This window comes from Ostrea edulis, chromosome 6 (assembly GCF_947568905.1).
Source record: "Ostrea edulis chromosome 6, xbOstEdul1.1, whole genome shotgun sequence".
NCBI lineage: Eukaryota > Metazoa > Mollusca > Bivalvia > Ostreida > Ostreidae > Ostrea > Ostrea edulis.
This window is the reverse complement of record NC_079169.1, coordinates 63763785-63884445: the sequence shown is the minus strand read 5'-3', so window position 1 is coordinate 63884445 and position 120661 is coordinate 63763785. Positions and strand designations below refer to the sequence as shown.

The following is a 120661-nucleotide window of genomic DNA, read 5'->3' as shown; positions in this document are numbered from 1 at the left end:
AATTACCAGTTATCTGTACATACATGCGTTTCTTGAATGATGCATATATTGTCAAATATGTATGTAACGCGATGTTGACGTTGAAAACGTGTTATCATTTCGATTATTAACCACGTTTGGGGGCGATTATATTTGCCTAAACTGCAATCTCTCCGCCTCTTTTTTTTCTCTTTCGAGTAAAGGATTTGTACAATTTCATACATGTACATATAAATTTAAATATCGAGTTGAAAATTTCTGTACCTCAATAGTGCAATGCCCTTATTCTTATCTTGAGGGAAAGTTATAGCCCAGAGAAGATTAACTCCGAGGGAAAGACAAAGGAAATGACGAAGTAAATTCTTTTTTTAAGGATTAAATTTCGTTTCCCTGGGAAATAATGATCTCTAGGATCTCAGTATTTTCCTATATGTTCAGCTTGACCTTTGACCATGTGACATAAATCAATAGGAATCATCTACTCACGATGTACCAAGTAGTTGTCTAAGCAAAGGGTTCTCAAGATATTGAGCAGACAGGATCTTCCTATATTCAGTTTGACCTTTTACCAAGTGATCTCAAAATCAATAGGGATCATCTACTTCTTGAGATGTACCAAGTTTGATGTCTGTCAAGCATAGGGTGGACAGTATATTCCTATGACCATGTGACCTCATAATCAATAGGGGTCATCTACCCCCAAGATGTACCAAATTTGGTATCTGTCAAGCAAAGGGTTCTCAAGATATTGAGTGGTCAGTATATTCCTTGTCCAGTTTGACCATGTGACCTCAAAATTGATAGGAGTCATCTACTCCTTACAAGTTTTATGTCTGTCAAGGATAGGGTTATCAAGATATTGAGTGGACAGTATCCCCTATGTCCAGAGTGGATTGACCCTTGACCAGAAAATCAATAGGGATCCTTTTTTACTCATGTTCAACCATTACGATCAAGTGAATGGTTCTCAAGATATTGAGTGGACAAAGCAATATGCCCCTCTTCTTTGACAGGGAGGGGGGGATAAATTCTTGAAAATACACGAGTTTATGAACTACGTTGGTGTAGCATTAGTGACCTCATTGAACAAGAGGCCCATGGGCCACATCGCTCACCTGAGTCACCTTGGTCCATATCAGAAGACTTTCCATATATATTTTCATGTAAAACCGTAGTCCCTATTCTGGTTCCAACCTACCCATGGAGGCCATGGTTTTTGCAAACTTGAATCTACACTATGTCAGAAACCTTTCATGTAAATGTAAACTTCTTTGGCCCAATGGTTCTTGAGAAGAAGATTTTAAAAGATTTTTCCTATATATTTGTATATAAAACTTTGATCCCCCCTTGTGGCCCCATCCGACCCCCAGGGGCCATGATTTGAACAAACTTGAATCTGCACTATGTCAGAAAGATTTCATGTAAATATCAGCTTTTCTGGCTCAGTGATTCTTGAGAAGAAGATTTTTAAAGATTTTCCCTATATATTTGTATGTAAAACTTTGATCCACTATTGTGGCCCCATCCTACCACAGGGGCCATGATTTGAACAAACTTAACTCTGCACTATATCAGGAAGCTTTCATGTAAATATCAGCTTTTTCTGGCTCAGTGGTTCTTGAGAAAAAGATTTTCTCTATATATTGTATGTAAAACTTTGAGCCCCCTTGTGGCCCCATCCTACTCCCGGGGGCCATGATTTTAACAAACTTGAAAATCTGCATTATATCAGGAAGTTTTCAAATAAATTTCAGTTTTTCTGGCTCAGTGGTTCTTGAGAGGAAGATTTTCCCTATATATTTGTATGTAAAACTTTGATCCCCCTTGTGGCCCCATCCGACCCCCGGGGCCATGATTTGAACAAACTTGAATCTGCACTATGTCAGAAAGCTTTCATGTAAATATCAGCTTTTCTGGCTCAGTGGTTCTTGAGAAGAAGATTCTCCCTATATATTTGTATGTAAAACTTTGATCCCCTATTGTGGCCCCATCCTACCACAGGGGGCCATGATTTGAACAAACTTGAATTTGCACCATATCAGGAAGCTTTCATGTAAATATCAGCTTTTCTGGCTCAGTGGTTCTTGAGAAGAAGATTTTTAAAGATTGTCCCTATATATTTGTATGTAAAACTTTGATCCCCTATTGTGGCCCCATCCGACCCCCGGGAGCCAGGATTTTAACAATTTGAATCTGCACTATATCAGAAAGCTTTCATATAAATCTCTGCTTTTCTGGCTCAGTGGTTCTTGAGAAGATTTTTCCTATATATTTGTATGTAAAACTTTGATCCCCTATTGTGGCCCCATCCGACCCCCGGGGGCCAGGATTTTAACAATTTAGAATCTGCACTATATCAGGAAGCTTTCATATAAATCTCAGCTTTTCTGGCTCAGTTGTTCTTGAGAAGATTTTTCTTATATATTTGTATGTAAAACTTTGATTCTCTATTGTGGCCCCATCCAACCCCCGGGGGCCAGGATTTTAACAATTTAGAATCTGCACTATATCAGGAAGCTTTCATATAAATCTCAGCTTTTCTGGCTCAGTGGTTCTTGAGAAGATTTTTCTTATATATTTGTATCTAAAACTTTGATTCCCTATTGTGGCCCCATCCAACCCCCGGGGGCCAGGATTTTAACAATTTAGAATCTGTACTATATCAGGAAGCTTTCATATAAATCTCAGCTTTTCTGGCTCAGTGGTTCTTGAGAAGATTTTTCCTATATATTTGTATGTAAAACTTTGATTCCCTATTGTGGCCCCATCCAACCCCCGGGGGCCATGATTTTAACAATTTAGAATCTGCACTACCTAATAAAGCTTATCTATAAATTTCATCTTTTCTGGCCCAGTGGTTCTTGAGAAGATTTTTTAATGACCCTACTCTATTTTTACATTTTCTTGATTATCTCCCCTTGGAAGGTGGCCTGGCCCTTTATTTTAACAATTTAGAATTCCCTTTACCTAAGAATGCTTTGTGCCAACTTTGGTTAAAATTGACCCAGTGGTTTTTGAGAAGAAGTAAAAAAATGTTAGTTTACAGACGGACAGATGCCGGAGTACGGGTGATCAGAAAAGCTCACTTGAGCTTTTAGCTCAGGTGAGCTAAAAACGACTCCAGGGTTCATTTCGTAGCGTTAAAAGTTGACTCTGATCAAAATTTAAATTTTGATAAAAAACGGTCATTGAAAAGTGAGCAGTGTTAAATTTTGATCAGTTATGAGGTAATATTTTAACTGCTACTTATAATGTAAATGTTTAAAATGGGTTGTCAATCAAGAGAGACTGTCCACTCAATATTTGGAGAACCCTTTGTTTGACAGACATCAAACTTGGTACATCATAAGGAGTAGATGACCTCTATAAAATTTGGATCACATGGTCAAACTGGACATAAAATATATTGTCTCCTACATTTTAGGAATTATTTGTACATATAAGTAGATGACCCCAATAAAATTTGGATCACATGATCAAAGGTCAGTTAAAATAGCATCAAGTACCTACTCAATATAAATAGGTGACATCACTTATATTCCAGGCAACAGCGGAGGACATGTTTTTTTTAGCTGTCTGTAACCCCTCCCACTTGATTTTTAGGTCACCTGAATCATTCAGGTGACCTATTGCTATCTGTTTTTGTCCGTCGTCGTTCGTTAACATTTGAACATTTTCAGCTTCTTCTCTGAAACCCCTGAACCAATTTCAACCAATTTTGGCATATAGCATCTATGGGTGGAAGGGAACATAAATTGTGAAATTCGTGGTCCCTTGCCCCCCTGGGGCCTGAGTGAGGGGTGGGGCAAAAACCATCAAAATGAGTGTAATTTTAAAAAATCTTTTTCTTTACTCCTGGACATCAAGAAGCCAAACTGTGGGCATAATTATAATGAGCGTTGAGCCCTCTACCAAAATTGTGAAATTCATGGCCCCTGGGTTCTTGTGTTAGGGTGGGGCTCTATTGGTCATATAGTGAAAATGTAGAAATTCTTTGAAAATCTTCTTCTCTGTCTCTGGGTATTAAGTAGACAAACTAATAGCATGGTAATGATGAGCAAGGATGCCTCTTTAAAAATTGTGAAATTCATGGCCCCTGGATCAGGGGTTCTGGTGCTAGGGTGGGGCTCTATAAGTCATATAGTGAAAATGCATTATTTCTTTGAAAATCTTCTTCTCTGTCCTTGGGTATTAAGTAGACAAACCAATAGCATGGTTATGATGAGCAAGGATGCCTCTTTCAAAATTGTGAAATTCATGGCCCCTGGGTCAGGGGTTCTGGTATTAGGGTGGGGCCCTATTGATCATATAGTGAAAATGCATTTTATTTCTTTGAAAATCTTCTCCTCTGCTGCTGGGTATTAAGTAGACAAACTAATAGTATGATAATGATGAGCAAGGATGCTTCTTTCAAAACTGAAATTTATGGCCCCTGGGTCAGGGGTTCTGGTGCAAAGGCGGGGCTGATTGATTATATAGTGAAAATGCAATATTTCTTTGAAAATCTTCTGTTTTTGTCCGTCGTCGTTCGTTAACATTTTCAGCTTCTTCTCTGAAACCCCTGAACCAATTTCAACCAATTTTGGCATATAGCATCTGTGGGTGGAGGGGAACAAAAATTGTGAAATTCGTGGTCCCTGCCCCTCTGGGGCCTGAGGGGTGGGGGCAAAAACCATCAAAATGAGAGTAATTTTAAAAAATCTTCTTTACTCCTGGACATCAAGAAGCCAAACTGTGGGCATAATTATAGAGTGTTGAGCCCTCTACCAAAATTGTGAAATTCATGTCCCCTGGGGCAGGAGTTCTTGTGTTAGGGTGGGGCTCTATATTGGTCATATAGTGAAAATGTAGAAATTCTTTGAAAATCTTCTTATATTAGTTTTATCTAAGGAGTAAATAACCCTTTTCTTTATGATGTCTCAGACCTAGGTTTTTTAAAAAGGATTATTGATTGAACATAAAAATGACACATGTACTTCATGACCACATAGCTATTCAATGTTTCTTACATCCAAAAGTAAAATTCTTATATTTAAACACAAACCTAATTCAAACATTGGAAGGTTGTTACATGATACTCAGGTGACCTATAAGGCCCCTGGGACTCTTGTTAAATAAGACCAGTTCAATTGCTATTAGCCATATTGCATTTGCTAAAAACACCAAGAAAGATTTAAAGCCTGCCATCTCATAAACCAGATTGGCCATGTTTGCTATATTCTTTGAAAGAAGTTTTGCAATAGGAATTCAAAATTTTGCACCAATCAACGTCGGGTAGAAAACTGACGACAATTACAAATAATGTGAAGACAATATTTCTCTTTTACATGCTGCTTATATATATTTGCTTCTGCTTCAGCATCCATCTGATGCTACTGTGTTTTATCACATCTAAAAGATAAGCAACACAAAGTACACATCTAATTTTATTTGATGTTCATGTAACTAAATGTCAAGTAATATAACAAGTTTCACAGGATAAAATGTCTCTTTAAAATCTTTTCAAATCAGTGATAATTAAAATACCAAATTGATAGTTTTGCTCTCTGAAAATGAGCATTACAAGGTGTAGTTATTCTGTAAAAGCAGATTCGATGAGGAATGTAATATATATTAAAGTGATATCATCTACCACAAAGAAAAAATTTAGTTGCCTCTGAAGTTTTTGTCAACAAATTATTAAGTACTAGTGCATTTAACCACCACAGTGTATTTCTATTGCCTGAACTTATCTAAATTCTGAGACATAGAGAGGGGAAGCAGGAAATGTGTTTCAAGAGAAATAAAAAAATTTGTTTTACAGATCTCCAAACTTAATATTATTCACTTTTATAAACATACTATATTTGAAATCATTAAAAAATAAAATAAAATACAAACCAAACGAACAAACCCTGCATCCTAACTTCATTTCTTGACCTCCAATTAATTTGGAAATCCTATGTTCATTTAAACTCTTCAAAAGGTTTTAGAATTACATGCTTTCTCACTAAATCCCCTAAATGACTGATAATGCAAGTATATAGGCAGCAAATTACAAAAGTATCATGATCATACAGAATAAGACCAAAAAGCACTGTATACTTCTTGAACTCATTATTTTACTGATTTGTTTTGTTTTACGAGCATGTATCTTCAAACCAAAATGTCTCAAGAAAAATAATATATCTGTTAAAACAAACCATTGAATTTCTCTTGATTCAATTACCATAAACTGTTGCATTCAGCAACTTTAAAATTTAAGGTATCTATGAAAAAATTGCTAGATGTACATGGTATTTCATAACTGAAACAAAAAGAACTACTTTGTATATAAACAGAGACATGGATGTTTGAGTAAACTGAATTACATGCGAGATGTATTTATCATTTGCATAGTTTTAGTAAACAATCTTAAAAATGAAAGTTTCACGACGTAGAAATGAAATGATCCGCCTTTGTATTAAGTATTCACGGTGCAGGTTTGGGAGCTGGCTTACATTTGCATTCTTCTATGACATCCACCTAAAAAAAAAAAAAAAAGAGTGTAGAAGTAAATCCAATTCCCCAAACACACACATGCGGAAAAAAGAAAATCAATAAAAATGTCATAACATATGAGGTACCTCATGTATCTGTGAATTTAAGAAATTAAATCCTTGATTTAATAAAATTAAAAATGCATCAACTTTTTTTAATACCATGCCATTAGGTTATATCGACCATGCCAAGGTTATATTGACCATGCTAAGGTTATATCGAAGATTCTTGATCTTCTGTTGTGTCACAATTCAATCCCCAGTGTGTAGAGTCACACATGAATTAACATGTAAAATACAACAGTGCAACTTCAGATGTAAAGTTATCAAAACAATGCTGTGACACCTGCTATGATTTGCTAACACAATGCTGCAACATCCTGCTGTTATTTGTTAACACAATGTTGGGGCACCTGCTGTTATTTGTTAACACAAAGCTGCGACACCTGCTGTTATTTGTTAACACAATGCTGCGACACTTGCTGTATTTGTTATGACTTACCAGTTGATGCTTGATGCTATTATCTTTACAAATGAGTGCCACATCCTCCTTGCTGGTAACAGCCTTGTCACAACACAAGGTGGAATATTTTCCACAGCCACCATCACACTTTGCGATGTTAATCTTGGTGCTGGAGACACATCCATCATCACTTGTTATTGAAATCAGGTGGGGCATTCTTGTACAGTTTAGAGGCTCCACTGCAACGTAAACAATTACTTTTTGAGGAAAGTCATAAATTTTCTTTAAATGAATAACCTGCATCAGCATGCCACATCAAATGGCACTTTGAATGGTTTTGTATCTGCAGTAACCTTCTTTGGCGTGTTCATCTTCAGCTCAATAACCTTGAAGAATTAACTTTAGTATCAGGTATGACCTTCAATTTGAAGCAACTGTTTGAAAGCATATAAAAATTTCACCAGTTTTTAAAATTTAATTTCTGTAGATATGAGAAGGTGAAACTCCAAATCATTTAAATCAAAAACATAGTACAGTGAAATTTCTCTAAACAGGCCAGCTCTTGGACCAATAATTTCTTTGTAAGGAAATGTGAAGATTTCTATTGGAACTTTAAAAATCAGCCGATATTCAGGGAGGACTGATTTTTGAGGGGCCGGTTTGGAGAAGTTTCACTCTAACTGTTGCCTTTATATGTTGTGCATTGTTTTAAAAATAGAATCCATACGACACTCTGAATTTTCAAGTTATTATAATTGATTACACTTTCAAGACAAATTCAATTCCACAACTCTAAAATGACAAATCAGAAAATTGTTAATTTAAAAGGTATTTGTACACTTATACATGATGGAATATAACTTTGTGAAAATCTACCTATGTCTAAAGAAATAATTGTGACAGACAAACCAACAGGACTCTAACATCAGAGATAGAAGCACCTGGTAAATCTCGCGTATAACTTGCACTACACACAATACATATTTCCTTGCATTAGTATTACCTCCACATTCTCCCACGTTGAGGATCTCCAGGGGTAGACTCTGGTTACAAGCCTCTCTTTGGGCCTCACACGGGTTCTTGTAAGTAATTTTCTCCGTTCCCACCCTTGCACACACACTGTCCTCTTCTAGGCCGCTACACTCGGGACATTCACATTTTGCAGTGTCTGCAATCACCACACACTCCTCCGATGACACAGTACAGTTGAAGTCGTAGCAAGGACCTGATAGAATAGTTACATTAAAATTGTACCCAGAAAAGTTGAAATGAAATGTAACGATATTTCACCAACAAGCTAAGTACCATCAGGACACGGATCTTTGTAACACTTCTTGACATCCACCAGGGGATATTTGTCTGCTAGGAAGGCATCAAAATTGCGGTTTGGTGTACGGGTCCTTTTCTGGTCTCCCACCCCACAGCTGACACTACAAGTGCTCCACGGGCTCCACTCTGATGTCACTGGCTCTGTCAATATGAAAATGCATGATCAAATTCAAAGCTTTTATTTCATAGCAAAATATTATTGTTCATAATCTTATCGTGAAAATGCATCAAGCTACATATTATTAAATGATGTGACTGCCAACACTGTTTTCATACTAAGGCTCATTGAAACAAGAAACCAACAGTCAACAGCTTGCATTATTCTACATTTCCAAGCTCACATACAGTGTATTAGTCTCTACATTTCCCGGAGATGCTCACATATTAGTTTGAGAATTGTAGGAGTACTAAATTTGTTTTTAAAAAGGAAATTATACAAGACAGATAAAGGGAAACTTTGGAACATTTTCAAATTAATAGTAAATGAAACAAAATTACCACAAAGCTATTCCCTTGCTGTTGAGAATGTTAATATCATATTGATGCTACAAATGCACTCCCTAACTAATCCACACTCACACCCTTGGTTTAAGTACTATAATCCCCTCTGAGGGAATAATTATCTCTAGAGTTTGTGGTGATAATTACTCTGCGGTTTGCAAGGGGATAATTATCTCTGTGGTTTGCAAGGGGATAATCAATTCTGTGGTTGGTGAGGAAATTTTCAACATCTTTGTGATTTGGTTAAGACTTTTAAATGAAAAAATTAATAAAAACTACACAAAATAAAAAAAATTACTTCAGCACTAGATATATGAAATACCAGTAAGATGTTAAAACATTGATGCCCTTGTATGGCCAAACTCAAGGTCAGCTTTGGTATGAAATGAAAGATCTTGTCACAAGGAATACACACATGAAATCCCTATAATCACCATTCATTCAAAAGGTATATGGCCAAGGTTAAAGTTTCTGTGGACAAACGTAGACCAAAAACCATATTATACCCTTGAATTATGGGGCAAAATTCTCTCCATAAACATCTGGAAAAGCAGCTCAAATTTTGGTAAAACGTTCCAGTTATAACCATTCAATGGATGGAGTTCTAAGTTGAGCCTACCTCCTGATTTGTCATCACATGGTGTTGTTATATTCAGTGGCACATGTTCCAAGTCCAGCAAACACATAACCTTCTTAAACACACACATATTGGGGTAGAGATCCAACATGTTGCTGCAGACTTTTGCTGGAGACACAAAACATACATGTACAGAATATATTCAAGACAGTTCTGTAAGAATCTACTGGATCTTTATCATATACTGTATGATTGGGAAAATACTTCAAACAGTCAATAACAACAATACATAAAAAATTATTAACTATTTCACATGTTCAAATCCTGTGAAGCCTCAAGTCTTGTGAAGCTTTTAAAACGGTTATCTATAACTTATATATGCATTGGAGACAAACAGGCAAATGAGCCAACTGTTGTATACCACAATGATGCAGAGGCCCAGAAACATTACCAGAGATCTTCTGAATCTGACCTAAATGTACGATATGCTGAATTAATATCACTTTAGAATGCTTTGACTAAGGATTTCTGTCGATATTACTCTGAAAGAGCATGCTTTTAAAAATCTAATTGTGTGTTTGAGATGATTGCTTAAGATGAAGTAAAGGGGCAGTATGGCACGCCGTTTTTACATTTATTTCTCTTTAAAGATATCTCATGAATTTTAAAAGATATCTTCTAAAGTTCATGAGATATCTTATATCCTTTATAAGATATCTTATAAAAGTTTATGAGATATCGTATATTTTTTCTTTATATGTTTTGATCTGTGTCTAACATTACAACCTTTGACCTACTAAAAACTTCATTAGAAATATTTATTAAAGACATTTTCTTTTGGTCTGTTTAACAAAGGAATACCACAAATGGACACATATTATGACATTAAAAAACAGAGAAAGAATAGACAAATTTCAATATACAGTATACTTGTACATGCATATGTACTTTCAGCTCGCTGGATGTCCTTACGGATATTTAATCTTTCAAAATTTCCCTACTTAACTTTCAACATTCAAGTTTTCCCAATGCAACTTACAATTTTCAGAATTTCTTAGCAAAGTTTCTTTTGCAGAATTTCCTCAGGTCCCAGTATAATTTTTTTTCAAGAACCCTAAAGGCCATGTTTTAAAAACTGGGCCAAAATTGAAGCACTTTTCATGGTTTGTACAGACCCAGTTCCTATATGTAGCTTTCAAGTTTTCCCTATGCAATTTACAACAGTCAATATTCAATGCACAACTTACGACTCTCGGGCTGTGATTCCTCAGGAGCACACTCATCACATTCACAGGTCGGCTTTCCGTTATCGTCCAGACGGCACCTCTGCCACACAGGACATTGGTCCTGACAGGCGTCTGATAGAAAAATTGTAATGAATGATAAACGTATGGTGGGAAAACTATCTCGATCACCTTGATATAAGTCAGGAACTTGTCATGGTAAAGCAATGTACCAAATATCAATTAAACATATGCTGCGTGAAGCATGATTAAAAAAATGGATGGAAAACTGAATATTTGTATTAATTTTCTAAGTCCAAGGGTCATAACTCAGCAAAAAAATCAATGGACCAGAACAAATGTGATCTGTAACTTGTCATGTACCAAATATATCACAAAAATATCAGCAAACAAGATGAAAAAAGTGCAGAAAACTGATTTGACAAAGTGACAGACAGATGGAGTGCAAGCCTCTGTTGGTAGGGGACTACCAGTAATTACACATAGTATGTATGATATACAATAGGACTATATGATATACCATATATAATTAGATAATTATGATACTAATAAAAGATGTATGTATTATATGATAAAGTATTCAAACAAGTATGTTGTATGTGTCAGATTAAGGTATTCAATGTCTAATGCAAGGAGATCTAGATTGAACAATGTTGATTGACTTAAATCAAGATAAATGTTCATTGTTGAATAATGATGCAAGTGAAATAGACCCAATTTACATGAATGGTAAATGATCAGATGCTAACCTTTTTGTACTTGATACTTTTTAGGTGTTAGCTTTGTATGAATATACAATTGCTAAAAAAAAATTATTTGATAAAACATGATCTTCCTATTCCTCTTCAAGGTGAAATAAATTAAGCAGTAATTAAATTTTGTAAATATCTAAGGTGGATTATTTTTATTTGATAGACCCTTCAAAATGATATGTATCATGATAGCAAAAATCACACCTTCCATTTATTAGATATGATATATGATCATTATCCATTGAACACCTTAATTTAAGGAACTTTCATACTAGGATGAACTTTAATAATAAGGTTTAAGTAAATTGGAATGGAATCACATATTTTACATATATTTAACAAAAGGGCTTTATGCAGTTGTAATGAGAATAATCCATGTTAGTTTGAAATACACAGAAGTTACAGTCCCTTAGGAATGGATATGCTTATCCTTTGGTTTAATAGTTGGATCATTGTTACCCAGCATTCAAAACCATCATTAATAGGTGCATCTCACATCTAATCACGCGAGATCAATAGTGTTTTGGAAAAAGACTAACCTGCTGCAAAAACTGATAATGTGGTCATTCGTTTGGAAAACCTAATTACCTATACAGGGTCCTTTATAGTCCACTCTGAGTCCACTATATCCAGTTTTTCCTGTTTCACAAGCCTCAACAATAAGATCTTTCTCCGAATTGTACGTCTTGCCATCCGTTCCACAAACCTAAAGTAATATTGCAAATCAAATTCAAGACATGAACATTCTCAACTACTATAAATCACATTTTATTCGCAAGAACACCACTTACATGTAATTTCAAAGACTTGCTATTCCTGAAAATTTAGTTCTTGTGAATAAACTTTTACATATAGAAGATTCAAGCAATAATTAATGATTTGCGCAAGTTTTGTTCTGTGAATTAAAGGCATAGGGTCTACGATATTGGTGAAATTTTGCATGTTCCAAAAAAGTAGCGAAATTTAAGATCATAACTAGAAAATCACACAAAGTTCTTCAGAATGTTTACAAACACATTGGATATGATAGTAATTACAAAATAATCCCCTGTTCTCATTTGCCTAAACTGGTACCCTGTTGATTTCTCAACTCTCATGTTTGTGTGTAGCCACCAATCAGCGGGGTACCAGTTTAATATATTGTCCTCCTAACAAAAATTTATATAGGGCTAAAACGTCAAAATGACTTCAATTTCAAAGCGCTGCAGCTATAGATAACTCATAATTAATACTACAAATTTGTTTTTTAGAGTTCTTCTTGCAAAATATTGTGATGTCATTTTTGAGATAAAAGAGAGACCCTATGCCTTTGAAATATCATTGTATCTACACGAAAATAGAAATGGTCTACAGTACACCATAAATCAATACAAAAAGAAATGAAGCAGCAGATACACTGTAAACATAGTTTCTCTTTTCACTTTCTTTATCCTCTGTTCGGAGTATGATGTACTGTACTAAAAGCTATTTGCCAATTTCAGTAATCTAGTTGTTATAAGAAACATTTTATGACAAATATCATTTTTGAAAAACTCCATGAAAGGTATCAACTTACTTTTCCTGGTTTCTTGCATCGATAACCAAAACAAGCACAACATTTCACATCAGATGCATCTGAAATTGGGAGTGAAAATACAAATACATTTACTATTACCATATACATGTATATCGGACCAATACTTTTTTCCTCTAAATACTGGCTTTGCCCATACTGACCAATCTAAGTCCCAATGAAGAAGAAAACTTACAAATATATCCATGCAAAATTGCATCATTTCTTTACCTTTCAGCATACTGTAAACGTACATTTTTATGTGCTGTTTTTATTTCTGCCAAGTCAGCGGTCATGAAAACTCCACATAATTTAATACCCGCGGATATAAAATATGTAAGCTAATTTCATGCAGGCTACATGCAACTTAATGGAACTTCATACCCACCGATCAAAATCAAAAATGATTATCTGCGAAATTATGACTTTGTGGAATTAAATACATGTACGTCTACAATATTTTTTCATGGTAAGGGTTAAATGAACAGGCTATTTCTAACATCTTTGGAAAAGTTAAAAAGCAATAAGAAATACAGTATGTTTAAAAATGTAGAAGTTTACTAAAGGCAAGTTTCTCATAGAGTATCACTGCAAAATATAACAGAAATTTCAGCCCAGTAGAAAACAGAATGTGTTCCAATAGACCCACAGAAGACGGAAATCATGATGCACTCAAATACACTGATGCATAGAGATTTGTGACTGCAACTTTTTGAGTCAACATTATTGCATAAAAAGCAGTCTGCACCCATGCATGTTTGTTTTATGCCCTGTGGGCAAAATTAGTGGATAAAGTGAACTGACCTCAACATGTGATACAATAATTTGAAGGGCAAAAAATTTCTTACATTATTATTTCCCTGTAATCAAAATATATCTTAATGCAATTTTTTCAAATTGAACAAGGTGTAATTCATATTATACTTTATTCTGATTTATTGCTTTAGGTTATGGAGTTTTAGTCCAACCCAGCACATGGGTGTTCAGCACGGCAGATAATGTGTAGTTTCTTTCCTAAAATATTAAAACTCTTGGAATTTTTCAATAGCAATTATAATTAGGCAATTCATTAGGTAATACACACATTCTTTCATCCCTAATTTAAATCAATTAAATCGATGAATTTTCACAATTAATATATAAATGCTTATTTACTGTATGAATGTGTCAGCAATTGATATGAAATACTTGGTATAGTTTTAACTGCTGTTTACAGACTATGACCTCTCCTATTAACCAACATTTACTAATCAAGACCCCCCCCCCCCCCAAAGCATTTTAATCTACATAATACAGTAAGTACATTGTATACGCCACATTAACAAACTGTTTGAAAAATGCAAAGCAAACATTCTATGGATGACAAAAAATGTTCTCTCCTTGGTATGCAAGTCATATAACTAAAGTTTATTTTTTTCCCCACCATAAATAATTTAACAAACATGTACAGTAAAACATGCTTAAAGCAAATATTGTGAAGTGATATTTATTCCCTTATAAGAAGAAAATAATGAAAATTTAATTGGATATCATGAAGTTTGTTTATAATGAGCTGTTTTCTGCTGGCCCTGGTGGTTCACAATAACCATATCTTATTGAAGAAAAGACATAACATAAAGAGAGGAAAGTTGGGAGGATGGAGTGCCTCCCCGTCAGGAGAAGGCTAATTAACCGTGGATAAAACTGAAAACTTACCGTCACAGGGCTCACAGTGGTAACCTCCTGGGCGGTTAAAACATTTAGTGGAGGAGTTACACTTATTCAGGCTAGAGATTTCACACTCATCTATATCTGTAACGATTTACATGTCACCAATGTAAAATTCTGTAATAGCACAGTCAAAACATTTCCAGTGTTCAACTCGAAGTGCATTCTTACCTTCACATACTTCTCCTATCTTAGTGAACCCCGACCAGCAGTCACATCGATAGGATCCGGGTGTGTTGATACAGCGGGAATTGTCTGGACATTCGTGTGTTTTTGTCGCGCACTCATCAATATCTACCGACAAGAGATAAATCTACAACACCTCTAACAATAAACCCAAATGAAAGTGGAGAATATTTCAAAGACGCAACTCACAGCCACACATTGATTCTTACGACAGAATGCTTGCACAAATATAAAGGTAAGAAAATATCGTCTTACATGTACAATTCAGTTGAGGTGTGGAAAATTCATTAATCAGAGTTTCTATTTGCCACAAACTCACCTTCACAGTTGTTACAGTCCCCTTGGTAGCCCATCTTGCACTCGCACACAAAACCCGTACTCGTAACCACACAGGTCTGATCGTCACCACAAGGCTCGTTACCACACGGGTCATCTGTCACACAGATATACACACACTTCATCACATAACAGCTACTTAAACTTTCTTCTCCAAAATAACTGCATCAATGTGAACACCCGACTATACAAAATTAATGCAATGAAATTTCATTATAATTGACAATAAAGATTTAGTCATGAGGAACTTGCTGCAGTTTAGACTTCCCTGCATCATTAGCTATAATCATGTTTTACATGTAGTATGCAGTGCCAAGTTCATGGACTATGACAAGTTTTCAACAGAAATTTACCGACAGTGTTTCCGTACATTAGTGTCTGTTTTCTGTTATCGATGTTATAACCTAGTCCGTGATGTTTGATTCTCACTTACATGTGCAGTTCTGTCCATCTCCCCGATACATGTAGTTACAGTGGCAGCCATAGATACCGTCTTTGTATTTACAGGTGGCGTCTGTGTGACATTTCAATGGGTTGGAGTCGAACTTCTTGGTGTTCTCATTACACACCATGCTAACTGTACAGCCCTCGGGAACCAGTGCCTGTCCTGCCTGTGTAAAAGAAAATAAATACTAAAAGTTACAGCTCTATAATATTCCAAAAAGAAAACTTTTAAAGACAGCATATACTGCATTTTCCTGTTATGAAAACTAACACATGATTACACAAACAATTTAGGAGTGAAACAATAGGTCAACCTCATGAAACAATTCATATCAATAATTTGCCACAGTTAAATTCTTTTTGATACATTTAAAATATCCATTATCAAATGGGTGTTTATCTTAACTTTGAACAACATGTGGTATATCTTCAGGGGACAAAGCATTTACTAGATCTTTTCTGCCAAGAATAAATTTTGTTGTTCATAATGCCTGCCATTTATTTGAATATGTTAATCAGATTTCACTGGGTTCCAATCTTGATCAACAAAGGGAGAAAAATACGATGTAAATCAAACCTAACATATTGAACCCCAAAGAATTGAATTGTGACTGAAAATTGTTTCATTTGCTAATGAATAATGTATAAACTACAAATCTGAAATGATAAATTGTATAAATTCCTGGATCCACCTACCGTGTAGTATTCCCCTTTGTAGTTACAGCCACAGTCTTTCTCATCAACACATCGGTCCCCATCTAGCACCATTCCCTCCTTACAGTAACATCCCTCCTGACACAGATCCTGGGTAGGCAGCGATACTGACGTCCCCATCACCACCGCACAGGTCTTCATGCGATCAGACTTAGCACAGGGCAGATACTCCATGTTTTCTTCACAAGTTGGATCTGTAACAAATAATACACAACATGTAAGTCTTAAATTATGTAGCTTGCCTCAATGTCGGATTCAAAGAAAGTTTTTCTCTCTCTGAATAATACAGGATTCCTGCATGTCACATACAATGACACATGAATGTGGAGGTTTTGTCTAGATATAAACATTGAATAACTCTTTTCAGTTAAGTGACTGCTTCTGAAAAATTTAACCCGCTGTGGACATTTTACAAGAAACATGGATTATATGAAGCATATCGCTGGCAGTGCACACAGATTGAAATGCACCAGACCAAAAATTGGTTTAAATGGAAATTTAGTCACAAAAAATAAATTCAGAATAAAATAAAACACTATAATAACTGCTCCATTGTGCTATTTAAAGATAAAGGAAAGCAAAGTGAAAATACCCAACACATTACTCTGAATGTTTTCTTTTGTCCTCAGACTTTGGATGCATATAATGCACATTTTCTCAAATAATACTTACTACTATGCCACAAATAAATATAACTTTACATACATGAATTAAAACGTTATGCAGAACAATGAAATTGGTTGAATAATTGCAGAACAATGAAATTGGTTGAATAATTAGAACGCTGTTTGCGTGTGTTTCTACTCACCACAAAGTTTAGGAGAACGCCAGTCTGTAAGGTTCAGGCCGTAATTGTTCTGACAATCCTTGACCATCTGACTGGCAATCTTACAGATGTTGTCACTAACCCAGCATACATCATATACGCAAGAAGTCCTGTACTGCTCCAAGTCAGCTGGTTCCATCCTAGTCAGACACGACTGTAATTAGATACATTAAACTAGTAAATGGGAGAAATGAAAAATAAAAATTAACCAGGTTCCCCCGGTTTTGTAGTTGAGTTTTACAAATTTTTCTGGAAAGACGGTGCTGCGTTTGTGAATCGTTCATTAAATGAGGGATACCAGATTGGAAATTTGTCCCAGTTTCAACCCCAAGGTGCAATAACTTGTATTCCCAAAGAGGAAAAAAATGGACGCTATGTATTATATAAATATTGCATGTAGTTGAGGGCAACATTGAAAATTTTCACCCCGAGAAAACCTTTGTCAACCGAGGCGTAGCCGAGGTTGACAATGGTTTCTCAAGGGGTGAAAATTTCAATGTTACCCTCAACTACATGCAATATTTGTTTTATTATACTGAATGTTACGTAAAGAGGAAAGCAGAAAACTTACGTCTGTTGACATTTGATCAATCACTGTCATGCGATATTTCATATATCGATGCGGATATTCCCATTTTTTACAAACGCTCAAATGACGTCGTCTAACAATCTACGGCAAACCGTATGTGCATGAAATTGACGCATGTGATAATTTTTTATAATATCACCCGTTGTCAAGTACTGTTACCCGTTGCTAGATACTATCACCCTGGGGCTCGTGTTTTATGTTCTCAGAGGGTAACAATATGTTTTTTCAAATGTTTCTCGACCAATCAGGTTTGAGTATTTTACATGAAAGTATAATTAAAAAAATTGGCAACCCATTTCATCATTAAATGTTGATTACAAAATTGGCTCTGGATCTATAGCAAATTGTATAAAGAAAGTACTAACAATTATCATTAGTGACACTCTGAAGAGTTTTATAAAGGGACGGTTTATTGGTGAAAACACTCGGTTTTTTGTATGATTTGATAGATTATCTAAAAAGGCAAAATCAGTCAGGATTGTTATTATTATTAGATTTTGAAAAAGCATTTGATTCATTGGAATGGGATTTGATTGTAAAGGCACTCAGGTGATTCAATTTTGGGGAATCTATTGTTAAATGGTTTCTTACTCTCTACCCCTCTAGTACCAGTTGTATCATTAACAACAGAAATTTATCTAAATTCTTCAGCCTTGAAGGCGATCCATTGGCACCATATATTGAAAATGCTTAACTACATTTTGTAATTACTGTAGTTAAATTATCATTAATCAAAATCCACATCTTGTGAATTGCCATAATTTAACAAGTTGGGCACTTCTGAGGATTGAGAAGCGTGTATTGGCACCCGAATCTTTTTGGTAAATAATGCATAAAAAGATTTATATGTCCACAGATGGTATTCATATACTTTTATTCAAACATCTCCAAATAGTCCTGTATGCCAGTGTATGGTACATCTAATTCACATGAGGATTTCACATAGGTGGGAGTAGGTCTATTTTTAATTCACATGGGGGTGGGGTGGGGGACATAAGATCTATATATGGTATCCACACTGTATCTTTATGGTAATTCTTATCTTATCATAGTTCATCATATTAATGAAATACACAACTTGTAAAAACATGCCCCCCCCCCCCCCCCTCTCTCTCTCAGTCATATTGTCACTGCCAGTTGGGAGTCTTTATCCCTATTAATACTCCATAACGTATTACATTCTGAGAATCTATATGCAAGTTATGAAAGCATATGAAATATGAGAACCCCATCACTCAAGATTAAAATGTTATGAGCAAGGTTAAAGACAGACAAACAGACAGGACAAAGAATATGCCCCCAACTTTAGCCACAAGAGGGGCAAAAAAGAACTAAACTTGAATCCACATGACTTGGGAAGATTTGTATTTGGATCTAATTTAGTGCGAGTCAACTACTCTTGAAAAAAAAAATTTGATCCCTTATTATGGCTCCAACCTACCCGCTGAATTGAACAAACTTGAATTTGAACTACCTTAAGATACTTGCGTATCAATATGACTAATCATGGTTCTGCAGTTGTTGAGATGAAGATTTTCCACTATATATACCCAAGTAAAACTTTGATCCCCTATTGTGGCCGCACCCTACTCCAGAGAGCCACAATTTGAACAAACTTGAATGCACTACTTGAAGATGCTTGCATGTTAACATGACTAATCATGGTCCTGTTGTTCTTGAGAACATTTTGAAAGAATTTTCATATATATCACCATGTAAAACTTTGATACCCTATTGTAGACCCATCTTACCCCCAGGGACCATGATTTGTACAAAAATTGAATCTACAACTATGTCATCTTCGCTAGCCAAGGGTGACGCTCCACAGTGTTTCTGTTTCTGCGGGCAAATAAGGCAGAATATATACTACAATAGAGCTTTTTAATACCCCTTTCTTTTTTAGTCCTGAGGGGATCTGGGTTAGAATAGGTCCTCAGTACCCCTTGTTTGTTGTAAAGGCAACTAAATGGGGCGGTCCTTTGGATGAGACTGCAAAAACAGAGGCCCCGTGTCACAGCAGGTGTGGCACAATAACGATCCCTTCCTGCTCAAAGGCCATAAGCGCCGACCATAGGCCTAAATTTTGCAGCCCCTCACCGGCAGTAGTGACGTCTCCATACGAGTGAAATATTCTCGAGAGGGACGTTAAACAATATAAAATCATTACCCTTCTTCTACAAAAAAAGAATCATCGTATTTTTACTTGAAATGAACTTACCCTCAGTTTCCCATTGAGGTCAAACACTTGATTACAGTAGTACTCTGCTATTTCTTTGTCTGTCTTCTTACACTCCGGTTCCTCAGGTGGGGTAAGACAGTCATAATTACATTTTGGGTTGTTGTCAACATAATTCTTCACCACATAAGAGTTACCAAACTTATTGAAGTTTGTGGTCTACAATAGATTTGACAATTTTAAAGTTCCATATTCCTGACTTGTTTCATTTAAGGCCAAAAAATTAATCAATAGTTTCTCAGGCACTGCCGCATTCAAGTTTGAAATATATGAAAGTCCAAGAATGTGACAATAGCATTGTGTGCAAATGAAACAAAAATAGAATATCACATTGGTGTTTTTATTTTCTTCAGTCAGCAGTAGGGCTGAAACGATTCACCGAAATATCGATACTGTTCAATATAAATGCTTGATTCAATGTTCGATTCATTGCCTCGATTTTCGGTTCGATACATTTAATACAAATGGGTTCAGTAAAATACATCAGTCTCGGCCTGTATATATTATTTCTACCTGCATGAGGGACAAAATAGTGTTGAATAATGTTCAAACTGTTGTTTGCCTTGAGGTTGACGAAAATAATAATAATAAACTAGTTATCAGTCTTAAACTACAGCGAACAGGCATCTCACCGTTTGACAGTTTTGCTTTTAAAATTATGATTTTGAATCTTGATAATTAATTTCTTCTTCAATGTTATTATTGGTTTCTTCTGTAAATTGTATTGTATTGAAAGTATTGAATTGTGACATAAGTATTGCAATATGTATCGTATCGTGAAAGGGGCGTATCGTTTCAGCCCTAGTCAGCAGTGATAAGAATTGAATTACATTAGCTTTTCAAAGGACATGGAAGGACAAGTTGGGCCTCACAATGAATGATTAAGATTTTGATCCATAAGTCATCAATATAAAGAGCCAAATATCAGCTTATTATCTACAAGCACGGCAAAAGAAAGTCCAGAAAACAGCAAATAATTAGAAATTTTCAAAGTCTATATGGGCAACAACTTTGGTGAAAATAGATAAATCATGAAACTTCTTATGTAAATCATCAATAAAAAGAGATAAACATCATTATCAACAAGAACAGCAGAAAAAGCACAGATGGAAAGGAGTAACACTATATACCCCTACCATTTTATTATTTTGACGATTTCCATTCTAGAATACCTACAATTTCCCCTGTGACATCACACTCTGGTCCCAGCCTCCAGTCGTCTTCTGGATTTTGATTGTAGTCCCCACACAGGCCACAGGTCTGGTTCTGGTAGCTCTTAGTCACCTGAATCTCAACTGCTTGGAACCCATCCCAGTTCACCTGCACTCCCAACTCACTGTACACCTCCTATTTAAAATGATTAAAAAAAAAATTGGAATTTTTTTTTTTAAACTTGCCTCCCTATCCTTTAAAAAAATCCAATGGCCTGTACACTGTATAGGAAGACACACTGCTAAATTGCTGGTTTTATTTGGGAGAGGGGTATGAGTTCTCTTTTGAAATCACATATTTTACACATCACATTGTTACTTAGCTGACTTGGATCACAAGTTTTCAAAATGTCCTTTTCAGCATAGTAGCATGAAATAACAGTAATGAAACATCTGGTTTGCATAGCCAGGAGGGGACAACTGTAGTATAATAAAACAGATAGGAAACAAGAGTTCTGCAAGGCAGGGTATGTCTCCTTACAATGACCTTGACAACAAAGCTATATGCGAAGTATCAAATCAATTGAACAACAAAAGGCCCACAGGCCTTATCGGTCACCTGAATGTCCCTGGGGTCAGAACTCCTACCCCAGGGATCATGAAATTTACAGTTTTGGTAGAGGCCTCCCTGCACTACATCACTATGCATTTAGTTTTCCTTACACGTGTGTGGTTCTTGAGAAGAAGATTTTTGAAAATTGGTCAAGTTTGGGCAGTTTTTGCCTAGCCCCTATGGCCACAGGGGTGCTGGAGTCCTGAAATTTACAATTTATGTCCCCCTTATCCCAATGATGCTTCATACCAAATTTGAAAAGAATTGGAATGGTAGTTATTAAGAAGTTAAAAATGTTCAATTGTTATCGCAAGATGGATGACGATGGAAGACAACCAATTGCAATAGGTCACCTGAGTTTACTCAGGTAACCTAAAAATGTGGCCTGTAGAGTGTCTACAAGCTCAGTGTCACACACACAAACGATTCTGTACTATATCCTCTCTCACAATTCATTGCAAGAGGAGAGGGGATTTACAAAGGGTTCAAAACAGTACATGTGACACCTTTTTCCATAGTCATAATGATAAGAATTTATGGTTATATTGTCCTCAGAAAAAGATAAGAACCTAGCAGTTTCAGTTCCTAGTATCTTCAGTGTCCAGTCATTTTGGCTATATAGTCCTGGACATATTTCATATTCTTAAATCTAATAATGTAATCTAGGCACAGTGTATATCTGTTACTACTGTCCCAGCATTCCCTATCCCTGCGTGGAACGCTTTTCTACCAGCAGACACCGACAATGTATACACAAGAATTCAGCATTCCATTCATCAAAGCTAACTTAATATGCATTTACAGTACACGACACGAGTTTTATACACCCCACCGTGGAAAGACCACGGAGGAAAATCCACGGAGATACACCGTGTCCTCCGTGTTCCACAGTGTGTGTTATTTGCGAATACACACAGCTGCTAAGAGCTTTGTTCTGGCCACGGGCGCCTTGCAGGAGATGTGAAAATGTGCCGCAGGCCAAATAATCAAGATAAGGGTGGAATTTTAAGAAAAGAAAAAATGTCAATATCCCCCCCCCCCCCCCCGATACTTATATTGTTTTTCAGCATATTGAGCCGATTCCAACGATACCAAACACTATATATTATGCTTTTAAGAAAACCTGGTTTTGACTTTTTTCTTTTAGTCTTCTTTCTTCATTAAAATATTCTAAAAATTCTATGTTTAAATAATGTGTACTTGCAGGCAATTCCTGTTTTGAAAGCGAATTAGTATATTCAGTAAATGAAAAACATACATGTACAACATGTGATAGGGATATTTAATAATTACCGATGTGCTCTCTCTCTCTCTCTCTCTCTCTCTCTCTCTCTCTCTCTGTGTGTGTGACAAATGCGCTGTTTAACATAATTACCTCCATCATATTGTGTTGATATGCATCTTGACAAATATAACTTTATCCAATATAGAAATTAGAGCATTGTCGATGATTAACAAATTGGAATTAATTTATTACGTAATTAATAGAAGCAAAAATACAAACCATCGAATGATTTATTTTTAAAATCCCGAGTTAATTACATTTGACCGAGATTTATGTTCGATGAACTTTGATAGAGGTTTTCATAAAAAAAAATGTTCATCGGGAGTGTCTGGATAATGCAATGATTTTTGTATAATAAGTATATACCATGCAAATTCCTAGGGTCTCTCTCACAGTATAACTAAATTACGGTTAGCTAGTTTGGGTTTTGACTTCTCATGAAAAGTGTGAAATATATTGGGTCGGCGCGATATCAGATCTAGTCTAAGATCACGGGTATCTTACGCCGACCCAATATATTTCACACTTTCCGCAAGAAGCTAAGCACTTCTGTTGATTTCAAATACACGGATTAGCTGACTCCCATTGTTCTACTGAGGCGAAAACCCCTTCGAATTTGCATGGAATGTACAAGTTATACACAGGTCATTGTTATAGTCATACATCATAGTACCGCTAACCCGACAAACATTTTTTTTTATTTTGAATAAGTTATTGAATGACGAAGTATGACCAAACTGCAGATTGAACTTTATAGAGCCCCGTGCTAATATTAATTATATTTTTCAATGTATCAGAAGGGGTATGTTGCCGGTTAAGTTGTGTAAATTTCTTGACAAGCAATAAAATAACCACAAAAATGGTGCTTAAATTGTCCGATTACGAAAACCTTTCAAGTTTTCAAAGTACACCCTCTCCGATTCTACGTGCTTGTAATCAATATTTAAGGATGTAAATCCTCGGTGTCAAATGCAACTAGTTCATGAAAAAAAACCAACTAATATATAAACAGAAATGACTTAACGATTATTTGCTTTTATTCATATACGCTATCGATTATTAAAATCTTTAATTTAATCTTTAGATGCATTAGATATTGAGAGAGAGAGAGAGAGAGAGAGAGAGAGAGAGAGAGAGAGAGAGAGAGAGCATTGGTAATCATAAAAAATAGGGGTTTTTTTTGTTTCATCTTCGTTAGCCAAGATTATTCGTGCACGAAGGCACAGTTGACTCAAAACCCATTGCTAGCGGAGATTAGATGAATTTTACCCCCGTATTATGTTATAACTGCCCAAAACCTAGTACGTTTGTTTTACAACTTTCATTCAGAAGACGCGCAAGTTATTGAGTTACTGAATAAACGAGAAAACGTCTGCATTTTTATTTCAATCGTTGTCAACTCTTTACTTTGTGATATTTCAAGACTACATGTACTCAATTCAATTTATTGGATCTCATCACCATTATGCAATGGTATATAAAAATATAAAGACAAAAAGCTGTTATATATACATTTAGTAAATAATACATGCGTGTAATAAAGTATTTATCAAGTTAGAAAAAAAAACGTGTTATTATTAATGTGAAGTATGGGCATTCTAATGAAATTTTCCTAATGAAAGTACGGAGTTTTCTAAAGGTTTGTTTAAAAGTAAAGATAGTTTTAATATTTATTTGTTTAAGTGATAAAAATTTGATTCTTTGCTCACATTGCTTCACAGTTGAGTACATAATGAAATTCATATCCAATGTAAACATGTACATGTATATAGCTGACCTTAATCACATATTCCTAATTACAATGAAAACCTTACGTAAAAATAAACTATTGCTTATGGTACACATTTCTTTGAACTGCTGTTTATCAAATTGAAATTACTGTCATGTGATTGTCGTTGTTCATGACCCTTCTTTTATTTGGTGAAATTGTGCTGCACGTGCCGTGAAACAATGTACCGACGAGTGGTAGGAATAACACAGGTGTTTATATACAGGATGTCGAGAATTTGGGCATTTCATAAAAAGGTGTGAACGTCTGCAGGGAAGTCTACATACGGATATGAACCGAAAACACCAACATATCATTAAACAACAATTACAAGAATTGAATGATTTATAGCTAATTTCTATATAAGTAATGGGGTGAAGGCATGTATGCTGGCCAAGCGAAAAGGTTTTTTGGGTGAATCATTTTGGAAATTATTTCTTTGTTTTATCACACGGAGGTACACGGTGGCATCGACGGAGGTACAGGTGACATCCATGGAGATGCGCGGTGGCATCCACGGAGATCCTCCGTGGACTTCAATGTCTAGCTCGCGCGGAAAAATAGGACTTCAAAGGTGCCGACAATTTTAAAGGTCCACCGTGTTTGGGGCAAATTTGTTCCACCGCGTTGCGTGGAACACGCATAAAACTCGTGTCGTGTACTGTATTAAATAAAATAGAATTTAAAACAATCATATACTTAATCATTATTTTTCTACAGTGACAGAAAATGTTCTATGCATGCAAAACTGTATCGCATCAATCCAGAGTATTGTTATTTCCATGTGAAATAATGACAGGCTACTAACCACCCAGTTTCCAAATCTTCTGATGAGTAATCGGCCTTCCTGTTTATAGGGCGGGGTTCTCTTTAGCTGATTTACTCGCACTTCATGGTTCTGCAACAGCTCCACTGTCTGTGAACAGGAGTTACATGTAGCTTAACACAGAAACTAATACACACGCAAGAAAATCCAGTGTCGGGCTCAAACCTTTACTACTATAAATAAATGCTGTTTCATGCATTTCAAAGATCTGTTAAAGCATCTCTTAGTAACACACAATTAAACACAATTTCTGAAATTCAAAATGTGTTCATACATATCCTGGCAGTATGACAGTGACAGATTTGACCCAGGACACATGCTTTGTGTTGGGGCGGTCCTGGTTCCAGTGGGTGGTCAGGACTTGGTATGTTGGGGTGGTACCATGACATCCATCCTTAGACATGATGTATTGACAATCTCCCTGGAAGTGCAACCACTTCTGATCAAAGGAGATACAGTGAGGATCCCCAAAGCAGGAACACAGACCGACGGCTACAAATACAAGACTTACAACATAAACAAGCAGGAACACAGACCGACAGCTGAATTACAAATATAAGACTTACATGTAGCAACATAAACAAGGCTACAATAAATACAAGACTTACATGTAGCAACATAAACAAGGCTACAATAAATACAAGACTTACATGTAGCAACATAAATAAGGCTACAATAAATACAAGACTTACATGTAGCAACATAAACAAGGCTACAATAAATACAAGACTTACATGTAGCAACATAAACAAGGCTTAACAATAAATACAAGACTTACATGTAGCAACATAAATAAGGCTATTAAAACAAATAACATTATATTTGCTTTTGCATTTTTTGAGGGGTAAGAGTAGCTTGCACGAAAATAATATCTATGTGAATAAATATGAATAAGTAGTGATGAATCAAATGAATGTTTACGAAAACCATGTCTAGCTGAAAAATTCATCGGAGTAAGATCGTTTAGATAGAGTATTATGAAATACAAATGTAATAAATCTGACAAGGAGAAATAAATCCATAGACCCTAAAAGCTTGAATGTAACCTTCATTTATATATATTTTCATAAGGCGTAATACGAATATAACACTTCAAACTGAAATAACAAAGGTCCAATATGTAGCACTTTCAGTTTATAATATTGTATACATTATTTTATGTTTCTGTCGAGTTTCTAATTTAACATAAGAAACTAAGTAGTTTGTTTATTGATACAGTTAAATTTGAGAAGACTTACATTCACAACTTCTCCCATCTCCTCTGAATCCACGCTTACAGCGGCACTCAAAAGTTCCCTCCAAATTGTAACATTTAGCGTTGGGGTCACAGTCGTTGAGACTGGGGTCTGAACATTCATTGATGTCTGGAAAGGTATGCAGAACAAAATGTTACTCTCATTTTACATCATAGCTCTTCCTACATACAATGAACTATTTCACCATTGTACATTACATCTAAGTATCCCCATATATCAGATACTCAAAATAAAGCAATTGATATCTTGATTCAACATTGAGTGGAAATTAATTTTTTGTATGATCTTGGGACATTTTCAACACCAAATTATTTCCCTTGAACCTGATTTCAAAACTGGAAGACTACCTACCCTGACAAGTGGTGGGGGATGTCTGGAGGTAACCAGGCTTACAGACACAGGTAAAGGAACCAATAGTGTTTGTACAAATTGCTGAATGAGGACATCTCAGAAGAGCACATTCATCATCATCTGAAAAAGAAAGATTCAATATGAATGCATTTGAATGGAGAATTTCCGACCTCACTGCAATGATCAGGCAATCTGCAACAACATCTATGATGGGTAAAAAGACAGCACACTTGTTTATGCCAAGCCTTGAATACTTGTAGGTGTAATTTTAGGTGTACAAAATCACTTCATTTTAATCTTGAGATTGTGTGATTTGACAACAGTCAAACAGTACTGTATCTCATTTAAGCTACATACTAAGTACAAGCAATCTACTAAAAAAAATCACACAAGAGTGGCTAAGTTTGTGATCAATTAATATACCATATGATGCATGCATATTTGTATATGATGCCATACATGTAATCCAGAATAAATTTCCTCGGTTTTTGAAGAAAGTATAAAATGCGTGTATACCCACTGAGCAACATCAAGTTGATATTTAAATGTTTTACAATTATTAAAACCATTTAATCTCAGGCTGCTATACACTGCGACATATATGTATCTTCTCATCGAAAAACTACCACACAAAAACCTGTTCTACAAAAATTTGCTCAGTTCCTGGTGTAACTGAGACACTCGAGACATCCTAAGGCTGTCTAAAGTTAATTCTACGTTTAACGTCACCCGCGCGCGTAGGTTTCGGCGAAATTGCCGTTTTGAAAAAACAAAGAAATCCGGATTTGAAGTAGTCGTTCAGGTTTGGTTTTTCATTTAGCGACTTAATTCTACATCCCGTGTAAGAGGAAAACGCACTGAAAAATTTAATCAGAGGCCCTTAAATGAAGAAAATGGAAGTATATGCCACTATTAAAGTAAAGAAAACGTACAAAGATGGTTTGAACCGAACTAATCTCAGCGAGATTCGTCGAGGCTGGATATTTGGACTGACGCCTCTTCCGAATGTCAGACCAGTGTCACACAAAGTAATTCGGGAAATCTTGCCTGAAATTCAGCCGCTTTTTGCGATTAAAATGGGTTAAGCAATTCCTTGTTCGCTTCAACTTTTCGTCTTAGACATCCTATTAACTCCCTATCACATTTCATATTTACCTTCTCAACAGTGAAGAGTTCCGATGTACTATTTCATGACAGTTTGTACTACGATTGGAAATACAGAACTTGCTGATTGATAATTACTTTGTACAAAGCATTTAATCATAAAATTAAAAGCACTAAAAAGAAAACTGTAATTATTTAATCAATTTATTTGAGGGCGTCCTAAACTATCGGAATCCTGCCTTGTATTTGTAGATGTGAAGGTACAATCCTGATCTTTTAGTTGTGGTACACCAGATTAGCATCTTCCTTTCAAAATTGTATTTTAAAAAATCAACACAAAACAAAGTAAAGCATATTTTAAACTTGAAGATGTTGTCATTATAAAAATGTATGAAATATTGTCATCATAATTTTAATTGTAACTGAGTCACATGTGTCTAGCAACTATTTCCACAAAAGGAAAAGTTTTCCTTTAGTTTGCTATGTTTGTGGTGATGAAAATCCATTGGATGTACCACCTGATATTATCGCAAGCCACTACTCTGCTCACCCAATCTGCATTGTGTGTTCGCAGAAGGGATACAAACCCAGATTAAGGAAAAAGTCTTTGCTGGGAAAACGCAAAAATTGACCTGGACTTGAAAATCAAATCCCACAATGTGTTTAATTTGACATATTACGTTTTTGGTCACTAAATTGGGTGATGTCTATTTGAAATTGTTGATTTTTGGGTCACTGAATAGGTGATTTTCAATAAATACACATTTGTTTAAAATTTTTGTTTGTTTATTTTTTTCCTCCCTCCCTCGTAGGTTTTGAAGTTTTGAGGTGACGTTAAACGTAGAATTAATTTTGAACAGCCTAATGAACTGGTTAATGAGTATTTAAATGCAACATGAAAATGCATTAATTTCAATTCTTTCATTTAAAAAGGGTTTTACATATCATTATTTTAAAAGGCATTCATATTTCTTGCACATAACAAATTGAACATTGAAATAAATAATAATATTCTATGAATATTTTAACTGAGTTTCATCTGGTGGTGTTATAATTTCTAAACCACATGAGCCCAAAAAAAAGTGTCAGATGGTTGGGCAAACAAATACAGCATCTTTCTCCTTCAGAGAACGGGTATGATCAAAATTCCTTACCAAAACAGTTGCGTCCATTTGCCCACTGACCGGGTTGTTCTGGATAACCATTGTAACCAGCTTTACATTTACAACCAAATGATCCATACTTGTTGATGCATACAGCATTGGGGTCACAATCATCAAAGTCCATCTTACATTCATTCAGATCTGAAAACAATCATACATGTACATTTTGTTTTACCAAATGTAAAAATGATACATTCCAAGATCATTGGAGAGAAAACTACCACAAGAGAAGCATTTCTGAATTTGCATGTAGCCTGCATAAAAAACTAAATGTTAGCAAAACACTATGCTCCGAATATGGCTAGTTTTAAGGCGGTCAATTTGAACTTGGATATTAACAAGTTGATCAGCCAAAAAGCTTCCATCTTGACCTTTCAGGAAATCAGACCTGAATCCTCTACCTTTTATAAAAGTTATATATAAGATTAAGGATAAAATTTTTAGACATAAAAAACATACAAACATGCCCTATGCCCCAAATGTTTAGAATTGGAAACATAAAATCTTAAAAATGCCAACCTAACAGATTTGCTTTAGTTGTCTTAAAAATTTACTCTAGAATTTCCATATCTACTGAAATATCTTACCAAAGTCAACATTTGAGCAGTAGATTTTTCCGAGGGTAATGACGCCCTTGGCACCGTCTCGCTCACTGTCCTGGAAGTTGAGGGTCTTTATGGGGAGTTTACTGGTGCTATTGATCACTCCACCGTCACGGCGCCACTGGAGCTCTGCTGCGTCACAGTTACACTTCCTGTCAGTAGAAAGGGAACTTTACAGTGGAGTGATATAAAATGTAAATGTAGGGTAAAATGTGGTGGAATACAACTGTCCAACATATGTGCTTGAAAGTTCCCACACTTTCACTATCAGTAATGCATATTCCAAGTTTAAGAGCATCAACCAATCAGATGGGATGATCACAACATAAATATCAAACACATATAAATACATTTGACCTATTTAACCTTGTTAGTGGGGCTGTGGTAAACATATGCCTTCTTTCTACCCCTTTCAAAGAACTGTCTGGGTCTTGGTGCTGAGACAGCCTGTCTCCATTACTGACCGGCTTCTAGACAGCTTGTCTCTATTACTGACCGGCTTCTAGACAGCCTGTCTCTATTACTGACCAGCTTCTAGACAGCCTGTCTCTATTACTGACTGGCTTCTAGACAGCCTGTCTCTATTACTGACCGGCTTCTAGACAGCCTGTCTCTATATATTACTGACCGGCTTCTAGACAGCCTGTCTCTATTACTGACCGGCTTCTAGATAGCCTGTCTCTATTACTGACCGGCTTCTAGATAGCCTGTCTCTATTACTGACCAGCTTCTAGACAGCCTGTCTCTATATATTACTGACCGGCTTCTAGACAGCCTGTCTCTATTACTGACCGGCTTCTAGATAGCCTGTCTCTATTACTGACCGGCTTCTAGACAGTGTGTCTCTATATATTACTGACCGGCTTCTAGACAGACTGTCTCTATTACTGACCGGCTTCTAGATAGCCTGTCTCTATTACTGACCGGCTTCTAGACAGTGTGTCTCTATATATTACTGACCGGCTTCTAGACAGCCTGTCTCTATTACTGACCGGCTTCTAGACAGCCTGTCTCTATATATTACTGACCGGTATCTAGACAGTGTGTCTCTATTACTGACCAGCTTCTAGATAGCCTGTCTCTATATATTACTGACCGGCTTCTAGACAGCCTGTCTCTATATATTACTGACCGGCTTCTAGACAGCCTGTCTCCATTACTGACCGGCTTCTAGACAGCCTGTCTCTATTACTGACCGGCTTCTAGATAGCCTGTCTCTATTACTGACCGGCTTCTAGACAGCCTGTCTCTATTACTGACCGGCTTCTAGACAGCCTGTCTCTATTACTGACCGGCTTCTAGACAGCCTGTCTCTATTACTGACCGACTTCTAAGGACTGCCTCGCTGACATTTCCTCCACACTGCTGAGACGTAGCACAGGAACACTGCCCATCTCCACCAGTACCAAGGAATCTGTTATCCTGAATATTGCCCCCAAACCAGGAAAACAAATTGCTTCCAATGAACTGAAAATGTCATGTCAAGCTGTTGATAGTAAAATGTACAACCAGGGAAATTACATATCTTCCAAAGGCTTCTTCATCTTATTTTCTTAACAGCTACTAAAAAGACTCTTTTTGGGTTGTTAATGTGTGCATATTTATTAATAAACAATAAGATACTTTCACAAGAAATTACTTCTGATCTAATATGAATAAGCAACAGAAAATATCAAAAGAAATGAAAAATAATCCATAATCTTGCCAAATTACACATAAACAGGAGCCTTGTAATCAGGACGGACTCTGCCTTATTTTACGTGATGTAATCAGAAGAGACTCTGCCTTATTTTACATGATGTGGTTACTGATGTAATTAGAACAGACTCTGCCTTATTTTACGTGATGTGGTTACTGATGTAATTAGACCAGGCTGTGTCACGAAATATGTATCTTTATTTGTATATATGAATAATAGAAACTGATGGTTGTTAAAAGGGGGACCATTCTCTCCCCCGCCCTGATTCTACGTGCATGCCTCGAAAGTACCGATATATCCATTATTGGATTTGTAATGCCTAACTTGCCCTTCATTCCAATGGTGCCCAATATTTGTAAAGATAAATCATGACGTAATAACTTTCAATAGCTGGTATGTCTTGATTTTTTTATTGATGATTTCCAACAATTCAGTAATTTTTTCTTTACTGATCAGCGATCGACTTTCAAGAGCTTGAGATCAAAAATTTCATATGTATAGAGTGCTCCAACATTTTTAGAAAGGATTTCCAAATTCATACCAATCGCAAGCTTATATAGACTTTGTAGGTTACTTTTATGGTAAAAGGGACAAGAAACACTCATCTATTACAAAAATTTCTTCAATTCGATACTCGCATTGAATCAACGTCCATTTTAATAGGCTTGTGTACACTTGTATATTTACATTAATGATGATAAACCAGAAATGACTATGCCTAAAAAAAATATGACGTAATAGTGACTAAATGCCGAATAAACACGGACATGGAAGAACTCAAAAATCCCCTATTAGACCAGACTCAGCCTTATTTTATGTGATGTGGTTGCTGTTATTAGATCAGGCCCTGCCTTATTTTATGTGATGTGGTTGCTAATGTTATTAGATCAGGCCGTGCCTAATTTAACATGATATGGTTGCTAATGTTATTAGATCAGGCCCTGCCTAATTTAACGTGATGTGGCTGCTGTTATTAGATCAGGCCCTGCCTTATTTTATGCGATGTGGCTGCTGTTATTAGATCAGGCCCTGCCTTATTTTATGTGATGTGGCTGCTAATGTTATTAGATCAGGCCCTGCCTAATTTAACGTGATGTGGCTGCTGTTATTACATCAGGCCCTGCCTTATTTTATGCGATGTGGCTGCTGTTATTAGATCAGGCCCTGCCTTATTTTATGCGATGTGGCTGCTGTTATTAGATCAGGCCCTGCCTTATTTTATGTGATGTGGCTGCTAATGTTATTAGATCAGGCCCTGCCTTATTTTATGTGATGTGGCTGCTGTTATTAGATCAGGCCCTGCCTTATTTTATGTGATGTGGTTACTAATGTTATTAGATTAGGCCCTGCCTTGTTTTACGTGATGTGGCTGCTCTTATTAGATCAGGTCCTGCCTTATTTTATGTGATGTGGCTGCTGTTGTTAGATCAGGTCCTGCCTTATTTTATGTGATGTGGCTGCTGTTATTAGATCAGGCCCTGCCTTATTTTATGTGATGTGGCTGTTGTTATTAGATCAGGCCCTGCCTTATTTTACGTGATGTGGCTGCTGTTATTAGATCAGGTCCTGCCTTATTTTACATGATGTGGCTGTTGTTATTAGATCAGGTCCTGCCTTATTTTATGTGACGTGGCTGTTGTTATTAGATCAGACCCTGCCTTATCTTACGTGATGTGGCTGCTGTTATTAGATCAGGTCCTGCCTTATTTTATGTGATGTGGCTGTTGTTATTAGATCAGGCCCTGCCTTATTTTATGTGATGTGGCTGCTGTTGTTAGATCAGGTCCTGCCTTATTTTACGTGATGTGGCTGCTGTTATTAGATCAGGTCCTGCCTTATTTTATGTGATGTGGCTGCTGTTATTAGATCAGGCCCTGCCTTATTTTATGTGATAGGGCTGTTGTTATTAGATCAGGCCCTGCCTTATTTTATGTGATGTGGCTGCTGATGGATGATGGTGACGTACCAGGGTGTTGAAGCAGTCATACTTGACTGGCTGGAAGCAGAAGGAAGAGACCTGGACCACAGACTCCACCTGAGTCTCTGTGACATTGTTGTAGGTTACCGTGACAACCTCAGTACCATCCACAGGGGTAGGCTCTTCTCTGTCATTTCCGATGATTGTCACACCTAAAGAGACAAGCCAATTCACTCAGTGTTATATCAAATGGTTCTGGAAAGGACACATTTTTGCTGTTTAAAGTCTAATTGGTAAAAACAATACATTTTAAATTAGATTAAAAATCAAAGAAAGCAGAAGTGAGCAAGCTCACATACCCCACGCTCCAACATTACTTAACAATGCCTCACACATTGAATGGTAAGGTTATTCATTACTGCAAAAACAGGACAGACAGATTCAAAATTTTAAGTTCAATAGGGGCATAACTCCCACAAAAATTATTGAATCAGAATTGTCTAGGAATATGCACATCTACACAGTGTGTCTTTATTAACCACAAAGTTTCACAAAATTCTGTTGAGTGGTCTCAGAGGAGTTGCACTGACAAGAACAGGACAGATGGGCTCGAAATTCTAAGTTCAAAAGGGGCATAACTCCCACAAAAATTATTGAATCAGAATTTCCTGGGAATATGCACATCGAAACAATATGTCCTTATTAACTACAAAGTTTCACGAAATTCTGTTTAGTGGTCTCAGAAGAGTTGCGCTGACAAGAACAGGACAGATGGGCTCAAAATTCAGGACAAACAGCTCGAAATTCTAAGTTCAAAAGGGGCATAACTTTAAGAAAAATTATTGAATAAGAATTTCCTGGGAATATGAACGTCTACCCAGTGTGTCCTTATTAACTACAAGGTTTCACGAAATTCTGTTGAGCAGTTTCAGAAGAGTTGCGCTTACATAAAAAGGGACTGACGGACGGGTAAAAAATATTATACCCTTTGCAACTTCATTGCAAGGGGTATAACTAGAGCTCTTTTTATATGACTAAGACCTCTTGTAAAGCACATCTATAACCAGCCACATAAATCTATCACACACACACACTGCAAAGTTATTTGCTCATTACAAACTTTTCTAATCCAAATCATTATGTCCTTTAAGTATTCTCCATTACTTAAAGCCTAGCTTGAATTTCACTTGCCATAAGGTGAGAACAGACTACATCACTGTCATTAATCAGTCACCACAGCGCAAAAAACTAGGTCAGATGCAAAAGCTGGACCATGAGTTGGAGGAAGGATCCCAAGATATGTCACAAGAACAGGTTCTTAAATTTGTTAGAAAGAAACCAAATTACATGCCGACTCTTTCAGGACCTCACATCTACAGACATGGTAATTCCAATATATCCCCTAAGTTTGTATATAACAATACTATAACAATTACTAGTGTATGCAAAAGTTTTCAAAACACATTGGACAATTTAATTTCAAGATATATGTACATAGGAAGGATAAGCTAGTAATGATAATAATAATAACAGCCTTTATTTATCCAGGATAACACAAATTAGCATATAGCTAGTTTCCATTGTGGTTCTGCATTGGTTCAAAGATCCAGTTGATTTTTCAATATAAATCACCCTGGTTTGCAGGGGGAAAAAAGATTTTAATTTCAAAGTAAGAAATGTAGACAGTAACACACAAGATACTTCTACTATCACTCTCCATAGACAAGAGAAGTTCTATTTAAATAAATGAACAAAAATTAAAACTAATGAACTAAATCTTTAAATTTTGTCTGTCAGAATTGTTCTTTAAAGAATTGAGAGTTTTGCTGTCATTGAGTATCATAGTTTAATATCTAGCTTAGTAAAATGTGGGAATGTATCCAGTGAAACCCAAATGTTTCCTGGGGAAAAAATTAGAAAAAGAAAAACAAAGAATTTTTAAATGTGAAAAATCATTAAAATCAATTTTTACCACAAAGGGCTCTTCCCTGGAAGATGCCTTCAGTGCCCCCCCCCCCCCCCCCCCCCCAACCCCTTGATGCAATGAGAATACCTCTCTTATTTCAAGGTCAATTCATGCTACTGCAGTGTATCTAAATTTTACCATGGTTAGGTACAATCTCCATATCACAGTATACAAAGAATGGTTTGATGGTGGCAGTCGGCCAGATCATGACTTCTCCAGTCTTGTATCCTTTCTTATAGGCATCCTCACAATTCATAGGCAAATCTACAAACATATAAATGTAGAGGCATTATAAAGCATTCTCACAATTCATAGGCAAATCTACAAACATATAAAGGTAGAGGCATTATAAATCATCCTAATAATTCATAGTCAAGTCTACAAACGTATAAATGTAGAGGCATTACAAAGCATCCTCACAATTCATAGGCAAATCTACAAACATATAAATGTAGAGGCATTATAAAGCATCCTCACAATTCATAGGAAAGTCTACAATCGTATAAATGTAGAGGCATTACAAAGCATCCTCACAAATCATAGGCAAATCTACATACATATAAATGTAGAGGCATTACAAATCATTATAATCCCTATTTTTGACCACAGTATTTACAACATAAATACAAATCAGTAGATCTACACTGAATAAAATCAAGAACGAACTTAAAAGATGCTTGTATGGATTGACCTTTGCTAAAAATATTGAAGTTCAGCAGTACAGTAAAACACAGTTACAGTAAGCACTCTTATAATGAATTCATGCTTACAGTAAAACAGTTACAGCAGACACGCTTATAATGAATTCATGCTTACAGTAAAACACAGTTACAGCAGACACACTTATAATGAATTCATGCTTACAGCAAATTGTTTGTCCTCACCACTTTGCTATTAGGTTTTACTGTATACGGCAAGTCCCAGCTATATTTCACTCCAAGCTACTAAAGCTGTCCACTGAATCTTTATAAATCATAAGTATATTCTCAACAAACCTCACAGTACACAGAACTAATCCTGTTACAGTATTATCACTGGTTTACTTCAATGCTTTGTTACTGATTTGAATGCTATCAATGCTTGCTGGTTTGAATGTTGGTAATTCTGATCTTATTTTGCTAATCAGTGCTACAATCTGGGTTGATGCGTACAGAACTACATGTAGCATTAACACTATACTCCAAGTAGATGAATGCTGATTCTAATTTAATCAGCAATGCTTTTTTTAATGGTTAGAATTTGATCGACTGATGATTTTTATTCACAATGCTATTTCAAGACCATGCTTCTCCCTAAATTTAACAAAATTTACATTCTATTTTGTTATGTGTGACTTATTACAAATTCAGCACTGTCTGAATGCCAGCAACATTAGGAAATCCTCATTTTCATTCCTGTCATTATTAACTGACTAAATGTCTCAGAAATTTTTCCCACTGCTTGCAATGCTTTAACATTAACATGCTAATAATGGTAGTCTACATATTGGACTAATATCGGTATGCATGGGTGCATACAGGCTGATCACTACAGGGAACCTGCCTATAGGTGACCTGGATGAAGAAAATGTAAATACAAAGGTGCTCTCTGACATTGAATAATTACCGAATGTCTCCCCGGGAGGACCACACCTGACGTTAGTGAGAGTGGCTGTAGCCTTGGCAGTGCTAGTGACCTGGCCACCAAAACTCAGCTCCGTCACCGGCATAATGCTTCCATCTGTCACCTCTCCAACATCATATGAAACCATACTACCTGCATAATTTATAATCACAAAAACATACTACTTGTACCTGTATACCATAAAACCAGTATAAGGGACTACATCATACAATGGATTCAAAACAGGATATCTATATCTCCATTCAATATAATCATAATACATGTACTGGGTGTCTATAATAATAATCTTTCATTTGATACACATGTATGGCAATATATTTTCAGAATAAAAATTACTTCATAGTTACAGTGGAAGTTAAATATATATGTATGATTATTACTCTCTGAAGAGAACAAAAGTATCAGATGGGTGTCAAGCCATAAAGTAAAAAAAAAAAAATACTGCACCCCTAGGGTACATGATATACCATCTGAAACTACATGATGCATAATTATGTTTGCACTCCTGAAGTCACAAACTGTGACACTGTCACATGCAACTACATTGGAATAAATTACCTGAATTTCTCTATCAAAAAACTAGGAGCTAGGCTTTAGTGTGCAAGATACATTATGATCTGGACACGATTTGATGATGTATAGCCATAGAATTCTAAAATGTGGCCAGTGACCTACTTTTAGATAATGACACACCCTTTCCCTACGATGCAACTGACCAAGTTCAATGGTCCTAGACATCACAGTGCTCAAGATATGATCTAGACATAATTCGAGGAAGTAAAACCATGCATAAAATTCAGGAGGCCATAATGACCTATTCTTCAATCACAACACATCCCTGTCAAATTCATAACATTATGATACCAAATAATTTCTATATCTGCTGACAAACTCACAACACACCCCTAACTGTCAAATTCATAACATTATGATACCAAATAATTTCTATATCTGCTAAAAGTCACGATGCGACTTACCTTTGGCATCACAGTGACACAGATTTCCCTCCGGACAGGTCTTAGTCAGTGTGCAGGCACAGCCCTCCGTGGTCGAAGCATATCCCGTACCAAAACTGAACACCCTGGTGCCATTGTACACATCATAGTACCCAAAGTCAGGGTTAAGTGGGCTCTCTACACATTCATACTGAATTCCCTGTCAACAAACAATTACCTCATCTATAACCACCCATTGATAAGAAAATCTATTGCGTATACATACTGATCAAACACACCAGTATATTGTCATAAAGATTTTGTTTGTCAGTCGACGACAAATATATCATTCCCACTTCGTAAAATGAAGAAATTTCTTCCTCTTCTTACAAGATTAATCACTGTCCTACCATTTGAGGAAAAGTGCTTAATAATTGCATGGAGAGAATTTACACTTTCAAAAAGGCTGTCAGAATAATACTTGATGAAGCACCTGACCCTGACACACCATCAAAACCGTTGTCTGAGAAATTATCATATCATGACTGTTTTCAAATTAGTGTACTTAAAAAAGTACTTTTTAATATTGTATAAAATATTTCACAGCATGGACCCTAAATATCTCCAAAATCTTTTGTTTTTCAAATATCTAAACTAAAACACCACTAAATTATTTACAAGTTCTCTCCACTATTCTGGTGTTCATTGACTATTAGATTTTCAAAAGACACAACGGGAAATTCATTATAGGAAGGCATGATTAGTATTTTGATCAAAAATTTAAATATTCATATTGCCATTTTGTGCAACTCTTTTCGTGTGAGTTTATCATATATGTTGTTTTGTAAATATAATAAGACCTCAAAAGAAAAACAATCATTAATCCTCCCTTCAATAGTTAATTAAAAGATTTCATGCAGAGACAATTCATATAAATCATAAATAGAAGACTTTTACAATCATTAATCCTCCCTTCAATAGTTAATTAAAATATTTCATGCAGACAATTCATATAAATCATAAACAGAAGACTTTTAGTCTAATCTTTTTGTCTGTATAGGAAAATTAATGCATCTATTTCCCTTCATTTTCTAAAAAGAGGATCTTATGTGATACAAACATGTACCTTACATTTAAACGATGAATAAGAAGACCCTCTGTGACGTGAATCCACTGTTGAGAATCGACACATACCTGATGACAGAAGGAAGACCTGGTGGTCAGCTGATGAATTTGTTCCGGTGTGGCATCAGGATATGGGACGGAATATTTGTTTTGTTCTGGATCTGGCTTTCCGGTGAAAGTTATTTTATATGGCTCACCTGGTTTTTGTATGGGAATCTATAAAAGTACACGTAATCAAATAAACAGTTTCATTAACAAGACAGTTCTTAATGGTCACCTGAGGAATAAACTATGAAAAATTAAATTAGATACTGCATAAGTGAAATTTTTAGCGAGACACAAATTTAGCACTTTTCCCATAAAAATGGGTATACATGTACTTATATAGCGAATGAATTTTAGCAACTTTATAATTCTAGAAAAGATAACTATTACCTCTGATATAGAATAAATTGTAAGCGATATTCAATTTTAGCAATCTCATCACTCTCGCTAATAATGCTTAAATTAAATCTTTGCTAAAAATTCTGCTTATACGATATGTTGCATATTCATGGTGCAATGATTGCATCTTTCACAATCGGAGAACTGAATGTTGATCAGGTCAGGGGTGGAAATTGGGCCATGGGGGTAAATAATCTTGTCTAATCATATATTGACTTAATGCTATTAAAGTCTGCATGAGCTTCTAATGTTTCTACATCACAACGAAGAGGTAGATATCATTACTTCCAACTCTCTTCTTTTAATGGTGACCTTGACCAAATTACCTCTTTATCTATGATTTTGATATATGGCATGAACCAAGTTTGTCTAGTAAATGTTTAAAAAAGATAAAATGAATTCCAAAGATATCTGGAACCCTTACCGTGGACTCCTGGTTTTGTTGGTAGCAACAGTTTGGACAAACTGGAATTTACATATTTATAGACGTTGGTAAGATACGATAAATTACAACTTTGCTGTTTTGAAAGAATATCTTTAAAAGATATTTCTCAATATTTAAAACCTAACTTATGGGCTATAGGAGTTTTTTAAAGAACAGTGTACTGCTCACTGAAGAGCCTGCTTAATACCCATTTGCTCACTGAAGAGCCCGCTTAATACCCATCTGCTCACTGAAGAGTCTGCTTAATACCCATCTGCACACTGAAGAGCCCGCTTAATACCCATTTACTAATACCCATCTGCTCACTGAAGAGCCCGCTTAATACCCATCTGCTCAATAAAGAGCCCTCTTAATACCAATCTGCTCAATGAAGAGTCTGCTTAATACCAATCTGCTCACTGAAGAATTCAGAGTATGGAAATGTATTATGAATAGCATGTACACTGTACAAGTCATTCATTTATTTATAAATTAACATCCACAATGGTTTTAGAAAAAACATCTTTTAAGTGTGCTGATTCTTTGTATACTGTCATTTTCAATGATGGGCATATCTGAATCTCAAGTAACCCAATGTACTCTCTTACTTACCTTTCAACTCGATATCTTGCAGGATTGGGAACATAAAAAACATTGGAGGCATACTAAGATGAATTTGTATATAATTGGCAATATGCAAAATTGCCTCATGCTTTTATTGTTTATATACACAACATCTTTCATTCCTTAAAGCTGTATGACCCGATGTTCATGTATTATTTTTGTACATAATTACTTTAAAGCAGATTAATTACTTTATAAAGTTATTAACTTTCCCTTAATTACATGCTTGAAAACATCTGCATGTAAAAGAAAATAGTGAGAATATTGTTTAAAAAGTAAATATAGTGGGTACATATATAAATCATCCCATAATAGACGTCTATAAATAGACCCACGCGCGTCAGGGGAATCCCAACATGATGTATTAACTCATAAGCAACTGTCTAGTTTTAAGGCTGAAAGAGCGTAAAACAACGAATTACTAAGAGGTATTTAATATTTTTATTTCTTTTAAACTTATGGCACGGTACTGTTGAAACAAAATACACAGATAAGACCACCAATGATCTGAAAGTTTGAACTGGTCACGTGACTGCCACTTGAAATGGCAGAGTGACGCGGTTATTTGTAAACATAGATTTAAAATCAAATAATTTGGGTTAAAACAGATGAAATAATGTAGGATATGTCATACAGCCTCATAACTACATACGTGCGATGATTTAATAGCATTTTTACGAGATGGAAAAAAATATTGTAATTCGGACCATACAGCTTTAAGGCAATGTATCATACTGAAAATAACTGTATCACCATCAAAGTATCCCAATACGTATTGTATCACCATCAAAGTATCCCAATACATATTGTATCACCATCAAAGTATCCCAATACGTATTGTATCACCATCAAAGTATCCCAATACATATTGTATCACCATCAAAGTATCCCAATACGTATTGTATCACCATCAAAGTATCCCAATACGTATTGTGAGGGGGCGAATCATTTAAGTATCCCAACACGTATTGTGAAGGAGTGAATTATTTAAGTATCCCAACACGTATTGTGAGGGGATGAATCATTTAAGTATCCCAATACGTATTGTGAGGGGGCGAATCATTTAACACCATCAAAGTATCCCAATACGTATTGTATAACCATCAAAGTATCCCAATACGTATTGTGAGGGGGTGAATCATTTAAGTATCCCAATACGTATTGTATCACCATCAAAGTATCCCAATACAAATTGTATAACCATCAAAGTATCCCAATACGTATTGTGAGGGGGTGAATCACTTAAGTATCCCAATATGTATTGTGAGGGGTGAATTATTTAAACTCTAGTGTTGAATAATACCTCAGTAATGCCGATCTTTTTATTCGTTTGGAAGTCACAGAAAGCTGAAAAAAGGTTTTCTCCTCCTGCACCATCTGGGTCAATTGCATATATGTTATTTCCTACTGGATTCTTGTTCATTCGGGCCACCTTAATTGCATGACAATCAGGATACACATCTGCAATGAAACTCCTAATCATTATTCTTCATTTAATTAACCTCTCCATAGGAGTGAAAAATTCTCAAGAGGGACGTTAAACAAGATACAATCATTCAATCATTTAATAATAATCATGTCCAACATTTTTCTCTGTAATGGTTTTTTAAAACACTAACTGCTGGTCTCTGAAAAGAAGTCATTTTCAAATAATGTGAAAAACAAAGCTGATGCCATAGCTCGTATAGTGAAGACAGCGTCTCTGATGTTATCTATTTAAATCACATGATCAGTGTCACCCTATCCGCCTATCCTCAAGGTTTGCTAATGCACTCATCCACATCATCAGCAATTTATGACATTCCAATAAATAACAACACTGCTGACAAAAACCTTGACACTTCAAAACTTATAACACTTATACAACTAAAACACTCTTAATGCTTTTGCATAAAGCAGAAGATAGGGAATATATACATATGTATATGTGTAATGCGAATGTAGTGATAGCCATTTCCTTATGAATGCACTGCAATTGTGAACGATGCGTGTATGAATCCTGATAAATATTGTACATCTATTTTAACAGCTGGGAATATCTACAAAAACAAATTTCATTTTTGAAGATACATGAGGGTATGAACTGCGACACTTTTCACGAAGCGCTAACACATTTCATGAAGTATAACGGGCACGAAACATCACAGTTCTAACCCTCATGAATTTCTTAAAATGAATATCCTTGACATTTTTCTAGTCTTGCGATACTTTCAGAGATTAGTATGTATACAACACACTAAGACAGAGTACAAGTCTATCGAATTATTCTGTACAAGTATAAAAAGATTTATGCACTTTGTGTATGTATGTACTATGGCTGAATTTGTACACGAGAACAAATCTCTTGAAGTACCGACCCAATGGGAATCCGGGTTACAATAGGTCCTTAGTACCCCTTGCTTGTCATAAGAGGGGACCGCCCTGGTCCTTCAGATGAGACCACAAGAAACAAAGATCCCGTGTCATAGCAGGTTTGGCACAATAAAGATCCCTCCCTGCTCAATGGCCATAAGAGCTGAGCATAGGCCAAAATTTTGCAGCCATTCACTGGTAATAGCGACGCTTCCATATGACTGAAAGATTCTCAAGAGGGACATTAAACAGCTTAAAATCAATCAATCTTGAAGTCCTGAGACACCTAAACACACAAATTTACTGAAACTGATGAATTTCACCTACCATAACACTTCATGGCTCCCGTGACGAGTCTTCTCTGCTGGGTGGATTGAGGTAGGTTGATCTTAGTAACTGGGAGGAGGGTCTGAACAGCGATAATCCCTCCATAAACCTCCGTACCTTGATGAGTACAGGTACATTTGCCTGCCTTACATTGGATTCCTCCTCCTATAAACAGAAAACAGAGTGCTATCTAAAGACGAGATATCTCAAACTACGTGAATCCAACTTAAATTGGTAAATAAAGTTATTCTGGATATTTATAATAGAAATACTATATGCTAAACGAGCTTGACTAGTCCTAAAGCTTTTCAATATCACCACGCATGAATTCTTCATCTTGTATAGGTCAAAAGTTATGACCATGCAAGGTTAAATCTGCAGACACTAACAAAGCGACAGACAGACCTACAACATGACACTTTATCTTTGATCTCAGGTACACGAGAAAAGTAATGTGAAATACAGGATCCATGTATGTATCCGTTTTTACAAAGAACTATGAAAATGACAGCAGTATGGCTCTTTAACAAAATTTATGTGACAAGTAGAATGGCTGAACTCATATATTCCACGTAAATACCTACATGATCTTATCATCGTTATCGTTGCTATCAAGAAAAGCAGGCAGCGAGCATGAACGATTTGATATGCGTCATATAAAAGTATGATGAATAAATTCTATTAATATATGTGGATGAACATTACGGATTCTCCCAGACTGAACAAATATATCACACAACCCCTTCCATACATTCACAGCCGGATGAACCTTAAAGATTCTCCCCGATTGAACAAATATATCACCCAACCCTTCAACACATTCACAGCCGGATGAACCTTACGGATTCTCCCCGATTGAACAAATATATCACCCAACCCCTTTAACACATTCACAGCTGGATGAACTTTACGGATTCTCCCAGACTGAACAAATACATCATCCAACCCGTTTAACACATTCACAGCTGGCTGAATGCATTAGACCTCCATGTTACCTGTCTCTAACACATGATTCTTCCCCATACATACAATAAATAACTTAATTTACATGATCATGTCACTATTCTAAATTTCATTCTAAGAGGGTGCAGTGCAACCATCAAAGAAAGCTTTTAAAGGGAAATAAAAATAAATCTTATAAACAAAACGCAATGTAATGTTACGTTTTACAAGTGTGATTACCTTCAGCTTGTGCTTCCCAGTCGGTCATTTTGCGGCCAGCTTCCTCGCTTGGTTCTGGTGCTCCGTTACAGAGAACGTAGAGTGCTTGTTCACAGTACACAGACTTCTGAACAAGACTATGAACCAGAGTGATGTTGAACACGTAGTATAAAATCTCAATGTCCCCTGGAATGAATTCTATTATCATCTCTGGTTCCTTGGCTCGAATTTCCTGTTAAGTAAAACGAATAAATAAATAAATGTTTATTCAGTATATACATACATACTCACATACATATATACCAAGGATAACCCATGAAAGCTCGTAGGCTTATTTCCAATGGGGTCCTTTGATGCACAGATGTTTGCGCTAGGGGGTCATTTTTGTGGGAGGAAACCGGAGTACCTGGAGGAAGCCCACGTGTCCGAGCGGGCGACCGCCACACCCTCTAACATACAACCACTGCCGATCACGGGGATCGAAATAGCGATGCATTTTAATACTGTTTTATCCAATATAATTCTTGTTTAATGTAGAGGGGGTGGGTGTACTAGACATGCTTTTTCATATATTAATCAGGGTTCGAAATTAACTTTTTCAAGCACTAGTCCTTACCGTTTTCATTTTTAAAAATATTTTTGTGGTGGGTCTGGTTAGGGCTGTTCCAGAAATGATCAAATGGGGGGGGGGGGGGGGGGTGTGTGTGTGTGTCGGGCGGCAAACGATATTTTTTTGTGTGGGTGGTCGTATTTTTTCATATTTTAATTGGTCCGTGGTTGGACTGTTAAAAAAATATTTATTATGGGTAGTTTCCATTGTTTTATTTTGTGCCACGTGGGTGTTGAGTTTTCAGAATATTTTTATTGTCGCTCTTGTCGTGTTGGTTACAAAACGTCGGAGGGAAAATTGAAAACGTGCTTTCGAAATCGGAAATCGGAAGTAACATAGAACTATTCGAGTTGTCGCTCTTTACAGCGCATAACTTTCCATTATGGCACTCTTCAAATTAGAGGCGCGTTTAGTAGGGTCCCTTTGGACGTGATGGCGGCGAACTCTGTTCTGTAGATTATTACAGTTTACAGTGCATCGATTTTGGGAATATTTTGAAACCAATAGGTATTCCGTTTTCTAATATAAATAGGCAAACCTTAGTTGATTTATACGAGGGTACCGATGCGGTATATTTATCAGTCGGTGTGATGGTGATATAGAGGCCTCCGGGCGCGGGCTCCATTAGAAGACGAACGATTCGTGGAAAAACATATCCATACCCATTTCATGATAATAGCATCGTTTGGACTCCCAATCTTTCCAACATTCCCGCCATAGATGCCTTTGATTGTTGATGTGACATCGTTTCTTCAGAACTACTGTGATACAATGTCGCACAGGCATTACCGCTTCATTGACTGGAATGTTTGTCCCGAAAACCTCACAAGATTTGTTCCGTTTTCATTTTTAAAAATATTTTTGTGGTGGGTCTGGTTAGTTTTTTTTTTAATTAGATGAGTCATTGTAAAATGAGTTTATCAATTTGATGGGTCATGGGGTAAATTTTTTTTTTTTTTTTAATGGGTGCTTGGTATATACAAAAGGTGCCTCCCGACCCCCCCATGTATTTATTTCTGGAATAGCCCTTACATATTTTATATCCGCGGGTATTAAATTTTGTGGAGTTTTCATGACCGCTGACTTGGCAGAAATAAAAACAGCACATAAAAATGTATGTTTACAGTATGCTGAAAGGTAAAGAAATGATGTAATTTTGCATGGATATATTTGTAAGTTTTCTTCTTCATTGGGACTTAGATTGGTCAGTATGGGCAAAGCCAGTATTTAGAGGAAAAAAGTATTGGTCCGATATACATGTATATGGTAATAGTAAATGTATTTGTATTTTCACTCCCAATTTCAGATGCATCTGATGTGAAATGTTGTGCTTGTTTTGGTTATCGATGCAAGAAACCAGGAAAAGTAAGTTGATACCTTTCATGGAGTTTTTCAAAAATGATATTTGTCATAAAATGTTTCTTATAACAACTAGATTGCTGAAATTGGCAAATAGCTTTTAGTACAGTACATCATACTCCGAACAGAGGATAAAGAAAGTGAAAAGAGAAACTATGTTTACGTGTATCTGCTGCTTCATTTCTTTTTGTATTGATTTATGGTGTACTGTAGACCATTTCTATTTTCGTGTAGATACAATGATATTTTAATTCACAGAACAAAACTTGCGCAAATCATTAATTATTGCTGGAGTCTTCTATATGTAAAAGTTTATTCACAAGAACTAAATTTTCAGGAATAGCAAGTCTTTGAAATTACGTGTAAGTAGTGTTCTTGCGAATAAAATGTGATTTATAGTAGTTGAGAATGTTCATGTCTTGAATTTGATTTGCAATATTACTTTAGGTTTGTGGAATGGATGGCAAGACGTACAATTCGGAGAAAGATCTTATTGTTGAGGCTTGTGAAACAGGAAAAACTGGATATAGTGGACTTATGCCTTTAGTTTTCCTTAAAGATATGCAGGTATAAAGAAGATTTTTGAAAATTGATAATTTTTTTGGCAGTTTTTACCCTGCCCCTAAGGCCCCAGGGGAGCAAGAGTCCTGAAATTTACAATTTATGTCCCTCTTGTCCCAAAGATACTTTATTCCGAATTTGAAAAGAATAGGAATAGTAGTTATCAAGTTAAAAATTTCTACATTTCACACATTTAATAACTGGCCATTTTGGCCTCACACTGATACCAAAACCCCTTCCCCTGGGATCAACAAATTTATAATTTTAAGGACTATCTGCTCTTTCTAGATATCCATTTAGTTTCAATAGCACTAAAGAAGATGCTGTTTAAGTGTTTTACACATAAACACTACTTTATACTAAGTGTGGCCCACCCTGGGGTCAGAATCCCTACCCCGGGGATCATGAAATTTTCAATTTTGGTAGAGGCCTTCCTGCTCTACATCACTATGCATTTAATTTTTCTTCCACATGTGTGGTTGTAAAGAAGATTTTTGAAAACTGGTCAATTTTTGCCCCATCCCTAAGGCCCCAGGGGTGCAAGAGTCCTGAAATTTACAATTTATGTCCCTCTTGTCCCAAAGATGTTTCATACCAAATTTGAAAAGAATAGGAATGGTAGTTATCAAGAAGTAAAAAAAAAAAAAAAAAAAAAAAAAAAAGAAGTTCAATTGTTAACACACAAAGGACGACAACCAATTGCAATAACAGTATATATGCCCTCCAATTTTAATCTACATGTATTAGGGGCATTTAATCTGTGATCCAAATCATGACAGACAATTTTCCTATTAAACTAAAATGTACATTGTATATGAGGGAATATCTTACTGTGAACCCAACAGGTGGATACGGAATATAGGAACAGTAGACTGGAAACCCGGCCTGTCCAGACCACAGGCCATCAGGATCTACATAGGTGGTCACGTTCTTTAACTCCCCTGAGTTCCTTCTTGCCTGGCATGAACCATACATTCCTGTCAAAAAACAAAACTAATATCAAACCATTTACAAAAACATTTAAAAAAAAAACAAAAAAACACCCAATTGGAATACGCCACATGTTTAATTTACTTTTAATATTATTAAGTTTTGCAAAACCAGATCGCATAATCATTTAAAAGAAAATTAAATTCTTTTAAAAAATGCAATAAAACCAGTTAGTAAAATGGGTAACAAGAATGCACACAAAAGTTTTGCCTCATCTTGGCATGTTAAGCATCTTGTGTAAACTATTTAATATCAATGATACAGTCACACTGAAGAGAATGACATCACAAGTGTGACTTATCTGAATATTACATGTAATTCATCTAAACTTCCCATCTATCCTTTTAGATTTTATAATGCAATATAAACTAGAGATTATTTTTATGAAAAACAAATGTCTCCCCAGCTCCCCAGATTGGAAGTGCTCCAAATGAAACCTCCTCCCCTTAATGTACTGCATGGTATGGAGAAAAAAGCATGAGCAGGAACATATGCATTATGAACTCCGATAAGTCACATAGGAGAAGTGTTCACGAACTATTTTACACCCTCCACCCCTCAGATCCACTATATAGTTAAAGAAAACAATAGGATCCTCCTGTCCCTACAATATGCACATCCGCAAATGGCATTGAAGTATTGTACAAAATTCTAAGTCTATCGGATGAGCCATATAGGAGAAGTGTTCACAAGCTCTTTTAACATCACCCATCCCTCTTAGATCCACTATAACTTTTATGAAAATAATTGGATCCTCCCGTCCCACAAATACACTAGCAGACTCTCACCAATAGGTCCGCTGTTACAGTGAAGGTTGGATACCACATAGGCAGCTGTCCGATGGGAGAATGTTACATTGGTGGGGTCCAGTGTCATACAAACTCTGCAGACAGGGAGGCGGGCCTTGTCGTAGATCCACCCATCGTCACCCCGGCCCTGTCCATCTTCTATATCACAGTTGCACTTGGCCCCTTTTGATCCCTCACATGTTCCACTGGTTCCACAGGCACACATTTCCATACCTCCTGATCCACCCCAACCTGGAATAACACACAGAGGGAGAATCAACATGCAGTGTATAAAGCCTTCTCTGGTTGTCCGCCAATTCACAAGGAGGATTTAATATATATATTTACAGTAAAACACAGATTATATGGCATTCGATGGATTCATTAGTGTACCAGTAAGAATTAAATTCAAAATGCCTCACAGAACTGACAAGTGCTGAGAATTGACCATTTGCTGCTTATTTACCTGGTTGGACCTTTCCATTACAGGTACTGTAGGTAACTTTGTCTGTTTTGGGAGCATTTGTACAGGTGTACCTCAGGTGTTGTGTACAATGGCTAGATCTATCAACTATAGCCTAAAATTGTCAAAGGGGGACCCCATAAAATGAAGTAAATTAGTACAGATCAATACTCTCTGGACTTTACACGCTACATGTGTGTCATTGTAGTGTAAATAAATTAACTAAAACAGAACCTGTATCTGAGCAGCTGATATGTTTGGCTGGTAGTCTACAGTGTAACATTTGGTGACAGGTGAATCTCCAGGTTTGCCAAATGTATAGTTGAAGTAACCTGCATAGAGGAACCAAAAATATAATACAAAAAGAAGTTGTTCTGAAATAGAATAGAGGAAACTGTGCAACAATTAAAATGCCTACTGTTTTGATATCATTTTTAAATATATTCAACTGGTTCATATATGAATTTCAAAGCAGATTTCAACAAGGGCTCTACAAGGTCGGGGCATATTCTCTCGCAATGAGTGTTTAAAACTTTTTTTTTTATGAATTAGTCCCCCAAATCAACAAGGTTTTCCCTCTCTTGATAACAAAGCAACATGTGAAGTATCAAAATGATTGAGCATAAAATGTGGCCTGTAGAGTGTGTACAAGCTCAGTGTCACACACATACATTTAGTATATGTAACAAACAATAAAGCTTTCTCGCTATATATGTCATATAGCACTAGTATTAGAAAACTTGACCAAGGGGCCATGAATTTCACAATTTTAGGTGATGGTCTTTCCTCATAATCACTCTGAACTCAAGTTTGGTTGTTTGATGTCAAAAGCCAAAAAAACAAAGCATTTTTTCAATAATACAAGAATCATGAAAACAACATAAACAAACCAAGGAGAGGTGTAAAGGTTCTGAGATGGACACCACAACTTTAAACATTATCAGCAGTGCTTGTGAAATTCATTCTGGTCATGCATTTTCACTATGTACACAAGTGTACATAGTTTCAGATAATATCCAAGTCTACATCAAACAAGTTTTACTTTTAGTGTGTCGTACTTAATTCAAGTTTATAGGGATTAGATTGTGCTGGGAAAAAGGATCTTCATATGTAAGCATTTTCAAATGACCTATATGTATACCCCATAAAATAGGGTATCCAGGCATTGGCCTCCGAGCTTCATCGTGCCTCAGTTAAGGAACCTAACTTACAAGCATTGTCTTTCTGACTCTGGTTTTGCAGAAGTTATCAATAACTGCAAACTAAATCTCCTAATTCCCAATTATCTACACTTGTAAGAGCTTGCAGCAGCCTTTATACTCTAGTGAATAAATCTCCTTTAGCTTAAATTAGGATTTTTTATGCTAAGTTTAGTAAAACTTAGTGCCATATTAGTTCTGACAAGATTGAAATGGTGGAAATTTTAAAAATACAGGTAGAAGATGACAAGACAACAGACTAACCTCAATCTGAAAAGCTCAAATCAAGTGAGGAAATAATGAGCTGCAGTTTGTGGTGCGTATTGAGCATACCTGGACCAATTTTTACAACAGTCATTGGAAACTGACAGCTAACGGTAAAAGGGTCCACCCCTCCTGGCCCGTCTGGATCCACTGTGTAGTCACGATTACTCTTCACCATCTTCTCGTTTTTAAAGCGCTTGCTCGTCATGAAGAAGTACAGATCAGAGCATGTAGGGAACACCTCTACAAATACAGCGTAACGTTTTCATTCTTCATTCTCTAACTCTAAAACTAACTCCTTACAAATACAGCGTAACGTTTTCATTCTTCATTCTCTAACTCTAAAACTAACTCCTTACAAATACAGCGTAACGTTTTCATTCTTCATTCTCTAACTCTAAAACTAACTCCTTACAAATACAGCGTAACGTTTTCATCCTTCATTCTCTAACTCTAAAACTAATTGATTATTTGAATTGTACAATTCTTCTTTACAGCAGATTCCTAATAATATTGCGAGGAATTAATAATCCCTTAATTTTGCGACAAGCATCACTCGCAAAATAAATTACTCGCTTTTATTTTTATATTGCTAAAATACATGCAACTCAAGAATTCAATGTTCTCGCAATCTGACATCTACAAGTCACTTCACGATAACAAGTACTCGTGTAAAATAAGGAACTACAGTGTTGAAAATTATTGGGTTAATCAATTTACAAATCAAAGCATCGAATGAAACCTATCTGTGATAATCAAAGCATGCAAAGTTGATGAGATGAAAACCAACCTAAGCATTTAAGTGGCCCAATGTCAACAGTTGAGGTTCCACTGAGACTGAAGACCATGTTCTTGACGGGAAGATGCTCTTTGTTAATTAAAGTTCCTGTATCGTTCCTACATTGAAGTTAAATAGACATTTACATTATAAACAGATCAGACACACTGGGAATTTTTCCCCCAGAAAGGCGTGTCTAAGTCGACAGATTTTACTGACCTGAGGGTATCATCATTCATGTCACAATGACATTTTGCGTCAAAACCTCCAGCACAGTCCTTGGTCACAAGACCACATGAACATCCCTCCCCCTCCTTACCAGTGTAATAATAATGCTTAGTACCACTCATATCTTCCCAGTAAGCAATGGCTGATCCATCTACAACAGAAAGAGTCATAGGATCCAATCAGTGATTGATATTAGGTTAACTGTATTCTAACTTTCTTAGAAAAGAGGAAATGGTTCATTTCCAAATTTTAAACCAAGGAACAACAATACACTAATGATTGACTTGAGAAAATAGGAGTGTGCCCAGATGACATGATTTGCCCCACCAAGAATGGTCAGGTATCAAATGCATCCAGAATTTTGTCTTCCATTTCTCAATTATGTCTAATACAGCACGTAAAATTTTCATTGCATTAGATAAGAAAGAAAATGAAGTCAAGGTCCAATGGAATGTCAAGGTCATATCATTCAACATGAAGAGAAATAAACACCTACCTTGTGCAAACACTGGTGATTTTATGCATGTATGGACAACGGTCTGTGAGCAATACACAGATCGTTTTCGTAGCTTAATGAGTTGTTCTTCAGTGGCATAGCGATACTTGAAAGCTATACTTCCTCCAATTATAGTTTGCTGTGAAAAAGCGAAAACTAAACCACTTTCATTCATGCATTAATTGAAACATATTTTATCATGTATATCATATAAATAGGATTAAGTGGCAGACAGAGCCTCTATAAGCTTTCTCCTAAGGTACAATATGTCACTACATGTACAAATCACAGATACATGCACACTTAGTTGCAATTACTAAAGTATACATGTAATAGATGTATTCAGAAGATGTGATTGCATACAGTATTTAACATATCAGTAGCAAGTGACATAATTATTTTTGTAACGGCCAAAAGTTTTATATTGATTTAAAGAAACAAAAGATGTTTGTAAAACACATATGATTTGGGTAACACATGAATTAGTGAACCTCAATTGGAAGTGAAATAAGTCGGAATTTTAATAAAGTAAGCTCTTCCCAGGGAAGTGGTTTCAGCAGTGAGAATATTTACAATGGATGCTAAAGGGTATAGGGCGGTAAAAGAAAATCAATGAAATTTGATGAAAATAAATTCTAAATATTTAAATGAAAATGAAAAAAAAAATACATATACATAATAACAGAATAAAAGTGTTGGCAATGAACCTCTAGCTGCCCAGAGTATGCCAATCAGAGCGCCCATACGGAAATGAATATGCATTACATCATTTCAACTGAATCGAAATTAATCTGAAATGAATCGAGCCTCGAATCGAAGACCCTGAATCAAAGTTCAACTGTGTCACGATTTATCGTTTCACCCCTAGCTTTAGACACTTGTATCTGAATTCTAACAGAATGTAAAAGCACTATTATTGTGAAGTGAATATAATGTTTGTGATCCCTACAAGTACATGAATAAAGTGCACCGCCACGGCACATGATACGCCCGTCACATATTGTTAACATGAACATATCACCATGAAGAGATAGGTATGGATGGAACCAAATGTCAACCTTCCTTTAAGAATCTTACCCACTTTATGGCCTCATGTGACATTGCTTCAAATATTGATAATGTAAGCTTAATGATTTTTAAAAGGATATAAAAACATTTTCCCAAATGTTTTCAATGAAATGATTAAAGTGCAAGATAGCCCTTTATCCAAGCAAACAACTTACAATAAATGGGAGTACTCAAAAAGGTTGATTTATTCAACATATCAAAAAATACATATATCAGTATCTGCCTTTGTCAAATCTTCAAGTATAAAAGTAAAATATGCATGGTGATGTCAATATAAATAAATATAGATTAAAAACGGTTATTTCAAACACTGGTGCATCTCCTATGGTGTAGTTATGAATTAGAAAAAAATAATACATCATATATTTCTCAACTGGTTGTGTTAGACTTGAGAAATGCACATCTGCAGCTTTGCTCATTGTATTTTAAGGAATGAAGAACAATGCACAGCGTACTAAAACATCAAACATTAGTCATTATGTTTATTCTTAGACTGTAAAACTGTCATCTTAGTGAGACATGACAATCTGCACCTTGTTGTTGAGATATAAAATAAAAATATATTTTACAATATCATATTAATTCTTAAACTTTATACCAAATTAACTTTCAAAGTAATGGCTACCAATTAGAACTGTTCTAAAATTTGACAGATCAATTAGAAGGCCAGATTCCTCTGCCCAATTCCCGATTGCAAGAGATATAGATAGCACCTCCTTGATCAGATTGCTGTAACAGAAATCTTCTAAACTCATTAATTAATCTGTAATTTGACAGAATGCAATTTTTCTGTTAGCAAAATGCCTCCTGAATTGCTTGATAATTACACCCATGGGACAAGGGAAATTTCTCTTGTTACTGACACAAAAGAAATAATTTGTTTGTTATATACTGCTGTATAGTACAGTGTATATAATGAAGAATGTGTAGTTTCTTGAATTAACATTTTTTAATATGGTTATTGCAATACTGTTTCATCTGTTCAGATTTACACAAATGCCCAATCTGCAGCTTTGTTCATTGTATATCTTTTTTCTGAACAATGCCACAGTCATAACAAAACATCAAAATACTAATCATTAAAATAGGCCTTTATACATATTGCAACCATTTGTTGTCTTAGTGAGAAATGATACTCTGCATATAGGTTGCTGAGAAAAAAAATTAAAAATTATATAGTACAATGTCAAATTAATTTTGAAAATAAAGACTAACCACAACAAACAAATTCACTTTCACAAATAATTTCTGGTATATCTGCAATTAAGAGGCTAAGATCTCTCTGCCCAATTCCCTAGAGATAAAGATAACACCTGCTTGATCATGTTGATCAGAGATGCTCTACACAAAACTCATTAATTAGTCTTGTCAAAATGCCCTTTGCATGCTACTCCCATGGGACAAGTGGAATTTCTCATGTTATTGTTAGAAACAAAGGAAACATTACATAGGCTAAAAAAAAGCTGTACAGTATATCATAAAAAAAATATGTGTTTTCTTGATGTAACATTTTTGAATGAGGTTTTCTACAAAACTCTTATATGAGTAGGGATTGTACCAATTATAACATACTTTTTTCAAAAAATCACTTCAACTAAATGTCACAGTGACCTTAAAGTACAGTGTGACACACCTTCTACCTAAGATGCATAAGATGACCAAGTTTCATGATTCTAGATCAAATAGTTTTCAAGTTATGAGCCGGACAGGGTTTTACCATATTTGGCCATATCTTCTTAATTAAAAGTCACAGCGACCTGGTTTTAATGTGCGACACACCTTCTACCCAAGATGTATCAACTGACAAAGTTTGATTATTCTAGGCCTTATAGTATTTAAGTTATGAGCCGGACACGAAAAAGCTAACAGACGGACGGACGGACGGACAGACAGACAGACGGACGGACATGAAGGCCATAACATAATACGGCCCGTCTTAAGACGGGCGTATAATAAAAACCAGTGTTAATGAAATGTTTACCTCAGACTCCTGCTCGTGGTGGACGATAGTAGTTCCGAGTGGGGGTTCCACCTGCATCTGACACTCCACAGGGAAGGGATCCACATTGGTGGGGTCTGAGTTGTCTCTTGGAGCAGGGCCATCCACGTCTATGATGTAGGTGTAACTGTAGTTCTGACCTTGATTGAGGTAGCCTTGACAGTTTACCTCAAAGCCTGATAATGATGCAAACACATGTATATTTGAACATGTAAAGTTATGAGCAATTCAAATGAAATTAATCAATTTTATCTAAAATCATGTTTATGCAGCATAATTTTCTTTGTTTTGATTAAATTCATTTGATAAAATTTCCAGTCACATACACTATGGGAAAAAAAATACTATACAATATACAGATTCCATTTGTCAAAGAATTGCGTATTTCAGCAGAGAAATAATGAATTACCAAACTCCTGTCGACTACACTTGAGAGCAGCTACGTAGAACTGTCCGGTCTTGTTGTCCCCAATGTCTTGGAAGGTCACTGACCCGATGGGTAGATCCTCTGGTGAGGTGACTGTACCAATGTCTTTCCTGGGTGTTCCATCCAAAATGTCACAATTACACTAAACCAGTCAAGGAAACAATCTGTAGTTTATTACTGTACAACATACATCTGTACATGTATGAAAGAAAAAAAAAAAGCATTAAGCTTTTCTACATGTCCCTGTAGCTCTAGAAATCTTTATCACATATCCGATATGTATAATCAATTGTAGATGTTTACATTTTTCTCTGGTACTGCACATGATTTGGTCACACCACATCCACACATTCCAGCAACCCCCATCCCGCCCGGCCAGTAGTCCTTTACATTACCATTCATGTCAGTGAAATAGCCTTTCTTGTCACCACCATTCATTAATCTAGAATCCTGAAAATGAAAAGATGCTTTAACAGCATGTCACCCAAAATCGCAACTACAAATACTACAGGCTATTAAAATATACTCTTACAAAGATAGAATAGGGGCACATATTTTCATTTCCATGTAATAAATGCTCCTTGTATCCATAAAAGAATTAATATCACGAAATGACTCGTACACATCAAATTCGTTTTAATCGCGAGAACATAAATTCACGAGTGCTCTGTTGATCAAGAGTTTTCACATGTATTTATAAGAATGTGAATAATTTTATTTCCTGAGTGATGCTTCTCACGAAATTACACAATAATAAATTCCTCGCAAATAATTAGGAATTTACAGTCCCCTTCACTAACTGAGATAACCTTTTAAATCAGTTCTTTCAAAGCAAACTTGACTATATTACATACTGTACAGCTGTACTCCAAACTTGACTATATTACATACTGTACTACAAGCTTGACTATATTACATACTGTACTACAAGCTTGACTATATTACATACTGTACAGCTGTACTCCACATCCTGTCTACAGAACGGCGACTCCTCAATGATCTTCAGGATGGAAGGTTTGTCTATTACGTAGGTCAGGCTGTGTTCTCCCGGGGAAGTGGGTGTCACTGGGTCATAACTTCAATTCAAAAAATACCACTATACGCATGCACCAGTACAGTAAAACAGTTACAGCAGATATGCTTATAATGAATTCATGCTTACAGTGGAGTGATTTTTATTCTCTGTAGTTTTAAAACATATTATGAACTTATTGGATATAATGAATTGCGTTTATAACGAATCAAATTAAATTGTTCGTCCCCAGCACTTTATTATTAGCATGTTTTATTGTTTACCTTTCCGTCAATTTACATTCATACCTAGTCGTCTACATGAAACTATTTCAAGAACATAAAGATGTTTGATTATAGCTTCAAAAGTTTATTCCATCTTTACTTGTATGATAATTCAAAACTAATGCAACTTCCCTGATACTAAGTCGAGACCATTCTCTTACCAATGTTAATCCAAGTTACAGAAGAAAAATCTAATGTCCAGAAAGTAGTAAATGTTTAATGCATACCTATTTATATGTCAATTGTATATACTGTAAACTAACTTTTATTCATGGTACTTTATTCGTAATTCACCTGTGGTAAACTGGTTTGTGGCGCGCAATTTTCGTGCCTATGACAGACATTCAATGACTGGTTCGCGACAAGAATTATTCGCGACGATGAGGTTCTTGCGAATCTCGTGAAATTTTCTCGCATGCAAATAACAGTTGGTTTACAGTATGCTGTATCTACAATTTAAAATGCACATCAAAATTTCAGAAATTGTCAATTTGTTCATAAGTACATGTAGGTTGAATTTGCCACTGAACAATGTCTGATTTTTCTATAAATAAATGAACAAGTACATGTAGTATTACATGTGACATATTTTCATTGTTGTTTGTAAAATCAAGTCAATTCATTAAGCCATGTGAATAAAACTGAAGCAACAGTGAAACTACTGAGCTATGGAAAATCCCAAACATGAACAAAATCATTTCCCTAAAGACTGTAAATGTATATTCCTCACTTGTCGTGTGGGATGACTGTGATCCCTACGTGCGGGTAGGATTCCATGTCACAGTGTACCAAGACGGGGACTGCAGGGCCATCCGGGCCATCAATATCAATGATCTGAGATCCATCCGTCTTCACCTCATAAAGTTTATTAAACTTGGCATCATCACAGTCAATTGGAAAATCTGTACAAATAAGAATAACAGATACAGAACAAAACTTAAAAGTAAATGGATGCAGGGATCAATAATGGTTGTCTGATTGCCTGCTGCTGGTGAAATATCAGTTCAGGCAAGCGAAACTCTAGAGATGTTTGCCTGATCAGACAAGCAAATATTTTTAGGAAATGTGAAACTTGTGTATCTTACAGAAAATAGTAAATTCAAGTTTATTCCATGACTTGGACACACATTTATGCTTTAGAAAATCCTGAGTAGCAATTCTACCTAAGAGATCAAGTCATACCAAATAGTATTTTTTGTGTGTTGTGTTTTGGTTGTTATTTTGTTTGAAAGCTTTAGTAAGTTAGTTTTTAAGGACATTTTCATTATTTCAGTGCATAAGGTAGCCTTAATTTGATACAGGAACATTTACTACCAATGTATGAGTGCATGAGCTTCACAGTGAGTATTCGAGAAGTAAAACTTGGTGTTTGGGCCAATTAGAAAGAATGTTTGTAAAACTTGGTGTTTGGGCCAATCAGAAAGAATGTTTGTACTTCACCTTAGCTGGATCTATAGCTGGGCTTTGAGTCCATGGCATAGTTGGAAGGGGGGGGGGGGGGGGGGGGGGGGGTGTGTGTCACAGGTGGCATCAAGGAACTGGACATATCCATGGGCAGAGTTTTTGAAATCTTTTACGAACAAGCAGGACAACAGGTCCTGTCAGGTGAACATTTTCCCAGAACCCATACATTTCTAGCTTGACACACAAACTCCCACTATTTAATATTTTATAAATTATATTATATAAACTGCTGAATTACAAGTTAACATATTCATTGTTATCATGCATATTCTCTTTCCAGTCAAGAGCAGCAGGTCCTTTCTGCACTGCTGCTAAAAATTACACTGGGCTGCTTTTCTTTTTCATATGCCTGGTTTTATCCCATTCATAATTTTTAATATTAGAGTTCTTTCTTAATAAGCAAATTCAGGAACCATTTTTAAAATTGGCCATGCAATTACACATCATGCTTGAAAACTAACAATGCATCTGAAAACTGGAAGTAGTCTTTGATAAAATAAATCAGAATATATTACAACAAAATAAGAACTGGAATAAATCAAAGAACGACAACAAATTTTGGTGGACCATTGATAATAAGTTTTTTGCCAGTCCCTATGAAAAAAATGTCTGCCAGGACCAGAGGTCCAACTGTTTTCAAGATCTCTGTCAAAAGGTGTTACTCTGTTACAGGAGACCATTTGTGGATGAAATTACTGGATTGACTTAGTGTAAAACATTGGTTATAAAACAGAAAGATCAAAACTTTCAACCTCGTGTATCAAAAGTGTAACTAAATAGGTTTTGAAAACATAAATTCAGCAGGTTAATTTATAAAAGTAATATTTGAAGCTTTCAGAATTGAACTACTACAAACAATTCACAAACTTTGTTTCAACTGGAGTTTTTGTGTCATAATTTTTGGATTCTAATAATATTTAAAACTGAATTAATTTGTATTGGCACTCTTCTTTTGTATAAAAGAATTAATGGGTAATATCAGTTTTACATTTTTGCACCAGCTAGCAAATATGAATTAATTGCTATCAAACAGGGATTATAATTTATTGTCCCCTGTTCACCTGAGGTGCCTAAATTTGGACGTCAAACTATTTTTAGAGGACTGTCCTGTTTGGTGACCAGCCTCAATTTGTTTACAATGTCAATGATAAACATACCTGTAACTTATTTAAATCGTATTTTTGTTTGCTATGCATTGATTTATGAAGAAAATGATTTAAAATTACAATGTTGCAGATATCTATATAACCATTTAAACACAACCTGAAAGTTTAATAAATTGATTAATTTTAAATGTCACGTTTAGGTTCCTACATTTACACAGCGTAATTTATTTCCTGTTATCATATCATAATCACCACACTTTCTCCCATAGCAGTCAAGCTACATTTCCTCCACAACTTGTTTCCATGGGATCCTTTGCAGTCTCACTTCATAATCATAACACAACAATATATAGTTTTCAAGTATACCTATGGTGACAATAACAAATGCACTTACCAAATGGTTTGGGTCCGCATATCACATGCCCTATTTCTACGTCCATTTTCTGAGTTGAAGAATCCAGATCAAAGTGAACCCCTTGTATGGGCAGTAGTGCCTTGTTCAGTATTTTCCCTTCGTCCTTGACGCCAGATCGAGTGCCATCACAGTTACAGTTAGCTTCTCTTGTTTCACAGTAACGTAACTGGCCACATGAACACTGTTAAAATGAATGCATGATTGATTGATTGTATCTTGTTTAACGTCCTGCTCAAGAATTTTTCACTCATATGGAAACATCACCAATACCGGTGAAGGGCTTCAAATTTAGGCCTTTGCTCGGCGCTAACGGCCATTGATTAGTGAGGGATCTTTAGCGTGCCACACTTACTGTGACAAGGGACATCTGTTTTTAAGGTCATCACCGAGGACCCGTGACATTCACACCTGATGCCGAGCAAAACATGAAAGCCCTACCATAAATCAGGAGATTTTGAATAGGTCAGATTTTATTGAAAGTAGGTCAAACTCAAAGGTCACCAGATCAAACATGGATTCACAAGGTCTTGCCATAAAGAATCTATGTAGAAAATATGAAAGCCCTACCTTTAATAATTCAGAAGATATCAAATAAGTCAGGTTTTTTTAAAAGGTCAAACTCCAAGATCAAGGTCACGAGATCAATCATGATGGTATCATATGGAAGGTCTTGCAATAAAGAATCTATAAACAAAATATGATGCCCTACCTTAAATAGTTCAGAAGATAATTTAATATGTTCCATTTTCTTAAAAGCAAGGCAAACCCCAAGGACAAGGTCACAAGATAGAACTTTAATACAAAAACAGGTTTTTTCACAAAGAATGCATATATGACATCCCTATCACTCACTATTTAAGAAAACTTATGTGTTAGTAAAACACTGATGCCCCTGTATAGCAGCAAAGTAATTCTGATACCCAATGAAAGCTCTTAAAATTGTCACAAGAAATACACATGTGAAATATGAATACCCTATCACTAACCGATCAAAAGTTATGGTCAAGGTTAGATTTTTTTCAAAAGTTGGTCAAACTTTCAGTTCAAGGTTATTAGGTAAAAAAAAAATTGGTACTACAAAGAGAGGTTTCATCAAAAGGAATACACACTAACCATTCAAAAACTACATTCAAAAGCTATCATCAAGGTTCACGTTTTCAAAAGTAGATCAAACTCCTTTGGTTTAGCTGCAGAATTGTAGCTCTCTGAGAAAATATTTGGATATATCAAAGAGTTACAGATCCATACTCCTTATAAAAACCTTTGATTCATAGCCCAGAAAAAATGCACATGGTTGAGCCCTTATATCGTAGTTTTCTTGCATAACTGTCTCATTAATCTAATATCAAAAAATTCCTAACATAATTTCCTATTATACTTGTGTCCAAACATGCCTTCAAATATTCATTAAAGCCCCATACAACCCAAAACTCACAGCTTCAAATGATTTCATTTGTTGACGTAGTCCTGTCAGGTTGGCTGTTGTTTCGTGTTTTGACGTAGCCATGTTAGGTAACCTGTCAATTTGAACCCTGAATTTTTTCCATACTCATACTCTTTTTTGAAACAATAACATCTGTGTGAATCAATATCCCCACCAATATTTTCAGTGAAATATTTTAGATGAAATCATCCCAGTTTGATTAAATAATAACTATTCAAATAGGTTTGAATATTGAAATAAACTTACGGCTTTCATTAGTCTGGTTCCCATCCCCACCACCCAAGTGTAAGGTACCAAACTAGGCTTTTGTAGCATTTTCAATACTCAAGCTTATTTTACCTTTAGAAAAATTATACTTCATATTTCTTTTAATTATTCGTGTTTATAATAAATGAAGACCGAATACATATCTCGTATCAAATATTATGAATAGATACCAGGGCTATGACTGAATTCCTCAGAAATCAGAAAAACTGGTCAAAAAGGAAAGAAAACACCTCACCCTACCTGGAAAAAATTAATTTTCAGTCACTTTAGATCAAACCCAGAGTGTTTCATTTATTCTTTTTTTTTTTTTTTACATTGAGCCAATCAGAGGATTTTCTCTTGAAGGAAGAAAAATCACACCCCTGAAATACAAATAGCAACGGGGTTCAAATTGACTGGCTACCTAACATGGCTAGGTCAAACAAGAAGCCCATGGGCCACATCGCTCACCTGAGTCACCTTGGCCCATATCTGAAGACTTTCCATATATATTTGCATGTAAAACCTTAGTCCCTATTATGGCCCCAACCTACCCCTGGAGGCCATGATTTTTGCAAACTTGAATCTACACTATGTCAGAAAGCTTTCATGTAAATGTCAACAAGATTTTCCCTATATATTTGTATGTAAAACTTTGATCCCCTATTGTGGCCCCATCCAACCCCCCGGGGGCCATGATTTGAACAAACTTAAATCTGCACTATGTTAGGAAGTTTTCATGTAAATATCAGCTATTCTGGCTCAGTGGTTCTTGAGATGAAGATTTTTAAAGATTTTCCCTTTATATTTGTATGCAAAACTTTGACCCCCCCTTGTGGCCCCATCCTACCCCCAGTGGCCATGATTTGAACAAACTTGAATCTGCACTATGTCAGAAAGCTTTCATGTAAACATCAGCTTTTCTGGCTTAGTGGTTCTTGAGAAGAAGATTTTTAAAGATTTTCCCTATATATTTGTATGAAAAACTTTGATCCCCTATTGTGGCCCCATCCTACCCTCGGGGGCCATGATTTGAACAAACTTGAATCTGCACTATGTCAGAAAGCTTTCATGTAAACATCAGCTATTCTGGCTCAGTGGTTCTTGAGAAGAGGATTTTTAAAGATTTATCCTATATATTAGTATGTAAAACTTTGATCCCCTATTGTGGCCCCATCCTACCCCCGGGGGCCATGATTTGAACAAACTTGAATCTGCATTATGTCAGGAAACTTTCATGTAAATATCAGAATTTCTGGCTCAGTGGTCCTTGAGAAGAAGATTTTTAAAGATTTTTCCTATATATTTGTATGTAAAACTTTGATCCCCTATTGTGGGTCCCATCCAACCCCTGGGGGCCATGATTTGAACAAACTTGAATCTGTACTATGTCAGGAAGCTTTCGTGTAAATTTCAGCTTTTCTGGCCCAGTGGTTCTTGAGAAGATTTTTAAATGACCCCACCCTATTTTTGCATTTTTGTGATTATCTCCCCTTTGAAAGGGACATGGCCCTTCATTCAAAAAACTTGAAAGCCCTTCACCCAAGGATGCTATGTGGCAAGTTTGGTTGAAATTGGCCCAGCGGTTCTTGAAAAGAAGTCGAAAATGTGAAAAGTTTACGACGCCGGTGACGACAGACAACGGACAAATTTTGATCAGAAAAGCTCACTTGAGCTAAAAATGAAACAACAGCCAACAAGACAGGACTGAAAGTAAATACAAAAAAAACAAAAGTGCAGTGATTGAGATAAGCATGCGCCCTGCGCCATAGTCACATTAAATTAAAAAATGGTGCATCGATATTGAAAATGCTGTGCCGTTGTGGTGCAATATCATTGATATACTTAGTGTGAGCTTTTCCCCACTGACTTCGTAGACATATGAACTTTTCAACTTTTGAGCTGTTCCCCCACTGAATCTATATCGATTTAGTGCTTGAAAAATCTTAATCGCTGTAGTGCTTGTGTAATAGTAAAACTTTTTGGTCATTTAAGCGCAAATATGACTTCAATTACCTCAGTATCTAATCAAACAGTAAAAAGTTATTTGATTGGTTAATACCGTTAAATTGTAATTTCAACGTGGATGGAACTGAAGATGCCACCTGTAAAAAATCCTAAGCCCAACAAAGGGCAAAACTTTCATTAAATTTCACCAGAATGACAAACCAGTAGACACTGTAGATGAAACCGTTGAAAACAAAGACAAAACGGAAGAGCCTAAAGAAAACAGCTAGATGAATCAAAATGAAAATAGGAAAGTTTTCTTTTCATTAAATATATTATTGTAGATATGCCCATATCAGTATACTATTCAGTCAGACTGACTTCCAAAAGAAGCAAAAATTGTAATCTGTGAAGAAGATTTATGAATGATTAGGCTACCCTGCTTGATTTGTTTTCATTGTTTGGGAATTTCAAAGCAAACATTGGGAAAAATACCTGCTTTTTATCATTGGGAATGGGGCCTTATTTCGGCCCCCTACAGACCCTAAAAAAATCCCTGGTAAGGTTAAAGTTTCAGACAAACAAGAACAAACAATACCCCCCCCCCCTTCCAACTATAATCAAGAGGGCATAAAAAAAACTTGAAACCACACAACTTAGGACATTTGCATCTGGACAGGAGTTAGTCTTTAAAAGAATTTGTTTAAATCAATTTTCTGTATATTCCTATATAAAACTTTGATCTCTTACCTGCAAAGCCCCTGAATGAACAAACTTCAATTGACATTGAACTACATGTACCTAACATACTAGCATATCACTATGACTAATTACAAACCTGCTGTTGTTCAGATAGGTATTTATTTCTCTATGAATTCCTATGTGAAACTTTGATACCCTATTGTGGACCCTACACTACTTCAGGGGACCACAATTTGAACAAAATTGAATCTACACTACCCAGGGATGCATATCAACATGTCTAATCCTAGTCCTGTTCTTCAAAAGAAATTCTAAAATATATCCTCTATATATCTGCATGTAAATCATTGATCACCTACTGTAGACCCATCCTACCACTGGTGATCATGAAAAAAGAAGAAAAGATTTGAACAAACTTGAACCTACTCTATGCCAGGAAGCTTTCATGTAAATTTCAACTTTTTTGGCCCTTTGGTGGATCTTCAGAAGAAATTTTCAAAAGATTTTCACTATAAATCCCAATATAAAACTTTGATCTACTGTGGCCCCACCTTACACTGGGGGCCATGATTTTAACAAACTTGAATCTACAACATGTCAAGAAGAATTCATGTAAATTTCAACTTTCCTGGCCCAGTGGTTCTTCAGAATATTTTTAAATGACCTCATTCTATTTTTGCCTTTTTAAAAATTTTCTCCCCTTTGAAGGTGGCATGACCCTTCATTTGAACAAACTTGAATCCACTTTACCTAAAGATGATTTGTACCCAAATTGACTGAAATATGGTCCAGTGGTTCTGGAGAAGAAGATGAAATTGTGAACAGACGGACGAACAGACAGACGACAGACAAAAGGTGATCAGTAAAGCTGAACTAAAAATGAAATATATATGACTATAGTTGTATGACCTTACCTTGCCCTCAAAAGTAGCTCCTCCCCATGTTTTGTGTTGATTTCCTTGGCCATCTACCCAGTGATTATTGCCATCCAAGGTTTTAGCTTTGTTCTTGCATGTAGTTCTTAAACAAAAAACAACAAAATAATGATTTCCTATATATTGTTCTATAAAACTCTGATCCCCTACTGAGGCCCCATGCATCCTTAAGATGCTTGCATATTTCAAATATGCCTAACCCTGACCCTACTAAGAATAAGATTTTAAACATATTTTTTGCCTCTATCTTTGATCCCCAATTGTGGCCCCAGGCATCTGGGGTGAACTAAAAAAAAAAATGTAACTGTACATGAAATGGACCAGACCGGGATTCAAACCCGGGCCCCCTGAATCTCCAGTCAGGTGCTCTACCAATTTGGCTGTCTGGCCACCAGCGATCTAACCCGTCTGACTGCTAAATAATATTATGTCAGTACATAATCAAACCAGGAGGTGGTCTTTCATCATTAAAAATCATCTACATTTACTAATATCTTTGAATGCTCAGTTAGTAAAGTGGGAATTATTTGTCATTTTTTATGGGCCATAAAGAATCTTTAATTCTATCTGGAAATTTATCTTTTTGAACCTTGAGCACAAAATGAGCTCTTGTATATCTTTAAATGCTTTTTAATTGTAAAAAAAAAAACAACAACCCCAAACTAAAAACCACAAACTTAGGTAATTTTGCCTTTTCATAGTTATTATTTTAACCCAGTTCTAGTATTATTTTATGTCCTTTTTTATGTATTTATTATTCTTTGTTTTATTGTTTTACATGTAAAGCACTTTAGGGCAATTGTCTTGATTAGATAAAGCTCTACATAAACATACATGTACAATAATAATAATAAGTTATTAACTGCCTCCTGAAGTAACAGAAACCAAACCTTATATAAGAAATTAACTAATCATTCAAAGGATTCATTTCACATACTAAAGCACTTCCCGAGTCTACATTGTTAGCTTTAATTCTAAAAGGTCTTACCCCATGTACTGGTAACAGAACTGGGAGGTCTCGATGACTTTGGTGATCTGAGAATGGGTGGCGTTGTAGGTGATATTGACTTCTGGTTTACCTTGGGTAATTTGTGCAGTAGGGGTGGTAGTGTTCATAATGGTGATTCCTATATCTACACGCATATCACAGTAAACCTAAAACACAGACAAGAAATTCACGTAATGGTGATTCCTATATATACACATCACAGTAAACCTAAAACACAAACAAGAGATTCACGTAATGGTGATTCCTATATATACACATCACAGTAAACCTAAAACACAGACAAGAAATTCAAATAATGGTGATTCCTATATATACACATCACAGTAAACCTAAAACACAGACAAGAGATTCACATAATGTACACACACATCACAGTAAACCTAAAACACAAACAAGAGATTCACGTAATGTACACACACATCACAGTAAACCTAAAACACAAACAAGAGATTCACATAATGGTGATTCCTATATATACACATCACAGTAAACCTAAAACACAGGCAAGAAATTCACATAATGGTGATTCCTATATATACACATTACAGTAAACCTAAAACACAGGCAAGAAATTCACATAATGGTGATTCCTATATATACACATTACAGTAAATCTAAAACAAAAACAAGAGATTCACATAATGGTGATTCCTATATCTACACGATTATCACAATAAACCTAAAACACAGACAAGAGATTCACATAATGGTGATTCCTATATCTACACGATTATCACAATAAACCTAAAACACAAACAAGAGATTCGCATTCTGCAAAAACAGAATTTTGGACAGCAACACACGTTAGTTCTAGGATTACAGATTGTCAAGCAGATACTTACTGTAATTTCTGGCAACTCCTTAATATTAACTTTTTCACACAAGCATGAAATTTCACTGTGATGCCATAAAGAAAATCGTGTCTAGTGCAATTTGAAATGGACATTGAAATTATGAGTATTTTTAAATGCTAATACAGAGCTCTGTATACAAAACAAAATTGGTCACCTGTCAGCATTACCAGTAGTGAAAAGTAAAACTAGGCCCAAGGGCTACGAAATCTTTAGTTTTCCTGCACTGCATCTCTATTAAAACTAAATTTAATATTCAGCAGCAGTAGAATACAAGATTTTTAAAAGTGCATGTCCATACTGATAGATTCATTGCATATATTGTTTATCGTCCCTCTTGAGAATCTTTCACTCATATGGAGATGTCACCATTGCCAGTGAAGGGCTGCAAAATTTAGGCCTATGCTCGGTGCTTATGGCCATTGAGGAGGGAAGGATCTTAATTGTGCCACACCGGCTGTGACATGGGACCTCAGATTTTGCAATCTCATCCAAAGGACTGCCCCATTTAGTTACCTCTTAAAACAAGCAAGGGGTACTGAAGACCTATTCTAACCCGGATCCCCATGGGATGAAAGACATAATATATGTTATACATGTGTTAAATCTATGACTTTGCCATACAGTCAGAACAATGGGGTTGCAAAATTCACAATTTTGGGACATCCCTTTCTGCTTTCCCTAAATATGTTTTTACATTTAATCACTAAGACCATTTTGGTCCCACCCTCCTTCCAAATATCCATGTAATATAAATTTAAAATATCAACAGCATTAAAGAAGATGTTATTTGAATGTTTTACACACACACACTAGATCTATATCCTAAGTATGGCCCTGCCCTGGAATCAAAACCTCTACCTCAAGCATCATGAAATTTAAAATATTGGTAGAGACCTCCCTGCTCTACAAGACTAAGCATTTAGTTTTTCTTAAGAGATCCGCAGTTGTAGAGAAATAGTTTTTAGAAAATTGGTAAATTTTTGGCAGATTTTGCACTGCCCCTAAGGCCCTGGGGGCGAACGGTTCCTGAATTAAAAAGTCTTCCTTGTCCCAAGAATACTTCATACCATTGTCATGTTGCAAGAATAATTACTATCTTATCATATCACAAATACTACAAAAACTTTACCAATAATGTGATGCATGATGGAAGGAGGGGGGGGAGGGGGAATTTGATGCAATTTAAAATGTTTGGTTCATTTTCCAACCCTATATTTAATAACATTACAATATAAGACAACTGTCAGTGTGTTATTAGCATGATTACAAGACTTAGTATGACTGTTGCTCTTTGATGAAGAGAAAAGTCTAGTGCATTGCAAGTACCATAAAAAGTATCAAGATATTGCAAAATCCAAAGGTCCTGGGAAAATTTATAACATTCTTGATCTTGAAGGTTGCCGAATGTTCACAGTCTGTGTAGAAATGTATGATTGATTGTATATTGTTTAACGTTCCTCTTGAGAATCTTTCACTCATATGGAGATGTCACCATTGCTGGTGAAGGGCTGCAAAATTTAGGCCTATGCTCGGCGCTTACGACCTTTAAGTAGGGAGGGATCTTTATCATGCCACACCTACTGCAACATGGAACCTCGGTTTTGGTGGTCTCATGCATCTGAAGGACCGCCCCATTTAGTCACCTCTTATGACAAGCAAGGGGTACTGAGGACCTATGAAATGCCATGTACATGTAATTATAATTAAACTGAATCATTCACCACTTGGCTAGAAGTTATCAAACAATTTGTTTATTATTAAAAGATATGAAACTGACCATTGTTTGCATATTCATATTTCAACTTGCATGTATCGACTCCAATTCTAGGTGTTTTATTATATTACTATCAGTAGTTTATGGGCTAATAACTAATGATCTTGAACTAGTAACTTGGTTACTGCTATGCCACTAACCCCCAAGCTAGTAGTTAATTTTTTGTATCTACAGACCGCTGTATGATGTAGTTCTCCATCTTGGTGCAAGATTTGCAATCACTTTTAGTCAATTGTCTACCCTAAAGCTTTAAGTTTCTCCTCCATTTTTGTTTTTGATTACACAAAATTTCACAGGAAAAAAACCCAAGATATTTGTAAAACATAAATGCCCCCCATGGTGCAAAAATTGAAAAGCGTTATACACATGCATCATTTAATTGATAGTAGTGCCAAACCAATTCAAGATATTGAGCAGACAATATCTTCCTATGTCCAGAGTGAATTGACCATGTGACCTAAAAATGAATAGGGGTCATCTACTCCTTATGCTGTACAAGTGTACCAAGTTTGGTGTCAATCAAGCATATGATTCATAAAACATATGAGATAATATATCACGAAGTCCAGTTTGACCCTGTGACCTCAAAACCAATAGGATTCATCAACTTAAGATGTATCAGTGTACCAAGTTTGATGTCTGTCAAGCAAAGAGTTCTCAAAATATTGAGCAGACAGTGTCTTTCTAGGTCAAGTTTGACCCTTGACCTCAAAATCAATAGCGGTCATCTGCTCCTTACGATGTACCAGTGTACCAAGTTTGATGTCTGTCGAGCAAAGAGCTTTCATTTAATTAAGCGGACAGTATTTTCCTATGTCCAGTTTGACCCTTGACCATGTGATTCAAAATCAACAGAGATCATTTTCTCCTGAAGATGTACCAGTGTACCAAGTTTGATGTCTGTCAAGCAAAGGGTTCTCAAGATATTGAGTGGACAGTATATTCTTATGTCCAGTTTGACCCTTGACAACATGACCTTAAAATCAATAGGGGTCATTTTCTCCTGAAGATGTACCAGTGTACCAAGTTTGATGTGTGTCAAGCAAAGGGTTCTCCATCTTTACAAGTCAAGGGTTATTGATTCATTACCTCGCACTAACCCTTGACATCAGTGACTATCAAAAAGTTGGGCTTGTTCTGATTGTTTCCACAAAAGAGTGGGAACCAATGAGAATGCAGTTCTATTTATGACAACGCGAAGCGAGAGATTCAAATAAAAACATGTGTATTTATACCTACATTTATGGCTATTTCAATCGTTTAAGCAAAAAGATTTCCAAACTTGATCTACTATCAATAAACGTAATTAGTGGTGTAAATATTACAATTGCGCATGGTTATCAATACAGCAGTATAAGATTGCGTCATTTGTATCCATGTACACCATAACAAGATACAGTGATTTCATTGGATGTTTTATTCATAGTGGATTGCGTAATGGTCCAAAGAGCCCAACTTTTATATAGCGACTGATGTCAAGGGTTAGTGCGAGGTAGCGAATCAATAAACCTTGAATTGTGAAGATGAGGGTTCTCTAAACATTGAGTGGTCAGTATATTCCTATGTCCAGTTTGACCCTTGACCAAATGACATCAAAACCAATAGAGGTCATCTACTCCTCACAATGTATAAGTGTACCAAGTTTAATGTCTGTCAAAGAAAGGTTTCTGAGGATATCGAGCGGACAGCGTCTTCCTATGTCCTGAGTAGATTGACCCTTGACCTTTTGACCTGAAAATCAATAGGGGTCCTCTTCTACCAAGCCACATATGAAATATCATTATGATGAAGTGAATAGTTCTCAAGATATCGAGCGGACATGTGGTCTACCGACTGACAGGTGCAAAGCAATATGCCCCTCTTCTATGAAGGCGGGCATAAAAAGAAGAGGGCATAACTTAGTAGAACTGTCTTGGTGGGACTAATACCTCACACAGAGCACATTGGATGGTAGGGAATAGTTTTATGCTCTTTGAAGAATAAATGGTTTTTAAGATCTATTCTGGACAATGAAAACACACCAACCTCCCTCAAAATGGATAAAATATCCATAACTTTTTTTAATGTTAAAAAATATCAATCAAAATAGCAGATGCACAAATTCATTATTCATATAAAAGATATTAAAGATATTCTCTGGACAAAGTAAGTCTACAGACGGACAGACTGACAAGTTATTTCAGCATACCCTGCTGAACTTCATTTGCGGGGGTATAAAAACTGTTACAACGATGCGAAAAAGATCGAATAAAAATGCTTTCTATAAACTTTCATAATCATTACTTAAACAAAATTATAATAATTGTAATTAAAAGTTGTAATTGAATCATGTTAAAGGGAAAATTATAATATCAGTGTTTGGTGCTATAAAAAGATTTATCATTTTGCTTCCATGGGAAATAAAGTTTCATACTGAAATATATACATGCGTTTCTCTGATAAGAAAGCTCATATAATTCAATTAACATATTCATAACAGTAATTACCAATCAGTGAACCTTACACTGTTCGAGAAGGGATGGGGTTTGTCATCAACATTGTAATTTTTTTCTAAGCTGAGAAAGTCCCCATGTGACATGTCAGAAAACAGAAAGACACCACATTGAAATTTTACACTTCTCCATAAATTGTAACATTCCAAATGGTCTCATGTAAATTTATCAATGTGTAATTCAATTTACACTACCCCACCTATATGCTTAGGGCTGTTCCAGAAATGATCAAATGGGGGGGTCGGGCAGCAAATGATATTTTTTTGTGTGGGTGGTCGTATTTTTTCATATTTTATTTGGTCCGTGGTTGGACTGTTAAAAAAATATTTATTATGGGTAGTGGGTAGTTTCCATTGTTCATTTTGTGCGACGTGGGTGTTGAGTTTTCAGAATATTTTTATTGTCACTCTTGTCGTGTTGGTTACAAAATGTCGGAGGGAAAATCGAAAACGTGCTTTCGAAATCGGAAATAACATAGAACTATTCGAGTTGTCGCTCTTTGCAGCACATAACTTTCCATTACGGCACTCTTCAAATTAAAGGCGCGTTTAGTAGGGTCCCTTTGGACGTGATGGCGGCGAACTCTGTTCTGTAGATTATTACAATTTACAGTGCATCGATTTTGGGAATATTTTGAAACCAATAGGTATTCCGTTTTCTAATAAAAATAGGCAAACCTTAGTTGATTTATACGAGGGTACCGATGCGTTATATTTATCAGCCAGTGTGATGGTGATATAGAGGCCTCCGGGCGCGGGTTCCATTAGAAGACGAACGATTCGTGGAAAAACATATCCATACCCATTTCATGATAATAGCATCGTTTGGACTCCCAATCTTTCCAACATTCCCGCCATAGATGCCTTTGATTGTTGATGTGACATCATTTCTTCAGAACTACTGTGATACAATGTCGCACAGGCATTACCGCGTCATTGACTGGAATGTTTGTCCCGAAAACCTCGCGAGATTTGTACCGTTTTCATTTCTAAAAATATTTTTGTGGTGGGTCTGGTTAGTTTTTTTTTTAATTAGATGGGTCATTGTAAAATGAGTTTATCAATTTGATGGGTCATGGGGTAATTTTTTATTTTTTTTTTATGGGTGCTTGGTATATACAAAAGGTGCCTCCCGACCCCCCCATGTATTTATTTCTGGAATAGCCCTTAGGTATTTCAACAATCTTTACCTCAAATTCCACCAAAGAACCAGTGAAATCTGCCAAACTTTACCTCAAATTCCACCAAAGAACCAGTGAAATCTGCCAATCTTTACCTCAAATTCCACTAAAGAACCAGTGAAATCTGCGTCGATTTTATATACTCCATCCTTGGCATTCTTATTCCGTTGAAAGATTTCATCACAGTTCTTGGGCATTTCTGCAAACATACTATATGGTACAAAAGAAACCAAATTTATAAAATATACAGTAAACCAAACAATTTCTCACCTTATATTCATAAAGAAATTATTTCATCTATCAAGCATGTCTAAGCATTAATTACTAACCTATGCACGTTTTCCCACTACCAGTATATCCAGGATTACAAATACATAAGTAACTGCCCACTGTGTTTTCACATTCAGCATTTGGGTCACACGTGTAAGTTTTCAAGTCACACTCATTGATATCTACAAAATGTGAAACTTACAATTTACAAAAATTATTTGATATATATTTACATGTATGAAACACAAAAGTTGAATAAAAAATTATGGTAACTAAAGTTTGTTTTTATGAAAAACAAACGTCTCCCTAGCTCCCCAAATTAGAAGTGCTCCAAATGAAACCCCCTCCCCTTAATGTACTGCATGGTACGGAGGAGAAAGCATGAACAGGAACATAGACATTATGAACTCCCATAAGCCACATAGGAGAAGTATTCACAAACTATTTTACACCTTCCACCCCTCAGATCCACTATAAATTAAAGGACAACAATTGGATCCTCTGTCACTGCAATATGCACATCTGCAAATGGCATTGAAGCATTGTACAAATTCCAAGTCTATCAGATAAGCCATATATGAGGAGAAGCGGTCACAAGATTTTGAGAGAGACAAATGGACGGACAGCAGCAGGCCTCCTTTGGTCATGGCTGACCATGGATAATGATCCTCCGTCCACTATCTGTTTGGGGAATCTGCTCAACTTGAGCAGTGCCTCTTGTGGCTGTAGAGACCGATGCGACAATGACAGTTTCTATCACATCGGTCGCATCTGTACGATGATTCTTGTCTGTTGGCTGTCGTTTCCTTTCTGCAGGCTCGCTTCTCTCCTGCCACTGCTGTCAGCTTCTCTTCACTAGCGTGCAGCTGTTTGTGGAGGGTGCTTCTCAAGCTGGCGCAGTCATTCGTAAGGTCCTCCCAGGACTTAATGTTGATGTTGAGTGTCTTCATGTCTGTCTTGCACACGTCTCTATCTTAGCTGCGGGTGGCCAATGCTTCTCTGTCCTGCGACAAGCTCACCGTAGAGGACGTCTTTTGGGATTCGGCCATCCTCCATACGACGAGCGTGGCCAAGCCAGTGCAGCCGATGTCGCCTCAGTTGAGTACACATAGTGGGAAGGCCAGCATGAGACAATACTTCAGTTTTGGTCACTTTATCTTGCCAGGAAATATCGTGTGCGTCAGACGCTTTTGAGGTGGAAGGTGTTAAAGGACACAACGCAGGTTTCTAAACTTTTTCATTTTTTCAGCAAAATTAACTCTTTTTATGCCTAAAACTACTTTAAATGTGTTTTAAATGAAATATTTTGCGTAGTTTGAAAGCGATGAAATTCAAATCTTGCGATATGCATATTTTCTTTCGCTAGTTTACGCGCCATTTTGTGTGACGTCATATGCGCCCTTGGGTTTCAAAACATCTATTAGCCATTTCATAAACAGATTAGATTTAATCGACAAAAAACCAATTGTCGCGTTAATGGTTTGTAAATAATAATGCATTAAGATGTTTTGTGCCGTGCTCGGGTGTACTAGTTGTCGGTAGAAAGGATTTAGACTGAGTATTTTTCAATTTTTCGAAGGAAGGTACGAGAAAAAAGACGTGGATAATTTTTTTTGTTGGAGCAAGAACTTTACCTTAAAAAACACACAGTCACCTTTTCAAACACCGCTTGGACAGAGACCCTGATAAACTGCGAGAAAATGGATATATCGAAGCTATAAGCACTGGTAGGCCTATAGCATACATTCTGTTTTGCTCTTCAAATTCAATACACACTCGGATCAACTGACCTTCACCTTGTAACAACATATATCGACGATACAATGTAACTTCTACCAACTGGTAGATTTACAAACATGAAAAAAAATTAAAGATACAAAATAATTGAACTTTTAATTATACAAATAATAGAATATTGTATTTCCTAACTTTAAATTGAATTATAAAATTATTTCCTTATTGAACTCGTAGCATCTTGAGTGCGTCAGTGGGCTATAACGAGTGCTCCCACTTCGTACTTCCTAAAGACGTGCAGATCACAATTCAAAAATAGTAATAAGATTGCTTTATCAAAATTAATAATGTGATTACCACTTTAAATTTGAATATTTTTATTGATTTGTGTGTGTTGTCTTTTTCTTTCTTTCCGAAATGCACGTGTGACAATAGCTTGGCATAGGGCCTAGTTGCCAACAATTTAACGTATCATAATTTGTCTAATCCAAAAATAAATAATGATTGCACTGTTTATTTTAGAAAAACAGCGCCAATTACAGATGTATAAAGGAATAACATCCTCAAACAGTTTGTAAACAGCGACCCATATAAACATTATTTACTCACAATATTGCCGATTTCATACTCTTTATTCGCTATATTTGGGTATTTACATCGTTATATGTGTGCACTGGTGGCGAACACCTATAAAACTCGGACAATTTGTCAACATCGATTTAAATGTTGCCCATGGTAAATAAATTAGGCCCCTAAAAGTTGAGTTTTTAATAATATCTCGCAGTACTTTCACAATCCAAAGGGCGCATGTGACGTCACTGTACCACGTGACTACCTACCTAATTAACTTGACTTTTTGAAATCGGGGCTTAGATTTAATTCTGTATTGTGGTTAATTATCGCAAAATTTCGGCGAACGAACTATTAGAATTAATTACTATAAGCATAAAGAAGACAAAATGCATGTAATATTGTATACTTTGAAAACATGAGATGTGTCCTTTAAGCCTTTTCTCCTAGTGGGCGTATGTGGTCCATGTCTCACTACTATACAGGAGAGTGCTAAGGACGCAGGCGTTGTACACAGCCATCTTTGTCTTCACAGTAAACTTGGGATTGTTCCACTCTTGATGTTCGGTTGGCAAGTGTCGTGGCTGCCTTCCCGATCCTTTTGTTGATCTCAACGTCGAGGGAGAGGTTATAGGTAACATTGGACCCAAGGTACGTAAACTGGTGGACGACTTTGAGCTCATAGTTGTCAATGGTGATGACTGGTGGTGTCGGTGTGTCTTTGCCCAGGATGTTTGTCTTCTTCAGATTAATGGTCAGCCCAAAGTCTTTGCAGGCCTGGGCGAAGTGATCCATCAGCAGCTGCAGATCTGTTGAGTGTGAGTCGCAATTGCGACATCATCAGTATACTGCATTTCTCTGATGAGGTTCGTGTGGACCATTGTCCTCACCTTTAGGCACACAAGATTGAAGAGCCTGCCATCTGATCTGGTCCGCAGGTAAATACCCTCTTGGGCTGTGCCAAAGGTGTGTCTCAGGAGGAGTGCAAAGAAAATCCCAAAGAGGGTTGGGGCGAGCACACAGCCTTGTTTGACACTACTTCGTATGTCAAAGGATTTGGAAAGGTTGCCGTTGAACTGCACACAGACGAAAAGACAGTACAAAAACAATGTCTCCCCCTGAAAGAGGGGAGACATAAATACAATGTATAAGACCTGAAAGAGAGGAGACATAAATACAATGTATAAGAAATAATTGTCTACTCTGCACAGTAGTAAACGTTTATTCAAAAAAGATTTTATACATGCTCTCTCTGTTTCGAAAAAAACCCCAGTGTTAAACATTTCATGAATTGCCTGAAAATCAGATCAGAATGATATGCCCACTTTACAATACAATGTGCTGTCTCACAATATTTGGCCATGGTTTGATTATTTTTGAAATACATATAAATTATTTATCACCAAGTAAAAAACAAATGAGAAATCTGTTGATGTTGATTCAAATCAGGTAGGTTTTTCATTGCGAGAACTATTCTTAATGACTGAAAGAATCAATACATTACATCTAGCCCAACTGGTCTTAATCTACCCAGAACTGTGGTCATAATTGGGAAGAGAAGTTTCGATGATATCTCAATATCTGACTTAGTGTGAGGAACTACATAACCCACAGAAATATTTGTCTTAGTGTGAGGAACTACATAACCCGCTGAGATATCTATCTTAGTGTGAGGAACTGCATAACCCACTGAGATATCTGTCCTAGTGTGAGGAACTACATAACCCACAGATATCTGTCTTAGTGTGAGGAACTACATAACCCACAGATATCTGTCTTAGTGTGAGGAACTACAGAACCCAGAGATATGTCTTAGTGCAAGGAACTACATAACCCGCCGAGATATCTGTCTTAGTGCAAGGAACTACATAACCCACAGAGATATCTGTCTTAGTGTGAGGAACTACAGAACCCAGAGATATGTCTTAGTGCAAGGAACTACATAACCCGCCGAGATATCTGTCTTAGTGCAAGGAACTACATAACCCACAGAGATATCTGTCTTTAGTGTGAGGAACTACATAACCCGCCGAGATATCTGACTTAGTGTGAGGAACTACAGAACCCGCCGAAATATCTGTCTTAGTGTGAGGAACTACATAACTCGCCGAGATATCTGTCTTAGTATGAGGAACTACATAACCCAGAGATATCTGTCTTAGTGTGAGGAACTACATAACCCACCGAGATATCTGTCTTAGTGTGAGGAACTACATAACCCAGAGATATCTGTCTTAGTGTGAGGAACTACATAATCCACCGAGAGCATGTTATCTGTACCTGTGCAGTAGGAGCCATTTCCTGAGAAGCCACCTTTACACACACACTCCGAGTCCACACATACAGCATCATTGTGACAGTTCTCATCTTGTTTACAGTAATCTGCAACAAACATCAGAGTTCATATAATATGGATCAGTGGTTCCTACTCACCCATTGATAGAATCAAATGTTATGGGAGTAACTTTCTGATAATCTTCACATTCTACAATGAATCACCTGTTCTTTCTGATGTCTGAGAATGAATAAAACGAAGTAGTGATAATTACCAACAATCGATTAGTAGTCACTTTAAGTGCAGCAACAAGAATAATTAATTGTCTTTTAGAAATAGAAATTGCCAAAATAGGAGAAATTCCGTTGCACAAATTAAGATTTAGTAAACAACAAAGTGTGAAATGCGGAATATGCTTTTGGGAATACAAGCAATGAAAACTAATGATCTGCCTCACAGACAAGACATATTCTGAAGCATACTACTACACCAGTGGTAAATGAACACTGAGCGGTTTGGAAACGGATGGTTTGTTTGGGGAATGAACACTGAACGGTTTGAACGGAACAGAATAGTTCTTATCGGGAATGGAACACTTTGAGATTGAGAACAAACACTTTAGCCTCGATTTCAAATTCTGCATTTCGGACACTTTCAGTACTTTTTATTCATACATAGACAATGTGGGAAAGAGAAAAATTCCTTGCCAAAATAAAAGTTTAATTTGATTAATATAATGAATATTTTACAATGGAAGGAAGGAAGTAAATCAATACATACAATTACATGTATATGTGCCTTAAATTCCCCAAGGGGATATTTACATTTATGTAATCAGCAGAAAACAACTGAATTCATACTTTAAAAAAATCGAATTGCATCATTTCAAACTAGGTCCATTTTCAATATTATACAATGTAACATTGTGACCCTTTACTCAAAAATGTTATATTTTCTTACTACTTAATGCACAGGTAATTTTGAACAGAAGTTCAGTTTGTACTCTAATCTAGACACTCTTAGTGTCTGGATCAATTCATACCTTCTTTTGAAGATGACACCACTCCAGTTGAAATTCTAACATGTAATTCTTTTTAATTTTCCAACATTTCCACCATTTTGAAAGACATGTCAAATTCATATGAGACTAAGAGTCATTCGTACTTCAAGTAGATCTTATAATTCAACATTTGTTTCGAAATCCCCTATCAACAAAACAATCTGCACTGCACAAACTTTTTCTTTTCATCAACAGTAACATTATCGTTATTCATTGGTATCAAAATGAATATATATCCACTTTTACATATTTTCTTCTTCATTAAGTTGATGTCCGTTCACAATCTTGAAAGTAAATTTGCCTTTTACCCCAAAATAAAAGTATGCTCTGTCGTGTCGTGATAAACTGGTAATTTATAAACTTTTACGAATTTGAACTGCAGAACTCTCCACACTTGTACAACGTTAAAATACTGTGTCGAATCAAGAGCGATAGTCTTCTTCCATCTCAACCAAGCGCCACATGGACACACTGACTTACAATAACAGACTGACACGCGAGTCCCGAATAATCACGACGTGGAAACTTCCATCTCAACCAAGCGACACATGGCGACACTGACGTACAATAACAGACTGACACGCGAGTCCCGAATAACCACGTGGAAACTTCCATCTCAACCAAGCGCCACATGGCCGGGTGACTTACAATAACAGACTGACACGCAAGTCCTGAACGGTACAGTTTGATGTGGGAACAAAACGGTTCTGATCAGGAATGGAATATGGTTCAAATGGTGTAGTAGCACACTTCAGGGTAAGTAAAATCTAACAATGTATTACGTGTTTGATACTACGTTAATATCAAATAGCAATTCAAATGTTTCTGCCCTGTACTTTAATACAATTTTTTACAATTTTCACAAAAATTTCAAACTAACTTTGATTATACTTGATTCAATAATTGTTTCTCTGATTATTCCAATGATTATGGCGTTTTTGTCTGGTAGTATATCCCTATACTTACAGATACATTAATTTTGTTTCAGTAGACATATATCATGTACAGTAGATAATCTTACATGTGCAGTTGTAGCCGTCGCCTCGGTAACCTGCTTTACAGACACATTGGAATGTTCCGAGCTGGTTCTGACAATTAGCGTTTTTATGGCATGGATTTAAAGTAACACATTCATTAATATCTGAAAAAGACAAGCTCTCATTACAAGATTACCAATCTTGTCGAAATGCTAAGAAGTAATAATTCACTACATAAGTACAGGTATAAGCTTATTCAAAGATTTTAAGATTGAATCAACGATTCAAGTTAAATAAAAACCAAACAATAGAAATCTTAATCTGTCTCTGACGCTCTCTATATTGTTGAGAAATCAATTGACATTTCCCAATCATTGCTACAACACAAATAAAAAATTTTCCCCGACTTTATGTACAAAAAGACAAACATTAGAATTGTTCTCAATTTTCAATATATACCAAACAATCGGAAACAGTGAGGTTACCTTTACAGTCGTTTTTGCCGTCTCCCTGGTATCCAGACTTGCATTCACAGTATCCACCGTCAGAACAGACAGCATACGAGTGACATTCCTCTGCTGCTGTCTCGTTCGTACAGGGATGGTGGTCTTCAGCTATCATCAAAACATTCAAACTTAATCAGCTTCCAATTGCGAAATCAACACATCATTGACATCATGCCTTCTATAAACTACACGGACGCAGAAGCCAAACACAATTAGGTTTTCAAAATAATGAAAACTGCAATACAAGATGACCAACGCTACTGCATTTGGATAATTAATAATACAGGTAATCCTATACTGTAAAAGTGGTTATTTACGTGTGGGGGAAATTTACATGTAAATTTCTCCATGCGCATACTTATAAATATTTGATATTAACATAAAATGTTATGTAGATTGGATTCTTTAAGTGAAACGACTTTTAATATGTATAATCATGTTAAAAAATCATTATGTTTCTATACATCAGTATTGAAGTATATAAATGCAAAAGAGCATAATTTTTTTTTAACATCTTTGTAAATTAATGTAACTTGACTGCTGTGAAGAGACCAGTATATACTATCCTTAAATATTTATCATTATAACTATACGGTCAACTTAAGACTACATTGTTTATATATTATTCCTTGAGTAATTTCTGTTATTCTACTGTTGATATATCTACATCAACGTTGTATATGATATTTCTATGACTTCGAAAAATATTTGTTATTATACATATAGTGATATTATGTATTTTCATATGAATTATATATATGCCTTATATAAAATAATAATCATAATAAAATACATTCAATCCAATGGGCCCCTGGCACCATTGGTGAGAATTATGCGGGAGTATCCGAGGATATTTTATCCCAAATAATATGTATACTTTCTATTAATAAATGATGAAATCATAAAATAAAAAAAAAATTTGATATCATATGTATTATATTCAGTTACCAGGTATCCCCCCCCCCCCCCCCCCCCTGCATAATGTTGGACGTGGAAAAATGTGTACTTAACCCCCAGCATAAATAACAGGGATTTTTTTAAGGATCTGTAGAGGACCGAAATTTGGCACCATTCTCAATGCTGAAAAGCAGGTGTTTTTCCCAAAATGATGCCTAAAAATTCCCAAATGATGGATGCTTTGATGAGAATATGCCATGAGGGGCCATCCAACCTCGGTGCCACTCTGTTGCAAAAATTTGTTGACAGTTTTTTCTCTGCCAAAGATCGGAAATTAAAGCTTGTTTAAGCCACATTGATAATAAAGTATCAAATGGTTAACTTTTTGCTTGTTTTTCTTATTTATTTGTATGAAACAAATTTCCCAATTTCAATCAAATATTGTTATTTTCCCCAAACTTGAAGGCCCTGGCCCCTGGATTCGAGGGGTAAAAAATCCCTGAATAACCACATCTACAGTACTCTAGGTATACAATGTTTAAACACATAATAAAGTAAATGGTCTCTTACGAAGCCTGCAGCCTGTGTGGTTGTCCCCCTTCATTCCATCCCCCTGGTAATCAGGCTTACAAGTACAGATAGCAGAGCCATTCTCATTCTCTGTACATTCTGCATTTCCATCACATATCAAATATGCAAAAGAGCATCCATGTCCCTCTGCAAGAACTATCAAGGACACAAAAAGATGAAATACATAAAATTCATCAAATGACAGAATTTTAGTTTTATAGATTAGTTAAACAAGATATAAGAAAATAATGACTTTCAAACAAATAAAATCAAATAACAAAAGGCCCATGGGCCTTAATGGTCACCCAAGTACACTTTTTGGTCTTTAAAAATCACTGCGTTTAATACCATTGTGCTTTGAATTCTTTTCAATTTTTACATTTTGTATTAGATGACATATATTGTTCTAACTATCATACAAAATTGATAATTTATGTTCTTCTATAGAAGAGAGTAAGTTTTATAACATCACAGCAAAATATGATTTTCTTTTTGAGATCTGAAAAAGCCTGAATATTCAGTACATTTAGTAGAAAACACAATGCTCATAAATATGGAGCACCAAATTAATATACCATCTATTCAATTATTTATTGCATGTAATAATTGAACTGACTCATGCATCAAATCAATTATCAATTAATTGCTCTCATTAATTCAATTGATGAGAGCATCAATTCAATTATTGCACATAATAATTGAATTAATACATGCATTAATTCAATTGAATGATGAGAGCAAGAATTGATTTCATGCACGCATCAATTCAATATACAATTTCCGAGTTGCCCAATAGTTATTTCCCTTTGTTGAATTCTTGTGCATAGCGAAACACAAAATATGTTTTCATATTCACGTGGTGGGTTCAAATAACCACAGCTGCATTCATATATTACAGATGGTCATGCAACCAACCGAACAGCAGGGATACACTTTAGTAGGCATATGAGTATTAGATTATGAAATAGCTCAAAACAAAAATTGATAATCACAATTATTTTTTGTGTTTTATTTTGATAAAAGTATCACTCATGTAGAAGAGAAAATAAGTAATAATTTCATATTTAATTTAATGGCCTAATTCAAATGAATTATTTTTTATATGATTAGTTTATTGTATACATACCAACGGCTGATATAAACAAAATTTAGGCTTTCATAACTTTTATTGTTATCTACATGACTAGTCTATGATACAGGTATACATCTGGTATTCCACCCAAACATTCAAAAGAATACTAAACGTACCTCCATCATAGAAGAGCTGATATCTCGAAAATTACGTATTATTGCTCCAATCAATTCAATTGATGCGTCCTGCCGCATCAATGTGGAGGAATTATTGATTGCAAATTTGCATTTCGAGCTCAGTATAAATGATTTGATGATCTCTTTAATTCAATTGAAAATATCTTTAAATTATTTACAACACCTTTGTACCCAATTGTTTTTTAAAAGATTTAAAATATTACACCATATTTTTACTATCTATATTATCCCCCCCCCCCCCCTTTTGAAAAGGGTGTGACCCTTCATTTGAAAATTTTTGAATTTCCTTTACCCTGAGGAATGCTTTATGGCAAGTTTGGTTGAAATTGGCCCAGTATTTCTAGAGAAGAAACAAATGTGTTAAGTTTACAGACAGATGGGCAATGGACAACAGGTGATCAGAAAAGGTCACTTGAGCTAATACATTGTAGCTCAGATGAGCTAAAAAGGTGATGGTTTATTAAATTTCTCCTAGCTATTATTTAAAACATAGTAAAAATCAGTATCATATTGCAATTTGTTAGTTTTGTAACACACATTGCATCCAAAAATATTTTTCAATACCCAGCCCTATTTTTCACTAGCTCCTCAGTTAATTAATGCACTGAAGTGTAGATCAGTTTCAATTAAATGTATAAATATGACAGTTAGGTTTCATGCAGAATAGCCTAGCAGTTTATAACTTGTAACTGATGATGAATCGGCACTTGCCCAGAACTCCTGAGATCACACACATATATCTAAATATTTTTCTAAATCGTCTCTTACCTAGATTGCAGCCTGTGTGGTTGTCACCCTTCAGCCCATCCCCTTGGTAATCAGGATTACAAGTACAGTTAACAGAGCCATTCTCAGTCACTGTACAGTTAGCATTATCATCACATACAGCACATCCTTCCCCTTCTGTTTGACCTTAATGAAAACAATGACAAAATTTATTATTCAAATCTCTGAAATTGTTAACAGTCTTCATTATATTTTCAAAGCAATAGCCCATAATAAATTTTTCACCATCTAATATTCTTTTTAATACCATGTTTACAGTAAAACAATTTCATAAGTTTGATAATAATTTTGGGTACCATGGTAATCTTCATTCAGGTTATTGTGGAAATTGTGATATGCACAACACAAAGTCATTTCTGAACCACAATGCACTGAATGCAGAGTACACGATTTCTTGCCATTCGAGAATCAGCCTGAATTTTAGACTGACCTGTTTGTTATAGTGTAGGTTGGATTTATTTTCCTATTTAGTACACTTAGTATTGCGATATTCAACATGCAGTGTGCAACACTATACAGATCAAACGTTACACTCACAATATATCTAAACCCTTGCTTGCACGTACGTCACAGATGATAATTATGGAGTACCAAATTAATCTAACTCAAATAATTGAAGATATCTTTAATTATTTGGAGATATCATCAATTCAGTTATTTCGCGTGACGACTGATTCACACAATCAATTCAATTATTTATCAATGTAAAAAAAAAAATTAAATCAATTCATGTCAGTTCTTCGGAGGGGGGAGGGGAGGTCTTGAATCCAAGCACCTGTGATAATTCGATCCGAAATTGTTTCCATGATGCGAGATTCCTTGGACTCTTACGCCTTCTCGTAATTATAATTATAGTTATTTAGTGTGGGGATCATACAGTTCAAGCGGAGGAAGAGCAAGAGAAATCTTGGATTAATAGCTGAAAGTAACCTATAACTCAGTGATTTGAATCGATTTTACTTTTCACTTTCAGACTCCTTCAATGAAATGAAGGCTTCATCTTCGCTAGTCAAACCACAGAAGCCTCTGTGCCTGTGGTCAAACCACAGGAGTCGGCAGTTTTATCAATAAAGTAGAAATATATGAGAAATGGGCATAAATACTACCACTGAGCTTCGCGAGCGTAGCAAGAAATATATGAGAAATGGGCATAAATACTACCACTGAGCTTCGCGAGCATAGCTCGCGAAGCTCAGTGGTAGTATTTATGCCCATTTCTCATATATTTCTACTTTATTGATAAAACTGCCGACTCCTGTGGTCAAACTAAACCCACAGGACTCAGCAGTTTTATATGTAAAGGTCTACAATGTAAACAACAACCACTGGGCTTCGCGATTGCAGCATGCTACGCTACACTCGCTAAGCTCAGTGGTTGTTATTTAGTATAAATTTACATTGTAGACTTTTACACTGTCGTGACTGTGCTGAAATCTTGACAATTTAATCTGTTTACTTTTAACAGTTTAACACAAGGTGTCCACTATCATAATTGCATTTCTATAACTATCGTTCAAAATATACATTCATTCGCAAGACATAGACATACTTATTAATCAAAGTCCCTAAAAGACCTCTATCTTAAATAATCTTTGCATCCTTCCATCGGCTCCTACAGTCTCTGCTCCTCCTTTGAATTTTTCGCGCGTAATGATATGTCAAATCGTACAACGAATGTTCGCTTTCGAATACTACTAGATATATATTGGAGATATATCATAGCTAGTTAATATACACATTGTACATGTAGTGTATATTGATGACGTATTAATACTCATCATTAAGGACATTGGATATCCAAAACATTTTGGTATAGAAATTTTGTAAAACTATTTGTATTGTTTATTGCTAAAAACCCAGAATATTCCTATTTAAAAACCACCTTATTATTTTTGTATTATTCACACAAATACTTACTTGAAAATTACTCAAAATTAAATCCATTAAAAAACGTCTTTTTATTGGTGCATTTCATGTATCAATGACCGATCTACATTAATAACCGAAAATCTCACGTACATAAACACAGCGAAATCTAACACTCCATTGGATGCGTCCATAATTTTGGGTATCTTTAAGATTTAGGCCTAGATATACTTTTCAACCAAAGTGACTTTTTTTGAATACCCCACAGCAACAGTGCTATGTTTCCTTTGTTTGTATGTTTCTTTGTATCGGTTTTTCTTTTTCCCAGGAATAGATTGATCTAGGCCTATACATAATAATTTAGAAAACAGTTCTACAATATTTGATGAAAATAATATTTGATGAAAATATTAACCTTTCACCTCCATGTAAAAATAAAATCGATACACAAGATACGATATGGATATAAATGATATATATATTGGGAGGGGTGTTATTTTGGCAAATTACCAAAAAAAATATATTGTATCTTTACGCTCCCATAATCAACAACCTTAAATTTTATTATTCCTTGTATTGAATGTCTGTGCAAGGTCCCATTTGTTGTATAATTTTAAAAATCTATTGCACTAACGAGAACATACTATTTTGGGACTATATATAATGACTATAATTAGGGGGGGGGGGGGGGGTGCGTGTAAAAAAAAAACAACAACAAAAAAAAAAACCCACCAACGGTGGAAATGAGCAGAATTATTATAATACTTTAATGAAATCTTATTTACAGCAGTCAGAAAGATATATTCATTGCACAAAACTTAGCTAAACCGATACAAATACGTGATCAACGAGTTCCGAATTTTAATTAGAAAATACTAATGGAAACAGGGTTGGGAAATTAGAGAAAACAAGAAACAAACAGAAACAAAAAATCTCAAAAATCAGTGCTCTGTTACGACTTGTGTCAGTGATCACTTCATTTTTTTTCTTCAATGAATATTCCAGATAAGCATATGTCATTTATTTGTTTTATCGTCTGTGTGCAAGTTTTATTGTAACCTCGGCAACAAAGGGACAATTGATAAATAAATATACCGCCTTTGAAGACATCACGTGTTGCTTTGCATTTAATACATATACAGTCCATTAAATATGAGATATGTCAGAAGATAAAAACCTGTGAAACTTCCCGTAATCTCTACATTCTCTAACTGTCATGTCGGATAGAAATGTCGACGTACTTTTTTTTTCTTTTTTATTTCTTTTTTATCTTTTTTTTTTTTTTTCATTTCGGTATAAATCTTGACACACAAAGGAAGCAGCACCTTATTGTACAATAACTTCAAATATTAGTCTTGAAATATATTTCATCTTGTGAATCATGGATACCGAAAAGATGGAAACCTTTGATATTCATGGTACACTCAATAAACTCTACTTTGATGATTTACTCTTTTAGAATCTACGCAGGCGCGGATCAAGAACATTTTCAAAGAGGGGGTGAACCATAGGATTAAGTTGTTTGTTGATATCATGATATGTATTTTGTACTTTTTTATAGTCTGTATGGTGTTTTATAGGTTAGCTAACAATTAAAAGCACTCTTTAAAACATTTGAAATGACAAAGTTAACGAATTTACAACGTTTATTGCTAAGGGACAAGATCAAAGGTTTAATGTCTGACAAATTTAATCAACACCCCTCCCCCTTAAAATCATCTTTGATGAATGTTGAAAATAATAATAATCAGTGTATGAAAATCGACGTCGGCTGACATAAACCTACAGAGTTTTTAATCCACTCACCCTCCTCCTTACTCAGTATTTGAATTTAGATTTTATCCGATAATCAATGCAGTAATGATGTTCCCAGAAAAATATAGATACCACACGCTGGTCTCTCTTTTTTCTCTCTTACTAAAATCAAAGGGGGGTGGTGCAATATATATACGAGAATTGCAACCCCCATCCCTGAGAGAGAGAGAGAGAGAGAGAGAGAGAGAGAGAGAGAGAGAGAGAGAGAGAGAGAGAGTTTACTGTACACTTTACTTCATTTTATTTGGATACCCACTTCCGCCCCTATACCTTAGCTGCTGCTCTCTGAAAAAATATAGGGACAGATAATTTTTTTCAGAGAGCTACAGTTCTGCAGCTACCCGATCTGCGGAACCAGCTGTTAACAGCGCGCAATGTATATCGCTCGACCATCGAGGCAACTAAGGCAAGTCAAAATACTTGCGTTCGATGACCAGGCTGTCACACGCTACCAGGGCCGTAAATTACATGGAGGCGGAGGAGGCAGCTGCCTCCTCCAACTTTTGAGCCAAAAAAAATTAAAATTTAAAGTTCATTAGAATTTATGTTATTTCCAATAACTAAGAACATGATACCTCCCTTAAAAAGCATTCCAAATCTTTCTTTTAGAATGAGTTAGTCAAGTAACATCTTAGAAGGCCCTAGAATCAAGGATTTTGCACGAAACGTGTTCAGTGTGCACAAAATGTGCTCAGCGTCTGGGGGCCTGGGCGGCCCCCAGACCCCCGCCTAATTTCCTGCCTCCTCCAAATTGAAGGTTAATTTAAGGCCCTGGCTACACGGTCATTGAGAATAGAAATGGGATATTATATATATATATATATATATATATACCGGTATGCAAGGTGAAGATAACGAACAGTGATCAATCTCATAACTCCTACAAGCAATACAAAATAGATAGTTGGACAAAGATCAGGTGCCTAGGAGGAGTATATATATATATATATATATATATATATATATATATAGGATCAGTGATGAAGGATTTCTCATAAGGAGATTATAAAACGCGGGTTGCGCATATTTTGGGTTTTCCTTTATTTCCGGCTTTTCCCCCCTAGATTTGTTTTACCTGATCTGCGAACTTTTCCATACATGGTGTATGTTGTAGATAGCCTCCAACCTTTTACATAAAGTAACATACCTTTCACGGATACCAGGGAATATATCAAGACTGCTGCAGTGATAAAATGGATTGTGCTCATGGCAGTTCCTCGGGACCTCTCACTGCACTACAATGAAACAAATTTATATCGGATTGAATATTTTGTCAAATAATTTGTGAAGATTAAAATTACACTAAGGAGTTGGATGAGAGAAATGTAGTCGCTGAGTAACATTGAGGACCAATAGGCCTGCATGTTCCTGTACACTCTGTTGATTAAATTGTCATTATTCATGACACATGTTGCATAGTTCTTTATATGTATATGAAACACTTTCGTACCAATCAATAGGGAGATCGTAACCATGTTACACAATTTGCGATATATACGTGTAGATACAGAGAGGAAATAAGACCCCCTGTATAAATTGAAACCACACGGCGTGTACAGTTTATCGTTTTCCATGAAATTCGGCGTAAACATATACCCACACACTGATACCCAGGTCGCATTTCTCAATAAAACACTGCAAAGTTATAAGCACGTGATATATTGTAGTTAAGGCAAATAAAATTGACACATGTCGGAGCATAAAAATCTATAGAAGTTAATTGAAAATACGAATATAAAGGCATGTTTTTTTATACGCTAAATAAAACAGTGGGAGGTATGAAGTGAATTCTGCATAATCGACTTCTTAAGCAGAAATTACCGTACAGTGCTACTTGTTTCGCCTATATAATATTGTTATAATCAAACCACATATATATAGGGATTCTTTCCCTCGGCAGTTTTCATCTGTATGTTATATTAAATACCTTAATAAGTAATTTACACATGCAAAATCAAGTTGATTATGCGATTACAAATCCCTGTTCATACTCGATATGGGTATATGAAGTAGTTGTTGAGAAATGGAAAGATATATAAACTATCGGAATGGTTATTTATTATCTACATGTATATCTATTAAGAGTTGTGAATTCATTTTAAGTTAGTTAATCCTTACATGTTGAAAAACCTTCACGGAAGTAGAAGCACTGTGGTCCATCACTTCAGATGCGTCGGGCATAATTTTAGTTCTATCGAACACAAATGTCACATGGACTATGCACTCTGGATATGAAGTAAAGGTATTTGCCAAGTTCAAGTCTATGTGTCGGACAGACGGATAGACTGACTAACACACACTATTCATACCCCCCCCCCCCCCATTTTTTTGCTGTTGCGAAATTCCCATTTCATTGCACTGGCGAAGTGTCATTTGTCAATTTTTGCCTTACTTGTCTATCATTACCGTTCTGAGAAGGATTTCGAAACCATCTAAGATAACATATCTTTTGTGAGAATTTTTTGTTGTTTTGTTTTATTTGCAGCGAGGTCCGTGTTTGATATTATTCGAAGCTTTAAAATTTGAATCCAAGCTGCGCAGAAATGATGCAGGGGTCTACATGCATTAGCGGTATCTTTTTCTTTTACATTCTGACCCCGTCATCCAACAATTTATTTGAATATGATTTAATAGTTTGCCATTGTGATGTCATTCTGTATTCATATCCATATGCTTCCCACTAAATTTTGGAGTTTTTGGGGGGAAGAAAGTCATGATGGACTGTATAAATACTTTCCATATCACACATTACAAACATATTTTATGTGGAACAGGACAGGAAGATCCACAGACGATTATTGGTTGGTAATACTCAGATGTTGTTAAACACGTTATGTCAATAAGCAAATTTTAAAGTACAAGAAAACTTCTTTAGCTTGCTTAAGCCTTTCGGTCTCGGATGGAGCATATAAACCAATGATACTTTCCACCTGTCCATATTCTGTGCTGGCCCGTCACTATTTTGTTCTAGCTTCTCCAGGTCCCGCCATTTGTAATCCTTCCTGGAGACTCCTGTCCCCTTGTGGATTCCACTGCGATTCAAGGCTCCCCTAGTTTTCCTTGTTGTGTGACCAACCCACCTCCATTTTCTCATCCTGAAGTCAAGGCTTATTGGGGTTTGTCCTGATCTGTCCCAGGTCTTCGTCGTTGTTTCTTCTATCCTGTCAGATTATCTAATGGTAAGTATGTGTCTGCAGCAGTTATTAAGGCATTTTCCCAGCTTGTTTATGGTTGTTCTCCATTTCATTTTACAGGTTTCAGAACAATACGAGATGTTAATAATGGAGTTGAAAAGGAAGATTTTTGTTTTGAGCGTGCTATTATGTGCTTCCCAGATGTTACTCGTCATACGTAAAGCTATTCGTGTCTCGTATTATCATTTTATGTTTAGTTGATCCCTTAACACTACCGGTATTTGCTTCACTTCCACGTGTTATACATGTAGACCGGTTGTTGTGCCCTCGTGGTTAGGATGCTAGCCTCGCAAGCGGAAAGGTTATTGGTTCGATCCCCACTTCCTGCGCCGCGTCATAAAGCAAGTAGTAATATTACTCATCCAAGTGTCTGCTATTAGATTAATTGTATCTTGTTTAACGTACCACTCGAGAATCTTTCACTCATGGAGACGTCATCATTGCCGGTGAAGGTTCTCAAAATTTAGGCCTATGCTCGGCGCTTATGGCACTTGAGCAGGGAGGAATCTTTATCGTGCCACACTTGCTGTGACACGGGGCCTCGGTTTCTTCGGTCTCGCCCAAAGAACCGCCCCATTTATATACCTCTTACAACAAGCAAGGGGTACTGAGGACCTATTCTAATCCGGATCCTCACGGGACGTCTGCTATTAGAAGCAAAGTCACGAGTATTTCGAATACTATTATGAAAATGGAGGTCCCATGTTTTGGTAGACGTTAGCAAGATAAAGTATTTACATAGTTACGACCTTGATTACACGCAATTTGCGGCATTTTACTTGATCCCAGCTGGTAAAATCCCTATATTTTGTGGGGAAAAAATGTCGAATGGGACGTAAAACAATAAACAAACAAAAAGATAAAGAGACCAAGTGACACCCTGTCTTTAAATTTCAGACTCAACTTTCGAAAAGGTTTATGCTTGGAGGGTGTTTTCTTTTCCGTACTGATGCGGAGACCAGCCTCTATTGCCTTTTCTACCTTTGTTTCTCCTAGATCTGTTGTAAGTTGTAAGATGTCACGGTAACACCATTGACTACACCAAGATCGCCCAGCTCGCTTGTTCCGGCTCTTGTTGGCACTTTGTCTCATTATCCAATCGAGCGCCAGTTAGAATCAGCTGAGGGGAGAGTAAACACCCTCGTCCTACTGCTGCAGCTATATTAAAGGGTTCAGTGATTTGAGCCTCGTGCATTATCCTTCCCCGTATTCATGTGTTAATGTTATATATTCTCAGAAATTCCATAGTGCCAAGTGAGTGTCCAGGATGTCAACCGCTTTTTAAAAATTCGCAAATACTGTATAGAGTGGTTAGGGTTTTTCAGAGGCGCAATTTGATCAACGCAGTTTGTACATTATTCTGTTTGGTTTCTAGTGGTCTTGCATCTGGTGCTCTCTTTTATCGACATACATGTACACACAATAAAGCTCTATTGAGCCTTTAGCCTGGATAGAACTGATTCCTTTGTAATTGCCACAAACTCTAAAGTAACTACAATGTACATGTAATTAGCTAGGTGCTATCGCCCCCTTCCCTAGACACCTCTTCCTTCTTCAAAATAATATGTTACATAATTTGTGTTGCTGTTTCGATGTCTGCTTTGAATACGCCTGCAGATACATGATGCCTTTGGAAATCTGTTGACATTTTGTATTTCCGATTTGAATGGCTTTCTGTAGTATTTATCTGCCAAGGATTCTCCCATTGTTGCAATAATTGCCCTTCTGTTGGTAAAGTTCAGAACCCATTTATTCATTTGCTCTTCCTAAATCTTGTTAACCCTTTCCTGAATCTTTTGGTGAAGGAAATGTCTTCGGTAGCGGTAGCTTAGTAATCGATTAGGGCGTTTGCTTCGTAACCAAGAGACCTGGGTATCTAAGATGTTTAACATAGGTAGTGACCGCTCCTTCGCCAGACACTCGGCATTAGATGTGGAGGTCTCGGTTCTTTCGGATTTGACCTTAGAAAATAGAGATCCAGTGTCACGGTAAGCGTTGGCATGATAAAGAACACTTGCTACGGCCCTGACTGCCATACACAAGTCAAAATTTGTGGCACTTCACCCAAAGCTGATGACGTCTCTAGAAGTGAGCATCTTCGAATGGGGCATAAAGCAACAAACAAACAATCCCAAGTGACCAGGTGTAATGACGTGTGGGAGCATTGTCATCGTCTAATAAAAGCTAAAGATCAATGGACAGAAAGTTTTAAATAAGAAATTGGGGGGGGAAGGCTTTTTTTATCTAAGTTTTACATGCAGTAAGTACAATGAAAAATTGAAGATAACGAAAAGTGATCAACCTCACAGTTCCTCTAAAGGATACAAAATTTAGAGAAGGGCAAACACGGACCCATGGGAACACTAAAGTGCGATCATGTGCCTAGGAGGATTACGCATCTCTTATTGACCTGTCAAACTCGCCGTGAGCCCTTTATCTGGAAAATGGAGTAATCCGTAGTACAAATCACTATGTAAAGATAGGGGCTTGGCAGAACATTTACTGGATCTTGCCATGAAAAGGTGAAGATAACGAACAGTGATCAATCTCATAACTTCTTAGTATAAGGAATATAAAATAGAGAGTTGGACAAACACAGAATCCTGGATATACCAGGGGTGGGACCAGCAATGTATCTTTCTTTGTAAGGGTTTTCTATGAAGTTTTGGAATTCAATACAAGTACGGTAATTCAAATCCATTTGTTCCATCTACTGACATGTACAATTTGTTTAAAACTGAAACGTGTATGTGAGTTTGGCGTTCCATAAAACTAGGTATAGAATGGATATGAATACATTAGTAATGACGTCGCGCACGGTACTGGTGTTACTTTCATACGTGCATTAGAAAATGTTTCCGCTATGTTTACACAGTTGTATATTTTGTGGATTATTAAAGTCTTATACATCAATGGCAAGGAAAATATATAAATAATGATAATAGCTTATATAAAATATAATTTACACGCATTTCATTAGCAATAAATACACGCAGATGTCGTCATTTTTCGTTGTCCCGCGTTACATGAAATACGCATACGCTTTATCCACAGATTAATAAAATGATTGATTTTGTCCCAAATAACGTAAGAATTGGTGTATGATTGTGACGTCCTTATTTAAAAACCATAAACCAATTACTTTAAACATTTAGTTCATAGAATTGATATAGCGACCTTAAAAATGGCAAATACAGTGCCTGTCAGTGGTGTCCCGTGTTTGTAGATAGACTGCAAATGCAAATCATCATGACCAGTAGCACGCCTAATACAGGGGGAAGTTGACTATCCTTGTTACATTTATAATGACATGTATCGTAGAGTACAATGTATACCAGTATTATAAAATTCTGAGTATATCCATGAAGTAGATTGATTTTATCGGTGTCCAGTGAAATGTCCTTATTCTACAAATACCGAGCTTTTTAAACAATTCTACCATTTTATGTCTTATTTCTAAGCATTATCCCAACGCGAATATTTTAATGAATATAACTTACAGAAAGTACATAAAATTTACTATATAGAATATACAACATTTCATTTTATCCCGCGTCCATTTAGGAAAAGGAAAAGATACTTAATGTCCAAATAAATGTCCCATGTGATTTTGTCGCGCAATGACGCGACGTCAATGTACACAACCTACGTCTAGCTAAAACGTAAAATGTTGCTTTTATTATTTTTGAATGATCTAAATTAAAATGATTTTTAAAAATAGTATACAAGGTATTTAAGCTATAGCATGTGTATCTCATAGATATGTTTTGCTCTAGATCTGGTACATATACTTTAATTGACTTTATCAAATGACAATTGTACAGACTACATTTTGTTGCATGTACTACTGTATGTCATTGTCGCAAACCACGGGTTATTGTTTCATTCTATTTCACAAACGTTTGTGAAATAGAATGAAACAATAACCCGTGGTTTGCGACGATGTACTGTATGTATGCATATAAAAATTCAGCATTGAACAGATACACTTACGGTGTGTAAAACGTTGCAATATTATACAAATCTTGATTTATATACCAAACTCTTTAATCATATTCGATAATCTTGTTATTCATATATGAGAAAATTTTAATTATATTCGATAATCTTAATATTTATATGCAAAAATTTTGATTTATATTCGATAATCTTGTTATTTATTTACATTTGGTAACCTTGTTATTTATATTCGATAATTATATAAATCTCGATTTATATTCCATAATATTTGATTCGTATTTGATAATGTTGATGTACACATGCTAGATGTACGCATGGATTTAGTCATTATTGATTGTAGGTGAAATGCATAATTTCAAAAATTGATAAAAGAATTAGCTTCATTGACCATGACCTGACCTCGGATGTCTTAAATTTAACTAGAGGAGCTACTCTGCTAAAATTAAACTTTAATAAATATACAGCACTACCAGCCGTGAGACTTTTGGCCTGAATTGAATAGTTGACCTTGCCCTAATATGCTGAATAAACCCAGTAACTATGTCGAAGCTTGGGTGGCTGCCCTGTAATCCCCCATAGGCTGCTTAGCTAGCTGGATTAACAAGAGTGATACAAATTTGAATATTTATTAATCGTAATCAGGAACAGGGTGCAAATTTACATATATGGCGGAAAGGGTCGCGTGCAATTTTTTGTGGGGAACTGGGGAGGCGGCCAGTTTGACTACCAACGTAGGGGCAACATAGGGGGCCCTATGTGGACATAGGTGCCTGGACCTGAACGGGTGGTCACGTTCTAAGGGGGAAGAGATCTCTGCGCATCTCACCTGTCTCCTGCGTGCTACCTGGTTTAAAGAGCAAGTACAGAGCAAACTGTGGACCCTCCTACAGTTTCCAACATGCACCAGCCTGTAGCATTCCCTAGGAGGTGGATGTGAGCACAGGCACCAGAACGGTGGATATATATAGCGTGTTAGATCTTATGTACCCCCCCCCCCTTCCAATGAATGAAAGATATATACATAAGTCACATATTAAATGAATTGAATGTCAAAATCTTGTTAGAGTATCAGTGACGTGTTGAACAACCTCACTGTTGTATTTAGGACCCAGGTGATCTCTGGCGGGTGTGAGCGATTGCCCCTGGAATATTTCGCCCACATGCGTTGGTACTCCAGAAGAGTAGAGGAAGCCTCTCTCTCTCTCTCTCTCTCTCTCTCTCTCTCTCTCTCTCTCGTAGAGTAAAATAAAATAAATTCGCACATGAATATCAAGATTTCTCACATATAAATCAAAATTTCCGTCCGCATATAGATATCAAGATTATCGAATACAAATCAAGATTTCCGCATATGAATAACAATATCATTAGATCAAAAGTTCAACATCTGACAAAAAAATCTAAAGTCACACGGTTTTCACGAGACCACCCCCTCAAAACTAAATATGATATATATTGAAACTAACCGATTCGCAAGTAAAATATACGAGTATAAATAACACTCTGTATACCTTTTCTACTGTTTATTCAGAAATGAAAGTGAACATTAAAACGTTAAAATGTAATATTATTTGGAAGTTTTTAACTCTCACTTCAACTCACCGTGGTTATTATTATTATTCATTTATAAAGCGCAAAACTACATATACTTTCTATGCGCTGGTTGTTGTTTTTTCCCCACTAGAGCGTGATCGATGTAGATCGATGACAGAAACGTACGGGAGTTTTTAACCCCCCCCCTCCCCCCTTCCGTGTTTGGCATTAATAAAAAGTATTAAAGACAGCAATGATTATTAAACATAGAGACTTGAGCAAGTCTATATATATCCTAGAAAAAACCAAAACTGATTTTTTTTTACTGTGTTCAAATTTCTCAGAGGTCATATTCATAAGAATTGCAAGCCTTATTTCATGGGATGGTTACCTGTAAAATGCGAAACGAAATCGAAAGGAAACGAAATCTACCGAAGCAAAACGAAACCTACCGAAACGGGTACCCTTATTTCATACGACATGCCTGCTGTTGTAGGCACGGTGAAATAAATACAGTACGTATACTTTGGAGTATTTCTAAGAATTCATAATTTTTATGAATGTACACTATACACGTACAAAGATTTATTTTCAATTTTTAAACATTAAATCATGCATGTGCTTTAGTTATGATATTACAGCTTGGAGATAATGAATTTGTTTAAAATGTGACGTTGCTTTGCCACAATTTATGACGTTACAAGTGTAACGTAAAGTGACACCAGTACCGTGCGCTTAGTGAATGTGAATTTTAGTCTGATAATCAGTTTGGTTTGCTCGAGTCCAACAATTTCCGGGGGCTTCGCCTTCTCGGAATACCACCAGAGCTTTACTCTGAAACCTTTGAGGGCCTAAAAACGTCTCCTCCCTAGCAAATATCTTCTTTTGCAAAATTCCGGATACTCCACGACATTCGAACTTAAAGTAATGACATGACGTCTTATTGAAAATCACCTCGTAGGAAAACCAAAAATTTTAAAAGTGAATAGAATGAAGGTTTGTAAGAAAAGATTGTCAGAGCATTTGGTATTGTTTTTGAATAAGTGTTTTCTCATTTGTTATTCGCTATCGTTACTGCTGCTTTAACAATTGCAAACGAAGTTTTACCAGCAACGCTTTAGAAGATAGTTAATCTCATTCAATTTTAATTTCGCATGTTGCTTGATGTCTACGTCTTATTTCGTTGAGTTTATAAAATACATCGCGAAATGCTTTGTCTGACTTTTTTGTTTCTACATCATTCTACTACTGTTAAAGTCGTTATTTACGCGTGGGGGAAATTTACACTAATTATGCGGTCAAGTTATAAGCGCGTAAATTTCCTATAAATATTTGATAATATATACATGTATATTCTTCAGTTACCGAATTTTTCTCCCACGCGTAATGTTGGACGTGGAAAAACGCGTACTTAAGCCCCAGCGTAAATAACCACTTTTACAGTATGACGTCACAAACCTCAGTGCTTTAGCCATTCAAAATATGTGTGTGAAACTTAGAGATCATCAACTGTTGGCTCAATCTATACTTGATACTAATTTTGACCGGTTCCCGTTTTCTCTGGCGGAGATTGGGGATACCAATACTATTAAGCTTTACTTTGGAATAAAACACTACGTTTGCTGCTGGGTAGGATAAAATCTGAGAGAGAAATATTTTTACCGTATAACTTTCTTTCAGCAGTTGAGTTTTATGTGACATTAGTGACAAAATGAAATAGAAGGCAGTAACAAAATAAATCATCATGCGTGATTCTATTCTGTTGAGTCGGCGCAAGAAAGACATTTGATTTTTTTTATGTCCACAGGTCAATGAATCTTTGAACAGCGAACAAAAAAAATCACCCAGATGTCGCCCCTGCAATTAACCCACACAAAGAAACGTTTTAGATGTATTTATCTCTCTCATCACTTCATTTGCCATCAATGTTCTTTATGGACACAATAAAGTTGCAATAATTAGGATTCTTTTCATACTTTTTCTATGCGGCCAGTAGATGTAAATAACCTCGTCCAAGTACGTGGGCAAACTTTATGCATGAATGATATTTCCTCTATTGTATTCAAGGAAACACATATATCAAGTCTAATTTGGAAAAAGAAACCTTCGTAGTTCTATGTTCATGCTGAAACGAATTTACAATTTCAGAAAGAAAGAAAAGCAACGATAGAAAGCTATGTATATCCAGATAATCTTAGATTTAATGAAGTAGACCTATATGTATGAAAGAGATGTACAGATGAATCCACCTCTGTAGAATAAAGACTAAGGGTTTTGACATAAACATCATATACAGGTGATAATGAACTATTGCTACATACATATGGGACGTTGACGATGGAGATACTGAAATAATCCCTATGTCCAGAAGGCAGATCAAAGAATCTAATGTTGATTATTTTGGGGTTTGTTTTCACATTTTATTTTTGTAATTAAACACTTTCATAGATACTTTAGCTAAAATTGTTAAAGAATAAGCTAAATATTTTCAGAAGATGGGGGTAGGCTATGGACTGACTGGGATGGAGATGTTGGTTTTCGTCGACAAACATGTTGATATGACGTGTAAAAAGTTGCAATATTATTAATCTTACAATGTGTGTGCAAAATCTTGAGATGTATAATATGAACAAAACTTGTGTTGCTTTACGTCGTGTTTGACAATCTTTCACTCATATATGGACGTAACAGTAAGGAAAGTACTCTAAATTGTGGCCTAGTAGTTTTGATAAGGAAACATCCAGTTCATTTATCCTTTGAATTCAACCTATTATTTCAATAAATCAGCAAAACCACTGGAAGAGTTTGGCATTTACTTTGGAAACTTGTGTCTTTGTGTCGACGATTCACTTTAATGAAAAGGTGAAGATAACGAACAAGTGATCAATCTCGTAAATCCTATATAAGGAATACAAAGTAGATAGTTGGGCAAACACGGACCCTTGGATATACAAGAGGTGGGATCAGATACCTAGGAGGAGTAAATATCTCCTGTTGACCAGTCACACACGCCGTGAGCCTTATATCTTGATCAGGTAAACGGAGTAATCCGTAGTCAGAATTAGTGTGCAAAGAACAGTCTAACAATTGGTATAAAACACGTCACACAGCATCAACTTGTTTGTCAGTAGCCTGCCTCGATTTAAAAACTGATCATACACAGAACAAGCTCTTGCGTATCGAAACAGTTGAGAAATATAAACACCATATGCAGGTGATAATGGAATATTGCTACATAAATATGGGAAGTTGACGTTGGAGAAGCTAAAAGCATCCCGTTTGTCATAAAGTTAGTTTTTTGTTAATATCTATTTTCAATAAAATATCTAAGTACGAAGCAGATGTAGAGGATTATGTGGTGTCTTATATTTCGAGTTCACTGGAGTTTATCGAATCGACATATGAATGAAAATGATTATTGTTATTAGATAAAACGTCGTCGATATATCTAAATGTCGACTTGAAGGCCACAGCAAGATATTTTTTTTCTAATGTAGAAGCTTTTGAATAAATTCTGCCTCATAGAAATATATAAAAACAGGTCAGCTAAGAAAGGAGCACAATTCGTGCTATTAATAGAGGTGTGTTATATAGAAATATGGATGAAGTGGTCATATTTATTAATTCTAAATTATTCACAGCTGAATAACAGTTTTTTATTTACTTATAACGTATTAAAATTATACAAATTTAACATGAAGTGAAAATGGAATTTTGGAGTAAAATATTTATATCTTAGTGAAAAATCCCTGAAAACTGGGAAAAAATAATTCATTGATCTTTTAATTATTCATCAATATACAAATGTATGTATGTAGTAATCTAATTGCATTTCTTTGTGTTATCTTTATTTACTTCTCAGTACTTTGCTATGATATGCTGATATTATTGATGATTTCAAATAAAACCTCAATAACACCGCCTAAACACGAAATGCGGGACGAGTCAAGTGATTTGAGGTGGCTGGTGGGAATCATTCTTTTTTTAAAATTGTAAGAGGGACAAAATCCCACTGACTCTAATTCCCGAAAATCGTCAACATTGTCTGCGATTTGTATTTCCTGTCATTTGAACTCACTAACTTATTGGGCGTGTCCGTATCGCATACCCCTCACGAAAAAAATAATTGAAAGGAGGGTCTTTTGATTAGACAGATTATTGCATAAAAATTCCTTATAGAAATCACAAATATGAACACGTATGACTCTGAATCCGATATTCCTTGCAGCTAGGAGGTACTGAAAGAAATTGTTTCAGAGATGAATTTGATTGTAATTTAGATTTGACAACAACTTCTTCATCTACAGATGACGTAACAGTGTAACAACATGTCAGAGGCGATTTTTGACAATAAACTGGTGAAACGGCATCAACTAGAATGTGCACGAATGAGAATTCCCAACACCATCTTCTCAAAGACACTACCACCCCACATGAGATGGCAAGAAGAGTGTCCTCCCAACTCAAGGAATCCTGAAATTCATAACAAAATACAGGAATTCTGGACAGAGGAGACGACCAAAGTCAGAGAAACAACTCTGAAAACAGTAGTGGAGTTCCCAGACAGGAAAACAATGGCCAGCAATGTTCGGCTCCGGGAAATCCGGGTAAACACACTGAACAATATACCTACATCTGCCGCCAAAAAGGCAAAAAATAATGAATGCTGAGACAGTGGAATCTAAGGAAAATTTTGACCGGGTTTTACTGGACTTCAAATTGAAGATGTCACTTTACTCCGGAAAATACATAAACGTGATACTGAAACCTTTAATTCTATTAAAACAGCTGATGCTGCAAAATATCTATCATTCCACAAGGAAGACCTGTTTTACAAGTAGCTCAAATAAATGCACCAGCAGAAGAAAACTAAGTCCATATGTTGACAATTTGTAACACCTATCGTGCATAGTTTGAGCGCAATTATTAGGGACAGTTCTAGTCTTCGACCACACACACCGATTGCCTGCTGGTCAGTTATGATTTACACAAAGAACCAATCACTGCTGTTGAAGCAGCTTGCAGAGAATTTGATAAAAGTTTAACCACCGTTCATTGCAGATCTGAGCTATTTACTTAAATTAATTTGAATTTTTTTTGACTTCTAACTAATCATTGGATGTGATATGGGCTCTGAGTGCTCTCCCTTTACATGCGGAATTCGATATTCGCTTACACCAATTCGTTAAACAATCTAATCTGCCAATACAACCTATCATTGACTTAAATGCTTCTGACGTGTTTCATACCGATTGCTGGGCCATTCTTGGCGCACTGGTATTGGCTGCGGATAACTCCGTTTGCCTGATCAAAATATAGGACTCACGGCGGATGTGGCCGGTCGACGGGGGATGCTTGCTCCTCCTAGACACCTGATCCCACCTCTGGTATATCCAGGGGTCCGTATTTGCCCAACTCTCTATTTTGTATTCCCTATAGGAGTTATGATATTGATCACTGTTCGTTATCTTCACTTTTCATGCAACGAAATTTTCAACCAGGAAATGCAAAAATTACATATCACGGTCGCTATAGCGACAATGGATTTATTATTTTTCATGGAAATAAGAATGAGACCCATGATCATTTTACTTAAGCCAATGCTCATCACCCGTTACTGAAATTAACATACTCAAATATCCTGGCAAAATATGAGTTTCTTGGATACAAAGGAAAAAGATTCTACAGAAATGATATACATGTACATGTTTTACAAAAGAACTTATGACTTACGACCAACTTTACATACTGGAATTTACCAGTTTATTGTAAGATCATTCACTCCAAATGCAAATTTCATTCACTCCAAATGCAATTTTTTTTAACAAAAATGTTGAAAATTAAGCCTTAGAAAAGTTTTACTTCGTTCATTCAAAGTAATAACTGTGTAATAGAATTTAAGACTTGCGACTTTGTCGTAAGTTGTTTTGTAAAACGGGACCTTTGATTTTAAAACATACATGTACATTAAACCCAACAATACGCTCTCAATCTCTAAAAGAGTCGTCATTGTTGAAATGAAATAAAACAGATGTACAGAAGGGCATAACTTTTATGGTGAAAAATGACGCCAAAAACAAGAACCCCTTTTTTGTAATCAAATACAAACCTGGATTCCGAAAATAAAACGAAAATCATTAAAATACTGACACATCCTTATAAAGACTGCAATGCAATACTCCCTGAATTGCCTATTGTGTCACGCAGTAAGAATTTGGGTGATTTGCTCCCTTCCTCGCTAATTAAAAAAAATTGTATACAACATATATGCAAATATGCTCCTGATGATGGCGAATTTGCAACTAATTAATACTGTTATTAAAAGTGATTAACCATAAATCTCGTATCACACCGCCAAAACACTAAATCAGGGCCGAGTCCAGCGATTTGAGGTACGTGGCTGATGGGAACAATTTTCTTTTCGAGACATCCGAAAGTTTGAAAGTAGTAACATGAAATCAAGTTGATTTGAATAAATACATGTATGTTTTATTTGTGTGTATTTGATTTAAAGTGTTTTATTTTGTCTATTTTTCTGCTTTCAGTTTAGAAAATTATTTCAATTATCAATATAGAAATACTTCACAGGAAATAAGATTTTTTACGGACTGTAAAATTTTGTGATTTTAATAAGTTGTAATATTTTCTTGTTTTTGTGAGCGTACCCTTATATGTGCATTATAGCTAGAATGCATAAAAATGTCGCATTTGGTGCATCGTGGGTTTATTTTATAAGAGAGAGTCCAGTAATCTCGGCTGAATATTTGGACTGCGTCAGACTGATTCTCGGAGCAGTCCTTCATAATTCATATCTGGAAATTCACTTTCAGCTTCAGCCGGTTCTAGCAATTAATGTGCACTTGGGTGACATTGCTGTTCGCTTCAGATAAGTTAGTTGACTATTAAACCAATTAATGCTGCATTACTCACCAAGTATGTAAATTCCATAAAATAAACTATCACTAAATTTTCCGTTCAAACGAAGACCTCCTTGGCGCAATATTTTCTCTCCCGAAATTGAAGAATTCCTATACTTTGGTTTTTTTTTTTAAATTCGCCATACACAAGTAGGTATGTGGAGATACAATATATCAGTAACTAGATAAAACAGACTATAGGAACAATTTCAGGAGATAAAATATTGTGCCATGGAAGTCTTCATTTGAACCGCAAATTTTGTGACTACATGTATTTTCATTTTGGGATTTTCATACCTAGACGGCAAGCAATGCAAAATTGATAGTGATATAGAGTTAGTTTAACTATTTGAAGCGAACAGCAGTGTCACCTAAGTGCACATTAATTTCTAGAACCGGCTGAAGCTGAAAGTAAATTTCCAGACATGGATTATGAAGGACTGTTCCGAGATTCGATGAAGGCGTCAGTCCAAATATTCAGCCAAGCCGAATCTCAGCCAAAATTACTAGTACAGGAGTAGCATCCTCATTGAAATAATTTATTTTGATGATATTTGTTTTTCTCTTTAGGGTTATAGAGCTAATTAAATGATCTATATCGGTTAATGTGTGATTTTCTTTTTGGATTCTCGGATCTATCAAAAGTTGAAAAGACAGCCAATTCCAAAACAAAGAATTCTCTAGCCCACTTGCTTCATCTGAAAATAGTAGATTCATATAGTTTCTATCTAAATTTACAATTTCCCTGATTTTTTAAAACCAGGGAAATAAATTCATTGATTTATTTACAAATGGGTAGATCAGTGGTAGGGCGTTCGCTTCGTATAAACCGGGAGGTCGCGAGTTCGAGCCCCGCTCGTGCCGTGTCCGCCTAAACCCCAAGACGTAAACATCGGTAGTGATTGCTCCTTCGCATAACGCTCGGCAATCACAGGTCTTTCGGATATGACCTAATAAACGGGTCCCGTGTCGCGGCAGGCGTTGGCACGATAAAGAACCCTCACTGCTACGACCCTGAGCGCTAGGCATAGGTCTAACTTAATTTGTGGTACTTCACCTACAACTTGGAACGTCTCAATATGAATGAAAACTCCTCAACGGAATGTAAAACAAACATACAAACAAAGAAAACGTTCATTTGCATAGAATATCATTCCAACATGTAAACGCACTGACGGCTTTGACGCGATAATAATGGAGCAATCCCAGTGTAATTCATACGTCGGCCCATTGAATAAAAACGAGAGAAAAAAAATAGAGAATTTGTTATTAACCATAAAAAATTATCATCAGGAAAATTTGTGTGTGTGCTTTTCATAGGTTTATATTCAAGTTCAAATATATACAAATAAAAAAACTATTTTAAAACATTTACAAACAAATAATAACTGATTGTTTCCAACATGAGTGTGATGCCTTTTTTCATCATCTCCAAAGTGTTTCTATATAGATATCTAATAAATAAGATTTTTTTTTTTTTACAATCTTACTTACTGAAAACAATCCAGTTCAAGTATATTCAGTTAATTGCATAGACTTAGTGCACATTTATTAATGATTGCGAAGGGGAGAGTCACTCGTACTCCTAGAGAGCATAGATAATGTAATTCATTTGGAGATTGAAGTACCATTTTGTTCACTTTATGATGTGCATAGGAAATCACAAATTAAAAAGTATTACTAGTATAGTCCATGTATGTATAAGCTTCTAAAACTATTGTCTACAGAAAATGTCAGTAATTTTGGGAAATTCCTACAGAAAGCTGAAATACTTAGAGACTCATTAAATGTTAATTAAGTTCTTTTTTTATTTGTATTGGTAAATATTGTTTTTAGTATATATGAAATTTACACTTTTGTCATCATATGCTATAAACTAACAAAAAGAAACGGAATTCTGTCCATGTATTACTGTTAGGTCCTATTAATGTATTTTCCCAATTTTCAGTATACTTGACTACTTTTTCTGTATATGTGGATATAACTTGTGTGTGTGTGTATATATATATATATATATAAAATGTTCAATTTATAATATGATTACAATGTACCATTGCACTAGTATACTGTGTGCGCTAAAATTTGTGCTTTGAATGATGTATGTATACACTATGTAACGGATTAGCATGTTGTTCAAAGTGAGAAAGAAACGGGTAGATATTGAAATAACGATATTCTTAAACGTTAAAAAAGTCAAAATATACACTATGTACTTTTTGTACAAATTGGTGTTTTGGAGGATTCACATGTTGCTATTTAAATTTGGCCGGTAATATGTATCAATTATGAAAAACGTATTTGTAACAAGTCGACTTAAATGTGGTAACGTTATCAGCTCCATATCTTCTGAAAAATAAAATAAATATATTGTAATGTACATCATTACATGTACAGGTAGACGTACACAAAATAAATATACTGTACTGTACATAAATACATGTAGACGTACACAGAGGGCCATTATTAGTTACACAGTTAGTTAGTGACCTGATACGGAAAAATACATGGTGTGAAAAGAAAACCCGTATCGGGCGAGGTGAAAAGAAAACCCGTATCGGGCGAGGCGAAGCCGAGCTCGATACGGGTTTTCTTTTCACACCATGTATTTTTCCGTATCAGGTCACTAACTAACTGTGTAACGAATTTATCACGTCGAAGACCTCTAACTGTATATGTGGGGGGTCTATATCATACAACTTAGTCAAATGTCTTTCCTTTTGACACGGCTGCAAGTCGAACCCGACGATAAATAAAATTACTCGCCCAATACGGATTTTACTCGCATGATACGGTTTTTTTCACGGCGTCACGTGACCAAGATCTGACCAATTAGATTTCAACAATTTTGTCTGAGGCGTGATAAATCTTGTTATGCATTTGTCAAGCAAATCGATCATTTATATGGAAAATTTGTTTTCAAAAATATATGCTTATTCTCAACTTAATATGTCAATTTCATAAGGCGACTAAGACCTAGTTGTATAAGATTTCGCGTTGTTTTGTACTTTCCATAGATAGAACCGGATACGGATAGATACTTAAAAATAGAAGAAGGGGGAGGGGGGGGGGCTTTGGGGGGAGGAATTCTATACTGTGGCGGTTGTTTTTTTTTTTTGTGGTTTTTTTTAATGATGATGATGAAAATTTATGGCACGTCTTTACAAAAGTAAAAAAAACACCAAACGAATCAGACGTAAAACAACATACATGTAAACAAACAAGTACACAAAATGAAACTAAAAATACTCTATAAATGCACAAACTGCAATATATTCTATCATGAAGGGTGAAGGTCAACCTCATATTTCTTATAAGCAATACAAAATAGAGAGTTGGGCAAACACGGATCCCTAGATATAAAAGATGTGGGATCAGGTGCCTAGGAGTAAGCATCCTTTGTCGACCAGTCACACCCGCCGTGAGCCCTATATCTTGACCAGGTAAATGAAGTTATCCATAGTCAAAATCATTGTGTCAAGAACGGCCTAACAATCGGTATGAAACACGTCAGACAGCATTTGACCCAATGATAGGTTGTATTGACGAACTAGATGGTTATAACGATGGTATGATTTGTGAAATGCTGACTTTAAACGAGACTGTTGAAACCCCTGCACCATCAATTTGTTTTTCAGTAGCCTGCCTTGATTTAAAAACTGATGATACGCAGAATAAGCTCTTGTGTATCGAATCAGTCGAGATAAATACACACCATATGTGAGTGATACATTCATTCTTGTAATTTCTAAAGCAGCCAGCTATCATATTGTTAAATCATCAATAAAATGTTGCACTTGCTGCAACGAACATATGGACATTTTATCAGTTTACTGCGAAGTTATTAATTTTGTTAATAATAAAGAAATTACGAATAGTGCAACTCTGTTTGGAAGAGGGGTGTGTGTTGTAGATCCTCATGGGATTTGGGATGCATGGAATATAGTGAAGATAAAATATACTTAAAAATATAAAAAAAAAATAAAAATAGTAGGGATTTAACTTTCGTTGTTTTCATGGTAGGGACCAAAATCAAGAAATTTCGTGGAAATTTAACCTTCGTTGTTTTCATGGGATGAACCCACGAAATTAAACTCATCACGAATAATAGAAACTAAACTACGAGGTACCACGAACGAATGGCAACTCTTGAATGACTTAAACAAATACCATGAAAATGCTTATTTCATATCAAATCACGAAAACTTGACTCAGGAAAAAGAAAAAGTAATTCTACAACAACCGACTGGTATCAAATCGTATTGCTTGCATGGAGTGTCACGTCCAGAGAACACCTCACTCATATGGAGGTAACAGCCACGCGATGTACTCAACAGCCGTAACAATATATGAGAGTTTTTGTTATATAACCCCTCATTACTTATCATGCCATGGGACGGTCTCATCTGACGTTCACAGTTCTGATAACTAGTTTGGTCCGGATACGTGGGGGGTGGGGGTGTCCGACACCCCCCCCCCCCCCCCCGATTAATAAAATTACATATATCTGCCCATTTCTAAGCAACTTCAGTTGTAAAATTCTACGTATTAGTCCCCAGTGTGTAGGTTGGACTCCCAGATAAACATACTTGTACATGGGGTGGACCCCCCACCCCCTGGGAAATATTCTGGATCCGTGCAAGCTACCATAATGCCTAAGTACGATATTGAATTTGGCGGCGTCCTTGCGCTCAGTTATAAGTGTGTTCAAATTCAAAACGAAAGATCAGATTTCGATTATTAAAATGCCACATCTGTATCTTTAGTAAACATACGGATATTTGATATTTCTATTCTTTTTGCTGACAATTACACCCCGAATCCTAACAGTGACGCTCCTACTTTGGTTTGTAAAGACAAAATATTAAACAGCACAATTTTAATTTCATAGAAAAAAGTCATTCCGTGACTATAACTATGAAAAGTGATGATAACAAATAGTGATCAATTTCATAACTCCTATACAATTCTAACCCTCTCCCGGAAAAAAAAACACACTCTGGAATTAAATACCATTATAAACGAGTTTAGAAGTGTGTCTAGAACTTGCCGGGAAGTTATTTAAAAGGAAAACCTCAAAATTTGCACATAATGCTTTAATTTACACGGACATAAAATGAACTTCTCACATTGACAGAGCACGATCTGGGGCTTCACTTCTATCATAAAAGTGAAAAAATAAGAATATTTGATTGAACTATCGACGTATACCAAGTAAATGCAAGGTGAAGATAACGAACAGTGATCAATCTCATAACTCCTATAAGCAATACAAAATAGATAGTTGGGCAAACACGGACCCCTGGACATATCATTTTAAAAGTCCCAAGTATTTCAAACGTCAAAGTTTCACACAAAATTACGCTTCGTTTACTAAATCTCCGAAACCGTTCATCCCTGGTATATTATTATCTCTACATCACCGGTAAGCACATTGACACCCCATTTTCCCTTCATTTCGCGATTTTCAAAAGTTTAAATATCAAAATAAATAGATAAATAATGAATAAATAAAAAATGATAATAAATTTTTTGTAAAATAAAAATCCAGATCAAGCCATACCGAGGAATGAAACACCTTACTTGAATATGATGAATATATTTGTCAATATTTCACGAGAAATATTTAAGATACTAAAATTTAGGAAAATGTGGTTTTGATACATATATTAAATATCATTGGCAGCATTTGCTCTGTGTTTGATGTCTAATAGTAAATGGAACATGCATTGTAAGATACCTTAAGGCCCAGTTATCCTTTCGGAATGTTTAGGAATATCCGATGTCTTTGGAAAGAACTGCAATGTATATCCCAGTCTTAAGCTTTGGTCATCCAAAAGGATACGGTATTATCTATAATGTTTTATATACATACCGACACAGGCAACGTGAACAGATCAATAGGGTGAAAAAACAAATTATACGGCAGCTGGCGGATCTCCGTATTCAGCTGCGAGGTCGATGTATAAAATCATTGTTGTATATTACTTAAGATATTAGCTTAATTTGCATTGTACAATATTCTTTGATATCTAAAGACACGCATCATAAATTCTTGATATGGATCATTGCTTTGAAATTCTTTTCCTATTTAGGAACTGAAATGCTAATTTTCATTTAATTTTATTGATGATGTAATGTAAATCACTGAGTCTTTGAAGTATTCTTGCCATATTAATATTGGCAATGCATGATTTTCGCGAAATAAGCGGAAATTAGCACACCGCGAACACTGTCCGCTTGACTGTAATTGGAGTAAAGAGTTTCTTGCTGTAAAAAAAAAAAAAGTCACAAAATTTAATAACAGTTGATTATCACACACTAAGAGAGCTAACCAGCTCAGATTTCCGGAGGAAAACGGAGACTTTTGAATTACACTCGTGAGCTTCTCTTTATAACAGATTGTATGATTTAGCACTAATCAATGACAAATGTGTCATTGATGGGACGAGCATCCACATGCCTGATGGACTAGGAGATATCGTGGTGTCTTAGAAATGACTCTCAAAATTGAAGAGAAAATCTATTTTTGCTGTACCTTCACACAAATATGTCTAATTGATATCAATAAGTCTGTATAAACGATTGCAAAGGACATTCCCACATATGAAATGAGCCCGTCATTTAGCTTTAAGTTTTAAAAAAGACTATTCTACTGATGTTTTTTCAATTTTGAGAGAGATTTTTTTTTCAACTTAAAGCCTCACTCAAAACGAACATTAGTCCAAGAATGCATTATATCTGGTGGCAGAATTAAAGAAGGGATAGCAGCAATTGCTAAATCATGGAAGGAATAGCACCAATTGATAAATTAAGGGAGGGATAGCACCAATTGATAGATTAATTAAAGGTTCTTCGATGTCTTTACTGTATTTCGAACCGTCGTGAACAACTACAACAGTTACAAATCAGAAAAGTCCACCAAATTTCGCAGAGAGAGAGAGAGAGAGATTCATGATATCAATACAAAAACCAAATAAAAGAATTCCATATGTATTATAATCAGTGAACATCTTTGCAAGTCAAGGGTTATTGATTCGTTACCTCGCACTAACCCTTGACATCAGTGACTATCAAAAAGTTGGGCTCGTTCTGATTGTTTCTACAGAAGAGTGGGAACCAATGAGAATGCGGTTCTATTTACAACAACGCGAAGCGGGAGATTCAAATAAAAACACGTGTATTGTTACCTGTAGTTATGACTATTTCAGTCTTCTAAGCAATATTGCCTTAAGAAAAAAGGTTTCCAAACTTGATCTACTATCAATAAACGTAATTAGTGGTGGAAATATTACAATAAATTTAAAACGCCCTCTTCTACACAACAAAATGTATATAATGACAGTTATTTCGAATTTTAGCTTGTAATATACACGTATCAATACTTTGCGCAAGTTACGTCCCTTGTTCAACATCTCCCGATGAAAAAAATTTCTGACCTGTAGCTTTGACACTTGTTATTTTTCCATCAATTTTAGTAAACCACAATAATGCCTCAGGGTGGGGCAATCAATTAACTTGTATGAAAATATAATCATTAGCTATATGTATAACCCACAATAGTAACTCTTACTTTTGGTAAACTTAGCTTTTTACCAATTGACCTTTGGTTGACCCTTCAAATGGACATAACTCGCGGCGAAGTGTTGATGGGGCAGTAAGTGATGATTTTCGAGAGGCTTAAACCCTGTCACAGCAGGGCTGTGTCCACACTGCGATCCCGTGACGTCCATGAAAATGCAGAACGCCAATGTGGGCGCAGTATAGTCTCCTATATCGGTGCAACAACACGATGACATCTCAAAGTAATGTGGCTGGGTCACCTAGAACGCCATGCTACAGTGAGCACTTTGAACATTTACAAAGTACGCGACGTGGCTCTGCATCCGATATACACACAGTAGAAACCCTGTAGGGTCATTTTAGCAGCCCAGTAAGGTCTCGAACAGCACCACGAGAGCTTCGTTGGCGCGCGCTCAAGTGACTCATTTGATCGCAGTATGGACGCATTGGTAATCGACGGAACTTGCAGAGAGACCTATCAGCGTCCTTTGTGATGTCAACGCATCTCTATCGCGCTTTAATGGTGCATCTACAACGATTAAACGACTACGCAGAGCTTTCACTACGATTATCGCGCCCCGGATCCCATGGCGTTTCTACATTGTACCACGTCCTTTGGCGTTGGCAGCTTGTTTCCACTGTGTTGCCGGTACGTTGTCAGCCGGACAGCAAAAATAGCATAAATACATGACACGAGAGCGAATATTAGTTTCACTTTCAAACATCTTGAATTCTACATATTCTACATAAATATTTCCTGTATCAGGTTGGTTTTTTTTTTAAGTTAAAGACCGCCGTGGTGATTTAGAGGAAGAGAGTTCGCCCCGCATACGGAAGGTCGGGGTTCGAAACCCGGCCGCGACAGACCTAAGCCTTTAAATCAGGTGTAATGATAGTTCCATCGCTAAACGCTTAGCATCGGGTGTGAATGTCTCAGGCCTTAAAAATGGATGTCCCGTGTCACAATAAGTGTGGCATGCTAAAGAATCCTCACTGCTCAATGGCCATAAGCGCCGAGCAAAGGCCTAAATTTGAAAGCCCCTTACCGGAATTGGTGACGTCTCCATACGAGTGAAAATTTTTCGGGTGGGACGTTAACAAGGTACAATCAATCAATCAAAAGTTAAAACTGCACTATGTCAGGAAGCTTTCACGTAAATGAAAGCCTTTCTGGCCCAATGATTCTTTAGAAAATTAAAAGAAAATTCCCTACATATTTGTATGTGAAATTTTAATCCCTTATTGTGGCCCCATCCTACCCCTGGGGGCCATGGTTTTAACAAACTTGAATCTGTTTTATATACAATAAAGGGTTAAACATTTATAGTAATCTTTGCAAAAATGCATTGTAAAGGCGCCCAATTGTTAAAACCAAACTTCATATTTTTAAAACAAATATAATTCAAAAACTTTACAATAAAACAGGAATTGCCAGAATGACAATTGGACCCGGAACACAGCTTTATTACAAGTGGAAAAAGCACAAAAACTGGATGGTAAAAGCTGTATTTGCCCGATGCAATTGACATGCTTTTGTACCAAGCGTATTTTGTGCAAGAATCCGAATTCAGCTCAGTTGTTAAAACGACCTGGATTCGGAATTATGACACGAAGAGAACGTTTTCCGACATTTTCTTTACCTTTACATAAACTGACTTCATACGTTGCCTTTATTCCAGAAGAAGTCGTAGCAGACCTGGGTACTCTTTATATTTATACAATACACGTATATTGATTTTTGTCAGTACATCTAAGTACATGTAATAGAAAAAAGCTAAATTATTTGTCGAAATCTGTGAAAGTTAGCATTCAAATTTAATTTGAGTGAAATGGAGAACGTGCGTCTCTTTTTGGAGCAATATACTCCAAATGACTGTACAAATAACACATTATGTGAAGCTGAGTTAGATAGGCTTTTGTAAAATTAAGATCTACACAATTTGAATTTTACTTGGATTTTTTTTTTATATCTTACAAATTCTAGTTTGTAACCAGAGGCTATTTAATGCACTGGCTTTAACCAATTTTTACGCGAAAAGAAAAGTTAACGAAAAGTCAAATACCGTTGTCCAAATATCATACATAACAAGAGGGAATTAAGACGGCGAGACAACATTAACAACACACCAGTACCACCACCACCACCACCATCATCAACAGCAACAACGTCACGACGACAGAAGCAGCAACAATATTCATTAGATCGCACTCGCGCTCAAGTCTTTTGCATAAATATTTTCTCATCTGTCTATCAGAGCAAGATATGTATTTTTCTTTTTAATAATGACAATGATTTGTAATTAAATACAATGTACGGAGTGTCAATTTTAAACTTAGGAATTTCATACATATTGTAGATAAATAAAAGAATGAAATTCAAAATTATAAGGATCCACAATTTCAGATAATATCTTGGTGCACACCACGGAGAGCTATGTACCGGTGCTCATGGCATTGATTAAGGATATTCTATTGTTTATGCTCTTCACTATAAATCTTTCTTTTGGCCTTTTCGACTTCATACAATCCGTGTGCTTAATCTTATTGTTTCCAAGATAAATTGAACCACACCTACGTAATATCATTAAAGGAAATCACTAAAACCACGTGGGATAAGTGTCATTCGATAGCGTTATGTTGAACATCATCTTATAATGCGAAGGAGCGACAGAAGATACTTTGTTGATCTTATATCGAAAACGGCATCTGTCACACTTCAATCGATAGATTAACAATGCAAAGATATCAAATGGAGAAATTAAAAAATAATATTTCAACACATAAAACAGATTTTACAGCCTCATGAAATCGAACGTTGTAAAATGGAGACTGTTTCGATTAAAAAAAAAACCAACCCACCAACCAACAGATATAAAACTTTTCTCAAAGAAGCAGTAGAAAGTTTTTTGGAGGAATCGTAGAGTAGGCCCTACTCAGCTATCAGAAATTCATTTCATTGGGCTACATGTATAGAGAACAAAATGAGTACAATAGCACAATTAAGCCATCAATACTGATCAGGCAAAATGCTCGTGTAGAGTTTCCAAACAACAACTGTTGCTGTGATTCACTACGTAATCCTACAATGCAGAGCAAATATCGAAGGGAGTCCAGATCTATTTGAGATAAATAAACAGCTCGTGTTCACAAAAAGGCTTCATAATTGACATTTCTACCGAGTACAGATATTTTCATATGAAAACATATTCTGCATTTTTTTCCGGAGAGCTACCGTCCGCTAGGTAATGTCTTCAGAAGTCTCCGTTTGTGCCTCGAAACATTTGAAAAGTTTCACTTTTACAGAGATAGATAGAAACTATTAAATGACCTCAGCATTTGTGTTTTCTGTTAATGATATTTACTGGGTTTTCACAACAACAAATTACCTCATCTATCTTTTTAAAAAAATTGATTATTTACCAGTGACTAGACAAACTCCAACAGGAGTTTACCCAAGAGATTAGAGAGACATCATCAATCTTCTAAATTACATAAGAATATCGTTTCATCTTGACATTGCAACAAACACGTGGTATCATCTTCGAACATATCCATCGACTACTCCTATTCAGACCCTCAACACAGTGTGTGCATTCGGCATACAATATATAAATCAGCATTGATTGATAAATAATAAAAAAATCAATCACAAAATTTATTAATATAGAATGACATTGATAAGTGCAAGAGTTCCGAGTCCTCTCTTTTCATCCCCTATTCTAGTTCCAGCATTTATATTTATTGACTACTGACTTACTTACACGTAAAACTGCATCTCGTCTCCCTGCACTGGTAGATGGATGCTGAATCCATTGGTTGCAGTAACTTGTGTGTGAAAGAAACTTATAAAGGCTTTAAAACCCCGTGATTTTCATGTGCGGAGTTTTTGTTTTCTTTTAATTGCCGCACACTTTGAATGAACTGTATGTACGTATATCAAAATAAAACACCCAACTCTTGATTGTAGATACAGGTATATGAAATGCGTATTGTATGATTTATTGAATATGGTCATTGGTCATGGTGTCCAGCAAATAAAAGTATGGGATTTGGTCGAGCTTTTTATTGTTCATCTGGACATGTTGCGGTGATCAATTCATCAGAAACCTGTGCACATTTTCATACAAATGGTACATGAACCTACATATTGCAGATAGAAGGTCAATACGTGCTAATGATTAACCCACATGTTGCAGATATAAAAGTCAATACGTGCTAATGATGAACCCACATATTGCAGATAGGTCAATACGTGCTAATGATGAACCCACATATTGCAGATAGAAGGTCAATACGTGCTAATGATGAACCCACATATTGCAGATAGAAGGTCAATACGTGCTAATGATATCATTCATTAGCATATATACCCAACGTCAGGTCAATAATATTGAGTTCAGAAATATCGTGTACATGTACAGTTCTTCTCGTCTTTATTTTTCATTTATACAGAATCCCTTTTCTGAATCAATTTTTTTTATCAAAATTTTCGAATGGGATGTTGATTGATTGTTTTGGGTTTAATACCGTTAGAACTTTAGCTCACCTGAGCTGATCACCTTTGTCACTTGTCCGTCCGTCCGTCTGTAAACGTTTCACATTTTCATCTTATTCTCCAGAATCGCTGAGCGTATTTCAATCAAACATGGTAAAAATTATTCTTGGGTAAATGGGATTCAAGTTTCTACGCATGAATGGCCATGACGTCTTCAAAGGGGGGATAATCACGAAAATGCAAATATAGGGTGAAGTCATTTAAAAAATCTTCCTCTCAAGAATCACAAGGCCAGAAATGTTTAGATAACACGAAAGCTTCCTGACATGGTGCGGATTCAGGTTTGCTAAATTCATAGCCCCGGGGATATGGTGGGGCCACGATAGGGATCAAAATTTTGATTGCAAATATATAGGGAAAATCTTTAAAAACCGTTTTCTCAAAAACTACTGGGCTAGAAAAGTTGAACTCCACATGAAAGCTTCCTGACATAGAGTAGATTCAAATTTGTTAGAATTATGGTCCCCAGGGGTATGGTAGGGCCACAATATGGGGTCAAAGTTTGGTCTGCGAATATAAAGGAAATAAATTTGACTTAGAGTAGATCCAACTTTGTTCAAATTATGGTCCCCGGGGATAGGGTGGGGGCCACAACAGGGGATCAAAGATTTATATTCATATACATTTGTATACAATAAGAAAAATCTTTTAAAATCTTCTTCTCAATTACTGGGCCAGAAATGTTGTGATTTACATAAAAGCATTTTGACATAGAGTAGATTTAGGTTTGTTCAATTCATGTCCCCCGGGGATAGGGTGGAGCCACAATAGGGGGATCAACGTATTACATGCAGATATATAAGAACATATTTTAAAAATCTCCTCAAGAACTACTGGGCCAGAAAAGTTTAAATTTACATAAAAGCTTCCTGATTCAAGTTTTTTTTTAAATTATGCCCCCCCCCCCCCCCCCCCCCCCGGTGTAGGACGGAGCCACTACTTAAATGGGAATATACTAAGTATTAATTTAAACAAATTCTTTAAATAGTAAAGGAGCATTCTAAATCAATTGTATGTGTGCATAAATTGTTCAGATTCAAGTTTTTATATGCCCCTGTGACTGTAGTCGGGGTCATAGAGTTTTGTTTTAGTCCGTATGTCTGTCCGAAACTTTAAACTTGCTCATAACCTTTGAAAGGTAAGTGATATGCCTAACATGTTTCATGTGCACTTTCCTTTTGACATGATCTTTGCTTGACCTTGGAGTTTGACTTACTTCAAAGAAAATTTAACCTTTTCAAACTTAACCTATTCGATATCGTCTGAATTATTGACGATAGAGCTTTCATAATTTGCATAGATTCCTTATGGCAAGACCTTACATTTTTTATATGATATTTGCCTTATGATTTTGACCTAGGAGTTCGACCGAAATTTCAAAACTTTAACTTTTAAATAATGAGCGGTAGGATTCTCATATGTCATATATACATGTAGATTCCTTGTGACAAAACCCTTTTTCTCGTCAAGGTTTCTAACCTTGTGACCTTGACCTTTGGAGTTTAACCTACTTTTAAGAAAATGTACCCTATTAAATATCTCCTGAACTATTTAAGGTAGGGCTGTCTTATGTTGATTTTTTATTGTGGCACCACGGGATAGTATACAATAAGTACCAGTGAGCTATCCTCCCTATGCATTTTAACTGAGGGGGTGGGAGGAGACAACAGCTGCAACTTCGCTTTGTATACCTCAGCTGGAACGCGCGTAAGTACAATCTGATCTTGGTACGTTGGTGTAAAAGTACTCAGAGAGAGAGAAAGAGAGAGAGAGAGAGAGAGAGAGAGAGAGAGAGAGAGAGAGAGAGATGCAACATACATAAATAACCCTTTGTCATGAGTTATGTTTGATATTTAGCCCATAGAAGAGCATATGTACCTCTAAAAGTATATCGTGTAATTGTTACTTCATCTCAGTTTTCATGTATGGAACTGATGTGCTATTCTGTTATATGTACAGCATTCTGGTTGAAATGGAGACAGTCACATTCCTCTCTATCTTATATTAAACATTCATTGTTAGGAAGGCATCTAAGTAACTGTTTGTTTAACCCTCTCTCTACCGTATCGGTCAATATGACCGATAGCGCGTAAAAACAGAGCTACGCAAAAGGAGTGTCTATAAATCTTTGAAACTACGGACGTAATATATATGTTTTATATATCATATTTTTGGAAATTTTCTATATTTTTTAACTATGTAAAAATCAATTGAGTAAATAAAGCCATTAAATTTAAAAAAGCATTTAAAATGAAAGATGACTTCGTCTAAATATGACGCAACGCTTTGTCGCAAGGCCATTTCCCCCCTCGCTATGATTTTTTAAATTTTCCCTATGAATGCAATATTTTTTATATATTTGAAAAGCATATATTCCCTGCTTGCAGTACATATAAAAATTATTTTTAATGCCTGGCAAAGTTATAAGAAAATAGCAATTTTTTGCACATATACGTTTTTTTACGATTTTATTTCTCAATGTTTAAACAGATCGGCGTTTTATCTATATTTATATATGGAAATAGGGAAAAGTAAATACATCCTGTAAAAGTAGAGGAAATGTTCGTTTTGATGGACCCTTATTCATATTATAATTCTCGGTAGTTCTTATATTACGATAAAATGAAATTGGGACATGCTGCGCGGTTTTCTTAAAAATTAGCGACAAATCGACGTCGCTAACAACAATCGACGCGCGTCGCACAATAAAGTGGTGAAAACTATTTGTATTGTCCTCTTTTAGTAAATTCAGTAGCTGTTGATACACTAAAACAACATACATACATGTATGAAATAATCAGCCAGGTATCTCTGCTTTTTAAAAAAAGCATAAAACCAATATTGGTATATAACAGTTACACAACCTACATGTAACTTCATAAAACACCTATTGAGAATGTTACATCGGCAGAATGAATTTAAAAAAAGATAGATAAGTACTTCAAATTCAGATATAAACGTTATATTTGTTCGGAATAGTAATAAATTTTTTCTCTGCCAAAGAAAGAAAACAAAAAAGAAGTTCTCCTATATATAGCCTGTATACTTTTATTTTTCCGTGATCCGGATCGCGGGCCTCGCGGGGTTTTCTGAAAGTGTGCATGGAGAACACACGTGTTTCCGTTTCAACGAAAACAACACAGCTTCACCGTGACTGTCACAGCGACCGCTTGTATTTTACATCTTTAAAACGACCTGATGTCAGAAGAAGAAGATGCCCTGCATCTCCTGTTGCAGGATGACCCAAACGATCATGCATTCAGTATAAGTACGTACATGTAAGTTGATGTAGCCACATAGGCCGACTAAAAAGAAAAAAAATGCGGTTTTGTCATGTTATGAAAAATTCACGATTAATTATTATAATTCGGGGTGACAACCTGGCTTTCAGTTGGTATAGTGATGTACTAATTATCGCCGACTTTCGATTGTTGGTCGCTATAACGGAAACGATGTGAATAATCGATTGTCATTTCGAAAATTGCCGACGTCGATATCTTTTTAATAATACGAATATTCGCCGAGAATTAACTAAAATCAAAATGGCTGACGAAACTGAATCATCCGATAAGATTGAATTTGAATATTGTTTAATGTCCCGCTCGAGAATATTTCACTCATATGGAGACGTCACCATTGCCGGTGAAGGGCTGCAAAATTTAGGCCTATGCTCGGCACTTACAGTCTTTGAGCAGGGAGGGATCTTTATACCACACCTGCTGTGACACGGGGCCTCGGATTTTGCCTCTTACAACAAGCAAGACTCTATTCTAACCCGGATCCCACAAAAACAACAACAAAATCAAGAGATCTATCCCTATCCCGGGAAAACCAAATCGAAAGTATCGGATTATTAACTTCAAATTTCTAATGATTTTAGATGTCTCCATTAGTGAAAAATTCTCTCTCTCTCTCTCTCTCTCTCTCTCTCTCTCTCTCTCTCTCTCAGAAAATAATATACACATATACCTTTGATAGTTTCTTATAAACATTTTGTACAAGTTTCTTTGCAGAATGTATGTATATATATACTGTATGTATGTTTAAAAAAAAAATTAACGCCGGCCAAAAGAATCGTCCATCCATCTCGTGAAATGAAATGAAATTATTGATAAAAGCGAAAATAATTATTCAGAATGAACAACTAAAAATTAAAGAACTAAAAATTAAAAAAATTAACAATTAAAAATGAATAATTAAATTTGCAAATGAAGAAAACATAAAAAAGCGTTGTGAAAAAGTTTCGGAATGTGCCTCTGGATCCAGCAAAATTCAAATACAGCATGGAAATATATCTTTCAAATTTAAGTTTTGATGCGATATGATAATGGCCTGTGGGATTTAAAAAATGTGAATTTTAAAGTTGGAGCAGAGAATTCTGCTAAGGGGAAATATCGGTTTCAGTGATTTTTTCCGATATCCGTGTTGATTCTTACTTGTTGGGAATTTAAAATTAAATTTGTATCTCTTTAACAAGTGTGTTGTCTTTCTCTTATTTTCAGCATACCTGTAGACGTCTCATAAGTTATTGGGTTTACCTGGCACTGTCCGATAAGTTGACAATTAGGCCTACTGTCCATTATTTTTAAGAATGGACAGTATCTGTCCTTTAATTAAAAAAAAAAAGGACAGCAATTGTTGACTTATTGGACACCTACAGGTAACCTTTTCACTACAAGTGGAATTTCTTCTACATAAAAGCCTAAAAAGACAAAGGATTGGGTAACAAAAATGTTTGAATAGAGCATGTGTTTTTGTTTTAATGTTACGTGACAATTCGTGCACTTGTGCTCAGACACTCACAATACACACCAATCAATTCGTTACCCATAATTCACATTAACAGGGTCTTCGGAATAACACAAGTCCAAAAAGAAAACCCAAACAGCCGTTCATAATAAAATTTGTTTACTAGTATATGTGTTCATGTATGTTTGTAGAGAGAGAGAGAGAGAGAGAGAGAGAGAGAGAGAGATGTTAAAACAAGATACGATCAATCAATCTGATGATTTTATTCTAATTAATTTAATATTTAGGGTAAACAAGTAAATTCATATATTTATCCCATAAATTTGAAATGAATAAAATTCGATTATTTTTCGATTAATCAATCAAAAAGGTGGATCCGATTAATCCGATCATCGATTAATTTTTTATTCCCGATTGTACATCACTAAGTTGGTATGACTCTTTGATGTAGAATATAGGGTTAAATCAGTATAAATTTGATTAACATTCAAATAAATCCAGATAATACATTCACAAATGGAATCATGGCATTTTGGTACACTGATATGTGTTACCATTTTACTGGGTTTTTGGGGTGGGTGGGGGGTGGGTTGCTGCATAACTAGGGATCGTATACATACAAAAAGAGACAAAACAATTTCTAATTAGTTTCTAATTATAAGGTATGACACGTTTTAAGGTATGGTGGCCAATACTGATTTTATTTGCAATTTTCTTTCAAATATGAGACCTTATTATTCGGAGAACTGCAGATTTTATGAAACTGTCTTTGACAGAAGATTTGGTTTTCTCCATCTGTGTTGCCACCAACAATTATGCTGAGATGGTCATATC

The 120661-nt window shown here is 35.8% G+C and overlaps 1 protein-coding gene across 1 annotated transcript; it reads right to left on the bottom strand.

The window, feature by feature from the left end:
- Nucleotides 1-5392: 5392 nt before the first annotated feature.
- LOC125683110 (uncharacterized) lies at nucleotides 5393-108857 on the bottom strand. Its single transcript, XM_048923912.2, has 56 exons — nucleotides 108701-108857; nucleotides 88507-88594; nucleotides 83661-83804; nucleotides 81624-81779; nucleotides 80136-80264; nucleotides 79695-79814; nucleotides 77619-77720; nucleotides 73094-73216; nucleotides 72860-72963; nucleotides 66444-66610; nucleotides 65435-65540; nucleotides 60161-60362; nucleotides 57927-58098; nucleotides 56850-56976; nucleotides 56204-56350; nucleotides 55883-56042; nucleotides 55456-55649; nucleotides 52407-52545; nucleotides 51902-52061; nucleotides 51695-51801; nucleotides 50974-51147; nucleotides 49676-49773; nucleotides 49445-49556; nucleotides 48979-49230; nucleotides 48032-48177; nucleotides 44692-44902; nucleotides 43510-43674; nucleotides 42134-42291; nucleotides 39408-39554; nucleotides 38256-38433; nucleotides 37261-37410; nucleotides 35794-35919; nucleotides 33738-33901; nucleotides 31397-31539; nucleotides 30058-30224; nucleotides 29462-29611; nucleotides 27204-27323; nucleotides 26835-26960; nucleotides 25871-26088; nucleotides 25579-25686; nucleotides 21130-21300; nucleotides 19936-20112; nucleotides 17111-17282; nucleotides 16285-16496; nucleotides 15578-15755; nucleotides 15128-15241; nucleotides 14794-14916; nucleotides 14611-14706; nucleotides 12919-12977; nucleotides 11952-12069; nucleotides 10615-10725; nucleotides 9410-9535; nucleotides 8266-8430; nucleotides 7964-8185; nucleotides 7000-7199; nucleotides 5393-6483 (listed from the first exon to the last, which is right to left on the bottom strand). Exons 2-56 carry the CDS (start codon nucleotides 88565-88567, stop codon nucleotides 6430-6432), a joined length of 8031 nt encoding a protein of 2676 aa, XP_048779869.2. The 5' UTR covers nucleotides 88568-88594; nucleotides 108701-108857; the 3' UTR covers nucleotides 5393-6429.
- Nucleotides 108858-120661: the final 11804 nt, after the last annotated feature.

What these genes read in the sequence shown, in the direction of transcription:
- LOC125683110 (XM_048923912.2), bottom strand. Translation starts at nt 88,567, where the DNA reads ATGAGCACAATCCATTTTATCACTGCAGCAGTCTTGATATATTCCCTG. An exon ending in CGGCAAAAACGACTGTAAAG is followed by an intron (nt 79,815 to 80,135) that starts GTAACCTCACTG and finishes TGTCTTTTTCAG; the next exon opens with ATATTAATGAATGTGTTACT. An exon ending in GGGAGCCATGAAGTGTTATG is followed by an intron (nt 42,292 to 43,509) that starts GTAGGTGAAATT and finishes GTTTCATTGCAG; the next exon opens with ATGTGTATCCTGATTGTCAT.